The sequence below is a fragment of the Cricetulus griseus genome, chromosome 3 (genome assembly GCF_003668045.3).
Source record: "Cricetulus griseus strain 17A/GY chromosome 3, alternate assembly CriGri-PICRH-1.0, whole genome shotgun sequence".
Lineage (NCBI taxonomy): Eukaryota > Metazoa > Chordata > Mammalia > Rodentia > Cricetidae > Cricetulus > Cricetulus griseus.
Genome location: NC_048596.1, coordinates 71394672 through 71538850, shown reverse-complemented (window position 1 = coordinate 71538850; position 144179 = coordinate 71394672). Strand labels below are relative to the sequence as shown.

The 144179-nt window shown below is 43.8% G+C and overlaps 2 protein-coding genes across 2 annotated transcripts; both read left to right on the top strand.

The window, feature by feature from the left end:
- Positions 1-24679: 24679 nt before the first annotated feature.
- On the top strand, positions 24680-138772 carry LOC100754084 (phospholipid phosphatase 4). The gene is made up of 3 exons (XM_035441289.1): positions 24680-24735; positions 76736-76844; positions 138647-138772. Exons 1-3 carry the CDS (start codon positions 24680-24682, stop codon positions 138770-138772), a joined length of 291 nt encoding a protein of 96 aa, XP_035297180.1.
- LOC100756907 (ATP synthase membrane subunit DAPIT, mitochondrial) lies at positions 37842-38065 on the top strand. Its single transcript, XM_027404719.2, is given in 2 exon segments — positions 37842-38001; positions 38004-38065. Coding segments are annotated over 2 exon segments (207 nt in total). The 5' UTR covers positions 37842-37856.
- Positions 138773-144179: the final 5407 nt, after the last annotated feature.

Here is a 144179-nt window from a genome sequence, read left to right as displayed (position 1 = left end):
GATTACATTAGATGGCCAGTTCAGGCACCCTCTCCACTGTGCTAGTGATATTTCATAAATGTAGCTTCTGACATTTTTAGGAGACACAATCTCACAGCAAACTTTGGTTTCTCTGGCTCTTAGAATCTTTCCACCCTGTCCTCTGCAATGATCACTGAGCCTTAGGTATGAGAGTTGTGTTGTAGATGTAGCAGTTGGGACTGGGCTCCATAACTCTGCATTTTGATTGGTTTGGATTTTCTGTAATGTTCTCCATGAGTGTCAAAGAGAAGTTTCCTTGATAAGAGGTGAGGACTACACTAATTTTTGGGTATAAGGATAATTATTTAAAATGTAGTTAGGGATTATGTTAGTTTCATAAAGTGATGGTTGTAGGTTCTCCTCCAAAATCTATGACTTCACTAGCCCTGAGAGACCCACATTTCAAATTGGACAATACCAGCAGACTGCATGTATTGAGAGGTACCCAGGAAACAAACTGCCATGGAGATTGTCCAAGGGGACTTCAATCTAATAAAAACCTGATAGTAAACCGGGAAGACCTGAGCCACGGGCATTTCTGTTCCTTCTAGGAGCAAGGGAGGAATCTGGCCTGGATGATCAGAATTGGCAAGGAGGACAGTATATTGTGAAGGGAAGACCTTTCTGTCTGAGGCTCTGTGGCTTGTGGACACTAGACTTAATGGAAAAAAAGACAGATAGATGGAATTAAAGGAGAATATATTTCATTAATATTCTATGTGGCTGAGAGTTTATAGAGAAGAACTAAGGCTCAAGGAAGCAGACTTAGAAGCTAAAATACCACATTAACAAAGGAACAGTATTTGGGCTTCAGGGGACAAAGACTGTAGGAAACTGGCTATTAAAGATGTGTGGGAAGTTAGCATAAAAAGGAATATTTTAGGAAGACTTGTTCATCTTGATCATCTCTCAGTCTCTGGTGAGAAGAGTCACACTCTCTTTTTCCTAGTGTGGTAGGGGTGTCTGTTCCCTTCGCAGAAGGCAATCAGTGGCTTGCTTTGAGGTAGAACAGGGAGAGAGAGCTCTCTCTTTGTTGACTCTCAAGTGAATTCTGGGTAAAATAATCCTTTGGCAAATTCCCTCGTATCCCAGTCATTGGGCACTGCCATGGAATGTGCCCCTATACCACCTGTGGGTAGGCTGGCTTTCTTTCTTGAGCTCTGAGATGAGGATCTCATCCACTCCATCTCCAGAGAGTCAGAAGTCCGTTGAACAGGAAATGGCCTGTCCTCCACATCACCAACAGGAGACATTATTCTGAATCTGAGTTCTGACTCATCCTCCAGGGAGAGAACACTAACACATGTCCACATTGCACACTGTCACATAAGTAAATGTCACTTCTGGCAGGGTATGGTGGCTCACACCTGTGATCCCAGTCCTTGAGAGGCTGAAGCAGCAGAATCACTGCAAATTCCAGTCTGGCTTGCACTATATAATGATTGAAGGCCAGCCTGGGTTACATAGTAAGTAAGACTTCAGAGTAAGACTATGGATCAAAAAAGCAAGCAAACAAAAAGAAGTCTTATCAGTCACTCTTCTGGTGCTGAGAATTAGGTGTGAGCTATCTATCAGGTAATGGCATGGTGGCCCACAGTTCTCTGTAGTTTTGTAAGTATTGAGTAATTATTTATGTAATGTTTGTCTTTGCTTTAGACTCTTAAGTTTTATCCATTCATTTTTGTATTCATTCATTCATTCATTCATTCATTCATTCATAAGACTATCAGATTGAGTGCTGGGTTAGGCAAGACACTGGTAAGCATCCTTTGTTCAAAATCCAGCTTCATAGCTTATTAACAGTGTGACAGCATCTCTGTCCCTATTAGCACCTTCTTCATAGGTCTGTGATGATATATTACCAGCCAAGAGTGGTTAGCATATAGCAAGTACTAAATAAACTATCTCTTGTGTCTTCCTGAGCAGGCATTGCAGAAAGGATGGGGAATCCAGGAGGAAGAAGGTGAACAAAGAGCTACAGAAGATAAATGAGTAATCACAGCTTCACATCAGCCATAAAGGAAGCCAGGGCCAGGCATGCAGAGGGCCAGGTCTCTGGTCTCTGTAGGCAGGGATGCTTCCCCGATTGAGAGTCTCATAAGCCAAGGCCGGGTGGCAGGGTAGGCTCAAGCTTTGAGAAAAGTTGAGGGGAAGAATACTTTAGGTAGAGAAATCAGCAAGAGACCTGGTGTTGTGATCCCACATTAACTTGGATTAGCAAAATTAACTTCAGAACCACTTTGGTTTCCTAGAGGGTTGAACGGAACAATTCAATGTATTTTACAGTATCCATCTGTAAGACAAGTCAATTTAAAGAAAATTTTCTTTCATTTATCTAATCAGAATGATATTGTTGAACTAATGGCACACCAGGACAGAGGTTGGGAAAACACACCATTTGGATTTTCACAAAGCCTGCATTAGTGAGGTGGAACTTAGTGGCTTCCCTGTTTCTCCCTTCATAGTTACCAAATTTCAAAAGGCCTCCAAAGAAATTGCACTCCCCATGAGGGTGATGCATCAGCCTGTTTTTCTCATGAAATTGGTAACACCAGGGTGATCTTGTTCATAAGACTTTCCAAACTTGAAGGATGAGGTTGCTATAGCAACTGATGTAAACAGACAACTGGAATCACAGGATGAGCTGCTGCTGCCTGGAACACTCTTCTCATCAGGGCTGCCTCTGCATCTGGGAAGCCTTGTCTTAGTGGCGTTTTATAGAAGCTAAGGTATGCATTCCAACCCCAATACAGGCCTGCTCTGAAGCCCTGTTACCTTGGGATACAGTCCACCGGTAAGAATGCTTACATCCTTACAACAACTATTTATCAGCAACAGCATAGCCCTTGCCATTGGGGCAAGAGTCTTGCATGATGGTAGAAGTGGTTCTTCAGGTGGGAAGCTGGAAAAGAAGTTTTGAGAACCATGAAAAGCCTGACGTGAATGGGGCTCACAGCTGGAGCTGCCTGCTCCCTAAAACACAGCAGAGAATAGAAATGAAGGGATGTGATATCATTCACTTAAATGTTTTTTAGTTATGTATTTTTATGAGTCTCTGTGTGTATGTCAGAGTACCATGTACATGCCTAGTACCTGTGGAGGCCAGAAGTGGGCATTGAATGTCCTGGGACTAGAATTACAAATAGTTGTGAGCTGCCTTGGGGGTACTGGGAACTGAACCTGAATCCTCAGGGAGAACAACTAGTGCTCTTAAGTGCTTAGCTATCTCTCCAGCCCCTATGATAACATTCATTTAAAAAATGTTGATTAAGCCTCACACTCCATGCCAGATCCTGTTCTAGATTCAGGGGCTACAGGTACTGGGGACCATGATCTATTGTTAGTATCTTGCTAACTTTGTGCTTGTAAGCAGGATATATTCATAACTTGCTCAGTGTTCCTAATGGATACTGCCTTTCTTATAGACTGAATGCTTTGTCCCAGGGAAAGCATAAAGCTGCACAGAGGCATTGCTGTTGGCCAACATCTCAGGAACCCTCCCAGTTCTGACCTAGTGGACCTCAGTCTTCCCAAGATAAAGACATTTTCTTACTCCCCAGGGATTCTCTTAAAATCAGGAGAATGTCCTGAAGGAAGGGATGGGCATCTTTCACACACTGTGGTCCCCTAACCATTTCCTCAGGACTCAGGATGGCTGGTATGGGGGGTGGGTGAGGAGATAGAGGGATGGGTTATAGCATAAGGGGGTGAGGTGCTGTGTTCCACAGCCACTAGAGGGCTCATGGCTCACAGACTTTAAGTCTTACTAATACAGCTCCCATATTCGCTCTTGACAATATTTCGTTGGATGGAACCTGGTCCTGTAATGTCCAAAGTTGCTATTTAATTATACACCATCACCAATTATAAACCTGTCTATAATAGCTAAACATTAACTTTATAAATGTTTAAGTGTGTTGCTCATGCAAAACTATTCAAATGCAGATGATTAAATCAAATTATTGACTTCATAATGCTGGCTGGAGTTTTTACCTTTGAAATTAAATTTCCCCATTACAAGTTTTCCTTTGTTGTCACCTTCCATTAGCTGCTGGGTTCAGGTCCTGGCCCCCCAATATGCTTATTTCTTCCTTTACTTCTGTTGCCAGATTTGTGAAGCACCCCAAGTGTACATAGCATCTTGCTCAATGAGACACTGTCTGACTCTTCAAGGTCCAATCATAAGTTAAAAAAAAAAAGATGGGCCCACATGGTAGGAGAGCTTGGCCAAGTGGGCCACTGACAGGAGCATTCACACAGCTGTCTCCAGGTTAATGAGTAGGCAAGGCAATATGGATTCAAGAACAGCCTTTCTCAGATGGAAAACAAACTCCCCAGACACAGTGAGTCCTGCTGATAGAAGGTCAGAAACGGGGGTGGGGGGGTGGGGGATGGGGGGAGTATCAACCTCCCTCCTATGGAGCACACTTTCCCACAACCCTTCCTCTCCTCACTCAAAGAGCAGTGTGCTCATGGCCACATTATACGGAGATCGCTCCAGCCTGCTGGCTCTGGGGGTAGTTGCTTATCCTCACTGGCATCAGTTTATCCATCACCTGTAACAAAGACCTTGTCACTAGAATAGCCTCACAGAACAGCAGGTTGGGCTTCATAGCACAGCATCCCAGGCCTCAGGGGACAGCATGCCGGGTATCACAGGGCAGCATCTGCTCTGTGGGTGTTTGGCGGCCCAGAACTTTCATCTCTAACAAGCTCCCAGGTATGATGTCCCTGCTGTTCCAGAGGGTGTGAAACAGTGTCCTGGACAGATAGTAACTGCTGGTTGTATGTGGCCTGGAGACATTTGACCCAAGGGTTTGTCTTATGTAGACCTGACTCATGTCTGATCACATGACTAGGACTTTAAGATGTCAGCTACAACAAAAAGATACTGTCTTTTCGGCAAATCTCCTGCACACCAGGTTATCCGGATGAGGTTCAAGTGCAAGAAGCAAACTGACCTTTGGCACTTAGAAATGCAAAGCAGTGACTCCGAACACTGCACTCTGCCTCACAGAGGCCATAGTGGTTCTCAGCTTTGGCACTGGGCCTGAAAGTTGCTCACTTCGAAACTTGTCTTTTGGTTCCAATGATGTCAAAGGAAAAGCTCCTGTTCTGTGCTCATTTTCTCTCATCCCCATGAAAGGTACTGCTTCCTTTCCCCAGGGCCTCGGGACAGGGCAATGTAACCAAAGTGTACTGATGTGTTTTAGTTGCCATTAACACACACCATTAATACAACAACAAGTAAGGATGAGGTAGCAGGTAGATCTGGGAGGAGTAAAAGCTGGAGGATGGGGTGAAAATGATCAAAATACATTGACTGCATATATGAAACACTCAATCTAAGTATATTAGACATTATGAAATAGTAAAAGTATATTAGAAAAATGTCTCTTCATCAATGTTGTTATAAGATTAAATGAGTTTATATTTATGAATCCATTAGAAGATTATCTGAAATACGGAAAATGCTATATAAGTACTTGTGAGTCAATACATGATTCATTGAAATGTGAAACACATTGTCTAAAGCAACTACAAGGTAGAGAGAATATTCTGGTGCCCTAGGGATGCCCTTGCCCTCCTGGTCCATGGCACATATTACATCCATGAAGGCACATCCCAAAGTCCTGACGGCTACTGGTAGTGTTATTTCATTTTTAAACAAGATAATGTATAAATCATGCTGGTTTAAAATTTGCTGTGTAGCTAAGGATGACCCTAAATTTCTGTTTCCTCTTGCCTTTACCCTTCAAGTTATGCATTTATAGACTTGTACCCCCCATACTGTAATGATAAATCTTTATGCCATCCACCTAAGCCCCGCCACCACGTGGGCACTTTCCGCCAGGCCACCCGAGTTCTGCCCGCCGCCACATTGAGGTCCCAAGTAACAAACAGAGACTTACATTAGGTACAAATGCTGCTTGGCCAATGACTAGGATTTCTCATCTGCTAGCTCAGTCTTAATTATCAACCATAATCATAAGACTTATGGAGGACGCCGGCGGAATGCCTCCTGTCTTCCTGGAGGTCACATGGCGACTCTAGAGCAGAGAGCAGGAGGAAGAGAGAAGAGCAAGAGAAAAGGGACAACTTCCTGTTTGTCCCTACTTATATATGAGTCTGCCTGCTATGTCACTTCCTGCCTGTATCACAAGACTTCTTTTTACTACATTTCCCAAAATCTTCCTCGACTCCTAGTCCCACCTAACTTGCTGCCCCATTGGCCAAACAGTACTTTATTCAACAATCAATAAGATACACAGAAGAACTTGCCCCATCACCATGCCTATTTTATTTGTGCAGAAGCTGGCTACCAAACCTTGGGCTTTGCGCATTCCAAGCAAGTATTCTACCAATGGAGCTACATCCCCAGACCATGTGGTTAAGAGTTAGAACTCAGGACCAAGATCTATTTTCCCAAACCTGGTCCAACTACCCTGGTGCAGCCATGGGAAGGCTGTGGATGGGCAGCTCAGGTCGGGAGCCAGAGTAGAGGCATTCATGGAAACTGAGGGTGGCAACCAAGGCTCCAGCACCAGATTGGCCATTGTTTTATATCTTCATCCATTGGGCATCTACAGGAAAACAGTGGTTCTCTGCCACCCTGTAGCTATCTAAGGAGATGAGAAATGGGGATGCTGATGTGTTAAAGCAGATGGTATGGGTCACCAGGAAGGCCATGCGGGAGCTGTGGATTCTACTGGGAATGTGCCATCTCTGTTCCCAATGAACCAACCCTTTGACATAAGAGCCTGCTGACCTGAAATGAACTCATCTTACTCCCCCACAAGTTGTTCCAACAGGCCTCTCTTCTGTGACCAGGGACATTACTTAGTCCAGAGCAGACCTAGAGCCTGTGTTCTCAGAGACGATGAGTCAGGAGGAGGACATCTGCAGTTTTAATAAGTGCATTAGCGACCCCGAGACAGGGAACCCTCAGAACACACTTCCAGAAACCTTGCTTCCCTTCTTCCAGAATGGAGGTGACCTCCCTCATCAGCAAGGATGCTGTTTTCATTGCCACAAAAGTCCCTTTTGAAAGGATGAGTGGAAAATGCCACCATCTGGATACAAATGACAGCATTCCAACAAGAATGAGTTCTTGAGCAGAGAGCTGCTTTCCCCATCTGAACTTCTATTCTTTGGCTATCATGAATAAGTATCTAATTTACTCTTAGCTGATCATTTTGTGTGCCTAAAGTCTTAAGTTGTGTGTGTGTGTGTGTGTGTGTGTGTGTGTGTGTGTGTGTGTGTACAAATATTTTATTTTTCATGTAAAAATTCTATCCCAGGGAGCTGGAGATATGGCTCAGCAGCTACAAGCTCCTGATGCTCTTCCAGAGGATCTAAGTTTAGTTCACAGTGCCCATGTTGTGTGGCTCACAGTCACTTACAACTCTAGCTTCATGGGATCTGCCACCATTTGCCACCCTCTTTTGGCCTTCTAAAGCACCCACCCATGCATGGCATACATGTGCATAGATATACATACACACAATTAAAATTAAAGTGAATCTTTTTAAAAAGCCCCAATGTAAGCTTCCTTGCCACATTTTAAAAATAGGAAGCCTCTGTTATTAAAAATAGGAAGAATTCTGTTATTACAATCCAATCTCTGTCTAGCTTCCCCTACCCTCAATTTTCTATCTCCTGTGGGGAAGTCTACTCCATATGGCTTTCCACTTAGCCTAAGTCAGTTGCCAATCAATAAATCTGTATAAGCCACAGAAACAAAGAAGAAGAAAGCGGCTCGATGCCAGCTAGCATTACATGGTTCATGGTATGACCTTTGCTAGATGCTGTGACTCTCAGGCTAGTCCTGTAAAGACAGCAAAATGGAAATTCTTGCAGGAGATTTTCTTATTGTGCCAAAATATATACAACACAACACTTACCATGCCGCCCATTTTTAAGTGTGCAATTCCACAATGTTGCCTGCCCATTGTCACCATGTACTTCCAGGGTGCTTTCACCTTCCCAAACAGATTGCCATCACCAAGTAAACACTGATGCCCCATGCCCCATCCTTCAGGCCCCTGCCAATCTCTACTGTACTCTTTGTCTGTGTGTTTAACTTTTCTAAATGGCCTAATGTCCCTTAGCATAATCTCTATTGTAGCTTGTATCACAATCCCTTTTCTTTTTAGGGATGAGTAATTCTCTATTATGTATCTATATATACATATTATCATGTGTATGCACATACACATTTATACTTAGACATATATACAGTTTTGTCCATCCGTTCATCTGACATGGCCTTGGGTTGTTTCTACCTCTTGGCTATCAATATTGTGCACATGTATGTTTAATAACACCAAGCAATGACTCCTTTCCCACTGTCCACTGCCAAGTCTGGCTGAAGTTCCAGAGCTCTCAGTGGCTGTGGCGTGGCTTGAATGACACAATGGGAAATGTGCTGAGCATATGGTTACATGCCCAGCGTCTCTGGCTGAGGTCTTCATGGCTTCTCTTAAGACTGGGTTTCCTCATGTTCAGCAGTTTGGAAGTTTCAGCAGTTTCCCCACTGAGATGTCACTTTATATATTTTAGAGACGTTTTGTTATTACTGTTTAATTGAATAAGACCCAAGTCTTGAACTATCTGGAGCCATGGGGATTTTGGCTCCTGCTGCAGCCAGGGATAGAGGGTGTCATTACAACTATCAGGCTCTGCATGTGGCTTGCGTTTTGTTTACAGTTTGTGATCACAGGGTTCACAAAGCCCAGCAGAATGGAGGCGAGCTCCTGGCAAGCTTTGTTTGGTATTCAGAAGAAAGACATACTCTGCTTATTAATCGTCTGATGGACTAATTATTCTGTGGTGAGAGCTTCTGGGTAAAGATGCCTGAGCCATAGAGGCAGGGCCTGTTCTGTGCAGCTGACAGGGATGCCCCCTCCTGCTACCAATGCCAGCTATCTAGAGGTAAGACAGCAGATGAGCAAGTATAGTGCGATCAGCACCTCCTTTTGTAAGGCTATTGGAATGGAACCATCGTCCATCTACTCAAGGATGGCTTTATGAAGATGATGTAAACCTCTCTGAAAGAGGGGTGTGTGGCCAAACCATAGCACACCAGCTTTAGGTGATGTTTGTTTGTGGTTCTGGCCCCTGTAGGTGTAGTTACGCCTGGGCCTCCCTCTCATCTTTAAAGGTGGCAGGATGCCTTCCCTGGCAGGGCTTGCCAGGGTTGCTTTTGAATTCAATTTTTAAAAAGGGCTTTGAAGTGAAAAGGAGCCATCCTCTCTTCATATCGTCTTCTCTTAAGTCACCCTGGTCTTTCTGTCTCTCCCTGGAGCCAGCATCCCCTCTCCTGGTGGGGTCCAACGTCATCAGTTGCCTCCTGCGGCAGGACAGCAGTATCTCTTTCCTCTAAGACAACCCCTTCCTACCCATCCCCCTCCAGGCATTTCTCTTCTCTGGTTCTGAGGCTAATCTAGCAAGTTTTGAACATTTGTAATGAGGAGCAGAAAGCCTCATTTGACTGCCCAATCACTGAATGGGGTCAATCCTGAAGCCTGAGGTGCTCCCTCCTGAAGAGCAAACCTCTGTGTTCTGGTGTTCTTGCATTTCCTGGTGAGTGAGGTCTTTCAGAGAGTACCCAGCTTCCCCAGGGCTTCTCCACTTGTTCTAAGTCTCACTAGGTGGTGCAGGGGTAGCGTGAGAGTCTGGATCCTGCAAGATGAGGTGCAGCTGTGGCTTAGGAAATTTTTGTTTCTAGTCTGCTGTGGGGTAGAAACGTGAAGTAACAGCGAGCATTACATACGAGAGAACACACCAGAAGTTGATGGGACCGGGAAGGGCTGAGACTAAGACTTGTAACCCCATAACCCAATGGGGGAATCTAGAGTTTATTGGGGAACATCGTGAGTCGTTATTTAACCTCGTCAAGCCTCAGTTTTCTGATCTGTAAAGGGAAGAGAAGGAAGAAGCTAAGGAGACTTAGCTGGCAAAGTGCTTGCCACAGATACACGAGGAAATCAGGTTCTGGGGCTTGCTGGATAGCTTCACTTTCCACATTAGTGAGTTCCAGCTTCAGTATGAGACCTTGTCTCCAAAAACAATGAGGTGATGAGTAATAGAGGAAGGTACCTGGTATTAACGTCTGACCTCCATGTGGGCACACACACGCATACACACACACACACACACACACACACGGGGGTTGGGGGAGGATAGAAATAATTATTTCTTCATGAGTTGTTGTGAGAATCCCATGGAACAATGAAGAAAAATATAAGAACTGAATCTCCAGCAGTGGAGAGAGGGGGAGTGTGCCTGGCATTCTTTGCCCCTGCCCCATGCCTACCTGGGCTTTGTTGTACTGTCCCTTCCACCCCACTCCTCAGTTTCCTTCATTTCTTTCTGGTTAGGCTCTTAGTTGCTGCCTGCAAGTACCTTTGCCTCCCTGCCAAGGCTTTTTCTGGCCTCATCATATGCTTGGGCAGAGCTCCAGGAAAGGCAGATGTACTCAGTATTCTTGCTCCTCACCTCCCCTGGCTCTAGTGGCTCTAGAACCAGATGTTGCTGCATAAAATGACTGGCCTCAAGTGGGTCCCAGTGAAGGTGACTCTCTTGTGGTCTTAGGAGGCTGACTCTCACCTGAACTGTCCCTTCTTCTGTCTTGCTTTTCTGTCCACTACAGGGCTTCCTGGTATCACTTACAAATTGGCTACAATCACTTGTACCCACGTTTTAGGATGGGCCTCTGTAAAAACCCAAACTAAGGCATTGACATGGCCTTCTTCTCCTTGCTGTGTCCACTTTATTTCTGAATTCTCTCAAGATCAAATGTGCTACAATGTAGCCCACTCTGGTGGAGGTCTTGCTCACTAGCATGAAGCTGTTATCTATGGAACTTTAGAGGGCACGTGCTAGTGGGTCCTACTGAGAAGTGGTTTGTCTACATGTCTTTGCAGAAGATGGCGGGACTGGGTCCTTCTCACGAGTGCCTGTGTCCTTAGCTACACTTCTACCACAATGTGCTGGTGCCCACCATTCCCACCAGGGGCCACCCAATCTTAGGATTCAAACCTCAAAAACCACAAGCCATGTCCAACTTTTTTTCTATATAAAGTTACCTGTTTCGGGTATTTTGTGGTAGCAATGCAGAACTGATTAACACAACATGGAACAGAAAAAGCGTCCCTTCCCCAGAATACTCACGATTTGGAGTTTTAAAATGTCTTGCTTTGCAAACAGTATGTTTCAATCAAACTATTCCAGAAACATGAGGGAGATAGTAATTGCTTGTGGAATGAGTCACTTATAAATCTAATAACTACTTCCCTTCCACATATCTTGGGCAGGCAGGAAGCAGCAGGGCCCTTTGAGAGGACTGAATCGTGCCTCCCACATGGGGCATTATGCTGATGGGCCAGCTGCACATTTTACTTGGCACACATGTCCAAACTTGTCACAACACAGCTGACAAGTTCAAAGTGACAAGGACATGCACTGGACTAACAGTGCGGTCTTCCTGCTTGCATTTGCTGCAAAGATATATGCAGAGGGAAGAATATTAAGATATCCCACGTGGAGTGCAGCACTTCTGATCATTGTCACCTTCGTGCAAATGTCAGACCCATGTAGGAGGAGAAGGTGGCGATCTCCTCTAACGTTTACAGCCTATGTGGCTGCACAGGTTTACTTACTAGGGATCCCTGATACATTAAGGGTTAGTACGATACATAGGAAAGAGCCTGTTCCTTCTTTTAGTATTGTTCACAGCCATACTTTGGTGTGAGATTCTAGAAGCTAATTTGAAACCATCGTTTCTAGTATGCAGCCTGCAGGGAGGCCAGCCCCTTCTTCCTTCAGTCTTCCTGCTCCAGGGGAGATAGATGGACACAGTCAAAACCAAACTGCAGAAGACAGTCAGCAAGGCAGCTTTGTGGGGAAGCTTGTCCTAGTTAACTTGTCACCTGAGAAAGGAATCTCGATTGATTGAGGGTTTGCCTGTTTCAGATTGGCCTGTGGGCATGTCTTTGGGGATGATTTGTTTATTAGTTGATGTAGAAGGACCAATCCCACTGTGAGTGGTACCATTCCCTGGGCAGATGGACCTAGGCTACATAAGAAATCCAGCTAAGCATAAGCCCAAGAGAGAGCCAACGAGTCCCATTCCTTGATGATTTCTGCTTCAAGTTCTTGCTTGAGTTCTTGCCTGATTTCCCTTAGTAATGGGCTGTGACCTGGAAGTATAAGCCAAATAAATCCACCTACCACCCCAGCTCCCCCTGCAAGTTGCTCTTGGTCAGAGTGTTTTATCACAGCAACAAAAATCAAACTAGAACAAAGCCTTACAGCCAATCGATCCCACTCTGGCAATACAATTATTTCCAAAAGTAAAACCTGCTGCCCTGTTCCCCAAGCACTGGCCAATTGCCACACACTGTGTGCCTACGACTTACATAGCTCACCTCACTGGATGCTCTGAATGCTCTGAAGGGCAAGTACAAATATTATCACTGTTCTATAGAAACCAAAGCACGGGGTTTAGGTCACTTGCCCAAGGTCACGTGATAGAGAAGGGGCAGAATGTAGTTCTAACCAATGTCTATTGACTCCAAAGAACACATGCAAACCACAGCCGTAATGGGAACAATGATGAACAAAGCAGAAGCCACTCTACTTGATGGAACCCTCTCACTCATCACCTGATCCCAAGGGCACAGAGAGAAAGGCTGAAAGCAGAGACTCCCCTCTGGGAATTCAGCATCTTTCTGTCTTCATGCAGCTCACGAGACTCTTGACAATGGTGAGCCATGTGTAGCCTCCTGCCCTTACTGTGTAACAAGCTATTCCATGCCTGGAATATTCAGCATCTATCTCCCACAGAGGGCTAGCTTCCCCCAAATTTTCTGTTATTACAACTCTTTGGAACCCTGTGGTATAAACAACAAAGATAAGCTTGCATGAGGGGCAGGCATTTACTGAGAACTCTGCAGACTAGTCCAGGGATTGGGTTTTCTTTCTTGATTTAGTTTTGTGCAATGAAGGGATGGATTGCTTTCCCTGAAACAAAGATGTGTCATTTTCCAAGTCTGAAATTAAGACCCAAAGTACAGCACTAACTATGAGACCAGGGAAGGTTGTGTCGCATGTCTGATGTTCCATGGTGGTGGAATAAGGGTTTAAACCCAAGTCAGCCTTCTCCTACATGACCCCTGGGTAGTCATAGGTCAGTGGGTGGTTTGCGGGCTAAGGGACCTGGGCTGGCCTCCAGGTGGAGCAGCAATGTCTAGGCAGTGCTTATTCAGGCCAGCCCCCAAGAGGAAAATTGGTTGTAGATTTAAGGGTGTTCTCATCTATAGGTGGGAGGTGGACATAAGTGGGACCTCACACAGGAACATAGATAACTGGCTTCTCCTAATAAGCACATTAAAAATTCTATTCTACTGGTCTCCCTTCCTTCTATGTTCTACTAAGTGGGTGGGGTTTCAGGCCATTGGTCCAGTATTCTGGGGTCATGGGGAGGGCTTTAGTTATTTGCAGGGGTGTTGGGACACAATTCTGGAACTGGGATGGTAAACTGAGCACACACGGTAAAGGTGGGGCTCAAGATCGATACAGGTCTGATAGGAAGGTTCACAGCTGCTTATAAACCAACAGTCTTATGTCTGTAAATTTAATTTTATCCCATCTAAACTTGCCTTCCTCATCATGGCAGCTGGGATGAGAGCCTTTGTGTTGTGTTGCTACTTGGCTGCATTAATACCAATTCATGGCCAACTTCAAAATTTGTAATATAAAAAGATCTTTAGCACCTGAGGCTAAGTAGCACCTGGGTGTCAGTCAAGGAAACGGTATGGATTTGCTAATTACAAAGGAAAGACTGCAGAGGGATCTGTCAGTTGCCACTTAAACTGTGCAGCCAAGTTTAGTACCATCAATAAAAGGACAGCCCTGGAATCCTGGGATCCTGATGTGAAGCAATATGAAGTTTGGAGACTCCCCTGTGATGTAGGAGTGCCCAGCGCACTTAGCCTTCAGTAGACCAAGTGCTTGAACAAAGCTCACACATAGGCCTTACTTGGAGCTGAAGTTAGAGAACTAAGTTCAAAACGCCAGGAGGAAATAGTCAAACATGGAAAGCAAGTTGACTGGACCTGGGCATCCTACAAGCCAAGCTGCTTGGGAAAGGGGGACATACATTACATACATTGCTTAAGAGCCTCAGCAACTAGACGACTAATAATTGATCAGATTCCCTGTGAACTGTAAGATGTGTTTGGAGATGCCTGGTGACTGGAGGGATGGTGGATAATGCTTTAGAGTTATTGTTAAGTTTTGTAGATTTTATAATGCTGTTGAAGTTAATATATAGGCAAATGTCCTTAGGCCAGCCATTCTGAAGATATCAGAGGTGAAGTGTGTGAATGTTTTTAATTGTTTTCAAATGGATAAACACACATACACATCAAACTCTCCCTTCCTTTTTCTCTCGCTCTCCTTAGCTACCTCTCGCTCTCCTTAGCTACCTCTCGCTATAAAGGCAGGGGGTAAAACACAAGTGGCAAATGTTAGTACTCAGGAGATCCAGGTGAGGCTCTTTGCATGCTCATTGTGCTATTCTGCAGAATTCAAATATCAAAATAAAGGTAGGAAACAAAACGAGCCAGATGATTTGATCCACATGTATGTTAGCAAAGACCCTGTAGGGTGGGCTCCTCATCTGTTTCTGGGGGTAACCAGGGGCTGATCCAGCCATTTATTCCTTGTCCCAGAAGCAATTGTCATCTATTCTGCTTTAACTCGGCAGAGCACTATCAAAGCAAATCTTGACTGTTGTTGGCATGGACTGAGCTGACCATAGAATACAGACTCCATTGGTATTTTGGACCTGATGATGGCATGAAAGGGGAGGGGTGTTTTCTGATTACTTAGACAAAGGATGGAAGAGGGAGGCTCCGCACCTGTTCTCATTAGCGCCCTTTGCATGGAGAAGGGGAAAACATCTTGTGAATATCACTTATTACTCAAGTGTCAGAACATCTTGTGTCCTGGAATGTTACAAAACAGACCTGTGAATTAGATAAGGACATGTGCATCAGGTAAGAAGGGACCGCTTCTCTCCTAGTGACATCATTATCTCTTATTGTCCTCCTTGGGCAAATTCTGGCCACACTCATGGAGTATGAGAGGGTAAGGAGGGAGGGAGTTTCTTGGGAAGAGGTGGCCACAATGGCCACCCTCACTATGTCAGTGTGTGTGTCTTTAATGTGGCTTGATCACTATTACCTTGATTTGTGGATATTGATCTTGTTTTCCCAAAGAATCCTTTGTAGCCCCTTTATCTCAGTGTCTCCCATGAATCCTTTGGCGTGGCACCATGTTTGGTATATGCTATTTGGCTATTTGTGATGGAAAAAATCTAACGATTCATGCAGGTCTCAGAAACAGAAAAAAAAAGTCAAATTTGTCTTAAAACTAGGAATGTAGTTTTTCATGTAAATCACATAGATCCTCATATAAGCCAGGAATGTGGTTTCCCATATAACATGGTACTGTTGGCTTTTGGCACAGATGGGCTCTGGACTTCATATGACATCAACGGGGCCCAGTGTTTCCACATCACTCCTTTTCTCCATATTACTTCTCAGATTCTGAAGGCTAAAACATGCCTGCTTCAGTCCTCCATCCGAGATCTAAGACTAAATAAGGAAGATAGTCTCAGCAGCAAGTTACACTGTTTAGCATCAGCTCTCGATGAGTCATGCGTTTATCTGTGGACCAGTCACCGTGGCCCTAACTGGTCAAGTAGTCTGAATTACATATAAATGTCTGAGTCTATAAGGAGGGCAGCTCTGCTGGAAGCATAGGGCATGAAAGTAGGAAAGACGTGGTTATCTTGATTAATCATTGGTGAGGGAGGGATTCCTGGCCCAAGGTTTAGGGTTGGATTCTGACAATGAAGATAAGATTAATGTGGCTTACTAATCGCATCTTCTCACAGCCTGGGGAAGATGCCACTGCATGTGAGGGGTGACAGGAGGCAGATTCCAAATAATCTGGAGAGTAGGGAGACGTGTTTGACCTGTTTGAATAATTATCCCAGCAGGCAGGGTATGGAAGCCCAACACTGATGAGCATGTGAAATATTCAGGGTGGGTCTCTCTATCTTAATAGCAATCAAGACAGACACCCACAGACATGCCCACAGGCCAATCTAGATACTCACTAAGATTCTCCCAAGTGTTTTAGGTTGTGTCAAGTTGATAATTAAAACTAATCATACAGGGGTCTCTATGAAACTCCCAGAAATTGAAAAATATCTGAGATATGTATTTATTTTTGCTGCTAAGATACGGTTCTTTTGCTATCCAATAGCCATATGAAGAAACCTGTATTGAGGTCATTCCAGGTCCTCCTTGCTTCCATTGCTGCACCTGATCTTGGGCTTTATTTTTTTTCTATATCCCAGAGTGGTTCCCAGAAGAAAAGAGGAAGGGCAAATTGATGCTAGATTGAAAAGCAATAGATGTCTACTCTCCTTCACTCAAGTGGCTTCAAGAAAGTTGTCACTAATGGCTGTCAATCAAATGCCAAGTCGTCTGTTTGTCTGGGGTGGTCATCTCTGTGGGGACATATATGTATCCTAAGATGGTAAAGGAGGAGATAAGGCAAGGAAGTGTAAGTGGCATAGATGAAGCCCTGTGGACCTGTCCTGGGAGGAGGATGTTTCTTTTGATAAGAAAGCCCTAATGATAGGAAATGTTTTCAGACACCCCCAGATAGCCTGGTTAGATGTGCTGCCCTGATTTAGGCCACTGGCTCCTCTGTCAGAACATGTAGTTGTCTGGTTCAGTAGTGTCTTGGTAGAGTGAGTCAGATCCCAGCGTGGTCCAATTCCAGTTCTAATCATGAAAGTCTTCATTAAATGCCACCCCCCCATTTCCAATAAGGTAGTGTTGTGCATACCAGTTCCAGGCAGCCATTAGAAAAGTGCCAGTTCATAGATGCAGGTTCAGTGCTGGAACTGCCACTGTTCAAATGTACTGGGGTCAAAGGTAATTGATTTGATAATTACTAAAGCAGAGAGTCTTGACTTTTTTTTGTTTGTTTGTTTTTGATGGTGCTTCCTGGGAATCAGATTAAAAATGTAGCAACCAAATAAATATGTATTTCAGATATTTTCCAGTTTCTGGGGGGGGGTCCATATGGACACCTGTGTGGTTAGTTTTAACTATCAATTGGACACAAGCTAGAATCACTTGCAAGACAGTCTTAATGAGTATCTAGACTAGCCTGTAGGTGTTTGTCTTGAATTGAGATAGGGAGACCCACCCTGAATATTGGCTGGACATTGAGAACTATGTAAGAAAGGAAAAGGCTAGCTTAACATTAGCAACATGCAAGCAAGTGTCATTCTTTCAGCTCTTGATATGATAAGACCAGTTACTTGAGTTCCTGCCTTGACTTCTCTGAGTTGATGGTGATCTGGAATTATAAGCCAAAAATGCTTTCCTCCTATATACTGACTCTTGTCAGACTATGTGCCATAGCACAGAAATGAAAACTGTAACAAAATCTTATCAGTAAACACACACTGGGCTTACAGGATTCTATAACATTGGGGGTCCACTTGGAGAACGTAGTGAGTACCAGGTCAGGTAAGGCAAGGTTTATACATGGGGGTTGGGGGTGTGGGGCAGAGCTACGTATCCTGTCTACAGACTGCATGTCTATGGGGCAGTAGCTTAGAAGTCTAGGATGTATATAGATCCATCCATTGTTGCTCTAAATAAAAATTAGCAATGAGAAAAGACATAATGAATATTTTAAAAAGCCCCTTGGTATTGGCTATTACAGAGAAAAACCTAAAGTTCACACACACACACACACACACACACACACACACACACACACACGGTGGGGAGAGAGAGAGAGAGAGGAGAGAGAGAGAGAGAGAGAGAGAGATCCAAATTCAATTGTCAGTCAAAGACAAATTGTTAGTCTTCACTAAGGTGTCAAGACAATTCCAATGTGAAAATACAGTCTTTTCAACCAACAGTACTGGAATAATTGGATAACCTTATGGAAAATAGAACCTTAGTCACCACTTCATACAAAATTCAATTTAGGTACGAACATAGACCCAAATAGAAGATCCAGTGTGATAGCATTTCTAGAAGATGTAAGAGAAAATCTTTAAGAGTGTGGAGTAGGCAAAGATGTTTAAGGACACTCATTCAGTGACAGTCTTAAGAGTGAAAATCAAAAATTTTTGGCTTCCTAATTATAAAAAATGTACCCCTTGAAAGGCATTATTTAGAAAAATGAAAAGTTGAGCCAAAGAAGGCATATGCAATGTATAATGCTAACAAAAAATATATTCAGAATATGTTATAAATCCCTTCAAACCAATAATAAAAAGCAAAATCCAATTTTAAAAACGGCTGAAAGGTAAGAATAGACAACTTATACCCATGAAGAAAAAGAAGGTGAAGAATGGTGACAATCCACACGAAAAAAATGCTCAGTACCATCAGCCACCAGAGAGATGGGAAACCAAACTGCATTGAAATGTCACTCAAGATGTAGCTGCTGGCAGGACAGAGTGGCAGAGCCTGGGTTCTGATCCTGCCCAGACTCCCTTGGAATGGAATTAGCTGTGCACCAAGCACACTATTTTTGTCTTGCATGGATGTTGCAGGATTCTGATGTGTGCCATGGCATAGCAAAGAGGAGCCCATTGGGTAGCACCCACATAGAGGTTTCTCTGTGGATGAACTTGGAGAAGTGACACCCTTATACTTCATATGACCTATTTGAAAGTAATAAACTCCTACTGGGAAGGGAAGGCCCCCAGCATTTCTAAGAAATGACATTTATTGATGTATTTGTTGATACATTGTATCCTTTGGTGGCCTAACATCCCCCCTGGAGCTATGAAGGAGTTCATTCACTTTCTGTGTGTTTCAACTCTATTCCTGGAGGTGGGACAATTGCTTTTTATCACATGGAATTTTGCTCTATGCACAGTGGTGGCAAGCTGGTGCTAGGTTTTCAGTGGTCTAAATATTATTGCTAAGAAGCTGGTGGAGTGAAGAACAGGGAGCACACAGCTTGGAAAAGAGAAGATTCTCTCCCCCTCTCTTCCCCTAACTCCCTTAGCTGTAATTAAAGGTCCACTGTGTAAAAGAATAGACATTGCATTTATGCTGTGTTGTCCCCAAAGCATAATTCAGACCCACGGAGCTCGGCTTCAGGCAAATCTGTTTCTACTCAAACAGTAGCTCTCTCATGAAACAGAACAAACCTCAAATGAATTCTACATCTCTAGAGGTGTCAAGTGGACAGGCACACACTGGAAGATAATTCATGGATCAGCTTAAACTTGATGACCCGATAGAAATTCCTCTTGGATCTGGAAATTCCTCTTGGTTCCTCTTGAACATCCTCTTGGATGTTCTAGGCAACCCCAATAGAAAGGCAGGGTTTGTGGGACCTTATAGGAAAGGCTGACTGTGTTGGCTGCCTGTTTGTGGGGAAAAACTTTGAGAGTATCGAGGTCAGTGCCACTCATAAGCAAAGGGTGCTTTTGGAAATGAGATTGAAAGTTGTAAATTGTAGTCTTTGGAGGTGGATTTGGGCTTGGCGACTAGCTCTGAAGGCTTTATTGGGGTCATCATGTTAGACAATTCTGCTGAACACCATAAAAGATGAACATAACAGAAACATGACTGAAGAGTGGGCAGGCTGATTTTCTTGGTGTGCCTGTAAGCTCAATATGAAATACTAGAGTGTCCTCACTCAGTGTCACTTGGATGGTGTATGTAGTTGTGAAAGCGTTGTGAGAAGCTGTGTCTCACAAGTGTCCAGTTTGGAGGGACTTTTGTAAAGATCAGCCTCACACTTTACAGGTCCGAGGTCCAGGTATACTCAAAGATTGGTTGTTTCATTTCTCACAGCTGAGAACTTCTGGGCCTGCTAGCATCCCAGATCCTGGCCTCCTGCTCTAGGATGCCCTACTCTCCATTACAAAGGCCCCACAGGACTGCCAGGACTAGCCTTGGGGATACCAGTAAGTGGCTTTCTCTACCCTGCCTTCTTCTCTTCTTTTCTATGGGGTCATTTATCTGATGGCTCTTCTGATGGCAGCGTGGTTCTTCTGGAGTTCTCTACCTGCTTGGCAGATGTTCACAGCTGGACAGTTGCTGGTGTCAGCTGGGTACAGACAAAGGGAGTGGATGCCTACTTTGTGGGAACTGAAACACTGCTGAGGGTGTCATCTGTAGCCTTTTTTTTTAGAAGAAATAGAGCAGGTCTGCCCTTCAAGATGGACCTGGCTCAAATGACGTGTGTGTGTGTGTGTGTGTGTGTGTGTGTGTGTGTGTGTGTGTGTGAGAAAGGGAGAGGGAGAGAGAGAGAGGAGAAGCAGAGAAGGAGAGAGAGAGGGAGAAAGGGAGAGAGAAAGAGGAAGGAGAAGGAGAGAGAGAGAGAGAGAGAGAGAGAGAGAGAGAGAGAGAGAGAGAGAGAGAGAGAGAGAGAACTGAGGAACCATGGCCCAGGTTTATATGAGTACAACTACCATGGCTTCTTTTGACACAAGACTTGGGAAAGTGGAAGAAGAAATCATTAGGGCAGATGAAAGTGTATTGAGGGCCAAAGTGATGGGAAGAGACAGAGCGGCTGAAGACAAGCATTGGGAAAGCCACCCTAGATTTGCTTCAGTCTGCCCGTATTGACAAAAGCAGATGATAGGCAGCCTATCACTGAGCGCTCAGAACACATTTTTTTTTTTTTTTTTTTACTAGATATCACTGGTTGGCTAGAACACAGGGGTGGGCAGCCAAGCCTAGATGTTTTCAGTCTGCAGGGTCATGCATGGCACAGCTTGTTCACTACCTCGTCAAACATGTGCTGTATTCCAAAGTATCAGCCCTGTCTGCAGGTGCACCTTGGCCCCATTCAGTCAGGGGCTTGGCATGAAACAGTGTCCCAGGCCTGGGACAAGCAATCCATCATGATCTTCTGGCCATGGTATTGGTTCAGGGTTTGAAGCAATAATGCCATTCAGCAGTGACACTTTTGTTGGGAGTCATGGGGTCAAGGCAAGGGTCTTACTCCCAAACTGAGCCTGAGTAATAGAACTCTAGCAGTCACATTTAAACTCTTAGGACTCCAAATAGGTCCCTACAGGACAGACAGTTGAAGTCTGAGGGTGGGGTGGGTAGGGAATCATGCCCTGATGGTGCTGCTTGCACCCTGAATGGAATGGAGCCTGAAGCTGAGAGGACCATGGATCTTCAATAATATTTTCTTAAATAATTTAGGTGGGAACACCTAATAGTTTAGGTGGGAACACCTGCTGCTTGCCATGAGGCTGCTCTGACCACAGTGGCTGTCTGCAGCCAGCAGACAGGACCAGGGCTGGCAGAACGTCTGCACTGATAGAAGCTGCACAATAGTGACTTACCTTCAAGACGGGCTTTCAGTCAAGCTGTCTGAAGGTTAGACAAGCTCTCTCAAGGATGATGGCTTTTCCAGTCCCAGAATGAGTATCCTGAATAGAATGTCTCAGATGATGAAACACAGCATTCATCCAAGCATTAAATGAGGAGTGGGGCTTGAATCTATTCTTCAGGGTTCTTCTCCCCCCCCCCTTTATTGAAAATAGATTTTCCCCTCACATATCCTGATTATGGTTTTCCCTCCCAGTTCCTCTACACCTGTCCTCCCATTTGGATTCACCCTCTTTCTGTCTCTCATTAGAAAACAAATGCATCGAAAGGATAATAATGAAATAAAATATAATATGATAAAACATAAACTAACACACCAGAACTGAACAAAACAAACCAACAGTAGGAAAATAGCCCAAGAGAAGGCACAAGAAACAGGCCTACTTCTTCACACATTTAGCAATCCATAAACACACTAAACTGGAAGCCATAATATATACATCAAGGACCTGCTGTAGACAAGCCAGGCCCCGAGCATGCTGCCTCTGTGTTGATTTAAAGGGCCTTGTTTTCTTGGTGTCTTCCATCTCCTCTGGCTATTACATTCTTTCTGCTTCCTCTTCCCCAGGGTTCTCTGAGCCCTGAGTGGAAGGATTTGGTGTAGACATCCATTGAGGGCTAATTGTTTCTAGGTCTCTCACTTTCAGCATTTTGTCTGACTGTTGGTCTCTGTATTTGTTCCTACCTTCTGCAGGAGGAATCCTCTCTGATGATGGCTGAGCAGGGTACTGATCTATGAGTAAGCAGAATGGCATTAGGAGTCATTTCATTACTATTTTTTTCTCAAGAACAGTAGTATTTGGTTTTACCCTGGGTCCCTGAGCTATCTAGTCTCAGGTCCTTGGTCACCCAAGCAGCATCAGGTATGGGTTCCATCTCATGGAGTGGGCCTTAAGTCAAATCAGATATTGGTTGGTTACTCCCACAAGCTTTGAGCCACCATTGCCCTATCATGTCTTGAGGTAGGGCACCATTGAAGATCAAAGGGCCTGTGGTTGACTTGTTTCCATATCTCTTTTGGTTCGAAGTCGCATGCCCTTTCAAATTCTCTCTCCAGGTAACTCTATTACAAATAAGAAGTGGAAAACCTAATACTTATCATGACATAAAAATGGCACATGCCTACAACCCCAGCATTCGGGAGGCAGAGGCAGAAGGATCAGAAATTCAAGGTCAATCTTGAAGCCTACATAGAGGATTTGCTGTTAACATGAGCTACATGAGGAACTGCCTCCAACAGACAAACAGTATAAACATAAATAAATGGTTCACAGTTTTGGATCTCCACTACAGACTCCGGTGAGTAGGACTGCCACAAGGAGGTCCCCACCATCCACCTAACCTTCTCTCATTTCTCTGTGTGATTGGTAGACGCCCTCTTCTCCAGGGGAGAGGTGGACTGTTAATCCTAGTGGGAAAATCCCCACTTTTCACAGTGGCTTAGTTGGTGCTTACAGTTAACTGACGCCTCAACATCAAGGATTCTTGTTAGCACCCCACCCAGCACCCAGCTACCTAGCACCCTCAACTTTAGGCCACCAGAGTTCATCATGGGTGTCTTGTACCACTTTGTCAAGTTGTGGAAAGAGAGTTGTTTTCATAGTATTTGCTAGGTCCAAGTCATGGGGAAGACAGAGCCACAGCCTTTCCTTCCACAGCCTTCCCAATCTCTCTGCATGTGATATCCCATGCGCCAGACTATCTATACAGTCACACATTCGTTTGCTCAGCAATACTCACCAAGCACCCACGCCACACCAGGGCACACCATGGACAAAGCAGACACTGCTCCTGTGTCTTCAATTGCTGGAATGGTGCCCCTTCCACAAAGCCTGGATCCCTCCTTGAGGTGCCCTGGCTAGCCATCAAAGGTCTGGCATGTGTCCTTGGCAACAGGGTCTGCTTACCGTTTGCTGATGCCCAAGTTTTCCTCCCAAGGCCTTTCTACCTACTCCTACTTCGGTCCAACTTGGAGATTCAGATCCCCAGGACCAGAAGCCAACTTCTAATTCATCCCTGCTCACAAAATCCTGGAGAGTGTCTTCCTAAAATCCAGGAAAGGTCCGAGTTCCCCAGAGACAACCCAAGAATTATGATTAATAACTCCAACAGGCAATGGGAAAGCAAAGCCACGACCTAGCTGGGCTCAGGCTTGTGGTCACCACACCCAGGCCACCAATATTTATACCTGAATTTTTGACTGAGTCCTGGGGACAAGGCTCATGCTGCTACCTGCTGCCTAATGATGGCCTGTCATGTGTAGGCATAGATGTGTCCGGGGGAGGGGGGGGGCTGCTTTTTCACATCGCAGCACAGCAGCCCAAAGCCACTGGGGGTGGGGGTAGTTGGATGATGGAGGAAAGGAGAGATGGGGTCCCAGATACTATCTTATACTGGTGTCATGAGGGGGAGGGGACCCAGGTTCACTTGCTGGGTTTTTGTATACTTGTCTGGCACCTTCTGAGAGAAAGCAAAGATCGGGAGCAATCTCATGGGAACTTCCTAGAATCAGGGGTGGGAAAGGAAAGAATTCGAGGTGGTCAGGCATAGGGAGGCAGAAGGTGGGAAGGAAGAAGTGTTCCCAGGCAAGCCAGAGGATGCCAGGGTTGTCCTGAGCGAGAGAATCCCCAAAGAGCCCACCTACTTCATGCCCACGTGCGGGCGTAAGTGTGGAAGGAACAGAGTGAGAGCAAGAGTCCGGGCTGGAGAGGAGGCTCGTAGCGGCTGCCGGCAGAGCGTTCTCTGGGCGCAGAGCCCAGGGGCCGCCCAGTAGCTGGGAAGCCTGGCAGTGCGCTCGGGAGGCCGCAGCAACAACGACGACAGCGGGGCTTCCCTAGGCTTTCCCCTCCTGGGTCGCGGGTGCGGGGAGTGAGCCCAGGACACGGAAACTGCACCGAGCGCAGGGGAGCAGGGAGTCCCCAAGGCGCCACCGATCGGTGCGATTGCGAGTGAGACCCGAAGCGAGCGGTGTGGTGTCTGGGTGTCCGGGAACCCAGAGCCAAGCCAGAGATTGGGGTTGAGCTCTCCCCGCCGCCCCCACCCCGCCGCCGCCTCCCGCCCCCGCCCGCGGCCTGCAGCGCGCCTCCCTCACCGCCCAGGCTCTGGCGAGCCGCTCGGGCCGAGCCGTGGGAGCCACGGACAGCACCAGCTGCCACTGCGGGAGCTACTCCGGCTGCACCATGCGGGAGCTGGCCATCGAGATCGGGGTGCGAGCCCTACTCTTTGGGGTCTTCGTGTAAGTATTGGTGCGCCACGGGAGGGGACCCAAATACCCAGCCTCTGGGTGTCCCAACTTTGTTTGAGCTGCTGCGTCCCGCAGGGGCCTGGATTCGAGGTTCTCTCCTTGCTTGGTGCCTGGGATGTTCCTTGTAGGATCAAAGAAACCCTCTTCATTTCTTGGAACCTTTGGTGCACAGTGGTCTTAGCATGCCTGGCTGGGACTAGGACTTGCTTCCATAGTAGCCCCTAGTCTGGAAGCGCGACTGGCAGCCCCTAACTGGGGTGCCCCAAGTCTGAGCCTTTTACTAACCCTGCACACCTGTCCCTGGGATTTAGTCTGCTCCTTAAGACCAGGGCATGTAGGCTGGCCAGTGCCCTAGGGAAGTTTCTCTCCTGTGATCTTTTAAAGCTGATGATGGCTGGCTGTTTTTGCTCTTGGCCCCATTTTCCGTCACCCCATGCTGTGCTGGGGTAGTCGGGGTCAACCTAGATTTTCTTGGATGGCTCCTGAGCTGACAGCCCTACAGAGCATCTTCCAAAGAGGTGTCTGCCTTACTTCTCTGGCTGGAAAACTGTTGCCATGGAGGGTTGGGCAGGTCAGGAACTGCAGCTGGCTGTGGTACTGGAAACGCCAGGAACTCCTTTTTCCGTGTGAGTGCCCTCCTGAGAGGCAGAAGCTCTTCAGAGACATTTCAGAGAAATGTCCAGGTTGCACCTGGAAACAGGTATTTCTGAAAAAGGAGGAAGCCTAGTGTAATTCCTTCAGCGATGTCTGTGCTTCCTCAGACACCCTGAACTGCCTCTCACAGGTCCTAAGGCCCACCACAGGGCTTTCTAGTCTATCTTGTTTAAACCAATCTAGTAGCCAGCCTTAAGTACCTGTCACCAAGGCTGACACATCTGTACTTATCCCTCCAGTAGCAGCCAGTTTTCTCTGTCCTACCCATAGCTGGCTGAAAATTTTTAAATATTAAAGTTGCATGGATTCTCTGGATTTGCTGGGATCTTGGTGTGTGTGTGGGGGGGCAGAGGGGTCCCCATGAAGACAAACAGGACCCCCCTCAGAATTACTGCCCCCAACCATGGCAAGTGTGTAGTATCAAAGACTACTTCTGTACCGTAGGGTATATGCATGGAAAGTATTGCTGTGTGTGTGTGTGTGTGTGTGTGTGTGTGTGTGTGTGTGTGTGTACATGTGTTTAAACTCAAGATTAAATTCATCCTGAGGATTCATTCACACCATCAGAAAAGGCTGGGAGCACCCCAGATGTACCCCCCCCATGCTGCCTTCTGACTGAACGCTAGTATTATTCACTGGGAACAAGGAGCAGGAACTTCAGTTGGATCTTGATACATTTGAAAAAAATGAAGCCCTTTCCCCTCCTCTCACTCTGTCTCTCTACCTTTGGAGTAAACATTCAGAGGAGTGGCTTCTGGGCAGTTTCCAGTTGGCAGATAGGCTAAAACCCCATTCAATTATTATGTGCTAAAATGACAGACTGGTGTTTAGTGCATGGTAGAATCTAACATTTGTTGGAAGCATGTCTGTACAAAAAGAAAAATGCAGGAATAAAGTGAAATAGGCTCAAAGGCTATCTACTAGAGTGGCTTCCGGGAATATTTGTTTTAAAAGGGTCTAGCCACATGGAAAATATTTATGTGTTCTCACATTTCTCTTAAAACATTCTCCCAAACACTTATGAAATGTTTACAAATATACAACGGCTCATGTAGTGAATTAGAAAACTTGGTAGATATTGTTTATATGTGTCTGGATTCTTCTAAGATTGTTATGTAAAAAAAAAATCACTTTTCAGTTTTTTTCTCCAAAGCCCCTTCTGTGTACTTGGTGGGGGAATCTGCAATCACCACCCACTGCAGGACATACATGAACATTGATTGTGTTTTGGCATGATTTTTGAGTTTCTTATGAAATTGCAAATATTTCCTACAAAGACCAGATTGGCATGGAAGGCAAGCTGGGGGTTGTGGTTCAGGCAGATAATGGCTTCCGGAAGAGCCTAGGAGGAGCAGGGACACAGATGACCCCTTGTTTTCTCAGATAAGCTCCTGGCGCCTTGACAGAGGCTAGCTTTGGGAAGGAAGTCTTCCTTTTGGCAGCCCTGTAGTGAGGAGGAGACTTGAGTGATGATTCACTATCATAAAGATGGTGGTTTCCACAGCTCTGGGATATTTGAAGTCCCTCCAGGTAAGCTGAATCTGGTCTTCCCCTACATTGACTGACACAGACAATGTAGTTCATCACTCATTTGAACTTGTCATGTCTGCCCTATCTCCCAGGATGAGAAGCTAGTTTTAAACCAGAGAGAGCACCTCTTCTCTTTGCTAGCTCATGTTCTACAGCAGGGGTTCTTAACCTTTCTAATGCTGCAACCCTTTAATACAGTCCTTCATGCTGTGGTGACCCCCAATGATGAAATTATTTTGTTCCTACATTATAACTGTAATTTTCTACTGTTATGAATTGTAATGTTTGTATCTGATATACAGGATATCCGATATGGGATCCCTGTGAAAGGGTTGTTCAACCCCTAAGGGGTCATGACCCACAGGTTGAGAACCACTGCTCCAGAGAACCCTGTCCTGGAGATGTGCAGGCCCTCTGATCACATTTCCCTGCCTGGAAGCAGGCATGTCACCTCAGCTGATCCACAGGTCTGTTCCCTGTAGACTCTGAGGGAGGGTTAATGAAGTATGTTCTGGACCCATGGGCCTGTGAGCTGTCCCTAGCCGACTCTTGAGGGAAAGCCCTTTGTGAGGAGGTCAAGTACAGGGGCCCAGGATTTGTGCACTCAAGTTGCAGAGAGGAAGGCCTGCTGACAGTCTCAGGCTCAGTGCCTTTAGGGCAGCCCTGCTTCAAAACTTAGCTAGCAAATGACCACAAAAGAAGAACAGCTGTAAACAGTAGTGCTACTGAGGCTGCATATCAACTTCAGCTTAACAGAGGATGATGTTTACGGGAACTCCATGTTTAGGGAGCTTTGGAGGGCCAAGTGCAGCTTTGAGGGTAGTGTTAGCTCTCTGATGCTGTGGGCTTCAGGGACCCTATTGGTCCTATGCAGGGATTGGAATAAGCTGTCACCCAAGACACCAGGAGAGACTCAGCAAGTGTTTCCACAAATGCCAGCAAGAGTTGGACATTGCTCATCAACTCCAAGTTCCTGGACATCAGCCCTGTGCCCTACCTAGGTTTGCCAGTACCAATATTCTGGTAACTTTTATTGTCCCAATATGGGGACCCCCATTTGTTGAGGGAATGCTAAATGTGAGGTAGTGATGAGGGCTATCACATATGGGGGCTGTGGAGGTGGCTCAGGAGTTAAGAGCACTTACTGCTTTTCTAGAGGACCCAAATCCAGTGCCAGGAGCCACATCGGGCATCTCACAAACACCTTTAAGTCTAACTCCAGGGGATATAATGCCTTCTTCATGACTCTGCTGGCACCTGCACTCCCACAAGTACATACCATACACAGGCATGCATATCACATATGACATTTGTAGGACTCCAGCCTGGGTTGGTTGTGGTAGCTTGTGCAAAATGTTCAGTTTAGTGCAAAGGAGGGATAATTAACCCAAGGAGTGATGAGAAGGTGGGGACAGATGCCAGGGAGTGTTGCCCACAGTTGACTGCTCACCTAAGCATCCAGGGCCAGGTGTGTGAGTCAGGCCGAGGCTCAAGGACATTCCTGCTGAGTAAAGGCCTGGCAGCCTACAGGCACAGTTTGGACTGGGAACAGCTCACCAGGTGTAGCTACAGACTGTGTTTCATGGACAAGGTGGGATGTTTTCTGATAGGAAATGAGGAAATGAGTCTAGAATGTAAGGAGGCTAGGTAGGTGTGTGTGTGTGTGTGTTTGTGTGTGTGTGTGTGTGTGACATTAGATTTTGTTCCTCAGCCACTTCACTTTTTTTTCCCTCGTGTTTCTATCGATTGGAACTTTCCAAGCCATCTAGGCTAGCTAGCCAGTGAATCCAGTGAATATCCAGCTGCCCCCATCTTCCCAGTACTGGGTTACAGTCATATGCCACTATGTCCGGATTTTTTGTGGTTGTTATTTTTTAACCTGGATTTTAGAGATCAAACTCAGGACTTCAAGCGAGCAAGGCAAGCCCTCTATAGACTGTGCCATTTCTACAGCCTGGCTCTGAAGATTTGGAACAAAGAGCCATCTGCTCAGATATTTACCCAGTGGTGTTAAGGGACCATTTTGTTGGTGACACAGGTTTTGTTCACTTCTATGGGTAGCAGTGTGTGTCTCTACCATTGCTGCTGTGCTTCACCCCAGAGAAGAGAAGTGTGTGAGTAGCTCTCTTAGTTGGTCTTGTGCTCGGTCATCTCTGTGCTTGCCTGGCTTTGCATTGCCAACAGCTGCACTAGGGTTTAGAACACATCTCCATCTTCTTTCCTTTCCCCTTTGTTCCTCATATGACCTAGCCATGGGCTTGAATGATACCTTCTGACCTGGCTTCCGATGGTCATTTTCCTAGAAATCTGAGTGTGCTGCATCTGTGCAGAATGAAGCTACTTCCAGGTGTGGTCTACTGACCACCTGTATCAAAGTCACCCATAGTTCAGCTCAGCACTTCATAACCTATGGATTGACACGAAAGGAATGCTAGACTCTGCATTTTGAGCAGGCTTTCCATCGACTAGGCTTTAGGAAGTTTAACAAATGGGTATTGTCCTTAAAGGTCTCCTCTGCTTCTTCTCTCCTTCTTGGCCGTATGAAAAAGCTGCCCTCCCTGGCCCTGCTGAGGGATTAAATGAGGCCAGGAAGGAAGCCTAGTCCATGGAGCACTGTGTAGAGGCAGCATGAATTTCCTTAAGGAAGAGCATGGAGCTGTGTGCTGACATACGTACTTTTGAGGTAGGGCCACCAGGAGAGCTGCCTTGGAGGCTTACGGTATTGCAGGTAGACTCTGGGACAGAAGGCAGTTCTCTGATAACTGAGATGTGGGGGCTGACTAACTACTGTAGCATTAGTCTATTCTGTGATATCGTACCTGTAGTAGTTTTGTTGCCTTTTATAGCAAGTTGCAAATGATGTATTGGAAGCAAAGTGGTATAACAGAAGAACATGGGCTTCAGAACTATATGGGTTCATGTTTGGATTTTTGCTGTCACTAATTAGCAAATTGCTTTGGATCTCTGAACCTTAGTTACTTTATATGAGAAGTAGAGATAATAGCTCACTGGATTTCATTAGAACAGGTGCTTTTAGTGCCTAAAGTAGATGCAACTGTCTTCTCTCCTTGTTCTCATTAATCCTTATTACATAAATGTAGAGTCTGTGAATGGCACTACAGTCTAGTTGTTATGACTATGGCCTTTAGGTTTAGATTGCCTGAGTTTCTATCCTGCTTTTGCCCCTTATAAGCTATGTGAGTCTTAAATCTCTGTGTCCCATCTGTTTAATATGGATATGTAGTGATATTCATGAACATCAGGCTGTGCTTATTACTGAGACAGTGTTCAGTTCACTGTAGGTGTTCAAAAAAACCTAATGCCATTATTGTCCCTTATTAAAATGAATCCATAATGTGAAGGGAAATTCTGTAGGTAGCTAATAGTATTCTTATTATAAATTATTTAGTATGGGATTTCCAGCAAAGAATAAAGTCCTTTAAGTATATTTTGAGGGATTCCTTTTATCCCTCCCAGAGTTTCAACTTACCATAAGCTCGGCGAGCCTAACTCCAATAGCTTGTTTATGGGTCTTGCTGTCAGACAGGGTGGAGAGCTCCACCCCATGGTGTAGCATGAGTTCTAATAGGTCTTAATAATAAAAGCCCAGAGTCAGATATAGGGGAAAATGCTGAAAGATCAGAGAGATGAAGGAGCAAGCCACAGCCACACCTTAACGCAATAACTTCCCAGCTGAAAAGAGACTGAGCTTCTGTCTCCTCCTGCCTGATCCCTTCCTGTCTGTCTGTACCGACCTCCAGACTGCTATGGTTAACTAGTGGCTAGCTCCGCCCTCTGATCTTCAGGCAAGCTTTATTTGTTGGAGTATAAACAAGATATCACTAACTGTGGCTTCTTAATGAGGACTCATCCTATGGGCCCTTTGTAATAGCAATTCTAAGGCAGTGGTCTTGGCATGGGGATTAAGGATTCACCAGACCAGTATGAATGATTAGTGGAGTTTAAGTTATAGAAGAACTTAACATAGAAAACAGCAAGTGACTGTCTCGGCGTTCCCCCTCCAAGGATGCAGCCCTGCCTCCTTGATGCTCTCCATGATCTCAGGGGCCTCCCAAGTCTCCAACCTTTCCCTTTAACCTGTCACTTCTGCACCTGTAACCACGCCCAAAAGGCGTGGTCTCTGTTACAGGTGGAGGTGAATATATTGCTACAATTCCCCTTTTAGTCTAAAGAAAGTGGTTTAGGCTTGATACAAAACAATATACAATGATAGCAAATATCAGGTATGCTCTCGGAGAAGGAAATGTAAAAACATACACAATTTAAGACCTACTGCCAGTGAAGCAACATACCGAAAGTGTCACCAGTACACCTGTATCAGATAATGTGTTAATGAAAAACCGTCTGTTCCTATTGCCTTCAGAGTCATGGAGCTTAGTTAGATCCACACTCAGGTGTGTTGGGACCCAGCCCCCAAGGGGTCTCTAAGAGTTGTTTTCCAGCATAATCTCAGGTACCTCCTGTTTTCCTGACCTTACCCCACTAGGATCACTATCCTGTTGTGAACCCTTTGAGCTGGGGTTTTTGTAAGTTTGTATATAAGGCTGCTCCACAATAAAGGTGGGAGACATTCTCTCAGAAAGTGGACCAGGTGTCTTGTCATTTGTCCAAATCTCCAGGCTTTCACCTGATACTCGGACTTAGTGATGGCCAAGAGCAGCCACACAGGAGCTTTCTCCATCAAATACCTTCTTGCCTTCATCTGTGCATGCAGGAGTAATTGGCCCTGAGCATGTCTTTTTGCCCTGGAAATGCATCTTCCCGACTGGCTGACCAATAGTGCTTCTGTTTGAAATAATATTGTCCACTGTAAAATGAGATGGCTGTGCCCAGAATTCTCAGAATTGATGGTACTTTCCCACAGGGAGATGACAAAAAGGGACCATCAGCTTCGGAACTGGTAGATACAGTTATCTCAGTCAGTTACAAAGATGATGCCTTTTATGAGCCACACAAGGCTTATAAAAGCTTGGCACTGCTGCTTTTCTGGGGTAGTATTTGTAAATATAAAAATTATCTTTGCAGTATTGCTTCTTTAAAAACGATCATCTTGGTGCCATGTGTGGAAGAGCTACAAACCCTGCTGACAGACAACCCCTCTTGTTCATCCAGGACCATGATGGGGTTAGGGGGCTCTGAGATTCTGGGGGCAAGTGAGAAGATCCTGCAGGTAGGTGCTACAGGGAAGCCTGGGGCCAGCTTCATCACATACGGCTCCATAGAAGCTGTGGGCTGGTGTTACACTGTTTCTACAGAAAACAGAGGCACAGAGAGTAGGACCCACTCAATAGGGGCATTTAGGTCAGTTTCCAGAAAGCTGGGAATGAGCTGGGCAATGCTGGATGCTTCTTTGTGCCTTACCAGAAGGGTTTAAAGGTATGTTTCCATTGCAATGGGAGTTTGTGCCATATGAAATTGTAGGTGTTTGACTGTTTTGACCTACAAAACTGGAAATTTCATTTAGTTCAATCTAAAAATAACATACACAAAGAAAAGTACCCTGTTCATAACTGTGCAGCATCTCAGAGCTGCCCCTGCCTGCCGAGCCTACTTCCTTGGCCACCCTAACACAAGTTTTGACTCAACATGAATGGGCTCACAGTGTGTGTTCCTCCATGTGACTTTTGTCTCGGTGTGTGACAATTCATCCCACATTGTTAAGAGCACTTGTTTGTTCTTACCACCAAAGTTATCAGTGTATGCCTGAAACCCTGCTTAGTTACTCATGTTGCTTGGTAATGGTTTTGACAATTAAGCATAATGCTGTTGTGTTTTTGTTTGTTTGTTTGTTTTGTTTTTCAAGACAGGGTTTCTCTGTGTAGCTTTAGAGCCTATTCTGGCACTCGCTCTGTAGGCCAGGCTGGCCTCGAACTTACAGAGATCCACCTGCCTCTGCCTCCCGAGTGCTGGGATTAAAGGCGTGCACCACCAACGCCCGGCCTGTTGTGATGTTTTGACGAATCTATTTGTAATTAGGGGGAGCTATACCTTGGGTGAGTACACTGTTTTTTGTTTGTTTGCTTGTTTTTTTTAACAAAGTGTTTGGCTTCTCTTTTTCCAACAGGAACTCTAAAATTGCAATCCAATTTGTATAGCACATTACTTTTCCCTTAGAGAGTTGCCCAGAGAGGCCTACAGCAGCAACATTCCAGCATCATGACACATGGTCACATAGTTAAGTCCTGTTAGGGATTAAGATGTGATCTTACCCAGGAGAAATGTAATTGCAAGTTGATGTAATGTGTGATGGATGCCTAGGACAAAATGATTAGTGTCCAAGCACATCGTTCCTTTTATTGTGTGACAAAACTTTTCTTGGGGAAATGCAACATGTGTGTCTACTCACCCCAAATAATGAGCCCCTGACAGACCAAAGTACAGATACTACGAAAGTCCAACATGGTGAACCAGTGAGTTTTAGTGGGGTTACTTACAGGAGTATGGGTGAGGGATTACTTATAGGAACAGAAATGACCCAAAGACAGCTTTATTGCCAAAGCCTTCCACAGCAAGCTGGGAGCCTGTAGCACACAGCACAGCCTATAGGTAGCTCACCAGACTACAGAGTATCATTTCCAGGTGCCTTGGTTGGTCTAAACGTCTTCCAGGCAGCTCGACTGGTTCCTGGGCAATTGGTCTGGTCTCAAGTGTTCTTTACAGATTTAAAACTCAGCTTCCTTGTATCTGAGGAGGAGTCTCAGCTTTTATTACTCTGGCAGAGATGGGTCTAATGGATTTGGTCAGTTTCAGGAACTTCCTGAAGCTATTTTGAGTTGTGCTGCCTTCCTGTTTGAGGAGTTTCCTACAGGATGGAATGTTTCAATCCCAGAGCAAACTGTTACACAACACTACCACTTCTCATCCTTCCTGTGACTGAGGTGTGATAGAAACCAGTGAAAAGATGTCTAATACCCCAGTGTGATAATAATAAGAAGCATGCAGTTCTCAGGACTACAGGATAGCTGAGCTTTGTACTTGGATTTAGAAAGTTTGGGGATGAAAGAAGTCATTGAGAAAATGCTGGTATGTGTTTACATGTAGATAACTTTTAATTGATCCAATGTATATATGGTGGCTAAGGGGGGGCGGCTATAGTACCTACTACGGCACTTGTCATGTTAGATGACTGAATCTTTGTAACCATTCAGTCAGAAAGTGATATTCTCATTTTACAGTGTGAAGAGCTAACACCTTTCATATTCAGAGAGCTTCCTCCCACCAGTCAATAAGAAAAGGGAAAAATCACTCAATAGGAAAATGGGCAAGGGCTATGAACAGAGATCTGATGGAAATAGAAAGAACAAATGTACCTTTCAGTGTGTGACTTCTATAGAAATGCAAGATATGCCACTGAAAACAGCAAGATGACAGTACATGCAAATGAGTACAGCTTTTTAGGAGCACTGGGAAACATAAACAGTCATTACAGTTAGTAATTCCAGTTAACTATCTCTTGACTTGGAAAAGACTTAACAGCTATCACTAAGTGATAAGGCAGGTGACAGCAGTGTGCACGGATGTTTTCATGTGGTGATGTGATACATTTAATTTGTTCTTCTAGCTATGATAATATCAACATGGATGTTTGTTGACAGGAGTTTCTGTCCTGCCCAGTCCTGCAGCCATTTAGTCCCAAATAAACACACAGAGGCTAATATTAATCATAAAGTGTTTCGATGATGGCTTAGGCCTCTTATTGGCTAACTCTTTCTTATTAGTCCATTTCTATTAATCTATGTATCTCTACGTGATCTTGGCTTATAAGGAATGCCCAGTGTACTACCTTCCCAGTATCAACATGGCTTCTCTCTGGTGACTCACTCTCTTTGTTCCTCTTTCCAGCATTCTCCTAGTCTAGTAGCCCTACCTATACTTTGTGCCTGGGTACATCCTGTCTGTTCATTGGCCAAAACAGCTTTATTAATCAACCAATAAGAGAAACATATATTCACAGCATACAGAAGGACAGCCCCCATCATCTCCTCTTTTCTTCCTGGGTACATCCTGCCTGTTCATTGGCTGAAACAACTTTAATCATCAACCAATAAGAGAAACATATATTCACAACATACAGTAGAACATCCCCTTCATCTCCTCGTTTCTGTCTAAATAAAAAGGAAGGTTTTAATTTTAACATAGTAAAATTATATGTAACAAAACAGTTATCAAGCAAGAGCTATAGTTAACAATATTTAGTCCACTAACATTTGGCAAAATTTAAAGAAAATATTCTATCATCTATTCTATCTTTGTGAGTCTAAAGTTTTATATGTAACTTACCTTTTATCATAACTAAGGAAAACCATAACCATAACTATCTGTCTTCAACTCCACCAAAGACCCAAGAAGGATAATATGTAAACTCTAGAATTGACAGAGACACCTTGCTGCTTGGACAGTCACCCAAGTTCCTCTGTAACTTTGGGGCATCCTGCTTCAGCCTGTAGGCCTAGAATGTCTGGCAGACTTTTTGATGAAGCAGTAACTTTGAAAGACCATCCTATCCCTTAGCAAGTTCAACAGTTACTTTCCTTTGTAACCTTCTTGTCCAATTTGGGCAGCATCCTGTCAAGCAGTCCAGGCAAGAGCAGTTTTTTGTTGGAAATGGATATCTTTGCCATGTTGAAGGCAAATTCCATAACAAGTTTCTTCAATGCCCATCTTCTTTTCTGATGTAATTGGTGTTGCCAGGAGTAGTTATGTTTCATTGTTATGAAAAATCCTAATAAACAAATTTAAATGCCATGTTCTGTAGGTCTTTGAAAGGTTTTGAAGAATACCTGTTCATTTGAAATATATCTCTAGAAAACCTGACTAATATAACTATAAAGTTTTGACTATTATAGGTGGCTGCCTATAATCTGTATTTAATTATACATTACATTTCTAAAAGAGACATATAAACATAATACCAAAGTGAGTAGAAATATAATTGTCACAAAGTTGACCTTAAATTTGTATCAATAAACCAAAACCCATACAAACACAAAGTATTCATTTCTACATCATATTCGCTTTTCTTTAGAAAGAGATTGATTGTGATCATTAACCATTTATAACCAACTTTGTTTAAATGAAAACAAACATTTATAAACAATATTTGGGAATTTGGTCATAGTTGTCTCCAAACTGATTCCTGCCATTTGGGGGTACTGTAAATCCCAAGGGGATTCTGAGAAAATTCAGAACCCTGGCCAAATCCTGGCTGCAGTGGTCTGTGAGGCTGCATCATCCCAGCAGTCTTTAATGTTGGATCACCTGGGCCACTGCTTCAGGGGGTTCTTGCTTGATCAAATCATATTAGTCTCGAAGGAATCCATAGCTTTTCATCTTCTGTGGAAACAAAAGCAGAATCTCTCTTCCAAAGTAACATGTCATAAGACTTAAATTTTGAAGTCAAGGCATTTTAAAAATATATAGATTGGATTAATCCAGCAGCATTTATAATCAAATGTCTTTTAGCAGCTGTTGTTCCTACCTCAGCAGTCACACGATTCAAAGACAACACAATAATATACAGTATCCAGACTCTCTTTGTGTACTTTCCATCTTTGTGTGGCCTTTTTTATTACTCCATTTTTTATTTTCAGTTTTCATTTTTTGATTTTTGATTTTTTTTTGAAACAGGGTTTCTCTATGTATCTTTGGCTGTCCTGGAACTCATTCTGTAGACCAGGCTGGCCTTGAAATCAGAGATCTGCCTGCCTCTACCGCCAGAGTACTGGGATTAAAGGTATGCGCCACCACACCCAGCTACTTTATTTCTTTTTTAAAGGACTTTCTCTATCCCTTTTCGTTTCTCTTCCAAGACTAAGTATATTTTTAAACACGCTGTAAGCCATTTAGAGGTTTTTATTCTGAGTCTGTCTTTATTCTATATCTATCTTTTTTTGACCACATGAGTCTTTATTCTGCTAAACTGCCTAGCTAGGATTAAAGTGGAGGTTTTGACTGCTGGCTCCAGGTGCGGGTATGTTTACTACCAGCTCTGGGAGCTGTGCTCACCACCTCATCTTTGGTCTATTCATCATCAAGCAGCTTGTAGTACACTGCCCATATACCTTTTTGTCTGTATGAGTAAAAGCTAAATCTGTCATGCAGTATGCTGTGCCCAAGCCTGAATGCCACAGTATCTCTACACCATGGCCTGAATGAGACTGTTTAACTAGGAAGCCCAGTGCAGTTCTGTTTCTGTTCATTCAGAACCCTTTTTAAGCTTTTGTCAGGTTTTATGTGGAAATTCTTGCCAGATCTTTGGTCACTACATGTGAACAGAAGTTTCTGTCCTGCCCGGTCCTACAGCCAAATAAACATGTAGAGGCTAATATTAATTACAAACTGTTTGGCTGATGTCTCAGGCTTCTTATTGGCTAGCTCTCTCTTAATTATTAACCTATTTCTATGGATCTATGTATCTCTGTGTGGTCTTGGCTTACTGGAGAATGCCTGGATGTCCTACCTTCCCAGTAGCTACATGGAACCTCTCTGGTGACTCACTCTCTTTGTTGTTCTTCTCAGCCTTCTCCTAATCTGGTAGCTGCTCCTATACTTCCTGCCTGGGTACATCCTGTCTGTCCATTGGCTAAAACAACTTTATTAATTAACCAATAAGAAAAACATATATTCACAGCATACATCAGATGTTTCCTGTTACAGAACACACACACACACACACACACACACACACACACACACACACGCACACGAGTTCTGAATGTAACTCTAGTGTTTCTTTGGTGATTGCTATAGGATATTTGAAGCACGAATGTGCCTCAAATCATTCTTTCTGCATTTACATCATGTAGAACATTTAAGAAAACTGAAAGACTTGGTCGGGCCGAGCTGGTGGATGGGTCTGTTGAAGGACATCAGCTGCAGAATCTGTGTTTTGGGCTAAGATTGAAGTCATGGCTGGTGCAGAAAGCGATGGCCAATTCCAGTTCACTGGTATTAAAAAGTATTTAAACTCTTACACTCTCACAGGTAGAATGAATTGTGTACTGGCCACATATGAAGGCATTGCTTTGTTGGTTTTATACTTCAAATTAAGGCCTAAAAAACTCCAGCTGTGAAAGCATCGTAAATGGATTTTGAAATGTCTAACCTCATCTGTTAAGTTCCATGCCTGAAGAAGCTGATGCCAACTCATCATGTAATACTCAATTTGTATAATAAATTATGAACCTGGAAAAAAACTGAAAGACTAACATCTCAATTACAATTATGTTGGAAGGGGTGTTTGGTCAGTGTTCTATTACTGGGAAGAGACATCATGACCAAGGCAACTCTTACGAAGGAAAACATTTAATTTGGGCTTGCTTACATTCAGAGCTTTAGTCTATTATCAGAATGGTGGGAAGCATGGAAGCATGCAGCCTGATATAGTGTTGGAGAAGTGACCATGAATTCTACATCAAATCCACAGGCATCTGGATGAGAGATAGCCACTGGGCCTGGCTTGGTTTTGCTACCTCAAAGCTTACCCCCAGTGACACACTTCCTCCGAAAGGCTACATCTACTCCAAAAGCCCACACCTCCTAATCCTTTCAAATAGTTCCACATCCTATGAGCCTGTGGGGGGCTACTTTTATTCACACCACCACAGTTCATTCCCCCCATAAGCTTGTAGCCACATCATATTGCAAAATGGATTTAGCCCAACTTCAAAAATCTTCACAGTGTATCACAGTCTCAACACTGATTAAAAGTTCCAAGTCTCTTCTGAGACTCATGGCAGTCTCTTAACTGTAACCCCTGTAAAATCAAAATCAAAAAGCAGATCACATCCTTGCAACATACAAAGGCACAGGATATACATTACCATCCTAAAATGGAGGGAAGGGAGCCTAGTGAGGAAATACTGGACCAAAACAAGACTGAAAATAAGCAGAGCAAACTCCAAACTCTGCATCTCTATGTCTGATGTCAAAGCACTCTTCAGTTCCGTAGCTTTCAGCTTCATTGACTGCCCCACGCTTCCTTTTCTTGGGTTGGTTCCACTCTCTGTTAGTAGCTCTCCTTAGCAGGTATCTCATGACTCTGGAATCTCCAACATACTGGGGTCTCCAATGAAATCCAGGTTTCAGCTTCACACAGTGGCCTCCCTGGGCCTCCATTCAGTGGCACCCCTGACACAGGCCTGACTTCAGTGGCCTTCCTTAGCCATGGAGTGAGATTCATAACCCTTTCCTTATATCTATCCTTAACGCTAAAGCCAAAACCACATGGCTGAAGCTGCTAAGTTCTGCAGCTTACTGGACATGGAACGTGGTACCCTACTTCCACTACATTCGCCCCAGCTTTCTGTTGTCAGTGATTTCATTCATTGCTTAAGCTTTTTTAAAAACTCATTTCCACAAATTGGAAGCTAGGCTGGGTGGAGTCTTAACCATGATGTCACCACTCCCTTTATTCCATTTAACATCAAGTTTTTCTTTAAACTTTTTATTTCTTTAAATCTTGTACTTAGCTCCATTATGATTCCTGGTGCTCCTTTCCTCCTCAAACTGTACATTTTGTGTTTTTCCTTGCTCTGCTTGCTCCTTTTCATTATAGATATGCATAAGAGTAGGCACTAATAACACATGGCACAGTCAATACTAGGCTGTATTGAAATCTCCTCTGCCAACACTATTAATCCCAAACTCTTCAATTTAGCCTAAGGGATATTTTTTTTAGGCAGGACAGAAAACAGCCACTTCCTTTGCTAAAATATCATAAGAACAGCCTCTAGGCCACTTACTAATATTCTTTCAAACTTCTTGAACTGTGCTGTCATAATTAATCTATATTACTCTCAGCACCACTATCTTCCAGACTTCTACTACTATGGTCCAGTGATGAGGAATGTTCTTCTGTGTATAGGTTTGTCTTATTGATTAATGAATAAAACACTGATTGGCTGATTGGTCTGACAGGAAGTGTCATAACTGAACTGATTCAGGATATAAGCAGGGACAAACAGGAAATCACTCTCTTCTCTGTGGAGATGCTGAGCAGTCATCATATAGCAGGCAAAGGAGTTGCAGGTCTGGCATTCCCTAGTAAGATAAGACCACGTGGAAATACATGGATTGATAGAAATGGGTTAATAATTAAGCCAGAACTAGCCAATAAGAAGCCCAAGCCATTGGCCAACAGCTTTGTAATTAATATAGCATCCGTGTACTTTGTTGGGGCTGAGAAGGGCAGCAGGACTAGCTGGGCCAAGAAAGCTCACATTACAGGGCAAATCTTTGGGTATTGCATAAACATAGAATTCAAGGAGCCAACATTTAGCATGAAGATAATTATGTATAAGTTTGATTTAAGGAAATGTTAAAAAGAGATGTTTTAAACATTTTTCTTAAAAAATTTTTGGTATCTTAATTTGTAATAAAATCTTTCACATATCAATAAATATTTTCAGAAATTGTTCAGAATTTTACTTTTTATCTTTTGTAGTATTTCTTAATAGGTCTTGTTTGCATTAAAATTATGTACAGTAATGTAGATGGCAAATAATATACTGTATATTTAAAGGAGAAAGCATCTTGCAAGTTTTTTACCATAAGAAAATGCTAAGTGTGAATAAATATGTTTAACCTGAGTTAGATACTACACAGTGTTTATATGCATCAAAGCCCTGAGTGATAACTAAAATATGAATATAAAATATAAAAAAATATGAATAAAAACAACTTGGATTTGGCCAGGTTTCCATTTTCTAAGGATCCCTATGGTATTTCAGTGCCCCAAACAGCAGGAAGCAATTTGGAGAGAAATGCCCCCATTCCCAAATATTGTTTATAAATATTTGTTTTCACTTAAATGGGGTTGATTATAAATGGTTAATAATCACAGCCAATCTCCTTCTAAAGTAAAAAGGGGAAAATGATACAGAAATGAATACTTTATATTGATATGGATTTTGATTTGTTGATACAAATTTAAGGTCAGTTTTGTTATAGATATATTTCTATTCTTGTTTAGGTATTCTGTTTATTCAGATCTTTAAAAAATGTAATGTTAGCCCTTATAGTAGTCAATAGTTAGGTTAGTTAGGTTTTCTAGATATATAGAGATATATTTGAGATGCATAGATAGTATTCAAACCTTTCAAAGATCTTCACAATATGGCATTTAAAATGGTTTAGGGTTTTTTATGACAGTGAGACACAACTGCTCCTGGAAACACCAATTACATCAGAAAGGAGGATGGGCATCGAAGAAACTCAATATGGAGTTTGCCTTCAGCATGGCAAAATTAGTCTTTTGGGCAAGAAACTGCTGTTGCCTGGACTGTTTGATAAACTAGACATGCAGGACCCACACAAAGTGACTGCTAAACTTGATGAGAAAGTCCTAAAGGGTTCCTATTTCATAGAAGAATCTGCCAGTCATTCTGCAGGACACGGAGAAAAAATGACTGACAAACTGCCAATACAGGTGGGACAGTTTCAAATTTTCTGTTTGCTGAGAAGTCTGCCAGACACATTATGGCCTATGGGCTGAAGATGGATATTCCAGTGTTATAGAGGAACTTCAGGTGACTATCCAGGCATTGAGATGTCTCTGTCAGTTCTATAGTTTATATATTATCCTTCTGTGGTCTTTGATGGCATTGAAAATAGATACTTATCTTTATTGTTTCATTAGTTATGATAAAAGATAAGTTAGATATAAGACTTTAGACCCGCAAAGATAGAATAGATGATAGCATATTTTCTTTAAATTTTGCTAAATGTTAATGGACTAAATATTGTTAAATATAGTTCTTATTTGATAACTGTTTTGTTATATCTTTTACTATGTTGAGGTTAAAACCATTCTTTTTATTTAGACAGAAAAGAGGAGGTGATGGTGAATGTTCTTCTGTGTGTATGTTTCTCTTATTGGTTAATGAATCAAACACTGATTGGCTGATTGGCCAGACAGGAAGTGTCATAACTGGACTGATTCAGGATATAAGCAGGGACAAACAGGAAATTACTCTCTTTATGGAGATGCCGAGCAATCATCATGTAGCAGGCAAAGGAGTTGCAGGTCTGGCATTCCCTAGTAAGATAAGACCACGTGGAAATACATGGATTGATAGAAATGGGTTAATAATTAAGCCAGAACTAGCCAATAAGAAGCCCAAGCCATTGGCCAACAGCTTTGTAACTAATATAGCGTCCTGTGTTCATTTGGGGCTGAAGCAGCAGTGGGGCCTAGCCTGGCCAAAGAACCATTTGCTATAGTCCATATAGCCCTGCTTAAAATGTTCAACTGCTTTCCTAATCCAAAATCCCAAAGTCCACATTCTTTCAACAAGCAGCATGGTTAGGCTTGCCACAGCAATACCCTGCTCCCTGCTACCAACTTAGTCAGTGGTCTCTTGCTGTGAAGAGACACTATGACCTAGGAGACTTTTATTTTAAAAAGGAACTTAATTGGGTCCTGCTTATACTTTCAGAGGTTTAATCCATTGTCATCATGATGGGAAACATTGCAGCACCCAGGCAGATATGGTGTTGGAGAAGTAGCTGTGAGTTCTACATCCAGATCCACAGGCAGCTGAAAGAAGGAGAGCCATTGGGCCTAGCTTGGGCTTTTGCAACCTCAAAATCAACTCCAGTACATAATTCCTCCAACAAGGCCACATCTTCTAATGCTTTCAAGTAGTGCCACTACCTATGAGCCTATGGGGGCCATTTCCATTCAAACCATTCAATGTCCAAACAAGGGACATTGACAGAGGCTGCAGGTAGAGTTATATATGGCCATGACCTTCTTTGAGAAGCAGTGTTATGGTACACAGAATAAGGCCCGCCCCTTGACTTAGAGTTCTCAGGGGACATATATTAAGGCACCAAAATCAGAGGCATAAAAATCCTCACCTGTTGCAATGGTGTCTGCATGTATAAGGAAGTACATGTACTAAGTAAAATGAAATGGATCAAAACCCAACTGGCCCACTGTGAAGATGGCTTGCAATTATGAACATGGAGACAATATTTCCATTAAAAAACTCATCCTGAAAAAATTTTAAAACAAGTAGAAAACAATTTATGATACATGTGATAAAACACACTGCATAACATAAGGTTATCCCAGAGTCACAGCTATTAGAAATTGTGTGATTTGACAAGTGCTAGAAAGGATGACAAGCTGGATGTGTTGGAAAGAGTGCATTTCCTCCCTAAGAAAGATGGAATGCTTCCTGAAGCCCTTCGAACATCTCTATCAGGACCACTTCCTTCACTTTTCAATGTAAACATTTTGATACATGTCTTTATATAACACACACGCGCGCGCGCGCGCACACACAAGCTCATCACAGTGAAGCATGCCTGTAATTAGAGTAACTTGAGAGGCTGAGGCAGGAAGAGTGCCATGAATATGCAGCCAGCTTTGGTCACATAGTGAATTGCCAGCCTGGACTAGAGAAAGACCCTATCTCAGCATCACTTTCAGCCCCTATAAGTGCCCCACAAGGGTTACCTTCTATTACAGGTTACTTTTCTCTACATTCTTTATCTTGAAGATGTTTTCTGTCTTTGTAAATTACACTTGGTTAATTTTATTAGCTGTGTGGATCCCCAATCTATTAATCTAGGGATGGAATTTTAGAATATTTCATTATTTATGTGACAAACAGCATATTGTTACCTAAGAAACTTTTACAATGGACTTTTCTGGATCAAAGCCTTGTATTTGTCTGCACATTGGCAAACTGTCCATTTAAAATGGTCTGCTATATATATTTACATGTCACCAGACATGTCAAAGTGACTGTTTCCTCCTTTTTTTTGTCTAATGCTGGATGTTAAATTGGTTTCTTTTTGTTATGTGTGTATTTATTTGTGTGAGTGGATACTACATGTGTGTAGGTGCCTGCTGAGGCAGAAGAGAGTGGTTAGTCCCTTGCAACTGGAGAAAAGGCAGTTGTGAGCCACCCAGCTTGTACTGGGAATGGAACTTGGGTCATCTGCAAAAGCCACAAACACTCTTAACTTCTGAACCGTCTCCAGCTCCTGTACCAGATGTGTCAGTTATGTCTGGGAGGGATTGTAGCATTTGCTTTTTGTTTCTCTGTATTCAGTCTTGAGCATCCTTTCAGCCACACACATTTTGTCTTCAGTAACATGTCCATCTTTCCTTTTGCTCATGCTTCTGCTGGATCTCCAGATTGCTCCTCTTGATATGCAAGGAGTTCTCTGGGTTTTGCAGATGCAGATGTTGAATGTGACATGTTCCCTATGGCTTATGTGACTGGAACCCTTGGCCCTCAGTTGGTGGTGCTCTTGTGGGAGGATATGGAACCTTTAGGAATCAGGTTCCTGATAGAGGAAGTGAATCTCCTCTTGACATGGTGGGTGGGAAGAGGTGATGAGGTTTATAGCCTGGCTTTTCTCTGCTTCTTGGTCATGGAGATGTGAGTGGGCAGCTGCCTCACACTCCTGCCACAATGGATCTGTATGTCACCACGATTTCCCACTGTGGTGAGTTGTACCCCTCAAACCTTGAGTCAAAATAAACCGTGACTCTCTTAAATTGCTTCTTGTCAGATGTTTTGTCCAAGCAATGAGAGAGGTATCCAGCATAATAGACATTAGACTTTCACTTATTGCAGATGTTGTCTGTACATCCATGGTTTGCTTTGAAGTGTCTTTGTGATTTCTATTGCTCACAAGTTTTGATTTTCATATGGTTAAAACTGCGCTTTTTCTCCTGTATGATTTGTTTCATAGTTAGAAAGTCATTTCCCATCTAAAACAGGAATATTCTTTGCAGTGCCTAGTATTTTATGCTTTAGTTGTTTAATATGAATTCTCTGGTGTATTGATTATTTCTTTTAACTGTGTGTTTGTGTACATGTTTGTATATGTGTGTATTCACAGGTGCATGTTCATGTGGAGGACATACATGGGAGGCCAGAGGTCGTGTCTTCCCTAGTTGTTCTCTACCCTAGCTTTTGAGATTGGATCTCTCACTGAATCTGGAGTTCAACCATCTCTTACGGATGCTTGTGCCGCTGCCTTCCCAACACTGGGATTACAAGTGTATACTGTTGCACCGAGCTTTTCATGTGGGTGCTGAGATAGATTAGGTTCTCATGCTTACACAGTAAATGCTTTACCAACTGAGCCATCCTCCTGTTCCTTCCTTTCCTATCAGATGGTTTTTCTGTTACGAAGAGACTCTAGTTTTTCTTAGTGACACTTTTATCAGAGGCAAATGTCATTTGTCTATGAGCTTGTGGCTGGATCCTATTCAGATTTTTTATTTACCTGCTGTGGCTCAATTGACATTTTAATTACTGTAGCTTTTTTTTTAACTATTCTGATATACATACATACATATATATGTGTGTGTGTGTGTTTATCAAACACACATATCACATATGGAAAGAGAGAGAGAGAGAGAGAGAGAGAGAGAGAGAGAGAGAGAGAGAGAGAGAGTATCTTGAGGAAATCCCCCACCTGCATGGGAAGTAGAGTATTACAGTGGTTAGTGATGGGAGTTTCCTGTTCAGAATGCCCTGGGTCACAGTAATAATGTGATAATGTTTTCTCTGTATATTGATTATATAATCATTAATATAGATTAATGATGGTATAAAAGGAGTACTTAATTGATCTATATAATAAAAAGTCAGAGTCAGACAAAGAGGGAAATGCTGAGAGATCAGAAAGAAGGAGCAAACCACAGCACACCTTACCTCCTAAGCATCTCAGCAGAAAAGAGAGTGATTTCCTATTTGTCCCTGCTTACATCCTGTTTCTGCCCAGCTACATCACTTCCTGTCTGTATGTACAGACCTCCAGACCTCTATGGTTAGCTAGTGGCAAGCTCCATTCTGTGACCCCCAGACAGGCTTTATTTGTGCAAGAAAGATATCACCACATGATGGTGAAAAAGTAGCTTCATTATATTGAGATCAAAGGCTGTAGCTTATTCATTTATATAGTCATGATTACCATTTTCTGTGTAGCCATATATAGTGAATTTTAAGAGTAAATATACACAGCTTGAACATAATGTGACATTTCTGTTTAGTGGGCACAGAGTTCTAAGTATACATATGCAAGTTGACTATGCTATTTAAGCCCTTACAAACTTGTTCTTCAGTGTACGCCTTTAAATGTGAAGGTGGGCTCTCTCCATCAGAGGAGATAATTAAAGTCTTTGGGTTGTTTTAGTGTTGCTGTTGCGATAATTGTTGTTTTGTTTTACTGCTGCCAACATTCCCTATGTTTCTTTTTGTGCTATTTTATATTCTTATTCTTCTCCTCTGCTGCAGTTTGAATACACTCCCAATGTTCCCAATAAGTATGTGTTGGAAACTTAATCTCCAGTGTAACAGTATTAGGAGATGGGGCCTAATGGGAGGTATGTAGGCTTCACCCTCATGGTGGTTATTAAAGAGCTTGAAGCTGTCAGTTCAATTCCTTGTATTCTTCTGTCTTCCCTGTCCTGTCTTCCTTTGTCCATGGAATGATGGAGCACAATCCATATGGGATGGATATGTAGGAGCACTTCTGTATTGGACTTCCCAAAAACAAGTTTAGTTTTTTATAAATTACCCAGTCTTTGCGATTACATTATAGAAACACAAAATGGACTAAGACACTCCCAACTTCATGTATCTTACTTTTTAACTGAGTAACTTACAACATTTTTGTTACCATTCTTTTTCTCCATTAGTCATTTATGTGTTATAATTTCTATCAGTGTTTTTCTAATTAATCCATCACTTTTACCTCCTGATGGATTTTTTGTTTTATTTTATTTATTTTTTTGTTACATCCTGACTGCTGTTTCCTCTCCCCCAGTCCCTCCCCCATCTCCCCTCTGCACCCCATCCACTCCTCCTTTTCTGTTCAGAAAAGGGCAGGCCTCCCATGGATAGCAACCAAACATGGCATATAAAGTTGCAGTAATACTAGGTGCCTCCACTCATATTGAGGCTGCATGAGGCAACCCATTATGAGGAAAAGGGCCCCAGAAGCTGGCAAAAGAATCAGAGGTAGCCCCTGCTCCCACTATTAGGAGTCCCACAAGAAGGTCAAGCTACACAACTGTAACATATATGCAGAGTGCCTAGGTCAGCCCTATGCAGGTTCCCTGGTTGTTGGCTTAGTCTCTGTGGGTCCATATGTGTCCTAGTGATGAAACTAATGAGAATGCCATTTTTTATGAAATTCCTTATTTTGAAGTTTAACATTAATTTATTTCTATATTACCTTTCTTGAGACTAATGTTTATACAAAATATATTTTTCTATCCTTTTAATTTCAATATACCTTTGTTATTCTCTTTTCATTTATAAAGATGCTTCTTATAAGCAGCATCCAGTTCTTTTAATTTTACCCATGTGGCCAGTCTGTCATGAATTAGAGATGTTAATACATTTACAATTAGTGCAATAATGCCTATTATAGTTTTAAATTGATTATTTACTTTTGATTTTCATCTGTCCCATCTATTCTTTCACCTTCTTTCCCTATGGTCTCTATAGATTTGTCAAGCATGTGTTCATATTCTCCAGTGTCTCCTTTGTTTAATACCTCTCGACTAGTTTGTCTAGAGATCAGGGTGTGCTTTTGCTAATCATCAGCATCATTATCATCATCATCATCATCACCATCCTTGGGTCAATCACAGCATTTCATGTACAATGTGAAAACCTAGGGCAGCATACATTCTCTCCAGACTTTGGTAAATCATCCTAGATTTTGTTTGAAATTGTAAGTCCCGTAAAATATTCCAATAGTCTTTGCCTTGAATTTCATAAATTGATCCAATTAATAGTCTTTGTAAATATTTGCATTTCCAGTACTTTGTATTAATTCTTTCAGATTTGATTTTTCTGTCTGAGACTGTGTCTTTCATGCTTGAAGAATTTCCTTTAACATTTCTTGTATAGTTTCCTGGGAATGAATTCTGCTGGCTTTTATTTTCTTGCAGTTGTCTTCATTTTGATTTTACTTTTAAAGCTATCTTGGCAGATATAGAATTCAAGGTTGTCAGTTTCTGTTAGCATTTTGAGGCTCTCTTTATATTGTTTTGTGGGCTCCATCTTTCCCGCTGTCATTGCCACTGCCCTAAATAGCGTGTGCTGTTTTATTTGACAGTGCTAAGGCTTTCTTTTTGCATTTTGTTGTCAGCAGTTTGACTGTGATGTGTTTTGAGTTCATCTCATTTGCATCTTTCTTGCTGGTTTCAGTGAGGTTCTTCAAACTATGGCTTTTTATTCATCAACTGAATAGTCTTAAGATGTGTCCCTCCCCATATTCCTTCTGTTTCCTCCCTTTTGGTTTTGTGATAGACAGTTTGCTATTGTATCATAAGCTTTGGGTACTCTCTTAGCTTAGGGTAATCTCTCCTCATGATTCAGTTTGAGGGATTGTCTTTAGATTGGTCTTCATTTTCACTAATTCCTTGTTTGACTGTGTCTATTCTGCCTCTGAGCCTGGGTGATGAGTGCTTTATTGCACAAGCTCCTTTCAGTTTTAGTTTTCTACATGAATGTTTCTGCCAGTTGTAGTTTCTCTGTTGATGTTTTCCATCTGTTCATTTGCTGTGTTCGTTTGTCTTTATCCTCTTTTAACATTTAGAATAGATAGTCCCTTACTGCTAATTCCAGCATCAAGATAGTTTATAGTTTTGATTTTTTCCCTCTGGATTATGGGTAACATCGCTTTCCTCTCTTTGCAGATCTTCGTATTTTGTTTTACTTGTACCGGTGTTGGGGCTTACACTTTGTAGAGTTGTGGTTTTGTTATTTTCCCCTAGGAGTGTTGAGTTCATTCTTGCTTGCTCCCGATTTGCTGTTGGCTCACCTTCACCCTCAGAGCCATGATTCTAGGCTTCTTGAGCAGTCTGCTTTGCCTTTGATCATGTGTTGTACACTTTAATCCTGGGATGTACTTTGTCCTCTGGTTTGCCTCTTTGGGATTTCAGTGGAAAGTTACTTTTGGAGAAATTTCAATTCCAGACTTACCAGGCAGCACTGGTTAGCTGCCGAAATCTTTGCTGGACTCTGTAGGCTGCAGCTGTTCGTTCCCTCTGGGTTCCCTTCCCTTCACCTTCTCAGTTGAGCCTCTTAACACTTTATGTGCAATTAAACTATCTAAGTCACCATGACATAGATACTATCAATATCTGGCATGTGAGAAATGGAAGTTAGGGAGGGATCACTTTCCCATGGTCATTTGCCAGTAGGCTTCCCATTCTAAAGTTTCTGCGGCCATGGCTCTTTTGCTGCAGGTAGGTGGAGTACTGTCTCTTGAGTCTCCCATACTGCAGCCTCTGCATCTAACAAAGCAGTATCCAGATATATTTGACTCATATGGCAAAGATTCAAGGATCTGAGCCTGAGGGCCTGGGATCAGTTCTCCATATCTTTCTGGGTTCCTTCATCCTCTCCTTCAGTTCGATAATCTACAGAGATGAGGTCCAAATATACCTATAGGATGGAGTCATTCAAGCATACGTGCTGGCAGTTTTGCCTGGCACATAGGGAGCATGCTGCACACGTCATCAATATCCCTGTATTCTTGAGAGCTGGTCTCCAAGCCCCCATCTTTACCACCAGATGTATTCTTTTTTCAGTGGATGTCTCTATGTGTAAGTATGTGTGTAGGGGGTGGGGATGCAGTGCCTGTGTGCAGGCACAGAGGTCAGAGGAGGATGTCAGGTGTCCCATGCTGTCACTCTTTGTTTTATTCCTCTGAGGCAAGGTCTCTACTGAACCCAGAGCTAGGCTGGTGAGTAAGCCCCACTGTAGTGGTTTGAAAGGAAATGACTGCCATAGGGAGTGGCACTATCAGGAGGTGTGGCCTTACTGAAGTAGGTGTGGCCTTGTTGGAGGAAGTGTGTCACTGTGGGGATGGGCTGTGAGATCTCCAATACTCAAGCTATGCCTGGTGTGGGACACACTCCTTCTGCTGCCTCTAGATCAAGATGCAGAGCTCTCTGCTCCTTCTCCAGCACCATGTTTGTCTGCACACCAACATATCCCACCATGATGATGATGGACTAAACCTCTGAAACTGGAAACCAACCCAATTAAATGTTTTCCTCTATGAGAGTTGCTGTGGTCATTGTGTCTCTTCACAGCAATAGAAACTCTAATGAAGACACCCATTGAGCCTTCTCTCTCTACCTACTCAGCACTGGGGTTACAGGAGCACATGACCACACCTGGCTATTTACATGGGTTCTGTGGCTTAGAACTCAGATCTTCTTGCTTGTTTAACAAACATTCTTACCCACCGACCCTTCTCAGCTCCAGATGTCTTCTGTGTCCCTTTCCCAGGAGTCCTCTTGTTACTTGGACACTGCCTGTGAAGGCCATCTGCATATAATAATTGTCTTAGTTTACCACAGCCTTTGGCTCTTCTTTAACAAGTATGTTGTCTGCTTGGATGTCAGAAGACCTTGTTAGAAAACTGTCTTCCAGGCTGGAGAGATGGCTCAGAGGTTAAGAGCACTGGCTGATCTTCCAGAGGTCCTGAGTTCAATTCCCAGCAACCACAGGGTGGCTCACAACCATCTGTAATGAGATCTGGTGTCCTCTGCTGGCATGCAGGTAGAACACTGCACACATAATAAATAAATAAATCTTAAAAAGAAAGAAAGAAAACTGTCTTCCTTCGAGAAGCCAAGCCAAAGTGTATTAAGGGCCTAAACCAGAACCCTGAGAACTTTCTGAGTCTTCTGTGTCTTAAGAGTGAGTCATTCCTTTCATTTGCTTCTCAAGAATGTGAGCAATGTGAGCACCTGTTTTTAATTAATCCAGAAGAACGGGACAAAACAAACAAACAAAAAAAACCCACAAAAAAGCAAACAAACAAAACCTTCCTACTGCTGTGTCAGCACTTCCAATTCATGCCTGAGGACTTCTCCTTCCTTCTCTGTGAATCTGAAGATTGTCAAATAGCTTTTGGATTAAATTTAGTTATTGCAAGTATAAATACAAGGAGAGCTTGGTGATGGCTGTGGTCCATGTTCCGCTGCCGACTTGGATTCCTCTCCACCTCCCCTAAGTGAGGACTCAGAAGCAGGGCTTAGCCTGGACAGAGTAGGGTGAGATTTCACACTCAAGAGTCATGACCTAGTACAGACCAAAGGTAGATATGACCAGTCTGGGTGTCATTTATCTGCATGGCCTTGGATCAGGACAGCAGTCATCCTGATGGGCTGTATGATTTAGGATCTGAGATCTACTAGGTGCAGCTCCCAGGTGTCCCTGTCTCAGGGAGATACCCAGGGACTAGTAACTGAGTGAATAAATGATGGAAATGAAGTGGCTTCCAGTCATATTTTTGCAACCTGAGAAAGGCACTGTCTCTGTTTGAATTCTCTGTGCCTGAGTACAAGATGCTGATGGCCATGGCTGGAGTCTCAGGGTCATCATTTTTATTCAGGGGGACACATAATGAGGAAAGGGGTGGCTTCCAGATGCTCCGTTGATTTTTCAACTCTAGTACCTTGTTCCTGGGTAGGTGACTGTTGGCCTATCTCCACAGAATTTAGCCCTTTGGAGGCTATATAGGGAGGACAAGGCAGGATGGAAGTGTAGGCATGTAGTAGACTCTGGTGGGATTCAGCCCATTTCTCCAGGTGCACACTGAAGCCTAGATACCTGGTACCTGTCCCCGGGGAGGAAGTTCATCCTCTTCATGGCTGAATCACCCCCTTGCAGGGCCACAGCTCTGAAATGAGTTCGCTTTTCGAGGATCCTTTCTTTTTATCTTAAATAAAAGATTTCTTATGAAACAAATATAGGAAAGTTATATAATACAGAAGGAAAACTGGAAAGAAAATGAAATTATTTATGATCCTACTACCAAGAGAGAACAAGTTAACATTTTGATTGTATCTTTTTAGTTTTTTCCCCCTTCCTCTTTTATAATACAAAATGCATCCGCATAAAAGATGTGCTTCGAAATAAAGCCCCCCCAAAGGCTGCCTTTTCACTTGACAGTGCACCCTCCCTGTTTGCCTGCCTTTTGTGGATATTCTCCCTCATCTGGCTTTTTGCAAGACTATGACAAAGACAAATAACTGAACACAGCCAACCCACTGGTGCTGGAGATGGCTTTCTCTAGTTTTCCCAGGTTGTGGGGAACACCATGACAAACATTCTGGTCCACCATTGCTGTGAACATCTTGTGCTCCTCCATTCAATTCCTTGAAGATGAACTTCTACGACAAAGGCTTTCCTGTCTACCTCTGCCAAATTGCCCTCTAGAAAGGCCAATCCATGCCTCTTTATCAGCACCTGGTCTGACTGGGTCTCCCCATCAACCCTGCTCAATTGCCCCATGTGGGTACCCTTTCATAGAGCCCTCTATGCAATATCCCATGCCTGTGTGTCTCCCCGTGGCATTGATGTCTATACCATAGGACTCTTGAGAAGGTCAGATGATAGCCTTGGATCTCCGTCCTCACCTTCTACCTTATTGGAGACAGGGTCTCTTGGTTGTTTGCCATTGTTTGTATCAGGCTAGCCAGCCCACAGGCTTCTAAAAATTCTCCTGTCTCCACCACTCGTTTCATCCTAGGAACACTAAGGTTATAGACTCAGGTGACTGTGCCTGACTTTTATGTGGATTCTGAGGCTTCAAACTTGCACCCTTAAGCTTGTATACCTATTGAGCAATCTCCCGAACTTTTTTTCAAGGCGTTGTAATCTGAGGTGACCAGATCTATCTCTTGTTGGCATCCCTGTTTATTGTAATGAATCTTTCTCTGTACTGCCAACTCCCAAATAACAATACAAAGACATTATTATTTATGAAATCTCAGTTTTAGCTTAGGCTTGTCCCACTAGCTCTTAGAACTTAAACTAACCCATTCATTTTCATCTATGTTCTATCATGTGGCTCATTACCTCATCTCTCTGTATTGGTCATGCTGCTTCCTCTGTGTCTGGCTGGTGACTCCACCTTTCCTCTTCCTAGTGCCCTCTGTGCCTGGAAATCCTGCCTAGCTGTTGGTCGCCTAGCTTTTTTATTAAACCAATCAGAGTGACACATCTTCACAGTGTACAAAAAGATGATTCCACAATAGTTTATCATGTTTTTGCTCAGCAGGTTGCATGCACACTCATGGTGGGGATCTTTCTTATTGGGGTCACTGCTGTCCTGCAGTACTCCTCACCTTCACAGTTTCTGAATGCCTTGCTTATCTTGTGTGCAGGGTGTGAATATCTAGTTGCATCATCAGAGACTACCTTGATGCCAATCAAAATGTAACCTATGACTGGCCACAGAATGGCCATGGGCAGCCCTCAGCTAGTTATGTAAGTGAGGCGTGAGGCCCCTTCCTCAGGGACTATTCAGGAGCTGTAACTATTATAGGTTCTTATAGCTTAGAACCACTTCCCTTTCTTTAAGGCTAAAACGGCCAGTGCCTAAAGCAGGTCACACCTCCATTGCTGACTGGCAGCTGATAATTTGTCAAGGTCTTGAGAGGAGGTAGTCACTTGGTTAAAATTATGTGCTAAAGAAGAGAAGCAAGGCCAGCCCAAAGCCTCTTAGACTGTGGGTCACAGCCCCACTTGGGGTGGAATAGCTGAATATGGGCGATAAAAACCTTAACGAAGTAAAAGGTTTGCAAATGTTCTATAACCAAATATGAATTCAAAATCAAATGCCTAATAATTGAGGTGGTTTGGGCTTTGCTTTCCCAGGTTGCATTGCACAGCTGTGCCGCAGCTTTGGCTCTGAATGCATGGCTCACACACTTTGCCCTATGCAAACCACCTCATCACTCGATGGCAATGAATACTGCCCCAAACACCTTGACTCCAGTTTGGGACAACTGAATGTTGTGATTTGTAGTGTTTTTACTGTACACACAAGTTTTCAGCTCTATAGAAGCATAATGGTTTCATTATAGAAAACAAAGGCTTTTAATATTTCCTTTCCATAATTCCTCAGCATATAATAACCAAATTAGCGTATCTTTGGATTGTTATTGCATTAGATAGATAAGGACTTCCATCTTACTAATGTGAAAAAATTGCTTTAATCTTTAGGTAAAATCACATCTTACAAAGAAGTGTTTCAAAGAAATTCTTTGTGAGATTTACCACCAATGAATGTTTAATTTACATACTTACTTTATATACCTATATATCTTCAGTTCCAGGAAGATTTCTCGGGTAAAAGGGCCTGCTGGTGGGAAATGTTTAAGGAGTCCGTGTCCAGCCTATGTGTGTTAGTTGCTCTCCAGTGCTCAGTGCTTGAGTCTTCTGCATGCCTGGAGACTTGTTGGACTGTGTCTTAAAAAATAGCCGGATGGTCTGGGTAGGTGAGTCCCAGGGAGATGGTCTGGCTAGAACTTTTCCAGTCAATATTCTTTTGTGTGTTGGTTCTAGAAGTACAAAGGTCACACACAGTCTTGTAGCGCCAGTCTTTGTAGGTGGGACAGGAAGTGCCAGCTGTGACTCTGCATCTGGGCATGGCTGGGGTCATGGCTGCCCAGAGTTGGGCCTCGGGACTCTGAATCTGCTCTCATTGGTGTAAGGATTTGTCAGCAACTTGAAGGCAGGCTTATCAAATTTATGAATGACACAAAACTGGGGTAGAAGACTAATATGTCAGATAATAAAATCAAGATTCATAAAAATCCCGACAGGAACGATGGGCCTGTAACTAACAAGATAAATCCTAACAGGATTACAGTTGGAGCCTGCAGCATGCTTGGGCAGAGCTGCCAGTGCCTGCATGCCATGGAAGAACATGGGCAGTTTGGGGACCTGGGAAATCCAGTGGGTTTTCCAGATGCTAATTGTAAGTTAATTAAACCTCATACACGATCAACAGCTACCCAACTGCCCTTGAGCTGCTCTGTCTCTCCTTTTACTGGAGGGACTTTCCCATTCTTTTATTCCATACCTTTCTTTCATTCCCCCTCAACCTCTAAAGGTCCCAGGCATAGCTGGAAGATGGAAAAGGCTTATTCCTTTCTGGCTTTCCCTGAACACACTCAACAGACTCACTTTGTTGTCCTTCCAAGTATTTGGGCATCCCTGTCTTCACACCCAAGTTCTTGTCACCACCTGTATGGCCACTCAGGGTCTGTTTTGCCTTTTGGACACAGGGTTCCTGGAGGACAGGGACTAGATCTTATCTTCCAAATCAGATGTTCTACTCCACATAGAGACATCTTGACTGCCACAGGGGACAAGCTGGTGGTGCCATGCCTTTTCTTAGAACTGGCGAGAAGTGATGGGTTTGCAGGTGGCAATCCTACTCAGTCAGGATGGCAACTGATGTGAGTGAGGTCTGGGTGGTACCCAGGGTGCTGAAGATGTCAGGGGGACTCTTCTGAAGGGCTTTCAGGCAGTTCAGTAGACATCAGGGAGAAGAGCAGCTTGTTTCTTTCTTCTTTTTTTTCAGATTTTTTATTTGAATTAGAAACAAGATTGTTTTACATATCAATCCCAGTTCCCTCTTCCCCCCCACCCCCTCCCAACTAAAACCCTACCTATCACATGTCCTTTCTGTTCCCCCTGGAGGGTGAGGCCTTCCATAGGGTGTCATCAGAGTCTATTGTATCCTTTGGGATAGACCCCCCTATGTCTTGGCTCAGGGAGTATTCCTCTATGTGGAATGGCCTTCCAAAGTCCACACCTATGCTAGGGATAAGGACTGAACTACTACAGGAGGTCCCATAGATTTCTGAGGTTTCCTCACTGAAACCCATGTTCCTGGGGTCTGGATCAGTCCCATGCTGGTATCCCAGCTATCAGTCTGGGTACCAAGAGTACCCCGATGTTCAGGTCAGGTCATCTGTTTCTGTGGGTTTCACCAGCCTGGTCTGGACCCCTTTGCTCATCACTCGTCCTTCTCTGCAACTAGATTCCAGTTCAGTTCAGTGATTAGTTGTGGGTGTCTGCTTCTTCCACCAGCTGCTGGATAAGGGCTATCGTGTGGCATATAAGTCAGTCATCAATCTCATTATCAGGGGAGGGCATTTAAGGTAGCCTCTCCTCTGTTGCTTAGATTGTTAGCTGGTGTCATTTTTGTAGCTCTCCAGACATTTCCTTGGAGCCTGATTTCTCTGTAAACCTAAAATGTCTCCCTCTACTATGGTATCTCCATTCTTGCTTTCTTCTATTCTTCCCCTGACTCAACCTTTCTGCTCCCTCATGTCCTCCTCACCCCTCCTCTTCTCCCCTTCTCATTCTTCTAGCTCCCTCCCCCCTCTTCCCGTGCTCCCAATTTGCTCGGGAGATCTTGTCCCTTTCCCCTTCTCTAGGGAACCATGTATGTCTCTCTTAGGGTCCTCCTCAGATAGACCCAAGCTTCACAACTGTATCCCACATTTGGAGGGCCAAGTTTGGTACCATAGAGGCTCCACAGCTATTGGTCCAGAGTTTATGAGTTTCCATGAGCTTGGTTCAACTGTCTCTGTAAATATCTCCATCATGATCTTGACCTCCCTTGCTCCTCCCCTTCTTCAACTGGATTCCTGGAGTTCGGCCTTGTGCCTGGTTGTGGATCTCTGCATCTGGTTCCAACAATTACTGGATAAAGTCTATGATGATAGTTGGGGCAGTCACCAATCTTATTACAGGGAAAGACCAATTCAGGCACCCTCTCCACTATTGCTAGGAGTCTTAGATGGGGTCATCCTTGTGGATTCTTGGGAATTCCCTAGCACCAGTTTTCTCCCTAAACCCAAAGTGGCTCTCTCTATCAAGATTTCTCTTTCCCTGCTCTCCCTCTCCATCTCTCTAACCAAACATACTTCTTAAAGAAGTATGATGATGGAAGGGCTCCCCCGATCAGTTGGACAGCCTAGTTTTAGTCCCTACTGCCACTTACTGACTGTGTGGACATAGTCCAAATACTTAATGTCTCTGACTAGATTATAAAATGCAGTTAGTCTCCAGTTTTGTAAGGCACTTTGCATAGACACCTTCTGAACAAAAGATGGCTTCTTCAGACATCTGCAGTCCCCCCCCTGGATTACTTGTTGTCATGATTGCTAGCACTCTGTTGCCTAGAGTGGGAGTGTAGCTCAGCTGGTGCAGTGCTTGCTTCGTGCACAAAGCCCTAGGTTTAATCCCCAGCAGTACACAAACCAGACATGTTAGCATATACCTCTAACATGGGAGGGAGAGGGAGATCAGGCTCTCAGGGTCATCCTTGGCTACATAGGGAGTTTGACTGACTCACCATCACTGTATAGTGTGTGTTGCCCATCAAACTTCTCCTAAAAATGAGATTCTGGGTCAGAGAGAAAGGAGGAAAGCAAATCAACATTTATCCTGGCCCCATGCCTCCATGGGAGGATTCATGAAGTCTTTGCCATCTTTTCCAGCTGTGTATGTGTGTGCATGTGTGTGTTTGTGTTATGTACACAGGCATGTGTACACTTGTATATGCACATGAGAGTGCACTGAGGTGTGATTCATGTTCTCTAGTTTTCTTCTGTAACCAGAAGTGATATTCGAGTATTTATTGAGGTACCCCTGTAACTGTATGTGAGTTTTCTTTGCTAAATGACAGAGTGAGATTGTCCATTCACACAGACCTGAATGGTCATCAGGGAACACAGAGGATGAAGCCCTTGCCCTGACAGAGTTTCTACTCTAATCTGGTAAGAAAGACATTTATGCAGAAGTGAACCCACAATGTACAAAATGCAAGCATACCATGGGAGACATTAGAAGTGGGGTGGAAAGGAAGGGCTGAAGGGCTGGTGTGGCCAGGGAGTGTGGCTATTTAGTAACAGATGTCACAGCAAACCTGGCAGATAAATGCTGTTTGATCAGAAATCTGAGGAAGTAAAATGCAAGCTGTACAGGATGTGGCGGTGGGGAAAGCATTCCAGATGCAGTCCAGGTGAGAGGAGCAATAGAGCAAACTTCCTGACGGAGGAACCTACCTGGCAAGTGGAGGGAGGACTCAGGGAGGCTGTGTGGCTGCAGTCTGAAGACAGTGGAAGCTTCCAGTGACTGGACAGGAGAACCCAGGTCCGGGGCTCACTCATCTCCTACACCCCCCCAATCCTCATTACTAAGTCCTTGGAGACTAGGACAATGGTCCCAACTGAGATGCATATGGCCTCTAGAAGCTGGGGAAAGGCAGAAGCAGATCATCCCCTAGACCTTCTAGAAAGGAACCTGGATTTGTTATCGTTTTGACTTTTGCTGCATTATGTTTTCCATTCTCAGTTCTTATGGTCGAGACTGGGATTATTTATGGCAGCAGTAGCAAACTCAGACTGTCATTTTAAAAGTCTGTGCCTTCTCCTTATACGGGAAGTTCCCTCAGGGTAGGAACTATATATTGTTTATTCTAGATCATGGTGGCTGGCATGACCTTGAGGTCCAACAAACGTTTGCCAACTTCTGCATCTGCTCAGAACTTGGGCCTCTGGTGTAGGGATGGAGAGGAACCTTGGTCTCCCTTCCTAGTCCTGTTATGTATGACTTGGAATGGCCTCTAAGTGGAAGGACCAACTTCTATATCAGGCTGGACTGCTGCTTGCTGGCGTAGCTCACAACAAATGGGACTTCCCTCAAAAGGGGGGCTGCCATCAGACTATAGGATTCAGAGGCAGGACTTAGTACACACACACACACACACACACACACACACACACACACACACACACACACACAATTTCTGATGCTGGGTATTGTACATCTCTTATTAAAATGAAGAGGTCTGTTGTTACTGGTGTATTGAGAAAGGATATAAGTGAGGCAAAGACCAAGTCAAAGAAAATTCCAATAAAAGAAAACAAGTAAAAGAATAAAGAGGCTTCTAGAATAAAGAGGCATGCCCCAATGGCTTCTTCAGTTACAGGAGGCTCTGTAAGGAGGCTCCTTGGCAGGGTGTATCACCCTGGATGTCGTGGATTGGGAATCCCGGGTTAATTAGTCCAGGATAAGGCAAGAGGATCCTGAGTCTGGGAAGCAGCCAGCTGCTCCAGGTGTCCTGTCCTGCAGTTCTCCAGAACTCACTAAATGCCATGCTCAGACTACCCAAACAGCCCTCTCTTTTATGGAAACACTAGGGTCATGCCACCGCTGGTGGCCAGTTTGATACCATAGCCGACTCCTGTGGGTCTCTCATGCCCACCACAGAGCTGATGGGTGCTACCAGCAGTGCTGTGTCAGGCCAGTCCCATCAGGAAGTAGTTTTCTTTCCATTTCTGCCAAGGTTTCTTGCTTCTTCCCAAATGCCCCTTAAGAGATGTAAGACTTGAACCCACTTTGCCTTTCACTCTGTCTCCACCTTCCCAATAGTGGAGCCAACTCGATGCTGTGGGCGTGGGCTCTGGAGTCCGAGAACCTCCAATTGACAATCTGTAAAATGGACTGAATATTAATTCACAGATCATAGTGGTCGAGAGACTGAAAAAAATGTGCATTGAAAGTATCCAGAACACTGTGCAATGTTTAGAATGGAGCTGTTACAAATAATACTGCTTTGATACCCTATTGATGTAGGGAGGAGACTGGTTTCTAAGGTCTCAGAGTTGTTAGCAAACATGGAAGGACATGGTTTTCACAGTGGCTTTTCAGCTTCCTTGGGGATGCGCTGGGGAGGTTAGGATATCTACTCTGACTAGACAGGGAGCAAGTCCTCACTTGGGGCCAGGTTATAGTGAGTTCCCAAATGGGGCAGGCCCAAGGAGTTTGCAAATTTCAGAATGAGCTCATATGACATTTGTGCATTACATCCCTCACCTCCCTGGAAGGCAGTCTTACCCCAGATGTTCCCTGCCAGGTGTCCAGGCTCACAGACAGAGCTCAGCCCCGATCACTACAGGACTCACAATGCTTCTGCAGCCTTCTCCTTCACTGTCTCCCTTACATAAAAATTTCCCATGCAAGTAATTGCAGAATGGAGTAACAAGGAGGATAATAGCGAAAGGTAATTGTGGATAAATCAGCTTGATTACACTCTTTCCCAAACTTGATTACCTAAATTTGCAATGCTGTACAAAAATCCTTGAAGCCGACTAAGACCTTCCAATAATGACTTCGGATTCTGGGGAAATCTCTCCAAAGTCCAGCAGGTCTGGCAACAGGTGGGGAATGGTGAGAACAAGGCTGTTGCTCCTGGGTTTTGTATTTCAGGGTGAGCCAGAGAGTAACACTGAGGTGGTTTGAAAGAACACGGCCCGCAAAGGGAGTGGCACTGTTAGGAGGGGTAGCCTTGTTAGAGAAGGTGTGGTCTTGGAGAAGGTTTATCACTTTGGGGGCGGGCTTTGAGGTTTCATATATACTCAGGCCACACCCAGTGTCTCAGTTCACTTCCTGTTGCCTTTGAATCAAGATGTAAGGACTCTCATCTCCAGCACCATGTCTGCCTGTATACTGCCTTGCTTCCCGCCATGATAATGATGGACTAAACTTCTGAACTGTAAGCGAGTCACCCCAATAAAATGTTTTCTTTTATAAGAGTTGCCATGGTCATGGTGTCTCTTCACAGCAGTAGAAACCCTAACTAAGACAGAAGGCAAGGTGGGAAGGTGACTCATCCATCGACTTGACATGCAGTGGATTAGACACACCCCACTCTGGTTTTTCTGACTGGTAATAATTACTTGTATTAGCAGCCAATCTAGGGAGGGAACTCCAGTGACATGCTCCCAGTTCTGGAAGAATGCCATGTTCCTAATTGGGGCTCATTTTGGAAGTTTAGTAGGAAATGTTTGGGTGTACAGCTAGATGCCCCAAGACAAGTGGGGATCCACTACAGAGAGAGCAGTGGGAAGCTAGGGCTTCCTAGAGCATGCCCCTGTGAATAGGGAACCTAGACATTGAGGAGAACCAACCCTCCAGGCTCTCCCTGGAGCAGAGGTGGGCTGCATGCCATAAAGGTCAAGTCTCAAGATGGTCTCATGGGGGTGACATTATTCATGAGGAGACTGGACTGAGGGAAGTAGAGCTGGAGAAGAGAGGGAGAGGCACAAAGAACAGGAAGATAGCACCCATGGAGCCTGGGAGAAATGCTAGTCCTCTATGAGTGGGACCCTAGCTGGTGAAGTGACTCCATGTTTATTATGTATTGGCACATGGGTGGGTGTCATTGTGCACCAATCTAATGAGAGAACAAATAAAAGGCAAACAACAGCTGCTTTCAAGAAACTTGCTTCCTGTGTGCTGGTTGTCGCACTTGTTGGAACCCTTTTGCAGACAATAAACCAAGACACACAGACGTGAAATGGTTTTAGCCAAGATCCAAACCAAGGAGGTGTATTTCAGAACCCAGGCTTTTCCTTTAATGTGGTGTTATACTTCAAGTGAATGTATGGGGCTGTAAAGAGTAGAATGTCCATTCCACCCCTCAAGGAATAGCAGCTCTGAGGGGTAGATAGGTGGTTTTCCAGCAGTAACAAGGTAACACAGGTTGAGTCAGGGCAATTTAGCTCCTGTAGCACTGGCCTGCATCCTCATGTTGCCAAGGGCTCTGTATCATCCTCTTGTGTCCCCCATGTTTTCAAGCTCTTACATTCAGCCCAGTTTGCTCCTATTAGCTGAATGCCCCCAAGTAGGTCAAGAAGCCTCTTTGAGCCTTGGTTTCTCTGTCAGGAAAATGGAGATAACTGCCTACTTTTCACTTGTGAGGAGAGACTGGGGTAAGCTGTCAGAGGCATCTGGCAGAGTCAGAAAATGAAGATCTGACATCACCCCTGTTGCCTCCTCTCTTCCTTTTTCTCCTTCTAGATGTCTGTGCTGAGATCTCATTTACTGCATTAGTAAAGTGTGTGTGTGTGTGTGTGTGTGTGTGTGTGTGTGTGTGTGTGTGTGTGTGTGTGTGTCTAATTTATCAAACCTGGCTCTTGGAGCTTAGTGGGCCAGTGTTCCTTACCTGGGATGGGGGATGGTGCTCACCACACTGCACTTACAATCAGGAAGTGAAGGTGCTCAGCTAACTTTATGCTTTCCCTTCCACTGGACACTCCAGGCCGGGAGTGGCACCATCCACATTCAGGGTTCGTCTTTCTTCTTCAATTAAACTTTTCTGGAAATACCCCCAGCAGCTGGCCCAGAGGTGTTCCCATGGTGCTGTTTCCCTGTCAAGTTGAAAAACAAGATTAACAGAAGCCCATCTGCCTGCCCCTTAGCACAGTTGATATGAGAGCAGGTTCCTGACACAAATGGAGTGGGCACCTACTGTATACAGTAGGCAGCTGATTCTGTGTTTATTTGACCGACTCTTGACATAGAGGAGTGGAGCGCTGACCCAAGGTGGCCAGAACAGATTCTTTAACAGGATCAAGAAATTCAGGTTTTGATGTAAAAACTCCTGGTTTTTAAATATTAGCCATGAATTACATTTTTATAACAGTGAGCTGTTTAAACCCAATCTAGCAGCAGGCTGCATCCAGGCTGCCAGCCAGCAGCTTCCAACTAAAGCTCACGTAGCAGAAGACTGCTTCTTTCATGAGACAGCTGTCGTGGACTTGTTTCTTAAGGCACTGGTTCATCAAATGTTTACTGACCACCTACTATGTGCTGGTCATTGTGCTAAATGCTAGTGGTGCAGCTGTAATCAAAAGCAGGTTATGGGACTTGAGAGCTGGCTCCGTGGTTCTCAGCACCCATACAGAGGCTCACGTCTATATGTAACTCCAGTTCTAGGGATCTGATACCTTCCTCTGGCCTCCATGGGCACGGGGCATGCTTGTGATACATGCATGTATATACACATACACACATACACACACACACACACACACACACACACACACACACACACACGCACACACACACACATATGAAAACACTTATACACATAAAATAAAGATAAATTTATCTTCAAAAACAGGTTAAAACTTAATCCATGTTGTAGCCTGGTAGTGGTGGCACACACCTTCAATCCCAGTACTTGGGAGGCAAAGGCAAGTTGATCTCTGAATTCGAGACCAGCCTGGTCTACAGAATGAGTTTCAGGACATCCAGGACTACACAGAGAAACCCTGTCTTGAAAAACAAAACAAAACATAACAAATCCATGTTGCCCATTTGGAACTACTGTTCTTCTATGGCTTTCAATCTTTGCAGCAATGGCAATGGCTTGTGATCTCCTGCATTTTTAAGATTTCAAGTGAGTAGCACAACCTCATCCAGAGAGCCAAATTGTGTTAACAGCAGCCATTGTTGAGCCTTGGTTCAGGTTCTGGGTCACTGACACCAAGGAGCATGGTGTCTCCATCTCACTTTACATTGAAGAGTTAAGAGTTTGCATGAGGGTGATTATAAAAAATAAAAAAGCCCGGTGATATGTAATGTGAGCAAAATTTATTATTTTAGTCGGGGGGGGGGAGGGGGAGCTATGAGGTTCCCTTTGCCACTTAAAAACTACAGTGTGGATATTTCTCAGGTAGAGGGGTTGGCTCACATGGTTTATCTCCCACTTACTTGTTATCAACCCTGTGGCCCAGTCCCACCCTCCTGCAGGATTGTGGGCTGCCCCCAGGCCTGGCCCTCTGCTCTGTGTTTGTCCCATTTCCTGCCTTTACCAGCCCATCCAAAGACCATGCTAAGACAACACAGCCCCTCCCATGGGTGGAAGGGGTGATAGGTCGTAGAGAGATGCTCAGACTAGAGACACAGTGGTGTTGATTTCAGGACCCTTGGGAGAGACATTGAGTAGCCATATGAAGACCTAATGCCACCTGCATTGCTGACGAATGGTTTCTGGAGAATTCAGAGGTTATAGTGGAAGAACTTCTTAGATATGCTGCCTGGTTCAGAGATGGTGCACCCTGACTTGTGTTTGATTAAAACAGGCTTGGAAACCCCTTTCAGGCTAAATTTCCTCTACACTGTGTTTCCCTGACCACTGACTGGAGTCCTCATTTGCTCAGAGCTGTGTCTTGATCAGTGGCCTTCCTGGGATCATGATGTGGCCTGGTTCAAGGTGTAGTTGTAGAGTGTCCCAATGTGTTTTAAGATCTGAATTCCTAAAGGTCCCCACTTGAGACAGGATTGATCACTTTGCTGGACCCTGTAGTTAGAGTTACTGGAGACCAAGGTCTCTTAGAGAAAATACAGTTTTCTCTTGTCTCCTGTTAGCACTTTCTTTGGCATACTTCTGCTCTCCTGGGTTTCATACACAGCCAGGGGGTTCCTGTTCCAAACATTCTCTCTCATTGGGAAACTTGTCTTCCTCAGAGCTGAGGGAAATTCCACCTGGGAGCTCACTCTGCTCTGGTCCTGCTCAGGGAGGAAACCCAGCCTGCTTCTGCTGAGCTGAGATCCTTCCTGGCTTTGGGATGCTGGTTCTACTGGGTTGAGTCTTGTAAACCCACTGGCCGGGCTGTACCATAGTCATCTGCCACCAGGTGGCTCACTTTTCCAGCCCCTCCTCAGGCTGAGTTGTTGGGCAATTCCTCCAGGGCATTCCACACAGCTTCCAAGCTCTGGAGGAGACTCCTCCAGATGTGTGTGCCCATGGGGAGGCCAGAGGTTCATATCAGGTCTCTGCTTCAGTGGTTCTCCATATTGTTTTTTGAGACACGGTCTCTCACTAAACCTTAACGCACTGATTTTGGTTTGGCTGGCTGGGCAGCAAGCCCCAGGGATCCTCCCATCTCTGTCTCCCTAGTTCTGGGATGATGTACATGGTTCATCTCGTTCATCTTTTTACACGGATTCTAGGGATCAAATTCAGGTCCCTGCGTTGACACAGCAAACACTTCACTAACACAGTGACATCTCCCTAAGCAGAACTTGAATTGTTTAAGGTGACTCCTTTTATACATGGCCCTGCATCTTTCTGGCTCCCCTTTCTTCTGAATTTCCCTTCCTGCCAGCTTTATCCTTTTTGGTTTTTCTCATTTCTCTTCTAATTATCACATTATACTGACATGCAATTGGAACTAAATATTTCCCAAGAGTAATCTGTTGCTTTGACAGACATAAACACTTTTGTAGTATCTCAGTGGGCTTGAGCAAAACTAGTCTTTAAAACATTGTTGAACAGTCTGGTGGCCCATACCTGTGACTCCAGCACTTGGAGATAGAGACAGGAGCATCAGGGGTTCAAAGTCATTCTTTAAACATACCATGTTTGAGGTCATCCTTCGACTTGAGCCCTGTCTAAACAAACAAATGAAACACCAAAACCAACCAAACAACAACAAACTCATTATGGAAATTTCCAAAAACCCTCTGCCAGCAATCAGTCCATTGACTTAATCTGTTTCCTTCTTCCTCTGTCATATGGAATCTTTTTAAGCAAATCCCAGACATGGTGCCATTTCATAGGTAAATACTACATACTTACTTTAATGAGTAAGAACTTCAAAAATAAGACAATTAAACAGTTAACAAAACAAAATACGCCGGTGCTCAGTGCGTTTTCTTCATCTTTATTCAGCTCTGGACCCCAGGCCATGGGGTGGTGCCATTTACATTCAGGGTGTGTCTTCTCTCTGCAGTTAAACATCTCTCTGAAAACTCTTTTAGATACACTCAGAGTCAGTCAGGTTGACAGTGAAGACTACATATACATGCTTCACATCATGTTGAGTTGGAGGTCCAGAAAGAACAGACTGTGGGCCCAGAGTTAGTGACCACAGAGAGAGAATGCTCGTTTTAGTGAGCTTCTGAGATCTGAAGAGGAGTTGCCCTAGTGGAGTGGCTTCACTTAGGCAGCTTGTTTCTGGTTCATCTCTTCTGGTCCATCCGTCCCCCACACCCAGGAGCTAGAGAGATGAACAAAGTCTCCAGGCTTAACCACTGTCCAGCTCCTTCCTCCATCTTATGCTGGCATGCATAGGAGAACATAGCAGTAGGGTATTACATGTGTATTACATGTACATTGTCCATCCAGTGTGAGGGAGAGATTCCTGATGTGGGGATTTAAAGAATCAATGGAGGGAATTCTGACCTCAGTTTGGGGAATGACCACAGGTAATGTGCAACCCTGGACAAAGTTTGTGTGTCATAGACTTGCTATTCAGGAATAAGCAGGGACTGTCTGGCTCCTCATTTGGACAGTTTTTCTGTTTAGGAGACATTAACCCTAGAAGCGGAGTGGAGGACAGACTTGTGATTAGGATTCTAAAACCCTTCTGGTGTCGGATGCTGTGCTTGAACACGACATTAAGTCTCAATTTTACTTTCTGTTGTCCAAATGTAACACCATGAGCTGACTCACTTCATATGCATTCCAAGGTGCTGCTCTCAGAATCACTTCCTAAAGATGAGGAAACAATGCTTGAGAGATGAAGAGCCCAATGACAGAAAAGGGAAGAATGGATGTCCAAGCCAGCCAGTTGTCCCCAGAGTCTGAGGCCTCAGCTAAAAAGTGTGTGTGTGTCCAGGCTTTGCTGTGAAGTCACTGCTGGTACCCCTGTTGGGAAGCTGACCTCAGAATGAGGGAAGAGATGACACATGGTCCTTATCTGGTCTAGAGCAGAAGGCATTGACACAATGCTCACCTTCGTGAGGACGGGCTATGAGTCTAGATCACCTGCTGCAGGGGAAGCTGCTTTCTGAGTGACAGACAGGAAGGCATTGGTGGGAATGATTTCTTAAATCTTGTTTCCTCTTTCTAGATCTTTCCCTATACTTCTACATCTTTTCCACCAGTAAACACAGGGACTGTCCTCTCCAAAAACCTGACCTGCCATTCACACTGAGTGAGGCTGGAGACCAGTGTGCGGGAGACATGAGGGAGAGATGAGACCTAGAATTCCTTAAGATTGTAGCATGTACCCCAAGAAATAATAGATACTTGCAGGCTGAGCTGTATGGGCTGTCAGTGAGATGGCTCAGTGATAAAGTCACTTGCCAAATTATCCTGATGACATGAATTGTCCTCCTGTCTTCTGACCTCTGCACTCCCACTACGGAGAGTTCATACACTCACAATAACAATGATGGTGATGACAATAACAATAACTAATATTAATAGTGGCATTCATGCACTCACAGTAATAATGATAACAACAACAACAAAATGGCATTCATGTGCTCACAACAATAACAACGGTTTTAAAAATCAGTATGGACCTAGACAGGCATCCTGTATCTTGTAACTTTAGTGCACTTGGTTCTGAACTGAATACTGCCAGCCCCCCATCCCCTAAGGTGGTTCTGAGGATTACCGAAACATCTTTGGAAAGCACCAAGTGAAGTAAGTGCTTGGCACAGGACAGAGCTCAGTGTGATGGGTAGTTCTGCTTGAGATTCTAATAGTTCCCTTTGTACCTGGGGTCTCCAAGGACTCAGACTCAGACTCTGGAGTCTGGCTGCTGGTTTACCGACTCAGAGATAATCCATCAATATGTTCTCTCCACAACCACTTTCCACCCCTCACTCCCAGGACTAATGAAAAATCTGATAGACCTCCTCCCAGCCTCTTCTACCAGCCACAGTTGATGTCTATTTGCAGGGGCCCAGTGGAGAGGAAAAGTCAATAGTGCAATTAGGAAACACTCTTTAGTGTTGGCTCTCACTTGCAAAGCCCTTTTAGCACACATCAGGTCTTTCCCCTGTAGATATCAGGGTTTGAAAACAGCCTTCTGCACCACGGTTGGCTCACTGAATGGTCAAAGTCAAGTGGTGGTTGAAACCATTCTTCTGTCTGAGCCCTTCCCACAACACACAATCACACTGTCCTCAGGGGAACTTAAAGGAAGAGGACAGTCTCAGACCCAGTCATCCTCCCATGGGAGCCATGGCCATTCACACTGTCGAGAAAAGCAGCCACCTCTCACTGTGGCCAGACCCTAACATTTGTTGTTGTGAATAAAACGTTTGCAGTGGTCCTGGGAGGAATGATGATCCTGAGTAGTGGGGGAAAGTGAACTCCCAGAAGTTAAATGACCTTTCTCATGCCACCCAACAGGCAAGTGCTGAATTAGACATTTGGACCATGTCGATGATCTGACAAGTTCATATTTCTGTCTAGCTGGAGTAGGTGGGGTGGGGGAAGAGATGTCTTCTAAGTGTATGACTTCCTATCCCTGGAGCATCCACTTATTTTGGGAGAGGCCTATGGACAGACAGATTGGAAAAGCTATGTGTTTATTGGCTGATAGGGAGACCAGAGCTTTGACAATGTGTGTTAGAAAGGACATTAGTACCCTTTGGCCTGGAACTTGCTATTTCTAAGTTCTACTAGGGATTTGTTGAAATGGACTGCTCTTCTGGTTCTCAACTTTGGGCTGAGTCTGTTGTCATATTCACTGAAATGTCCCAGGAGTAGGGAGTAGCTTTGGGCCTGTGTGCTGGTGTGTGTGTGTGTGTGTGTGTGTGTGTGTGTGTGTGTGTGTGTGTGTGTGTGTGTGCGCGCGCGCGCGCGTGCATGTGGGGGCAGGGAGGAGAGGGGGAGGGAAGGAGAGGGAGGGAGGGAAGGAGAGGGAGGGAGGGAAGGAGGGAGAAAGAGAGTGAGAGAGAGAGAGTTAGTTCAGGATCTACTCTACTCAGGTATCCAAACTAGATATTTCCTCCCAGCAGAGTGGGTTGAACTCTAATGCCTGGACAGTGTTTTTAGTCTTGTAACTAAAGACCTTGACCTCTATCACTCCATTTGACTGTAGCTCAGGATCCTGTGACTGCTGCTCTTGTAGAATAGGGGCCATAGTGATGTCACTGGTGTTAGAAGATACTCCCAGGCTTATTGTAGATGGTGTGTTGATTGAATAAAAGCTGGCAAAGGTTAGAAAAACTGTCACCTACTGTGTCCTTCCTGTAGAATCAGATATGTGCTGAAGCCAGGTTAAGCCATGGAACTGGCCACAGGGAGTACAGGAGTGTGTATGTGTGTGAACATGTGTAAGTTTGTGAGTAGATATGAGCTTAGGGACACCTCTTGTAACAGTCTAGACTCTGGCCCTATCTGGGATCCTCTAGGAGTAGCCAACCTGTGAAAGAGCTAGGAGATCCCACAGTGGTACTGTGTGTCCCCCCAGAATCACACTTGCTGCTTGGAAGAGTCAGGTCACTGAAGGAAGAAGGCATGAGGAAGAGGGGTGAAGGTCCTTCCAGAGGAAAAAGTTTCGTTTTCTGTCCTTTGACTTTGGCCTCACTCCTTCATACTTTAGTGTTTTGCCCTTCTCCTTTGTTGTCATTAACTCCTCTGCCTCTTTTCTAGTTGGGTAAATTTTAGTGTGTTCTCTCTTTTTCATGCTTTGTACTCATTCAGACAGTTTTGATGTATCTTCTTGCTTTTGCATTGTGCGTGCTGTGTGTATGTTTACATTATGTATGTGCAAGGAGCACTTAAGGGAGACATAAACAAATGCTCTGTGCATGAATGAAGGAGAGAATTTCTGAGCATAAGGTTAGGGTCATGTCTGTGAAAATGGATTGTGTGTTTTCTGTGTTCTTCAAACGGTCACGAGAAGCCAGAGAACATCATCCCCTTTGTCGAGGGGACAGTAAAACATGTGTGGACTCTGAGGACAGCCCTCTAAGACAGTGGGAAGCAGGAGCAGGCTTCAGTTCTTGCCCAGTAAGTTACTTGATTTTTGGCAGTCACAGTTTTCATGAAAGGAAATGATGCATATGCATATTTATGTTAGCCTTTAATCATATCTATTTACTCTAGTAGCAGTAGAAACATTTGACTCACAGAGTTCAGACATTGTATTTTTTGAATGAACTGAGGTCAACAATAAAGTCTTATGCATACTAACAATGGAAGGAAGACACCACTCATTACTTGAAGGTTAGACTAATAACTCTTACTGATCCTGAGCTTTTTGGTTACAATGTTGTACCTTTGCTTAACCATCTCATTGTAAAACATTTTTTTTCTTTGAAGTGATGAGTGACTGACCCCTTATGACCTGCTAGATTTCTGTGCTTCCTTCTGCTACAGGATTCTCCCCAATATGTTTAACTTTTGTCATCAAACTTAATGAAGTTTCAGGAGTCTTACTCTAGTGTTAAGATTACTGTGGTACACAGTGAAGATCGGGGAATGGTCCATGCAATCTGCATGCAGGGTCCTGTTTTGTGCACATAGTTACTTCAGATCTTTTCCCCCCCACAGAGCCAGGGAAATGCCATTCAAAATGGAAGCAACAAGTTCCATCTTCAGCCTGGAGGTGCTGCGTGGTGCCTGGCTCTGTCAGAGCTTTGGGCCATTAAGATGTTGACATCTGCATTATATTCATTGTAAATGAAAGTAAACTAAATAATTTTGTGTACCTGTCAGGAGTCAAAGAGTTGCCCTCATGCTCCTTATCCTTTTCTTGCAAAGCTAATGATGTGGTCACCATACTGGCGTATGTTGATACATATTGCTAATGCTGCTGGAGTCACTTTCCTTCCTGTAGAATGACCCAAATTGCCAAATTGCTGAGTGTTTAATGCTGATTTTTTATATTCCCCCCTCCCTTGTATGACACAGTGGGGTTTGAGGATGCTATTAGAAGCTTTACTGGATGAGTGTGATTAGACATGGGCATGGCCTTCCTCAAAGGGCCAGTGGAGATGTTCGGTGGCTTCTTCGGTCCTTTCCCACCCTACATGGGAAGACCTCCTTGGCTACATTTCTGTCTCCTCTCATAAGACAGACTTCTGTTCAGAGACAGTGGTCACTGTTCAGGATTAGTTAGCTGTCCTGTGATTCCATTGTGTTTATTTTGAGGCTTAGCAGGTGTATTGGAGACCATGCTGGTTTTATAATTAAAGTGACATGAAATTTCTTCTAAAATAAGCAGAGTAGCTTCCAAAGAGATTCTGTCTACAGAAAAATAATGGTACACACCAGCCAACCTGGTTCTTGAATGGCCAGAATTAGAAGATCCTAACTTTTACTCAAAACACTGAGTCTCAACTCCTAGCAAGAACCCCAGTCCCCTGAGGATTGCTAAGTGAAGGTCCAGATTGCAAGACTGAGATTGAGACAGACTCCCCAGGTCATGATCTACAGATAAGCATTATGCCATCATCAGGAAGGAAGCTTGCTAGAAACATCAGCTCCCAGGCATTCTTGTATGTAGATCTGTAGTCACAAGACCCCATGCGTTTGCTGGGCACATTGAAGTGTGGGATCCTATGACCTGTCACACAATTGGATGTCCTCAGTGTGACTCCTGGTGATGAGGTAACTAGAGACAGTACCTTCATAGCTCACTTAGAAGCAAGGGGTGTGTGTGTGTGTGTGTGTGTGTGTGTGTGTGTGTGTGTATGTGTGTGTGTGTGCGCGCATATTCTTGTATATGTAGGTACTTTTGTGTGTGCAGTTGCATGTGAAGGCTGGGGGACCACTTTGTCTTTCCTGAGATATCAGTTTTTCTCAGATGGTCAGCCTTCATTATTTATTATTATTTCTTGAGATGGAGTCTGTCACTGTACTAGAACACACCAATAGGCCAAGGGGCTGTTCAGTGAGCTCCAGGGATCTTCCTGTCTCTGCCTTCCTCCATGGTGGGAGTGTGAACACTCACTCCTGTGCCTTGCTCTTTGATGTGGGTTCTGGGGATGGAGCTCAGTTCTTCATGCTTCTGTAGCAAGCACCTCCCCAATTAATCTCCCCAGCCTCAGAACAAGTTTCTACTTCTGGTTTTACAGCCCATTCCTAAAGAGTTTGTGGAAAGATGCCCCTGGGGCTGGCTGTGCCCTCCCCTGGAGCACTGTTAGAAGTCTCCAAGTTTTTCCATCCCTCGTGCCCTCTTCTGACCCCATTTGCTTTTATAACCCTGGGTCCTCCAAGCAGCTGCCCTCCTGTCTGGATTCTCTGAAGCAGACGCCAGTGGCTAGAGAAGGGACATCTATCTTTCTTAGTACTGTTATTCCCAGGAGATATGATTTGCCTGATGGATGTGTTTTGGCTGCAGCTGCTCCTAGTACAGTGAGGAATTGTTCAAAAGTCTCTGTATGTGACAATACTTTAGAAAAAATTCACCTAATCTTTAGAAAGTAAACCCTGTGGACTGGGGATATAACTTGAGTAAGAGTGTCTGACAGGAAAGCATAAGGACCTTAGTTCAATCCCAACTATCTTCTTAAAAAGAAGGGTGCAGAGAAACATACTTGTAATCCAAGTGCTAGAGAGGCAGAACAGGTGGGTCCCTGGAGCTTGCTGGCCAGACAGCCAAGTCTAATGGGCAAGTTCCAAGTCCCCTGGAGAGACCCTGTGTCAAAACACAAGGAGAATGACATATGAAGAACAGTATCTGAGGTTAGTTGACCTCTGGCTTCCACACTTACATGCACCATGTGTGTATGAACACCACAAGAGCGGGGGTAGAGACAGAGAGACAGAGAAACAGAGACAGAGACAGAGACAGAGGCAGGGAGATGGAGAGAGAGAGATGGAGACAGAGAGACAGTGATGGGAGATGTCATTCTGTAAATATGTTTATCTTATTGGTTGATGAGTAAAGCACTGTTTGGCCAATCAGGAGGAAGATAGGTGGGACTAGGAGATGTAGGCAGAGAGCAATCGGCATGTAGGATGCCAGAGGAGTAGCAAGTCCCCTGATCTTTCTTTCTCTGGTAAGATAAGACCACATGGAAATACTTAGATTAATAGAAATGGGTTAGTAATTAAAATAGAGCTAGCCAATAAGAAGCCCTGCTCATTGGCCAACAGTATTATAATTAACATTAGTCTCTGAGTGTTCATTTGGGGCAGATGCAGTTGTGGGGCCAGGCTGGTAGGAGAGAGTGCTCGTAACAAGACAGACAGAGAGGCAGACAGAGGTACCCAGGACATGGACAGTGGAAAGGAAATTGCTAGATGATGTGTCTAAATCTTCTGGCCCTGTGGCCTGCTTTGTGGAGAAGAAATGGGAGTCAAGGTTCTGGGGTCTCTGGCAGTGGGCTGTGGAACCATTACTGTTAGTAACACCCTGTGGGTGGCAGATGGTGCTTCAGTGGTGGCTGAAGCCATATTCTGCATCCACCTGCTTTTCTGTAGTCAGGACTTTCTATACCTGTCAAGAGGAGGCATCTGCTTCTCTTCCTTGATGATAACTTTAAGACTTGTCCATACCTGTGGCCACATGGACAGCATCCATTCATTTTCTCATTGCTGTGATCAAATACTTGATAAGCAACAGCAAACTCTTAAGGGATGAAGGGTCCTTTCTGGCTCATGGTTTAGGGGCACAGTCCATCATGGCAGGGAAGACAGAAGTAGCTCTTCAATGTGGTGGCAGGTGCCTAAGGCTGCTCACTTACATTTGGACAGATTAGGAAACTGGGGACAGGAAACAGGGTGGGCCTACAAATGTCAAATCTTGAGACTGGAGAGATGGCTCAGTGGTTATTAGTATTGACTGCTCTCCCAGAGAACCTGGATTCAATTCCCAGTGTCCACATGGTAGCTCATAACTGTTTATAACTCCAGTTCCAAGGAGTCCAACACCCTCACACAGACATACATGCAGGCGACACACCAATACGCATAAAATAAAAATTAATAAATCCTTAAAACAGATGATAGATAGATGATAGATAGATAGATAGATAGATAGATAGATGCCAATCTTGTCCTCAGTGACCCATTTCCCCAGCTAGGTTCTATCTCTTAAAGGTCCCACATCCTTTCAAAACAGTAGCACCTCCTAGGAACCAAGAATTCAGACACCCGAGCTCTTGGGGGTCATCAACATCTAAACTATGAAAATATTCTTATATGACTGACTCTCAGGGCTGGATCAGGAGACGTCAGCTAGCTTTTGCCTACTTTTTTCTGGATGCTGGATGAAATTCTCAGTACCCCAGGACTTTTGGGAATGTATTGATACTCCAGTTCAGCCATAGCCAGGCTGTCATCAGTGGGTAGCCATCTTGACGGGTAGCCGAATGCAGCCCTCAGCTAGACACAGTGTCAGCCAGTGTTCTAAGATATTGGAAGAGAGCATCTAAGTAAGAACTCTTCATCTGGACCACCAGAATTTTCCAAACCAGAAACTCACAGATGAAATCAAATATTTTTGGATGATTTATTGTGGACTCGTAATAATCAGAATATTCTTGAAGTTTTAGTTATCACAAGCAGCCTGTATGGCCTAAAAACATCTTTGAAATAAACTTTGTTGCCTTTCATTTTGTTTAAAATACTTCTAAAACACTTGGGAGCAGGGAGTAGGCTGCTATACAGTCAAAGAAAATACTAAAAATTGGTGGAAACACACACTAGAGACTGGAGTACGGCTGTAAATGGAAAAAATAGCTATTCCCATGTTTTTCTGGATATTCTGTGTATTTCAAGCCCCCCTTTCCTTCTCCTCGCATCTTTTTGGTTTTCTCTCCCCTTCCCTCTATTTCCCTCTTTCCGTTCCTTTGTCTTTTTCTTTTCCTTTCTCATATAGTCCAGGCTAGCCTTCCATATGCTTGAACTCATCCTCTGCCTTCACTTTCCAAGAGCTGGGATTATAGGTGTGCAGCATCATACTCAGTTGATACGGTGCTGGGAATAGAGCCTGGGGCCTTGTGCATGCCAGGCGAGCATCTACCAACTGAGTTTCAACCAAGTTTCCATGTATATTCTTTCAGTTTAATTTCCATTCCAGCTCTGTAAAATGGAGTCAATTCACAGACAAGGAAACTACAGATTAGGGGTTTTAAGGAAAAGGTTTTCCATGTACCACATGACCAGGGTTGGATTGAAACACTGGGATTGTCAATGATGAGAATTAAATCATCAAATTGGAGTCAAGAATACAGGACCCTTAAGCAATCACTGGGGTCAGAGTTGGAGCATGGCACCGGCAGAATAGTTTAAAATCCACATCCCCAGGTCCTGTTCCTAATTTGTACATCTGACCAGCAAGTCTCTAGAAGATTCTCACCCATCTCCAGCTGTGGCTTCTGATCGCTTCCCCAGTCAGGTGAACACACTGAAACTCCACAAGGGATAGTCTTTACTCAGTAACAGAGCAGCTTCAAGGGGGTTGGGGTGGGGGTGGGAGCTGTGACAGGGAGCCATTTTCTGATGCCCAGGGAAGTGCTTGGCATGCCTTTCTTTGAGAAAAGTACATGGGGCCCAGAGCTGTTTTGCAGGTTCTTAGCACACATGGGACCTCATTCTGCAATAGGCACACTCTGGACTCAGGCTGCTGAGGACTTGGCTGGTCTCTATGACAGTACTACTGCACTGACAAGTGTTTCCCAGGTGACTCTTCCATTCCAGGTAGAGGTGCCGTGGACCCAGGGCTGAGCAGAACTGTCAAAGGCTCCTCTTTTTTCTTGGAATTCCTAAGTACACAGATTCTTAGAGATTAAAACCCCACCCACAGTTAGAGGTGACTCAGAGTAGAAGGAAGAGCAGGAAGGCATGTAGAAACAGACAGGGAGGAATCACTTCTCTTAAATTCACCATAGAGTGGACTGTGAGGCTGGTCCATCTGATGGTATACAGTGAAGCTGTTCAGAGTGGATGTCAACTATGGCAGTATCGGAGCCACCTAGTGGGCCAGCTACCCTAGAAGGGTCTCAGCTCACAGTCCTTGTGTGGTCACTGCTGAAAATGTGCATGAAAAACGCAGACAGACCATAATCATATGACACTCAAGTTTGGGGTACAAATTGAGTTGTGAGGTACCCAATTTGGCTAGGATCTGGCCCTTTGATGATGGGTTTTTTTTTTGTTGTTTGTTTGTTTTTGTTTTTGTTTTATTTTGTTTTGTTTTTGCCTTTAACAGAGGGAATTCCTGAATTCAGGACTAAAACTGGGATGGCTAGTAGACCAAGGCTACTAGCTACCATAAAAATCTCTGGAGGAGCACAAAGTTGTCCTCCTCTTCTTCTAGCTGCCACCCCAAGCTCTTCATCTTGGTCCATAGTACCCCAAACTAGAATCTTGGACTGGACTTGAACCACTCCCTCCTGACCACCTGCATGCCCTCCCAACCACTTTGCAGGCACCTCTTACTGGGGCAATTGTATACCCCGACCACTCTCTTGCCTTCATTCCTCTGCTCTTCTCCAAGTCCCATGCATCTCATTGCCAGGGGCATCACTTTGAGCGACACTTCCCATCCTATTGGCTCAGGATCAAAATTTCTCAGCCTAACAGTGGAGGACTGCAGTCTCCTGATGCTCTGGCTCCCAGCCATTCATACCCCAAATCATTCCGAATGAAGTTTAGGTGGAGATGGGGCTTGAGAGGCTGGACAGAGGTTAATGGCTGAAATCTGAAAATTCATACTGGTAAATTCATATTGCCTGTCTCCCACACCCCAACCATTTCCCCTTTCGTGATTGCTTTTGGTTGTTCAACTTAATGAAGACATAACCCATATTGGCAATACATGGTGGGTTCCCATCACAGAGGCAAGTTCTCAGAGGGTGAAATTTGAAGATAAAAGATGCCTAGAGCTAGCCTATTAGCCTACCCAAAACATCCCATCACCACATCTCTTCATCCTTCTTCTGCCCCCTAGTGGAGGGAGTGGCAGCATCATGTCTTCAACTGGGCAGCAGGAGGGAGGGCAGGACACTTCCTGTTCCCTGGGTAGGTCAAGGGAGCCTGATGAGTCTCAGACCCATTTTGTCCTGAGCTGCTGTGCTGCTGGCCTGGCCTTGACCCTGCATGAGCTGTTGTATGGCACTTGAGCTTTCAGCTCACGTTAGGAGCCTGAGTTCTTAGAGTCTTTGTAAAAACAGTTCCAAAGCTGTTCCCTTAGCAAGAATGAGTCCTTGCTGGCAGGGGGTGACAGAGGACTCTACAGTCTCAGTGTCTCTTTGTCTTTGTCCAGTTGGAACTGGCTGAGGACCATCACTGGGGGCCATTTCTCCCCTTCCCAGATGTCTGGAAGATTCTCCTAAGGTCATGCAGAAGTGGTCTTGCAGGGTCTGTTCATAGCAGCTGAAGGCTCAGCTTTCATGTCCTTTTCTTTGTTTTGTTTCAGTTTTACAGAGTTTTTGGATCCATTCCAGAGAGTCATCCAGCCGGAAGAGATCTGGCTCTATAAAAATCCATTGGTGCAGTCAGACAACATACCTACGCGCCTGATGTTTGTAAGTACTGTGGTTTGGTGGCTGATATGTCCACTATCCTGACTATGCTTTGATCCTCACTGTTCCAACCCCTGTTGAGGACAATAGTCAACTTTAAATAAAAAGCAAAGCGACGTGTCCAGTTAAGCCTCACTTTCAGATCAAGACAGGCACTGGTTGCTCACTTGAGAAACTGTGATTGTCTAACACTTTGGAAGAAGAGGAGACTTGCTTACCTGAGTTATGTTGAATGTTTCTACATAGTGACAGTGTAGTAAAGCAGACTGGAAGCTAGTGACAAGAATTCCCTATCCCTTCTCCTTGCAGAATAAGCCTGGAAATCAATGTAGAGAGCTTTGCTAAACCATGTGTCTAGTTTGGGCTGGACAGTTGTTGACCACTGATAAGGTGACCCTGTGGTGGCCTGGGGAGTATGGTTCATTGGGTAAAGTATTTGCCACATGTGCGGACCAGAGATCGGATACCCTGAACCCATGGAAATGCTGAGTGGGTGTGGTGACCAGCCTGTAATCCCAGCACATGGAAGGCAGAAACAAACAATCCTCGGCAAGCATGCAAGCTAGTCTAGGCAAATCAGTATGCTCCAGGTTCAAGTATGACAACCTGCCTCAGTATATAAGGTGGAATACCATTTGAGTATAAGAAAGACATCCATCGTAAACTAGAGACCTCTACGCTATACGCACGTGTGTGTATGCCCACACACGTACATACCAACAGAAATATGCATGTGTATGCCACACACCCAGACACATTAAAAAAAGCCCACCCCATATCCTAACCACTAGATGTTGTCTTATATCTTGCTCTTAGAATGAATAAGCAAACACCCAAACAGCTGGTGGATATAGTGGGATTATTTTTACCTCCTCCTCTTACCTCATGGCAGTTACAGTCTTTGACCTTTCCCTCCCTGTGTGCCAGTGCCTATGGAAAGGCTACCTCATATAGTCCCAGCCTATGTCAGAGAAGATGGCTCATTACTAGCCACACCCTGCAGGGTCAGAAGTGACTTCCAGAGAGATGAGGGAACTTTCCTGACGCCACACAGCTGGTGAGTGACAGTGTCTGATCCGAGCAATCAACTCTGGAGATCAGTGTCCACCTTAAGACTGCCTTGGATGGTCCAGAGCATCTGATTGATGCTCAGTTGCTCCTGGAACATTGCCAGTGAGCTGTTCAGTAGCAAAGGAAGCAGTGACGTGCTCCCTCCACTGGAAACAATAACAAAACTTTCAGACGGGCTGTCTAGTGGCTTGAAGGTGATTCCGGTTGACCTACCATTCTGCCTGTGCTTCTAGGGGACTGTGGTTACTATTCGAGAACATTCACAGTCCACATGGGACTATTTGAAAGAAATCCCTTTATTTTACAGAGGAAAGCTTTTTAAGTAACTATAGTTAGAAAGATTTAAATATCTGCAAATGGAAATGCCTTCTATACTGTGTGAACATTCAGGTGTTATTACAGTTGCTTTTAATAATTACTTTTCAGCTTGGAAAATAAAATAGATTTCTGTAAATCTTAGGCAAAGTGAACTATTAAAGTCGGTTGGCAGGAAGTCATAACAAATACATATTACAATAAGATCTTTTCCAATTCCATCCTAACTCAATAAATCGTAGATATGAAGGAACCAGTGTGTGGCTAATGACTTCACAGCACAATTAGGGGAAAACATCTGTTTATCACTCAGACCCATTCTTCCCAGGGTTTTGCATTTCATGTGCTATAAAATGCAATTTGGAGATGAATGTTCATACGGGACATTGAGAGAAATTTGCGACTCTAGCTGAGATTTATGAACAATGGATTGTTTTGAGGACTAGATGCAGATGCCACAAATATTCTGGCTGCAGACATAAGGGGAATAAAACAATTTGTTTAGTGCCAGTGGTTTGGGTGAGATGCAGAAAGGCCCTTCAATGCTGTGAGTTTTGGAGAATAGACATGTATTTGCCTCCGCTCACTGACACTCTCTAGCCTTGTAATGAAACAAGTTCAGTCTTTTACTTTGTTAATAGTGGTTGATGAAGCACATGTGTTTGGCTACAAGAGTCAGTGCAGTTCACAAGAACAACAGGAGAGCAGGCACGCCATTTAAAATATCTGCAGCTGGAAGGTAGAAAATACTTTGTCATTCCATAATTATATTTGTTCACCTAGATTTTATTAAGAACTTAATGTGAGCTATTGTTTGTCAGCTTTGGGCCCTCAAAAGCTTTCCCAGTGTCTGCAGAAGAAAGTTGAGTGGCCCATATGGTCTCCCAGATATTTAATCTAGGTCAGTTTCTCTTGGAGGCTCATTCATCTATTCTGTGTGCATGTACATATGTGTGTGCATGTACACATGCCATGGTGTGCCTGTCACAGTCAGAAAACAGCTTGTGAGAGTTGGACCTCCCCTTATTCTTTGTAGATTCCAGTGATGAAACACTGGTGGTAGAAGTTTGGCAGAAAGTACCTCTACTGGCTTATCCACCTCACTGGCCTAAATTCCATTCTTTCATTTATAAAACCTGCAATCTTTTATGTAGGTTGAAATGTTTCCATCCAATGGTGAACTTTCTAACTAAAATGTTGTTCGAGTAATTAGTGGCCCCCAAGTCATGAGTGTGCATGTGTGTTTGTGTGTGTTTCAAAACCCCTTGGTCAAATGCAACCAGAAAAATAATATAGTAAAGGTTTGGTGATTGAGTCAAGTGCAGTCAAAGGGAGAATAAACCATATTGACCTCCTCAGAAAAGTCCCAGCTCCCATTTTATCTGCCTGTGGCTCCTACAGTGCAGGTAATGGGTCTGCGTATAGTGAGACTGTTTAATGCCAAGAGCTTGTTTTTGTTTGTTTTGGTTTTTCAAGACAGGGTTTCTCTGTGGCTTTGGAGGCTGTCCTGGAACTGTCTCTTGTAGATCAGACTGGTCTCGAACTGACAGAGATCTGCCTGCCTCTGCCTCCCAAGTGCTGGGATTAAAGGCTTGCACCATCACCACCCAGCTGCCAAGAGCTTGTTTTTCCATGATAATTCTGTCTCCCTGTTGACCAGAGAGACAGACCAAGGATTCTTTTCAGAAACATTTGAGTCTTGACTTAACAGTTCTCTGTCATCCCCAAGCAGTCAGTCCCTTGCCAGAGACTGTGCTTATTATTCAAGAGGTCACGATTGCTTGCTGAGTGTGTGGGGTCTATCAGAGCATGATCAAACACTGATATTGGTGTTGGGAATATCAGTTGGTCATGAATGTTACTTAGTATACATGTTGATGCCATGTTGTGCATTCAGGGCACACTTCCAAAGAACATGTTGTAGGTAGGGGAAACCATAAGGGCTGTGGAGAACAGGGAGTCAGGTCAGGCACACCCCTCTAATCCCAGCCCTTGGGAGGCAGAGGCAGAGGCAGAGGCAGAGGCAGGAGGATCTCTGTGAGTTGGAGACCAGCCTGGTCTACAAGAGCTAGTTCCAGGTCCCCCAGGAACCTTGCATATTTACTCTGATATCAAATAGGATCTGGAAAGGTCAGAGGGGAGATTCAGGTAAGCTTCTATGGAGCTTCATCACCTTCTTCATCACCATCTTCACCACCATCTTGTTACCACCATCCTCGTCACTATCATCACTTTAATCACTGTCATCTGTCACCATTCCCATCACTGCCACCATCATGGGCTACCACAGTGGCCATGGTTTTTGAGAACAGTGCTTGTGCTCATCACATAATGAGCGGCATCTCAGTTAATCAGACTCTCTGATGGCACCATTTTTCATCAGCTCAATAATTTCAGGATGAAAAACCAAACAACTCCACCGATGTCTTACAACTGTTAGAAGCTAGACCAGCCCCTCTCAGAACACCGAGAAGCCCTGATGCTCTGATGCCACCTTTTGGACTTGGGTGAGGTGGAGAGGTGATGCCAGCATGTGACACACAGATAATTCAGACATAAAGGTTCCAGCGTGGGAGGTCAGAGCCATGTAGGCCCACTGAGTCGGAGTTTATTGGGGGTGTCTGTTGGGTGAACTGAGTCAGCATTTATCAGGGGGCAGAGGAGGCAGGGATGGAGCCAGATGGTGGGTGTCTCCAGATTAATGATTATTATTATTTTTCCTCATACCCAGGCAGTGATAAAGCATCTGCTGTGAGCCAAGTCCAGGGCTGGGCAGTAGGGATGCAGGATTGAGTACCATGTGGCTTCTATTTTAGTGGAGGTTCAGACACAGATGTCAACTGGGCAGTTCAGCATTGCTGGAAAACCCTTTGAAAAACAGCTTAGACTCAATGGGAGACTGAGAAGAGAGTTCCACAGATTTTTTTTCCCTTGCCTTTCAAGGAAACATCCAACTCATTTTCTTTGTCTCTTCTGATTGTGGCCAGAGCTCACCTGATTTCATCCCCCAGAATCTTCCTGTCACTGTGATGATGTGCTAGGATGGTTTCCTATTCTGGGATGCCTTTAAGGAAGATAGGAACTAGTCTGTTTGGGGAGAGGACGGAAGGAGAGAGACACACTTTGTGGGTGATAGACAGTTTAATTTGTAGTCTCTTTTTAAGTCTTTGATGGTCCTTTCCTTGGTGACAGATTGCTACTGTTTACCCAAAATGGAGCCTTTTCTGGGTGTCTGTGTGTGTTCTAGTTGTCTTTAAAAATGCTTCTCCACCCATTGTAGGCATTTTGACCCTGTTGTGACATGAGTGAGCCTTGGTGGCCTCCTCATTGGCTAGAATCTTGATATTGGAATGTTTTGGACTGGAATCCTTTGTTGTTAAACATCCTACCACCCCCCCCCCCTCCATAGGCTGCTCCAAGCCTGGCCTTTCCTAGCCACATCTGGGACAGTCTAGTGCTCTGCAGCAGTGCTAAAGAGTAGCATCTGGACACTGAGGACATTTCCTATGTAAGATTCACTGGTGGGTATATAAGGTGGGAATCCACTTGGAAACAGTGATCATATACTGCTTGGGCAAGATGCCTGGGAACATCTGTTCTTTTATGTTTTCAGCTTTCTTCCTTTGCCCGGCATTCTCTGCTCAGGTCAGGTGGGGTTGTGTGGGGCGCACGTCAATCCCATACGAGATCCTCATCCTCTGTGGGTGTACTCTGAATACATGTTACATTCATTTGGGGATATAGAGGCAATGGTAAATATAGATGTATCTCTGCTCTGTGTTGGGCTCTCTGCTCCCTAAGAGCTTATATCTTAGACCACAAGCAGGAAAGGAATGGTGTGTGGCTTTCCAAACCACAAGGCCTCCAGGACATCCCTCTTCCAGCACACTGCCAAAGTCTTCCCAGATGTCGCTATCAACCGGAGACAAGAATTCAAATGCATGAGATTACATAGCACAGTGCTTCTCAACCTATGGGTCACCACAGTTGGAAATCACAGATTTCTGACTGTCTTAGGAACCCCCAACCATATATTTATTTTAATTGTTGCTTCGTAACTGTAATTTTGCCACTTTTTCCTTTAAGTTTTTGATGTGTATTTATCTGTACATGAGAAAAATACATTGAACATAAAGAAACCAAGTGCCTTACTGCCAATAGTCTGTGGCCTCATCTGTGACCACATACTGCACTGACCTCCTTCCAACCAGAGTTCATCAGATGGCAGCCACTCACTCAAAGCCAGCACTCTGCTCCTTACAAGTTTGTGGCCTTATCTACATTGTAATTGATCTTAGGGACTTCGGGGACCCAAAGGTAACTATATATACATACATATATATGTATAATTCTGCTTTATTGCATGGGGTCACAATATGTAGCAAGTGATTATATGGCCAACCACAAGATGGATGTTGATAGGCACAAACATCTGTCTTTAACCACAAATGAAACAAGATAACTTGCCACCATGCAAAGGCTGTGTTGGACTGGTGCAGTCCTGAAGGTTCACAGCACTCAAGTGTGTTAAATGCAAAACTCGTGTGTCTGATAGCATTGGATAAGAAGCACAGGACACAAGTGTCCCATACTCATCAGCCACCTGTGCCACACATGTAACAGAAAGGCCACTTTAAAGCTTTTCAGAGTTCTTTAATCAGGTTTGCCTGTAAAAATATCACCACACTAGTTAGAATCTATTAATTACATACCAGCATAAAAGTTCAGACAAGGTGGGTTACAAATTATGAATTTTTTTGTCAAGCTTGACTTTATAGGAGACAAAGCAATCTCTGTAATATACTGCAGTTCAGTCTTCAAGAGCTCAAAGAGTGACAAAAATGCTTAAAAGTTAAAAATCATTAAAAAGTTTCTAATTGTTTTAAAACACACATAATTGAGACAGCAAAAGCCAAAGCAGTACCCTTATAATCCTCATGTGCTTCCTAGGAGTGCTTTACAGCTTAAGCCTCTACCACCTGCGTGGAGTGTAAAGAAAACAAGCCTATCACTGAAGACCAATGAAGCTCATGCCCAGAGCCAAGGTAGAAGAAGCCCTGTAACTTAATCCCTGATTAACTCACCTTCCCCATGCTGTGGGTGCTCAGGCTGTCATCTTTCATTTGTGAGAGTTCTTCCCCTTCAAATTTTAACTGAAGCCACAGTACTACTCAAATTTATCTGGGTCAGATTCTCGAGTCCTCACACCTGCATGTCTGCACTGCACTGCACAAAACCTTCCTTCCATTAGTGTTGCTCCGTTACTGCCACCACCCCAATGCTTACTATGCTCCCAACCTTCACAGCTAGAAGAAAGTTTACTTTATTTCACCAGCTTTAGTGTAGTTACAGATAAACAGCTATTTTGGATTACCTGCCTCAGAAACTTCTAGCAAACTCCAGTTGAGGGTCTGATTTCAGTTTGTAGATATGAGCACATACTTGTCTGCAATCACCCAGAGAGATGAAAATCTCTAAGAAACCTTTAAAGACTTAGGTACAGCAGCTCATGCCTTTAATTAATCCTAGCATTCAGAAGGCAGAGCCAGGTGAACCTTTGTAAGTTCAAGACCAGCCTGGACTATATGTTGAGATCCTGTCTCAAAAACAAAACTGGGGGAGGCTGGAGTGTTGTTCAGTGGGTAGCGCTTGCCTCGGATATGCAAGGCCCTGGGTTCAATCCCTAGCACCATGGAAAGAAAAAAGGTGTCTCAGTTCTTAAGACCATCAAAAATATGGACCCACAAGTTGAGAACTGCTGATGCAGGGCATTTATCCAAACCACCATACATGGACAGGACAAGGGCATGAGACTGGTGCCCCCAGTGTTGCTAGGACATAGGAGAGATCACACCCTACAGTTACTCACAGATACTTCTGTTAGGAGATAGAACTTGGCACTCTGTCAGGTTAGAGCCCTTTTCTTGAGCTCTTGAAGTGGGAAAAGTGAATTGTCCCTGCCCCCAACCCCGTGCTTAGTACTGGCTCAGTAAGCAGGTGATTGGTGGTCATAAAAATGATCCCAAATAGCACCTACTTGGGAAAGTTACAGAGTGGATATAATGAAGTTTTGTCTTGGCAGAGGCAGAGGGGAGGGAGACCTAATTAAAAACAAGAGATCTGTGACAGGGAATGATGTTTAAAGAAAGTCCTTTGTCATCAGGCCCTAGTGACTCCTTATCTATCACTCCTGGCTGTGAGCCTGCATATTTGTTACCTGATACACTATCCCTTATTTGGGCCAAAATGTCCTACTCTAAAATCCCATTTACCAGTCTCTGGGGCCTCATATTTTATTTGGAGTTTTATTTCTGCCTACACATATGGGAGTATGTTGGCTAGGGTTGTCTCTTAACACTTTTCTTCTGCTCTGTTATTCTATTAAGGCTTGACTTTTGGTGTTGTCCTTACAGCTCAGTATTTGGTGAGTTGTTCTCTTTGGGAACATGTGGCATGAACTATACCCAGGGTTTTAAGGGATGGGAAATAATTAGGCTGCTGAGCTTGACATTTGCATTTGAAGTCAGAAAGGATTCTTGAGCCTTGACTGTGGTCTTGGCTCTTAGGAGGTGATACTCTCGACATTGGTTTTCAGGATCTGAATGTAAAGATGTGTTTCTCAATCAGCACCGTCAGGATCATTTGGGATACTTGTTTTAAAAATGTGATCCTTGGTCCCTACACTTGTCATACAAGTATGTCAGCATGTCAGCAAGCCCTGAGGTTTTTCAGATATGAGCAGTTGGCTTCCGGGCGTCATCAGTTGGTTTCAAAGCCCATGTCATCCAAAGCCATAACTAATGAGGAGACAACCCCTAACCAGTTAATACCTCTCATGGTCACAAAGACATAATGACAAATAAGAAGGAAGGATTTCTGGTGTCTCATTAGCTGTCTCTGGAGGCAGAAACCAAAGATGAGTTCCCAAAGTAATTGATTGAAATGGAAAAAGCCTGTTCTGAAAGGTTGTGGTCATTTGCATGAATTCCATTTATGACTTTGTCCTATCAAGAAGCCCCTCTGTGAAAAGTGACATCTCATCTGAACACATTGAAGAATTCCTAAGTGGGAACATAAAGGGTCCATAGTTACCACCCCCTTCCCATCACTTACGGATTGATGCCATGTTCCATCCATCCAGACACTGTTACATATGAAGATTTAAGTAGACACCTTTCCTCCTTGTGGCCACAGTAGTTAAAGAAACTCCATATGGGAGGCAGAGACCATGCTTGTAACTTATAAGCTATCTGTCCCCAGGCCTGTCACTGAACACAGGAAGTTGTCTCAGAGCCACCATGAGCCTTCAATAATCCAAATACAGGAATTGCCTCATATGCTTTATGATGAGCCTGGTTACATGTAGACCCACCAGATTCATTCCAGTGTGGATTTGGGTAGATGGAACCTTAGTTACTTTCCTTGTTGCTATAACCAAATACCTGGCAAGAGGCAACTTAAGGAAGAACAGATTTATTAGGGCTTACAGTCTGAGGGGGATACAGTCCATGATTGTGGGGAAATCATGTCAGTAGAATCCAGAAGTGGTTGGTCATGTTGCATCTGTGTTAGGAAGCAGAGAGGGAGAGAGAAATGAGTGCTGGTATTCAGCCTCTTTCTCTTTGTCGTTCTGTCTGGGACCCTACTCACGGAACAGTACTGCTCACAGTTAGATTATATCTTCCTACACAAATTAATATGATCTAGAAACTGCCTTATAAACCCAGAAGTTTGACTTCTAGGTGACTCTATATCTTGTGAAGTTGGAGGAAGAATCTGTATGAAAGGACTCACTTCTAACCTAAAAGGAAAAAAAGAAAGGGATATTCAATAGAAGAACTCAAAAGGGGAAGGAGTTGATTGACTCTCATTAAGAAGGCCTATCCTCTCATGTCTCTAGGGAGGTGGAGCAACAGCTTGCAGTCATGCCCCCCTCCCCACACATACACGGGGTGGGGGGAGGTCCAGGGTTTACTGGTGCTGATGAACTATCCTAATTATACACTATTCTTTACTCTTTAAAAAGCTCCCACTTTAAATGTGGCTCCTAGCAATTACAAATCAATTAGAACCTGCAATCAGACCTCCAGTTTCCTGAGCCTGTGTTTTTGCTCCATATAGACAAGTTGCCCTTCTTTGTTTAAGGTCAATTCAGTAAGGTTGTTTGACTATCGAGTTGAAGTTGACTGGGACTAATCATGAATTGCCACATCTGAAGCAAATCAGAGTCCTCACGAGGGATTATTTGTTGTTTCTTCCAGGCAATTTCTTTCCTCACACCCTTGGCTGTTATTTGTGTGGTGAAAATTATCCGGCGGACAGACAAGACTGAAATTAAGGAAGCCTTCTTAGGTAGAGTATTCACAGTTCTTGCTTTAGGGGCTGGGAATGATCTTAATTAGATAATCACATTTGAAAAAGAAATCTCATTTACACCCAACTGATTTTTTTTTTCCTTTGGTCAAAATTAAACTCTGGAAAAATAAGACAAGATAAGCTTAAAAGGTGTTGAGTCAGTGTGAAGTAAAGGGTACTCACGGGTAGGGATTCTCAGAAGGTGCCCAGTGTGGCTGCCTGCATGTGCATGGGTCTCTCTCTCTCTCTCTCTCTCTCTCTCTCTCTCTCTCTCTCTCTCTCTCTCTCACACACACACACACACACACACACACACACAGAGAGAGAGAGAGAGAGAGAGAGAGAGAGAGAGAGAGTCAGTCAGTCAGACAATGAGACAATTCTACTGAGCTATTTTAGCAATCAAAGTAATTTAACCTGTGTCTAAATCTCTAGCTTTTTCATTAGTCCTCTGGAAAACTAAATTGGGTACATATATAGTTTAAATAAGTTATCTAGGCCTTCATCTCCAAGCTTGGGTGTAGTATATTGTGTGGACTTCCCATCCTCTGGGGTGGTAAGTCTGGAAACTGAGGTTCCTCACTATGGGATGTGTTTGTTAATTACTGGGCTTATAGACTTGAACACCGTAGTATGACACTCCGCTCTTTTCTTAGGGAGGGAGTATGAATGAGGCAGAGTGTGTATCTAAAGGATGAAGAATAGAGGCCATTTTTATGTAACCAAGCTTTAGTTAAGTCTGTCTAGTTGAAAAGAATAATGTTACGTTTCCCTTTCAGATTAGCTCAAGTAAATAATGGGTTTAAAGACAGAGCTAAAATAAGCAGTCTTATCAACTCCAAGAAAAGGAGGGGATAACAGAGAAATGCTCCATGGGGCTGCAGTGGGAAGTCAGCTGGAATGTCAAGAGCTCATGACCAACTCTGTCTGAAATATGCCTTCCCTCATGTCCCTCCACTTCCTGTCCTCTCCAGCCTGGGTGTGGTTTCTTCTGCCCCAGACCTTTGCTTTCTATGGTATATGGGCTCACAGCGGTGCATGGGCTCACAGTGGTGCATGGGCTCACAGTGGTGTATAGGTTCAGGTGCATGGGCTCACAGTGGCTCGCAGTGATGCTACCTTCTATTTACACATCTGACTGCTCAACTCTAGTGACCACCCCCTATTTTCACTCTGTTTCTTGCTCCCAGTCTCCTTGATGGAGACTTTGACTCAATTGTTTCTCCAGACTGAAAGCAAAACAGTCTTGACTCTGGCCAGCCTGTGGTTACATGCTTGCTCTCTCAGGTCAGGCGTGTGCTCCAGGCTGCTAACCTGTAGACTGGGAGTTTGGTCACGTGGCCTAGGTCTCTTTGGCTGTGATGACGAAAAGTTTTAAGTGTTTTCATGGAGGTAGGGGCATTGGTACCTTGCCATACCTGGCTTTAGAGAGAGGGCAGTATTGGGATGGCTATTACTGCGGCCCTCAGAGCATCCTGTTGGACACTCTGTTTATTGGTTTGGGAATCCCTTCACCTCACTTTATTTTGTAGTTGCTCCCTCACATAGAGTCCCAAGATAAATGACTGTGGGAAAGAAAGGCTGTTGTGGCTATAGTTTACTGCTGGCTATGGGATTGTGTTCTTGTGGCATCTCTAAGCAGCCCTGGCCACCTCATCTAGACATTTTCATTCCCAGCTAAGTCTCCCTTAGGGTGATGCTTTAAAATTGAGCACCATACTCTGCCTCCTATATGGTAACTAAAAAGGAATTATTGGCTGTTCTGTTTGCCTAAATCAATGAGTTCCTGTCCAGAAAATGATGAAAAGCCAGCAGTGTGCACAGAGGTTGCAAACAACCCACGCTTCAGGAAGGTTTGGAGGCAGTAAGGGCGACCTTAAACTTCAAAGTCAGAAAACTAGATGGTTTCTAATCAAGCCTGGAATTCAGAACTCTCTCATGGAGGGGAGGTTAGTTGTCATGCCACTCTGTAGTGAGGGTATTTGGAAGATTTTAACCCAGGCATTTACACCTGAGCCCCAAGTGTTCCCCTACAGACAAGAATGGCAGTGTGTTCCCTGTGCAGCTTCTAGCTTGTAGGTATTCAAGTTATAGAATAGCCAGGAACTCTGTTATGGAAAGACAGGAATACTGGGCTGCTTAAAACTACAAAAAATGACAGGAAAACTCTCAAATCCTCTGGCATGCCCATAGCCCATAATACCCTCAAAACCAGCCCCTAGCAAGCCAACCTGTAGGACATGCCACTTTGAATTTCTTTATCAGTCAGTCTTGTTTGTGTTTCTGATCAATCAGTCAAAATGGTACTGTCAGATGCTGTGAAAATACCACATGGGTTAGACCTGTGGGGCTCTTGTTAGTCAGCAAGTACTCTTGCCTGGGGCAGTGCATTCTCCTGTCTTTGCAGCCACCAAGCATCCCATCAGAGCCTCACCTTCATTCTAAAGAATGAGGAACATTGGAATAGATACCTCATGAAAGGTCCCTGCATCAGTACCCTGTCATTTTGATGCCCTCTCCTCAGTACCCTGTCAAACTATCATTCAGATAAAAATTAGTCAGTCTCATGTGCTTCCAGAATACTAAAGCAATTCCCACTCCCAAATGCCATCACTCTAGCTTCCCATCCTTCTCTATCTCTTTCAGGCATTTGGACCATACAGTGCATTTGCTGGTATTTTCTAGCTCACTTACTTCAAACCTATGGAAAGAGAGCACTGTCTACAAGCCCACTCAGCCCCGAGTGTGTATGGATTGGGCTCTGGATCAATGGAGCTGTATATGAAGTTTACTAAGATGTATGTGGGACAATGAGAGATCAGCCAGTGATGCCCGCTCACAGATGGCTTGTCTGCACTGAGGCCAGGCTCCCAGGAGAGGAAGGAGTACAACTCCCCTAGAAAGCATAGCAGGGCCAGCCCTAACAGGGAAAAAGCCCACCACTATCTATTCTATGCCATCTCTCACAGTTTGTTGTCAGGACTCTTTGGGAGAATTCAGCCAAGACAGCCTAGGGGATTTTCTCTCTTCTGCAAAAGAGGCTTCTCACCTCCGCTCTGCCCTTGTGGAGGAGAAGGAGGCTGGCATTTCTGGCAGGAAAGATCTGCACATAAAGACTGTAGTCACTGGACCTTCCCGTGATCTCCACACTCAGAGCCAGTTTATACCCCGGGTTGCCCATTTGACATTGTGAAGGCAGTACTGTGGTGCTGGCTTAAGTTCAGCTCTCCAACAGGGACCTGTATCTTTTCCCACTCCGTTCATACATGGCCAGGATTGTTCCATCACCACTCAGGTGTTTACTTTTTCTTTTCATCCCAAGCTTCCCCATTCTTTCTGTTCCCTACAACCTGCTAAAAGCAGGTGGCTTTGCCTTCATCTCAGTAATGTGTGCCCTGGTGGCTGTGGTGGCTATGCCAGAGAACTCTCTGCTTGTAGAGTAACTCACCTATTTCCCTTGATAATAATGAGTCACTGGAGAAAGGTCCTTCCGAAAATGCCCCTCCACTGTGCTCATCTTACACAAGTGTCTACCAAAGAGAAATAGTAGCTCATGTGTTTTATTACTCAACAAAGAGAGGGCCTCTCTGAGTTTCCGTTGCTTATATAAGACATTTATTTGACCTTCATCACAGTGACAGTGATGACTGTGCCTCTTAAGTCCTCTTATCAAACTGTAGGAGGGAAGGTCAAGGTTTTTATAGGAAAGGTGTTGATTCATGTTGCTGCCCCTTTTGTTTGGTCTGTCCCTTATCTAGTAGGTTTCCAGGCTGCTTGGAGAAGGTCCCTGGGCTGTATATTTTAAAATAATGTATTCTAGAAGTTTTTGCTGGTTTTGATGACAAAAGTTACCTCCTGGACTCTCAGTCCTCTTGGAAACAGTGATGGACAGCTGTTGGCAGGTGATGGGTCAGAGATGACAGAGGCCTTACCAGGCTGTCCCGCTCTTCAGAAGGATTCTGGCAGCTGCTCTGATTTGAATTATGCCTGAGGAGATTGCCAGGAAGAAATAAAAAAAAGTCATGGGTCTTGCTATAAGTAAAAGAAATTCTACACGCTGTTGTATTAAATCTGTTTATCTCAGGCTAGAAAGTGATGGATGGGCTTGTTTGTGAGGCTGAAAATTCTGGTCAAGAAGGAAAGATTTCATGTCATAAGAATGTGGCATTTTATGGGACAAACTCCGTAATCCTGCCCCAATTATATTTTGCCCTAGCAAATAAAGCTTCATTGTGTTTCTAAAGTATTATTTAACAACTCTGTGGTCCTAAACTAAGTGTAATTTTAGGTGATGATGATGATGATAGTTGTGATGACAATGATAATGATGGCTGATGGTCATAATGATGGTGATGGTTACAATGGTAATGGATGATAATAGCGGTGATGATGATAATGGTGGTGATGGTAGTGATGATGATGGCATGTTGATGGTGATGATGATAATGCTGCTGCTGCTGCTGCTGCTGCTGCTGCTGCTGCTGGTGGTGGTGGTGGTTATAATGATGATGATTTTCTAATGTGAGATCCAACTGTTTTTTTTTTCCTGTTTGTTGGTTTTGTTTTGTAGCGGTGTCCTTGGCTCTTGCTTTGAATGGAGTCTGCACAAACACTATTAAATTAATAGTGGGAAGGTAAGTTCCAAGAGGAAACAAATGATGCTTTATAGTACTAAGTTCATCTGTATGGGAACTATGGCCAGAGGACACTGTGTAGGACAGATTCCTTAAACAATTTTCCCTTAAATTGTTGCCCTCCTGGGATTTCTGACCTTCAGTACAGATCTTTTCTTTCCTTTGAATTATGAACTCATTACTTTAGGGAGGAGTTCGCTAGTAAGAGAGTGTCCCCTGGCTGACTGACCACACTTTATTTGGCCAAAGCCGGCTATTGGCATTTCCACTGCTATCCCAGCACCTGGCCAGGCATATGTGCTTGTCAGTTTTGGCCTTTAACAAATTAATAAGACCACTTATGTATTGTTTTCTTTGAGATGAGATGTATGGGTTGGCATTTCAGATCTGGCTTTATGACGCACTTCTCTTACTGCTCCTGAGAAATGATTTCTAGTTTCCATTTGCTTTCCCCTCTCCTGCGGCTGCTCTGGTAGAGAGTCAGTCTCTGCAGAGATGAGAAGCCCTAAGGCCTCTCAATACTTCAGCTCTGGCTACTACTCCTGGCCTTGAACAAATGAGATTCCATTTACAGCCTCAGCATTTTTAGGTTCTTGGTATGGTACAGGCATCAAGGAGTGGAAGATGGGTAAATCTGGGCTAATGAAAGACCCTGTGCTGGGATGTCCCTCCTGATCTCACCATGCTTAGCATGCACTTGGGACTCAGATAAAGTGATGATTCTAGGGTCTCACCCCCTGAGGTTCTTTCTGGTTGAACAACCACATTGGAGAAACACTGGCTGGGTCTGAAAAGACAGCACAAGAACAGGCCTGTTAGATCAGAGGCATCTTACCTAGGTACCAGAGCTAGGAGACTTAGTGTATGAGTCTGTATGTGACAACTGTGATCCAGTGTGCAAGGGAGGTGTGCTTATAGCATTAGCAAGCCTCACCCATGTTATGCACACAGAACTATTAGTTGGTTTGCTACAGAATTGTGAGCTGGCACGTAGCCACACTAGTATTCTTACTTGAGTAGAGCATTCCAATATGGGGCCAAATGTTGGGCACAGGATTCCATTCCGGGCTCCCAGCTTGTGTTTGCCACATACTGATCATGAGTGATCATGGCAGGAGTGTCATCTCCTTTAGACCCCTGACCCCGCCTTAAGGATTTTCATAGGCATTGTATGGCATGGTGAATGTGCAGTGCCAGGCACTGCATCTACACTGAAGAATAAGTTAATGTTAGCTGTGCTTGTTCTGGAAGGCTTGGCTGCAGGGCCGGAGTCACCCTTCTTCCCTCTAGAGATCTCTGTCCCACTCTTGCCTTAGATCAGAGACACCAGCCTGGGTCACCGAACTCCTCCTACTGTGTGGCTGTGTTGTCAGGTTTCCCAGCTAGGTTGAGGGCCACTGCTTCAGGAAAGGCAGCTGGCCACCAAAACTTGACATGTAGAATGTCATGTCCTGGACTCTCAGAAACTGGGGGCAGGGTCTAGGTTGGTGGAGCAATGTATCAAGATAGGAAGTCCTTTCTAGTCTGCTGATATCATGCTTAGGTGTCCAGGAAGACTTAATGCTCAAGACCTCACCTTTGGTCAGGTATTGATTTCTCCCTTTTACAGATGTGAACTGGGGAAGGCTGAGACCTCCCCAAGGATGCAAAACTAGCTCCAATTCAGATGTTTCTTCCCCCAAAGCCTGAGATGTTCCCCAACAACTGTATTCAGAGGGCTCTGGGGAGACTCCTGTTGTGGATGACAGAGGGGGCTTGCAGAGGGGTGGGGGCTGTGGGGAGGAGGGATCAGCTTGGGGCTCCTTGTGATGGCAGCATTGTATATTGAAAATGTCCATGGTGTCTTTTGTAGACCTCGTCCCGATTTCTTTTACCGCTGCTTTCCAGATGGGGTGATGAACTCAGAGATGCACTGCACCGGTGACCCTGACCTGGTGTCGGAGGGCCGAAAAAGCTTCCCCAGCATCCATTCCTCCTGTAAGTTCAAGGCCGGGGCGCTTTTGTTCTCCGACTCATTGTTTGGGGTGTTTAAATGAATGTCAACATGGTGCAGGTTTCTTCACTGTGGGGTGGGTGGCTGAGAAAAATAATGTTCCGGGGGGGTCATGAGGGCTGGAAGCCAAGGCTTTGGACTTTACCTAGTGTTGCATATGTTGCTTTTGTGAGCTCAGAAGAATGTGGCTGTGGTATGTGACATTTCACCCCTGTATAGTATGACTCAAAAATCTAACAGTGCAGAGGGAACTTACCAAGCTCCTTGACTCTGATGTTCAGTTCAGCATTGTGTCCAGTAGTTTTTCAAATGAAGGTATCGTGTATGAACAAATATATAGCATGTATGCATATACATGATGCATATGAAAATGTGTGTCATCACATGTATGCCTATACATAACGTATATGAAAAATGTGTATCCTCACATGCAGTTTCACTGCAGATGCTGGAGCCCAGATCAGCCTTACACACAGACTAGTCCCAGCCAGCAGCAGTATGGTATAGCAGAAAAAACACAGATCTGTGAATTGTGACACATCCTGGCTATGCCAGGTCTCAGCTCTTTAATTTCACCTTTCTGAACCTCAGGTCCCACTGTGCTTAATGGAAATAGGAATGTCTCCATCTCAGTAGGGGTGAGAATTAAAGTCAGAGATAATAACTACTAACATTTCTGGAGCACCCTCCAAAGCAGAAGGTGGCGGTTCATTGTTTTATTTAATCCCTCAAGTATAAGGCACTTGGGATCTGGACTTGTAACCAGCCTTCCCTGTTATTATTTATTACCAGGGCTGGTATTTCCATTCACTGTAGTGGTGTTTATTGAATGACTCAGGCACCAGGCATTGGTACTAGGAATCCAAAGATAAATAAGACAGAATACAGCCCTGAAGTCCACAGGCGTAGCAGGCTGTCTGCAATTGGAATAATTGAAGACAGACTGTGGCTGCAGGTGACTGGCTGCTTGGAATGGGAAAGGCTCCTGTCAGAGTGTGAAGTCCTTGGTTCCCCATACATCTAACCATTATTGACTTTTGGCAAGCCTCTTAGTGGGATTTTTTTTTTCAAATCCTGTGCTAAAGATGTACCTTACCAGTTAGTGGCTAAATTGAGAAACATCAGAAAGCTTCTCTGTGTAGACATTTTGCCCAGAGATACTGGAAACTAGGGTCTGTCAATGAGCTTTGGGAGTGACAGACACTTGAAGGGGATTGTTGTCAAGCCTTGTTGCAGTACTTCAGCCTTCCAGGTTTTGTTCTGGAAACACAAAACAATGAGGCTCAGGCAGGGTCAGCTACTCACCTGAGGAAGGCAGCCTCTGGCATAATGGTGTTTTTGGCCTTTCAAAGATTTACAATGGAGTGTTCATATGCCATGTTAGTTAAATGCCTCATTTTCTTCTCCACAGCTATGAAGATCATGGTTAGTTGAATACCATCCCTCTTCCCCTAAGTGAATCCAGGCTTTAGTCTCTAGAACTTTTAAGTACGACTTTATTTTCTTAAAGGGTTGTAGTTAATAATACTGTACTAAATATTAGAAATTTGCCAAGGGACTTAATTCAAGAGTTTTCAACACACACACACACACACACACACACACTGACTATATAAGAAAATGGAGCCAGGTGGTGGCGACACATGCCTTTAATCCTAGTACTTGGGAGGCAGAGGCAGGTGGATCTCTGTGTGTTCGAGGCCAGCCTGGTCTACAGAGCAAGTTCTAGGACAGTCAGGGCTACACAAAGAAACCCTGTCTCAAAACAAAAAAAAAACAAAACAAACCAGAAAAATAAAATGGATATGATAAATAACTTGACTGTATGTTTTGTGGTTAGGTGCCAGCTGGCGGGGTTTATGCTATATTAGGTTATTATATCTCTATTGTCAAGGATTCCAAAGCTGTAATGTTTTCAGGAATCTGGAATAGTATTGAAGGTAGGGGTCAGCTTCTATAGGTTCCCCATCTATTTCATTGTAGGTAGGTTCACTTATGTCTTCTGTCTTTGATGTTGTGTTGTTTCTTGTGTATGTGTATATTGTGTGTGTACGTGTGTGTGTGTGTGTGTGTGTGTGTGTGTGTGTTGCATGTATGGAGGCTAAAGGTTGACATGCAGTACTTTGGTTATTCTTCACCCTATGCTTTGAGATAGGGTCTCTCACTGAACCTGGAGCTCAGTGATTGGGCTAGGCTGGTTGTTGTGCAAGCTTCAGAGATCCACCCTTCTCTGCCTTTCTGGTCTGGCATCCCATAGGCATCATCCTTCATACTCAGCTTTCTTCTTTCTAAAACGTGGACCTGGGGATCCTAACTCAGCTTCTCTCATGCTGGCATGGCAAATGCCTTACTAACTGAGCCATCTCCCTATGGTTAGGTTTCTTGAGGTTCGTTCTGCCCACCCTACCCCATCCCCACAAAGACTTACTGCTAATGCTGAGTTCTAAAGGACTTGAAATTTTAAGATCACTAGGAAGTGAAACCTTTCCTAAAATAGAACATCTTACTCCTGGATTTTCAAATATTTGACCGAAGACCATAGCACATGTTAGTGTCTGCTGGTGCATTTGAACTTGGGCAGGAAGTAGCTCTCATGTGCATACCTCAAACTGGCAGACTATGGACCTCAGATATTAATGACCAAGCCTTAAGAAATGTTTATTTTTAGATATATGTTCTCTCCTCCTCCATCAAAAGCTGGCTTTCTCAAGGCTTCCTCTGGTTGTCTGCCTTGCAGATGTGTGGCAGCCAGGGATCTGTGCTTGACAGGCTTTCAGGCAGGAGCTGTTATACCTCCTGCCTCATGCTCCTTAAGACATTAACGTGTGCTCTTGTTGGCAGACACGATGATGTCCTGATGGGGAATGTGCTTCTGTGTATGTTTATCTTATTGATTGTTAAATAAAGTTCTTTTGGCCAATTAAACAGCAAGTTAGACAGGACTAGGAGTCAAAGAGGATTCTGGGAAATGTAGTAGAGAAGTGGTGATCCAGGCCAAAAGTGACATAGCAAGGAGACTCGTATTTAGCAAGGAGAAACAGGAAGTGTCCCTTTTTCCCCCTTCCTCCTCCAGCGGCACTATGTGAGCCACCGGCAAGAGAGGATGCCAGCAAAAGGCATCCTCTATAAGATAAGTCTTATAAAATATATAGATTTATGATAATTAAGACTGAGCTAACACATGAGAATCCTAGTCATTGGCCAAGCAGCATTTGAACCTAATACAAGTTTCTGTGTGTTAATTTGGGCCCTAACTAGGGCGGGTGGCGTAAAGCGCACACGTGGCTGTGGGGCTTGGAGGCTTTTGGTGGAAAGCTTTATCGTAACAATGTCCATCACAGCCTATGGGTTTTGATGATGCTGTTTGCATCTGTGCTGTTCCCCCTGCTTGTGACAGGGCAGTGTTAACTCGAAGGGAGCTGCCTTATCCTGAGAAACACATCAGTGCCCTGCTCTGGGTTTCTTATTGTCATTTTTAGGACACCTCATGATTGATGTGACTCTCTGCTCCTCAGAAGGGACCTCAGTGGACCCTTATTTTGTTACAAATACTCTATGTTCCTTACAAGATCAATTTTCTAGTCTAGACTTGCGTGACTGGATGAGGTGGATCCCAGACTAAAGAGATGTGGGTCGAGCTCCTCTATTCACAGATCTCTGGTGGCTGGATGTAATCCATATTATCCTGTAGAACACTTGGTTTTTCTTCAAACTTAAGAACAGCTAGCAATTTGTTTTGGAAACAAAGGAGCTTGGTCTAAATCTCCCTTGAGTAACTGAATGGCTTGTGGTGTGCTCAAGCATTCAGCAAAGCCCCATAGCAGTGTTTTCAGGAGATTTGCCATGAGACAGCCCAAGTATCATTGATTGGAAGAGCAGGGACCACAACTGCACAGAACAAGTGGTTTTAAACTTAGGATTTAAAGAAGAGTTAGCATTCATTGTGCCTTCTCCAAGGACTAAATATGAGGGTGTTGGAATAGTTAATTGTCTCAAGTTTTGACTGGGTATCAGTTCAGCTTCTGGGAGGAGAATCTGTAATGAGGGAAAAGTCGGAGATAACAAATCATGGTCCTGCCAAGCTGTAAAGAAACCTCTGTCCTGCAGAAATGGTGGGAGTCAAGAATTCCATTCCACCCCTGGTGAGAGCAGTCTCATCCAGGTGTCAGCATGTGAGCCACTTCCAGCCACTGCTCCTATCTGTACTGGAACATCAAGATGCCAGTTTGTCTGTGTGTTCTCTGTGGCAGCTTTCACTCTTACAGTAGCAGAGCTGAAGAGCTAGCTGTGAAAGGTACATAAGGCCCATGGAATTATAGTTATGATCTGCTCTTTGTGGGGAAAGATCAGTAGCCTTGCTGGTACCAATACTGCAAAGCAACAGTATTACAAAACGTCAGTAAGACAGGATACCTACAATTGCAGAAAAAGGGGGGTAGGGCCAGAGGAATCATGGGATTGAGGGCAGTCTAGACTGCATAGCAAAACTCTTGTCTTAAACCAACTGGGCTGGTTAGGGTTTTTGTTTTGTTTTGTTTTGTTGGTTGTTGTTTTGTTTTGTTTTTGTCAAAGTAAGACAAGCAACTAATGATAGATGTGAGAGAGCCCAGCCCACTGTGGGCAGTGCCATCCCTGGGCTGGTGGTTCTAGCCGCTGTAAGAAACCAGGCTGTGCAAGCTATGTGGAAAAAACCAGTAAGCAGTCCTCCTCCATGGCTTCTGATTCAGTTCCTGTCTCCAGGAACCCTGCCGTGGGTTTCTTCCCTTGACTTCCCTCAGTGATGGATTGTGATGTGGAAGTATAAGCCAACTAAACTGATTTTTCTCCAAGTTACTTTTAGTCATGGCGTTTATCACAGCAATAGAAAGCAAAGTAGGACCCCAGCCAACCCACTAAACAACAGCTAAAACAAGACCAGGGCACTCAAAATGCACACATGGATGTTCTTGTTTGTTTGTTTTTTAAATGGCGCTGGGGATGGAATCCAGGGCCTCAGTATTGTCAAGCAAGTGCTGTGCCACTGATTTGCATTTCCAGCCCCGGAAGTCTCACTTTTAACAACTCTGGCACTATATAAAATAGGACAGCTGTTGCTTGTGGGATACATTTTAATGGCAGAGAAGGTATAAAAGCATATGGATTGTAACTGACTTTATGAGCCCTTAGTGTTTAGCAGGTACTGTGCTGAGCACTCGGTGGAGAAGGCAAGGGCAAACTTGACTGTGTCCTTCTTGGATGTGAGGGCAAACACTAGTGTTGGGATTCCATGTGATGAGAATAGGGGACCTAGAAAGACAATCCGGGCACAGCAACAGCCTCCAGGAGGGAAACTTTCATGGTTTCTCACTAGAGTGTAATGAGTTACCTGTCTTGAGGTTTTTATGGTCTTAGTGTGGAAGTTCAGGTTAGCACTCATTTCCATGAGGGTCTCCGGGTAGCAGTGTGCCTGAGATGTGTGTGATGGAGGTGCTTTCTTTGTCTTGTCTTGGGGGTTGAGGCTGTAGCTCAGTTGGTACCCATGTTTGCCTAGCACACACAAGGTTTGACACTGAACTAATGAGTATAGGGGTACATGCCTGTAAATCCCAGTAACCACGAGGTAGAGGCAAGAGTTCAAGGTCATTCAAAGCTTAACAGGGCATTCAAGGCTAGCCTTGAGCCACATGAGATCCTGTCTTAAAATGAGAACACTTAACTTTTACGTTTCTCTCCCCTTTTGTGACTTCTTAAGGATCCATTCTCTATCATTGGTCATCTGAAACTTCACAATGACACACCCCACTGAACTTCTATTTCTGTATTTATTGTCCTGGTCACTGGATGTGTCTTTTTAATTGGGAATTTTGTCACTCCTATGTCTGTGCCCCCTGTTTCTTTTCTAGGTCTGTATGGGCAGATATTGAGTTACTCTTCCATTATCTTCTCTTTCCTGTTGTCTGCCTTTTGTTTGCTTTATAATCACCTCTTGGAGATTCAAAAATTCTATAGAATTGACATTATTGTTTTCTATTTTTAATTTCTAAGAGCTTTCTCAAACTTTGGATTTTTAACAAACTGAATACCATCTTCTTTTTCTCACAGCTGGGTTAACTCTTAGTTCTCTGTGTCTGTTGAGTTTTGCCTTGCCTCCTCTGCCCTCACATGCTGTTTTGTTCAAATACCCGGTGTTCTGACTTAAGGATGGATGGCTAAAACTACCCAGACAAGGCACATTAACTGGTCTTTGTCACCTGTGACTGGCAGTTGGGGAGCTGAGCTCAGGCATGGGCCCTGCTTGCTAGCATCTGGCCCTCACCCCAAGTCTGTTGGATCCTCAGGGAAGGCTCCCCAGTTTCTTCCAGAAGTATGAGTCAGAGCTCCAGATTCTATGCAAGAGGCCTTGGTGCTTCTTGGGTTACCCCCTAGACATTTGTCAGTCACCCTGTTTTCAGTCTAGTTACTCCATGGGACCCTCTACTTTCCTTTTTTTCCAAAGGTCCAGGCTTCTAGAGCCAGGTTGTGGGTGACTTCTGGACTTTCCAGGATGGAGAGTGAGAGGCTTGGCTTCTCCTTTCAGGGACTCTCTGCTTGCCTGTTTCTGAAGTCCCAGCCCATCTGCCTTTCATTGTAGCTGATGCCTCTGGTTACAAAGTTTGCAATGTCCTGTGGCTTGAAAGGGCTGCTTCTTAACCTTGCTGTCTTCTTTAGGCAGGAAAAGTAACCTGTCTTCAGCCTGGTAAGTTAGCAACTATTTTTCTCTCCTTCTCTTTTCCCAGCAGTGGGGTGGAGTTCCAGTACTGCCAGATGGAATCCACATTATGCTTGGACTTGTCAGGGTCCTCCAGAGACACAGAACCAATAGGGTATGTTTCTGTCTTTCTCAAGACATGTATTTGAAGGATTTGGCTCATGAGATAGTATGGCTGCCAAGTCTAAGTAGGGAAGGCTGGAAGGTTAGAACGTCAAGGTAAAGTTCAGGTTACCATCTTTAATCCAAAATATATCAGACAGATCATCAAGGTGGGATACTCAGGCAAGGTTTCTATGTGGCACTGATTTTTTTAATAACAGAGTCTCCTGTAGCCCAGGCTGACCTCGAGCCCAGGCTGACCTTGAACCCAGGCTGAGTATCTGGGTGCATGTGTGCATATTACCTATGTGTGCATGTATACATGCATAGCCAAAGGCAACTCTGCTGCTCCTCCTGCCTCCACCTCAGAAGTGCTAGCATTACAGGCAGGCCCCATCTTACCTGTTTTATAAAGTGCTAATCATGAAACCCAAGGCTTTTTGTGCCAGACACATGCTTTACCACTGAGCTCCCTGCTCCATGGTGCAGACTGAAGCCAGGTGGCCACACATGGTAGGCAAACGACCCAACCCTGAGCTGCGCTCTCAGCCCTCTATATGACACTTATGAAGATACATTCTTTCTTATTGGGGAAACTTCAATCTTCCCTCTTAAAGTTTACAGCTGATGGGATGAGGCCCACTAACTGTGTAGCATGACATCCAAATGTTTAAAGTCAACTGACTATGAAACTGTCACTTCCCAGGTCACAGCAGTGTTTAGAGTGGGTTGGATCAAGTGACTGGCAACCGTAATGAACCATGCTGATACAAAGTTAGCCACCATTCTTTCTCTCCACTCCTCTACCATTCTGAAGTCAGAAGCATCACCACCATGCTCCGATGCCTTCAGTGTAGATGACCCATTTGTTGTTAGGTTCTTGTTCAGCCTCGGTGGTGTTTTTGACAGCAAAGTCCTTGAGAGCAGAGTATACACTAGTGTGTCTGTCTTCTCGAGATCAGCATCTGGGTTTTTGCTCTTGGCGATGCAATCTAAATAGGATTTAGCTACAGCTTGGGAAATTATCTCAAGATCTCATCTATACCAGGTTGAACTCCATCAAGCATGAATATTCAATGTCATAAAGCAGCTGTGGCTTAAGTGGCTAGGCTGGCTTCTGCGTGGAGAAAGAGGAACCATGGCAATATTCATTTGTTGTGCCACCTTTGATGAAACACCATTGCTATCATGGGGTTCTGTGGGTGGCCAAAGTACCTGACAATTCCTTCTTTATACTTCTTTTAAGCATTGAATAAAAGGGTGTGGGCTACATGGGTCATTGGTTCAACCAGGACACTCTGCTGGTGATTTGAGGTCACACAGTAAGTATGTGATTTGCCTTGTAGTGTAAACAGTAAAGCTTCCAATCTTATTGTCATTACGAGGAACATAGCAGACATGTGTGGCACAAGTCCTTCATATTTCTCTTCTTCCCCCCTCCCAACTTATTACCCTTTGTCCCAAGCTTCCAGGATTGGGAAGATTCTGAGGAGCGACTGCATTTATTTAGTCCTGTTTTTCTACTTATGGGAAGAATTGCCTCCATGCTGGATGGCTAGCTTTGAGCAGACAAATGTCTGGAGGGAGAGAAAGCTCAGGTCAGTACTAGGAATTAAGCCCGAGGCTTGGTGCATGCTCACACATGCTAAGCAAGCATCTAACTCCCAGCATGACAAGCATTGCACTGTGGAGCAGTGTGTCTCCATCTGTTTATCATAGTCCCCACCTCCTCCTGTGGAGCTGGTTACACTTACCCTGACATCCCACAATGAAATTTTAATGCCACAGATTATATCTCCTTTAATGTATTTAAGAATAAAAGCTCACAGCGTTGCCATCACGTCAAGAGACATCATCGAACTTCACAACAGTTCCTCATAGTTCTCCTCTGATGATATTTTTTCTGAGTTGGCTCCTTATCTTTCCAAGAGCCAATTTTTAATTCCTCAAGGGTGGCATTCTTCGTCAAGAATGTATATTCTAGGGCAGTCATTCTTAAATGGGTTGTTTGTCCCTCCACAGTGACATTTAACAATTTCTAGAGACATTTTTGATTGTCTGGTGTGTATGTAATGTGTTTGTGCACATGTGTCTGTGTGTGTGTCTATGCAACTGTTCTGTGTGTCTATGCAGCTATGCTTCTGTGTGTCTGTTCATCTGCATATATATGTGTCTGTTTATGTGTGTTTATGTATCTATGTGTATATGTGTATTTGTGTGCATTTATGTGTCTGTGTTCATTTGTGTGTGTATATATCTGTGTGCATTTGTGCATCTATGTGCACATGTCTGTGTATGTGTATCCATATCTATGTCAATGTTTCTTTGTGTGTATTTATGTCTGTGTGTATGTCTAGTCAGTTTGTCTGTCTGAGCATTTGTGTGTGCACATTGGTACATCTGTGTGTATGTGTGTCTCTGTGTGCATGCCTGTGTCAGTGTTCGTGTCTATGTATGTCTCTCTGTCTGTGTGTTTGTGTGTCTCTGCGTGTGTCTGTGTATGTCTGTGTATCAGTGTGAAAAATGTGTGTGTCTGTGTATGTCTGTGTATCAGTGTGAATGTGTGTGTCTATGTATGTCTATGTATCAGTGTGAATGTGTGCGCCTGTGTATGTTTATGTGTCAGTGTGAATGTGTGTATCTGTATGTGTCTATGTGTCAGTGTGAATCTGTGTGTGTCTGTATTTGGGGTTATGCTGCTGAGCATGTCACAGTGGCAGGAAAGCTGTTAACAGCAAAGGATTTTACAGTCGATAGTGTCAGTCTAGTCCAGTCTAGTCCAGGCTGCCAAACCTGGCCTAGGGTCTCTATGCAGGAAAGGGAAGATGTTGGTTATTCATCTGTTAAATTCACCCATTTCCCAAATCCCTGCTCTGAATAGATACAATATTTTAAATGGTTGTTATTAAATTGATTCAAAATAATCTGTCTCAAAGAATTGACTTGCTGTTGGATTTCTGTGAAAAAAAAAAAAAGATTGAAGTCAGATTAATGGTTCCAATTGAGTCCTTGTCTACCTGTCCACCTCCCTCCCTGTTTTCTTCCCTTCCTCCCTTCCTTCTCTCCCACACTTTTAGTCCTAACATTTTATCATAAAAGTTTTGCACATATTAAGTGAGAAGTGAGAGCCTGAGGAATCCCCATGCTCCAGGCATACCAGTCTGGCTCAGCAAGATGGCTTAGGAAGCACCTAGGAGACTAGTAAAACATACCTGTGGTGTCTGTGGGGTCTCCAGAGACCACTGACTAGAGGGAAGACCTGCCCCAAATGTAGGTGCCATGCATAGAACAAGAGGAGAGCTGGAAGCCCACGGTCACAGGCATTCTCTCTCTGCTTCTTGACCACCATGACATGAGCTATTCCTGCTCTCCAGTAACCAAGGAGCAATGGAGCCAAGGGCCTGTGAGCAGGGAACTTGGGAAACTGTGAGCAGACACAAGCTTCCCTCTGTTTAAGTGCTTTCTCTTGGGTGTTGGTCGTGGTGATGAAAATCTGACCCGCACTCTACTATTCTTCTTTCCTGTTTTTCACTTGGTTATTTTTGGTTTTCCTGCTGCTTCCCCATCCCACTGATAGAAGGTAATAGTATTTTTCTCTTAACCATGTTAATGATTCATACTTTGAAATGTGTAAGTCGGAGCCATTCAGTCCCGACAGATGTTGCAGTGAAGAACGCTCTGGCCACTGCTGTTTCCTTTCTGTCTACTTCAGCCACTCCTCATCCCCTCGTGTCAGACACCCGGTCTTCGGCTCTCCTATACCTTCTTTCTTTCCTTTCCCTTTTTGTTTTATTGAACTTCGTTAGATTATCTTCGTCTATTTAAACTTCATATATGGGATTCATACACTCTGCTCTCTTCAGTGCATGGGAGCTTTTGATCTTCTATTTATTCATCCAGCTGTAAATATCAGTAATTTATTCCTGCTTATTGATGAGCTCTGTGTCATCCTATTGAGTACCACAAAGCTGCTTGTCCATTCTATTTTGGTAGCATTGGGAATTTCTACAGTTATAAATAAATCCTCCATAAATATTTTTCTTTCCATTGATAAGTGTTGTTATTTTGTTTTTTAAACTACCTATGAGCAGCACTTTGTAGGTCAAAAGCTACCCGTTTTTAACATTAGAAGAAGCTGTTGACCCCTGTTCTAAAACGCCTTAGTGTACCTTCCTGCTGTCAATGCACGATGACTCCAGGCTTTCCGTATCATGCTAACATTTGGCGTTATTAGCCTTTTTAATTTTACTCATCTTGGTGTATATTTAGTGGTGCCTCTTGTGGATTTACTTTGCACTTCCCTGATGACTAATGACACTGTGTAGTCTCACCTTTTGCATGGTGACTGTTCACATATCTCCCTATTTGCATATCATCTGGGAAAGTTCATTTTCTCTCTTTATTTAAGGTTAGTTGGTAGTGTTTCCCATATTCTGTTTTTAAGCTTTTTTCCTCCATTTTTTTTTTGGCCAGATAAATGTGGTGTGATCTTTTCTCCCATTGTGATGGAGATATTTATTTGCTCATTAGTTTTCTTGTGGTGCAAACTCAGTTTAGAATTTGAATAGATCTTTTTCTTTTGTGGTTATTACTGTGTGCTGAGTAAAATTTGCTTTGCTACCCTGAAGTTGCAAAGATAACCTTCACCGTTTCCTTAAAAACAAACAAACAAACAAACAAAAACTTTATTGTTGGGGCTGGAGAGGTGACTTAATAATGGTTAAGAGTGCTGGTTCCTAATGCCCATGTCAGGCAGCTCTCCTGTAACTCCAGCTTCTGGACATCTGATGCCCTCTTCTGACCTTTGTGGGCCCCTGCACATGAGCCAAGCACATGGCATGCACACATGAATAAAAGGCAGTCTTTTAAAGAAAACTTTATGACTTTTGTTTTGACTCAGAAGCTTTTCTCAAATCAGTTTTTATCCATAGTGTATGGTAGAGTTTGAAGCTGATATATTTTCCATATTTCGATAACATTTCAGCTTCCTTTCTTGAAGACTTCCATTTCTCCATAAGATTGCTTTAGTGCATCTGCAAAAGTTAATCGAGTGTTAAAGTATGGGTCTGTCTCTGCATTGTGCATGCTGTCCACAATTTTGTGTTGTTCCCCTTAAGCTGATCTCACCCTATTGATTACCGTAGCGGCACAATGCAGGCTGAAGTCAGGCGATTTGAGCCCTTCATCTCTGTTCTTTTTTATCGAGATCACCTTTGGCAATTACAAGCTCTTTCTTTCTCCACATGCTTTAGAATGGGCTCATATCTTTCTCTGATACCTGTCATAGATGTGGTGGAGCTTGTGTAGAGTCAATAGACTGCCGAGAGAAAGAGAGAGAGAGAGAGAGAGAGAGAGAGAGAGAGAGAGAGAGAGAGAGATGTCTCTTTGCTATCAAGTGTTGTGCTCCATCAACAGTCTATTTCTCCATTTATTTATAAAGACCTTTTTCTCTGTAATATTTTGATAGTTTTTTGTTAAAACAGCTTGTGCATTTTAAGAAACTAGTCTTTGAAAGTTTTTATTGAAATAAAATTTACTTATGATATAGTTCAGTCATTAAAATATTTTGTGGTATATGCTTATAGCTTGTAGTTTATAGTTCATTTGTAGGGATTTTATAGGCTCAGTCTCAGCCTAGGACATTTCTGTCATCCAAAAGAGACAGCCTGAAACCATTAGCTCTTACTTGCCCATCTTTTACCTCCCCAGAGCCACTCAACCACTGGTTGTCTATTCTACGAAAGTCAAATAAATTAAATCATGTAATATGCAGCTCTATGTAACTGGTGTATTTCATTTAGTGTAATGGTTTCAGGGTTCATTAATGTTGTAACGTTAATCAATAATTTATTTATAAATATTTTATTAATTGTTGAGAATTTTCATCATTTCACCCCCTAATTCCTTCCAGATCCATCCCTTCTTCTCTACCAACGCAACTTTGTGCTATCATTGGTTTTTTTAAAGCCATCATCTCTGCACCAGACACCAGATCTTATAGGAAACTAACTCTCCCTCTCCCAACAGCTATCATTTACTAATTGCTCCTCAGCCAGGCGTGGGGATTTATGTCGACCTCCCTCTCAGTTCTGTATTCTGTCTGGCTTGAGCTTGCGAAGATCTTGTGCATGCTGTCACAGCTGCTACAAGTTCATCTGCGCAGCTGCCCTGCTGTGTCTGGAAGATGCTGCTTTATTTTAGGCATCTACTACCCCTAGCTGTGCCAGTCTTTCCACAGCCTCTTCTGTGATTATCCCTGAGCCTTGTGGGGAGGGAGGGGTGCATCACTGATATTCTATCTGAGGCTGAGCATTCCACAGTCCTATAATATTCTATTGTGTGGATATATGACCCAACTTATCAATTGATGGACACATGAGCTGATTTTAGCTTTGGACTGTGAGAAATAACAGTACATCTATACCTGTATAAATTTGTGTGGATGGATAATTCTGTTTTTTTTTTTTGTGGGGGTGAGGGTGGGGGAGGCTTATAACTAGCTATGGGATGGTGGACCACATGGCTGCTCAGTACTTCTTTGAGAAGCTGTGTTCCTGTTTTCCACAGCAGTTGCACCATTTTCTGTTCCCATCAGAAGTAGATGAGGTCTCTGGCACTCTTTATCTTTGTCACTCGCTACTTACCATCTTTTGGGTGTCAACTGTTGCCTGCTTGTAATTTTCTTTTGCATTTCCTTTATGACTATGCCTGTTACTTTTACTTAGTGCTATGAGATACCTGGCAAAATACCTTAAAGCAGGAAGAGTTTATTCTGGCTCATGGTTCAGGAAATGCCATCCAACGTGATGGGGATGGCTGGTTAGCAGGTACATTAGGCACTGGTTAATTTGTAGAGGTAGCTAGGAATCAAAGAGGCTCCATCCCAAGTGGGAGCCAGGGTGTATCACTCAGGTCCCACTCCTCTGGCCCGAAGTCTGCCAGCCAGCTGCCACCTATATCCAGAAAGCATCACAACCTCCCAATGTAGTACCACCAGCAGGCAAACAAGTATTTGAGCACATGATCCCGTGGGAGATACTGCACATTCATCTCCGAGGGCTGAAATCCTTCCATGTGCTTATTGGTCAGTTTTGTATCTTCTTTGGACAATTCTCTCCGTAGACCCTTTTATAGTTTTTAACTTGGGCTGTCTCTTCTGTGGAGTCTTAAAGGTGAGTTCCCATCTGTATCATTTTCTTAATCCACCCCAGCTCTGCTCCCATCAACCTCTTGTGTTGTTATTAGCAAGGCCATCTCCTTTTGGTACAGCAGAGGCCCAGCAATACACTTGCGTACTGTTCCCTACAAATGCTTTTTTTTAGAACATGATGAACAGATCCATGTTTATGTTGCCTTCAGGAGTGTTAGTGGTGTTCTCTGGTATTTTTGAGTATTTAAATTACTACCTAAAATCACTCGTTTCAGCTTGAAGACTTCCTTCACTGTTTTTTAATAAGGTGAGTAGTTAGCAACTTAATTTCTCTGAGGACATCTTTAGTTTGCCTTCATATTTGAAAGGTAATCTTCCTGGCTTGATTGACAATTGTTTTCTTTGAGTAATTTGAATCTATGATACTGTTTCCCCCTGGGATTGTTTGTAACCAGAAGCCAATTATTAACTTTATTAGGTTCCCTTGTATGCAACAAGTCATATTTTTCTCTTGCAACTTGAAGGATATCCTTACTCTTGACTTTTCTTATACATGTCATGATTTGTCTCCATGAGGATTCTTTATTTTTCTCTATTTGTAGCTTGTTGGGATTCTTAGTTAGTGTGTACACTAACGTGTTTCATCGATTTCTTTAAGTAACCTTCCTGTCCCTTTCTTTTTTTATTAAATAACTGGAATCCAAAAGCTAATGGGAGGAAAGATACATTAGTCTGAATCATCCTAAGATGCCCTGACTTGACTGTGGAAGGATCTGGTTCATTTGCCTTTGGCAGACATAATTCTCTGACCATGCTGACTCAGGCTGCCATCCAAAAGAGTTTGCATTTTCCAACCAGCTGCCAATGGTGGGCAAAGTGCACCTTCATCCTCTGCCATCAACAACCTTAGCATGGAAGATGTAGAAGGAAATGTTTTTCATATTTTTGGAGGCCACTACATCCTAGAATGGCTGTTTCAGCTAAAAGTCTTCAGTGGCTTCCAATCCACCCACAACCAACACCTAGATTCTAACATTGATATTCATGCTTTACATGATGTGACCATTGCTGCCCTAATTGTCTCAAGTCCTCTTCTTCCCCTTTGTTTCTGCATCTTAGCCCCTTACTCCTATCCTTTTGATGAAGCACAAGACAATAATATGTCTCAGGCATTGTGTTAAAGGCCTGGAGAGTCCTATCCTCTTTAATACTCATTATGTATTTCTGAGTTCATCACTTAAGATTTGTCTTGTTGCTAAAGCTCAGATAGAATAGTAATCAATCCCCAAGTGACTCATGGCCAGCCTATGATAGAACTGGCATTTACACCCAGATTGTCTTGACACCAGAACCCAGGCTCAACTTCACAGCAAAACTCTAGATAGGAGTCAAGACTGTGCTAGAGAAACGCACAGAAACAGTTGGCTTGACCTAGTGAGAGCATGGAGATACTAGTTGTATTTCCATGTAGCTGGGGACCGAACCAAGCCCTCTGAATGTTGGTGCCAGCTAGGAGGCCAAGACAGTCTATGGGACCTCTAACAGTGGAACCAGTGTTTATCCCTAGAGCACAAATGGACTTTGGGAGCCCATTCCCTATGGAGGGATACTATTGCAGCTCAGATACAGCAAGGAGGGCCTGGGCCCTCCCCCAAATGATATGACGGACTTTGATGGTCCCCCATGGAGGGCCTCACTATCCCTGGGGAGGAGGTGGGGGTGGGTTGGGGGGTTTGGTGGGGAACATGGGAGGATGGGAGGGCTCTGGAATGGGGTGATGGATATGTAAATATGAGTGCCTCTAAAATAAAAAACAAAATTTAAAAAGAAAAAAAAAAACTCTAGATAGTTCCTTTCCTTTCTTGATCTTTGCCCTCCCTGCCTTCCCCTTTCTTTTGTGTGTTATCTTGGATTTCCCATATTCACCACTCAACCCTTCGTCCACCCCTTCACAATGATCTGATGCCCAGCCATCAGCAGCCACCTTTTTTTGGCAAGGGTTTCTCCTGGATTCTGGCCATTCAGCCCATGCCCACAGCAGATGGGCTGCTTGGAAATTGATGTGCAACCATCTCAGAGCAGCCTCTAGGCAGTCTGACTGGGGAGGTGTTTGCACACCCAGCTCCCTGTGCCCTGCATGAACCTCAGGAGTGCCCAGCATCATCAGTGGGCTATGCTGTACCTGCCTAGGGTCGTCACTTGCTCCTCCACAATTTCTGATAGCTTCCTTCTCATTCTGGACTCACTTGGGGGCTTCCTGGTTCATCTTGCTAATAAACTGTTAGCACTTGAGTTCATCCCAAGGTTTCATCTTGAAGGAGTCCCAAACTAGAACATCCCTGGCTGACTCCTATGTGCTCCCAGTGTATCTGGCTTCATGGACCTCAACCATGACTCTGGATCCCAGAGCATGACTTTCCCCTTCACTACCTTGTCAGAATGTTTAACTGAGTCTGCCTTCATCATCACTGTTTGTTATTTAGTTATTTTCTTGCAGTATATACCTTTAGCTCTATCAGGGCATGAGCTGTGAAAGACACTGGCTCTGAAGTGTCCTTACTGTCTGGCAAAACAAACAGTTCAAAACAGCTACTTCAGATATTTATTGAGCAGATTGATTAGTTGGCTTAACTGGATAAAGCCTAAACTGAAGCTGTATTTATTTTCTCTCTCTCTCTCTCTCTCTCTCTCTCTCTCTCTCTCTCTCTCTGTCTCTCTCTCTCTCTCTCTCTCTCTCTCTCTCTCTCTCTCTCTCTCTCTCTCTCTCTCTCTTTCTGTGTATGTGTGTATGTGATCGTGATCCCAGTGTCATAACTCAGGTCATGGTTTCAGGACATTCCACATTGCCAACAGCCTTGTTTGACAAAGGAATATATTCTGCATCCAAGAGCACTCTGACCCTTGGCACACTAAGGACAGAATGAAATAATCATTCCCACTCAAGGGGATTGGATGTGCTTTTGTTGAGACAAAAAGGCTTGTTCTGTTCCCATATATTTTCTGTCCACAATTCCTTGTCTTTGTTCTGCCTGGTGATCTGTTAAGCAAAATCATCTATTCCTCAGAAACACAGGCTTAATGATTGTATAGTATCTTTGCACACAGTCATCCCTAATAAAAACTCAGCACCCTAGGTCTTTCAAGCTCCCATTGGCTCCATGGACCCTTAGCCTCCCTGATGAAACCTCTCATTTAAAACTCTTAGTCTTAGCCGGGCGTTGGTAGCTCACGCCTTTAATCCCAGCACTTGGGAGGCAGAGGCAGGCAGATCTCTGTGAGTTCGAGGCCAGCCTGGTCTACAGTGTGAGTGCCAGGATAAGCTCCAAAGCCACAGAAAAACCCTGTCTCGAAAAACCAAAAAAAAAAAAAAATCTTAGTCTTGTTTTATGAACTGAGCTCTGCCATCTGTGGCAAGTCCATACTTTCCTTTGTTCCTAGTAAGAGAGACCTGTGCTGTGGCCTCCTTGCCACTCAGGGTTTTCCTCTTCCCTCAGGAGATGACAGGCCCAGGATATAGCAGCTACCAGTTCCCTTTGTGCTTTGAGATGAGTGGTCTCTGTTGGCTTCCATCCCATCTACTTCCCAAAAGAGTTTCATATGCCTACAGAAGACTTGGGTCTTGCTAGGATAAAGAGTGTTGAGTACCAGCCCTGTGCCAGGCATGTAGAAACAACCTGGTGTGTTCTGGAGCCTTCTGCTTCCTCCTGATGAGCTGTGGGCCTGGCCCAGAGTTGGAAAGAGCTAGAGGAATGCCTGTACATTAGGTGCCACTCACCCAGAAGCTTGGGGTGGAACTGGGGACCCAGGACTTGTAGGAGTGGAAGCAAATTAGTGTCTTCATTCTGCAGATCTGGTACTCTGTATTGTAGTGCATGGGTATTTCCAGAACATTCAAACTTTTGGGAGAGCCTCTTTGTGCTTATTGCTGTCCATCAGTGGATCCAGTTCCAGGATCTGGGCCATTCTTTCTCATACGATGGTCTGCATCAGCTTTCTGGGTCATGAGGAATGAACTAAGGCCTGCCCCTTGCTCTAAGGGGGAGAGGAAGAGCTTGAGCCTGGCTTTCTTTGGGCTATTTACTAGGTGGAACATTTGATTGTCACCCAGGAGCACCTTCTAATGGAGAAGCCCTCCCCCATACTGTAGAGGCTAGTGACCTTGTGAAGAACTTGGCTCATATTGTTATTTTCTTGTCCTTTATTAATGTGGTCTTTGGGGAAAGTGTTTGATATTCTGGCCTGGATATTATTCATCTCACAAGTTAGGCAAGATTCTAATCACTAAAAAAAAAGGAAGAAAATTGTTGAAATTGCTGACTGTGGTCAAATAAAGGATTTGACGTCCAATGCCAATTTCCCCCCATGGCTTTGGCCTGTGACCCTGTGGCTTAGTTCCTATCTTTGGTAAAAACCCCAGTACCCTGTAAACTATTTTTAACAGCATTCATTTGGGCTGGGGAGCTGGCTCATTGGGTAAAGTGCTTGCTGCATCAACATGTGGGCCTGACTATAGATACCTATCATCCATGAAAGAACCAGGTGTAGCAGTATGTACCAGTAATCCCAGTACTGGGAGTGGAGACAGGTGGATCCTGGGAATTTGCTTGCTAGCCTGTTTAGTCCAGACAGCAAGCTCCAAGTTCAGTGAGACACCTTGCCTCCAAACAAACAAAGAGAAACAGTTGAGCAAGACATCTGGACATAAACATCTGGCTTTCACACACACTTCTATGGGACATGGATACACACACACACACACACACACACACACACACACACACACACTCATGCATGCACACAGCGGGAGCATCCATTCCACACATGCTCACTGAGCACTTTCTATGTACTTGGCTTGGGTTTGATGCAGGAGGAGACAGTGTTATAAAACCACCACAGATACTGTTTTCACAGAGTTCACTGGGTAGGACTACTGTGAGCACAGAGAGTGTCCTATGGCAGTTCAGCAAAGGTGTCCCTTTCCCCCCAGCAGATGCAACCCTGGGCACAGAGCCAAGTGGACAGTAGTAGACCTCCCTCCTGCACTGGGCATCCTTGGACAATGGACATCCTAAACAACCTTCCTCAGCAGCTGTGGTGCATAACAGTAGATATTAAGTAAATAATTATACAAATGGCCATTTAATTATAATACCAAAGCACACTAGTTGGAAAATGTATCATGCATAATTATGAATGTACCCAGACAGAGGGATCTAGAACAGTATCTTCTGAAGAGTGAGACCAGGTCAAGAGTGCTTATGAGCAGAATAATCTCCATGCACCTTCTGCTCACCCCAGAGCACATGGTGGGCAGAGACACAGCTTGCCCTGGTGATGGAGAAGGGGCTACAGCATGTAGACCATTTTAAGACATTAGCTAGATACTCTGGAAAATCCAGCTCCTGCCATGTGGCCAACTCCCATCCATCTGCTCCTAACTGTACCTGGTCTTTCAGTGACTTAAGTCCTGGGAGGTGGCCCAAGGCTTTATCTCCACTGGGATAGCAGTTTAGTCTGTGAAGAATTATGTCTAGTGGTTACCAGTCTTCACCAGACTTTGGGAAGCTGGGGATTGGCAACACAAAGGCAAGGTCTTGAAAGGAATAGACATTCTGTCTTCCTTCTTAGGTATGGATAAACTCAAATGCTTCTAACCTCCCCATGGTCCCAAACTCAGAAGAAGGCCGCATTCTGTGTTCTTCATATTTTCCTTCAGCATTTGTGGCCTCAAATGGTGCTAGTTATGAAGGGAGATTCAGACACTGAGCTCTGATGAGCACCTTGATCAGAGAATCCAGGCAGGGAGGTGACTTAGCAGTGGAAGTGGTCGCATGCTCATGAAAGACGGGGTGATTACACTTTTCATTAAAACCAAAACAAAACGAAACAAAAAGAAACTTACATCAACCCAGAGTTTCCAAGGTGTGATGCACATCCTGGGGGCTAATCAGAATCTCTCATATTGCTGTCATTCTGAGCAGAAGTAGGTTCAGGATGCTGTTTTTGTCTCTTGCTCTGGCCTAAAGTGACAGTGTAGTATAAAGGAGGGCAGGACGAAGGCTTGGCTGGCCTCCAGCTTCTCATTTCAACCCTGAACCTACTTTGACTCATAACACACCATATGCAAAACTAATCCAAAATGGATCAGATATCAAAGTAAAAGAGAAAAATCCTTTAGAGGGTGTTATTAAGAGCATTGTTGGTACTTTGGGATAAACAAAGATTTCTTAGAAGGGATATATAATGCAAACAATAAAATAAAATGATAAATAGAATTTCACTAAAATCTCCCCCCCTTTTTTTCTATTCCACCAAAGACTAAAGAAAACTAAAAGTCAAGTCACAACCTGGAGGAAACTATTTTCTAGTCATGTATTTCACAAACGCCTTCTTGTAGATCAGTGATTTTAAAAGAGAATCCAGGAGTTGGGGGTGTGGGATGTGACTGAGATTTGGAGCACACAAGATGGCTTAGATAAAATGTTCAGTATGGAAAAAAATGCAATACAATGAAACTCTAGGCAAAATACTGTCCCTAAAGGAAGGTCACTGTAAGGGTGTGAACGGGTGCTGTGTTGCTGACTCACAGAGAAATGCAAATTAAACCTGTACAAGACAGTGTTTCACAACATGACTAAATTAAAGAAAATGGACTACATCACATGTTGGACATGCAGTTGAGTGGAACTCTGAAATATTGCTAGTAGAAGCATCAATTCAAATGACCACACTGAAAATTGGTCTTCGATTTCTTATAAAATTCAGTCACAAACTTGTCCTATTACCCAGCAGGTCCATTTCCTACCTATTACCAAGAGAAAACCTTGTGTCCACAGAAAAATTTGTACAGTGTTAAAATAGTAATTTCCTTTCTAATAACCTCAAACAAGAAACAATACCAATGTTTGTCAACAATAGACTAGATAGCGATTAAAAGGAAATTGCTGGGACTGGAGAGATGGCTCTTCATCTCAGAGCACTGGCTGCTCTTGCCATGGACCTGGGTTCAATTCCCAGCATACAAAGTAGGTGGTTCACATCTGCCTATAACTCCAGTTCCAGAGACTCTGATGCTTTCTTCTGGTCCCCTTGAACACCTGCTTGCATGTGCCACAGATACAGACACATAGGCACAAACACAAATTTTTAAAACGTAAAAATAATAAGAATTTGAACAGATGGGTTGAACAAGCTCTAGTAGGTGGTCTCACACACACAAAAGTATACATCAGCACTAAAGACTGCATGGGCTTAACAAAAACATGAGGACACAAAAGTCAGGTGGGTGGGGAAAAGGGAGTGGATCTGGGAGGAGTTGGGAGAAAGGGTATGATTTGATCAAAATACAATGTTTAAAATGATCTGACAGAGGAAGTGAGAAAAGAGAAGGCTCTTGCGCAGGGTGGGGGCAGGAAGTAAATAGTGATGAAGGAGAACGGTGACAAAATACTATTAGAGTATCTGAAAAAAACCACAAGGAATTGTACTATTACCTATTTACCCAAATAAAAAACCCTGTAATATACACAATTCTATGTAAAAATATACATATACATTTTAATGAGTCTTTGTCATCTGGGCTGATAGTCTTTCCTCCAAAGCCAAAGACCACCTAGCAAAAAACCCACCATCAGACACGGGAAGCCCTCTTTTAAGTCGTTGGCCAGATCTGTTCAAGAAACTCCCCTAACATGTAGTCTACTGCTGTTGTCCTTGGTTGCTGCCCGGAGGTAGGAAGTAAGTCCCTATTCCTGAGGACACCATGCAGTTCAGATGCAGAGCCCAGAGACCTTAAAGCTGGAGCTGACCTGAGTGCCTCCTCCTTGTGGACTAGCTTTCATGGCACCAGAAAGTGTCATGCAAGCTTCCAAAAGAACCAATGATATTGACGTTCACTGGCTCCTAGCTAGTCTTCTTGGTTCTGCTTTTGCTTATCTCCCAGCCATTCATACATATCCAATTCATTTCCTCTACCCATTGAACTTCTTAGGATAAAACTGATTTAGAATAAAATTCAAATGACTTACTAAAAGCCCCATAAAACTCTAGCCCTGCTTATTCCTGAGACTTCCTCTCGCACTGTTCTCCCTTCCAGCTACCCTAACAGCACTCTCCTTTGTATGCTGGGGATTGAACCCATGGCTTCACATTTGCTAAGCATGACTGTACCTCTGAGCTCTGTGTCAAAGCCCTACACTGGCATCTGGTGGTACCTTGACTATATTCAGTATCCTTTTCATAGATCTATACTGATCCCTGTTTGGCCACTCTTTCTAGTAATCTTTATATAACATTTCCCTGCCCATCATTTGCATATATGATGGTAGATCTCTCCTGTTCTCACCCAGCATCCTCTCTTGGGACTATAACCACGTCTGATATTTGTTCCCTAGAATCAACATGTTAGCCAAGAATGTAGCAGATAAGAACAAATATTTATGTTGACTGAGTGACCTCATAACAAAACTCTCACCCTATAGCTCCAGGTGGTGGTTCTGTGACTGTGCTAATCACAGGGTGTGTATTGCATATGTGTTTTATGAAGTCCATAAAAATCCTAGCAGGCCATATTCCTAGACATTGACACAATCTTGTATCACCTTATGGCTTAAAGCTAAAGCATTTCCTTCAAATTCGATGTTTTTTTAATTAATTAACTAATTAATTAATTTTGGTTTTTCAAGACAGGGTTTCTCTCTGTAGTTTTGGAGCCTATCCTGGCACTCGATCTGGAGACAAGGCTGGCCTTGAACTAACAGTGATCCTCCTGCCTCTGCCTCCTGAGTGCTGGGATTAAAGGCGTGTGCCACCAAGGCCCAGCCAAATTCAATGTTTTACTGCCTACAGTTGGGTGGTATGGTCATCATTTATCAACTTGAGATCTAGAATCCTCTGGGAGACAGAGACGTCATGATTAGGCCAAATGAGATAGAACAATCCTCTCACATGAGTGGCACCAGTCCCTGGGTTGGGATGCTGGACTATATAAGAACAAAGTGAACTCTATATAGGAATTCTTTACTTTGTGCTTCTTGACTGTGAATGCAATGTAACCAGCTGTTTCAAGCTTGTGACATCCCCACCATAATGGACTTTAGCTTTGACCTGTGAACCAATATAAACCCTTTCTTCCTTCCTTTAGTTGCTTCTTGCCAGGACATTTTATCACAGAAACAGGAAAAGTAACTAATACAGATGACTTTTCATACTGGAGCATAGCTGCTTTATGCAGTGGAGAAACGCAGGCTGTTACGTTTCTCTGAGTGGTAATGTGGACTCTGTCTTGACATCAGGCTTTGGCATTACCTATTTTCATTCTATTTCCACTGACCATCAAAAAGAGTGTCTTGGGAAGTCTCAAGGGAATTCTGTCTTTTCAACTCAATGTGCAAATTCTGTACGTGTGCACAGTATTGTGCTCATTTGCAGAAAAGCAGTCTGGCTGGTAGACCAGATGGAGCGTTTTGACTGACTTCACAAGTGCCTTGGCTGCTATTGTATTTTTTAATTGAACTTTACTGAGTCTATGACCTACTTTGGCACTGCATTGCATAGACCAACTAACATTCCTGAGTCTCATCTCTTCAAAGTTGTGGACTTGCATGAGTGATTGGAAAGGTATGTCACACACTGATTTCAAAATCTATTCAAGAAGTGGGTTGATGGAATGAATTCAGGGAGAGGTCTTTCTGAAGGATATAGTGAAGGAACATGGGGCTCTCACAGGTGTTCCCTGTTGGTTACTTTATTGTGCTAACTCTCATCAGAGGGGGCAGAGGCGCTGGTTTTCTGTGAATGAGCACTGTCACAGACTATGTACCTGGAGTTGAAATGACAAAATTCTCTAAGTTTTTGTTTCCTGACTGGCAATCTCATTCTTTGTAGGAGGATGGTGTGGGAAAACCAAAGTCAGCATATCATGAAGAAAGCAGTTTACCACTTCAAAAATAGCCTGGGCTCTGTCATCTATTCCTTCCAAATCCTAGGTGGGGGTGAACCTCTCACCCTTGCACATTTCTCCCTCACTACTGGATATTTTAATATGACTATTGCCATAGACTAAATGTACCCTCCCCAATTTCATATGTTAAAAACTAACCACAAGTAAGGTAGTCTAAGGAGGTAGACTTTGAGAGATGGTTACAAAGGTGGAGCACTCATGATGGACTAGCTTCTTAAAGAAGCCCCAGGGAGCTGTCATATCTATGATGAAAAGATGTAGCAAGAATGTGCCCCCTAGGACTTAGGAAGGTACTCTCACTAGACATCCAGTCAGCCTTGGTCTTGGATTCCTCATTTTCTGGAACTGTAAGAAACAAATTTCTGCTGTTTATAAGTCACCACTCTACAGAACTTTGTTACAGCAACCTCAGATTAACACAGCAAGTAGTGCAAGGCAAACACATCACATGCTGATAGTGAAGGAAAACTGCTCATTTTGAGAAAGATGCAGAATTTCATAAAGTCAAAGAAAATGGCTACAGAGCTGCTGCCATTCCAGGTCGGGAGCTGGCGATTAGAGGCAGCAGCAATAGAAGATGAGCAAGTCTGCTTGGAGGAGGCCAGCAGCACTGTTTCAGATGAGGTAGCTTTAAACCTAAAAGGATCATGAGATGTGGATGAGGAGCAGACATTTTAGCAGGACATAAACATCCAGACCACAGCACCTGGTTTTCTTCTCCTTTCCAGGGACTTCTTATTCCTTCCATGTTCCAGGTAGAGTTTCTACTAGTGGCTGGAAATATTCTGATTTCTTGTACTGGGTTTCTGCCCCAAGGAACAGGACAGTTGTTCCTTGGATTATCAGCATAGGTCTATGTATTCCTTTCATTTTATGTTGCTGTGATAAAAAAAAAAAGTACCCTGACAAAAAACAACTTAGAGGAGAAATGGTTTATTTTATTTTTTGGTTCCAGGTTATAGTCTGTCATAGCAGGTCATGTAAGGCAGCAAGAACTTGAAGCAGCTGGTCACATCCACAGTCAAGAACAGAAAGAAATGGATGCATGTGTACTACTGCTCATCTTGATTCCACCACAAGTCTACAGAACCCAAGCCCAGGGAATGGTGCTGCCTGTTTTAGGCTGGGTCTTCTCACAGCAATTAGTATAATAGAGATAACTCCCCACAAACATGCCCACAAGCTAACCTGATGGGAACAGTCTCCCACTGAGACTCCTCCTGGGTACTTCTTCCTTCTGTCCAGTTGGCAATGAAAACTAAGCATCCTAGTCTACAACACCCTTATCCCAAACCTGTGTTTGGGAGGTATGAGGTATGCTGATAAGCTCCCGAGCCTGCAGGTGAACAAGGAGGGTAGATTCAGGCAGTGCAGTAGGAAGAAAGCAGAGAAAATGCCAATCAATGGAGGGCAAGTAAGCAACAAACCCCATCAGACTATGAATGACAAAACCCCTGGAGAAATAAAGGTGAGGTTGGCTCTGTGGAAGAACGTATGTACCCATGAGGCAGACTGGAAACTGTTTCTCCTTGTTCTGTGGATGATCTGACTTAAGGATGGAGGAGCTCTCAGGGCGGGTTGGCCCCACTAGGCTCACGTCCTTGTGCTAGAATCACACTTTAATCTTTTCTGCCTTGTGTAGAGAGCCTGGGGACTGCTGAGGTACAAAGGGCTTTGAATTCTCATCCACATCACTGGAACTCTACTTGGCACCCGACTTTTCATTTTGTCTCCAGTCATATGGAAACAGTTTGAATAGAAAACAGTAGAAACCCCAGAGCAGCATGGCATCTGTGCTTCCTCGGGCTAGCTGTTCAGTCAGTTGCCACGGGTCCCCAGGAGCCTCCAATGCTCTTTCTGATAAGTCTCTGGGTGACTTTGAAGAACATCACTGAATCCAGACCCACCAGGAATAGAAGGAAAGAGCACAGGACTTGGGATCTGCCTGACTCAGTGTCTAATCAATTGGTTGGTTGGGTGAATACAAGAGTGGATGGGAGTGATTTCAAGTCTTGGTCTATCACTTCTTTTTTTGTTTGTTTAAACTTTTTTTTAAAGATTTATTTATTTATTATGTATACAACATTCTGCTTCCATGTATATCTGCACACCAGCAGAGGGCACCAGATCTCATAACGGATAGTTGTGAGCCACCATGTGGTTGCTGGGAATTGAACTCAGGACCTCTGGAAGAGCAGCCAGTGCTTTTAACCTCTGAGCCATCTCTCCAGCTCCCGGTCTATCACTTCTAAGCCGCAGCTTTGAATAGGTTTCTTGACATCTCATCCATTCACCCTGCAGATGTTGTTTGATCGTCTCCTTGGTGCCAGGCACTAAAGGAAGTGCCAAGGGTCCAGAGGGCAACCGAGGTGACACCGGTCCTATAGAGATTCCATTTAGGAAGGACAGAGCACAACAAAAGGAAGCAAAACACAGGAGTATACCTGGCTCTGTCTCCTGGGAGTTCCAGACTGTAGGTGTTGTCACCTCGGAATCTGTTGTTTTCTCAGTCTTGTGACTCAGTCACCTAAAGGACTGCCAGTCTCTTCTCTGCCTTAGGGGAAGGGTGGCAGCCATTAGGAAAGTACACACTCTACTCTGAGAACATTATCAGGAACTGATAGTGACAGTTTGGGTCCTTAATATCCACAACTCAGTTTTGGGGGAGGAGGAAGGGTTTTTTTTTGTTTTTTGTTTTGTTTTGTTTTGTTTTTTTGTGTGTGTGTTTCTTAATTCATTTTTCTCAATAAATCCACGAATTCTCCTATCACTAAGCACTTTCCCTGGTGCCTGTGTTTTGTAAAGATTCCCAGAAGTGATTTTTTTTTTTTTTAATCACACTGATGAAACTCCCTCTTAGCATCCTGGGAAGCACATCTTCTAGTTCTACAGATAGCATAAAGTTGACATCCTTGATTTTTCTCTTGTTTGTTTTCCAGTGAGTCATAATTAAAGTCACAGTGGGAATGGAAAAGTTAAGCTTAAACTATTTCTGCCCCCATGAGTCTGTTTGGGAGCAGTGTGTTTCAGATGTCGCAGATAGACGCCAAACAGTGGACAAAGCCGTGAAATGTAAAATTGCCATTGGCAATAGAAGGGGCATAGAGAGGTCCCGTCTTATTTCACACATTTCAGCCACATTTACTGAGCACTTGCTGTGTGGCTAGCACACAGTAAGTTTTTGACATACATCATCTTCTTTAAACTTCACAATAGTAGATAGTTTATCCATTTTTTCAGGTGAAAACTAAGGGTTACATATCCTGTCCAGAGTCACACAGCCAGGAAATAGTCAAGTTAGGCTCCAAACAGAGATACAGTTTTTTTTTTTGTTTTTTTTTAAATATGTACCCATCTTAGGCAGTCATCAATCACTGTTTTCAGGGATTGCTTTCAGTGCCTCCTACAGACATGAAATCTCTGGAAGCTCATGTCCTTTGTATAAAATGATATCTTATTTGCATGTCACCTGTGTACATTTTCATGTGTGCTTTAAACTCCAATCCCCTGGAATATTGAATACAATATGAGTGGTATATAAATAGCTGTTCCACTTTATTGCTTAGGGAATAATGAGAAGGAAAAAGTCTGTATGTGTTCAGTACAAATGCTGTATTTCCCCAAACATTTTTCATCTGCAATTGGTTGTATGAATCCATAGATGCAAAAGCTATTGACAGGAAGGGCTGACTGAATTTAGATCAAGATATTGTCAGCAAAGAAGTCTCCAATTGATGTTTCATGAGGCTAGAATTTTTTTCTCCTTCAAAAAAATTATAACAAAGGAACTTTATTTTATGTTCATGTTTGTGGAGTGCATTTCATTGGTATTAATTTCAAAGAAAAGAAATAATCAAAGTCTTTGTTTTAGAATTTTTTTCTGAGCTTGTGAAAAATCACGTAGCATATCCTAACAAATGGTAGAGTCATGGGTAATGAAGAAGAGACAGAATGAAATTTGTATTTTCAGCTTAAGAAATAGGAGCACTTGGAACAGCAAGATGGCTTGCCCATTATACGCTTAAGAACATAAGTTCATTCTCTTGAACCCACAGGTGGAAGAAGAAAATCAATTCCTACAAACTGACTACTGAGCTCAACACATGTGTCATGTTTCCTGACCTGCCCCCCCAATAAATCAACATTAAAAATAGCTACAAGTAAAATAGTGATAACGTCTGAAATATGTTCCAGTCGAAGAGCTGGGCCAAGTAGCCCAGCGAGTTTCATTCATTTTGCCTTTATTCCCTCCACAAGCCGCGTGTGCTCCCTGGGCCCCTTCTGGCTGAGCCTGTGTGTTCAGAATCTGTAGTAGCTCAAATTCTGGAATCTGAGAAATCAATCCAGTGCCTCGGGAGATGCAATGTCTCATTCTCCTCTGATCTTCCCCGAGCCTCTCATAATTAAGCATTAGTTGGAGTTCATTGCACTTGAATTATGAGCCGACGTTCCGGTAGGCTTCCTTCTCTGCTTTCTCTTGAGGAACATGGTTTGTGTTTTCTGGTTAACCAAATCACTATCTTCATAAAAATGCAATTTAAAGACTCAGTAATTATAGTATGTATAGTATAGTATGTCTCTGAAAAACCAAATGCAGCAGTTTCTGGTCATTAGTGTCTTATTCTCACTGGGTCGCAGAGCCCTGGCACACAGAGGTTATGCCCTGCAAAGATGGAACTATCACATCGAAAGGAGATGCAGGTTGAGACTTGAGCATGGGTGTCCTGTATGAAGTGGTCCAACTTGCCTGGTGCCCCAGTGGGTGGCTGCACAGTTGCTGCTGTGACCACTTTGATAACATTTCTAGCTTTGCATTTACTCTTGAAATATGCAATTTTCATGGCACTCTGCCATCATTTAACAGGGGTGATTAGCTAATAGTGAAATATAGGCATAAAATCATATGTAACTGTGAGGTTTCAAGGATATAATTATTACTATAAAATAGTAATGTTAATAAAAATAGCATTATGTTAATGTTGAGTCCATCTTTTTAGTGTTTAATATTTGCTTAGTATTTTTCTATTGTCTGTGCCCTATTTATGTACTTAAAATTTTAAACAATAATTTCAGTTGTATTTCTAGACTTAATTGAAATATGAGACTATAGTAATGCTATCCATATTTTTCTTCTTTGCCTTTGAAAGTTGTATAAACTTCAGTTTTAGTATACATAGTTAAAGTCTTGAGTGAGTAACTTCCTTTCTTTGGTGTTAAGACAATAAATGCTTTAGGTATGATGAATATAGTATATGTTATTAATTTTGTCTGGTGCTTTAATTCTAAGCCTGATTTTTGTTTCCTTCTTTCCAACAGAGCCCCCAACCAAGGCAAAGTTCAACTAATGTCAGCATCCTTACTTTTCTCTTCTTCTAACTCAGCCTTTTCACTCTTTATTCACTCTAAAATATATGCTTTATTTTTCCCTATTTTTTTTCTGGGAAAGTTTTGTTTTATTTTCTAAATTTTATTTGCTGTCATTTTTGGAAAACAGCTTTATTCAATACAGGAATCCAGTTTAATAGTTTTTCTCTCAGAACCTTGGGGATATTATTGTCTTTTGGTGTTTAGTTTGGGGTTCATTTGTAGTTATCTGTAAGTCTTGTTGATATTTCATGCTAAGTTTTTCTTCTTTGCTAGATTTTTTTTAACATTTCGGTTTTTCTTTTATTTCCTGAAGTTTTACTATTTTGTTTCTAGGAATAGGTTTTCTTTACCGTGTCTTATTTGGGATTTGTTTGGCTTATGAACATGCCTTTCAACATTTAGAGATACCCTTAGCAGTTACAGATCTGAGTCTCATTTCATCTCCATTGGATCATTTCTTCATTCGTTTAGAGCTTCCATTAGGCCTCCTCACCCTCTTATCTGTTCCTTATCTTTAAATTATATGTCCGTGAATGTGTGCATGTGAGTACAGGTGCCCTAGGAGACCAAAAGATATTATGAAATCCCCCGAAACTAGTGTTACAGGCAGCTATGAGCCCTGCCTCTTGATTCTGGGAAGTGAAATTGGGTCTTCTATAAGATCAGTAAATATTTTTAACAGCTGAGTCATCTTTCCAGTCCCTATCTCTCTCTCTCAACTTTCCCTTTGTATATTTTCCATACTTCTTCCTTTGTTGTCTTTTAGTTGAATTCTATAAAAAATGAACCTTATATTTTGCTTATTCTTTATTCAGTTTTGTCTTACAGGCTTTTTAACCTCTGTTGAGTTTATAAATTTTATGGTTAATGTTTTTTCATTTATGGAAATTCTCTTTGGTCTTTAAAACGAATACTTTAGAACTAGAGAGCTCTTGCAGAGATCTCAGGTAGCCCTGCCTTCCAAAACCATGGGTGTGCACATGGTACACATCAACTCATACACACACACACACACATGGGTTCACATAAATTTAAAAAAGAAATCTTTAAAACATCTATCTTATAATTCCTTTATCATGACTATCCTGTTCTTATTTTTCAATCTTGTCAATAAATCTTGATGTACTGAATATAGTGATGTTATATTCTCTCTTTTGTCATTAGGATATCTAAGTTGGTGGTGAATCAGTTTGTCCATGTGTTCTCATTCATTATACTAGAAATCTTTTGTGATTGGTTTTCTTAATAGAACTTGGTATTTAGGAAAGTCTGGGTGAAATGTTGAATTCTTGTAGAGAGGAGATTTGCCAGTTACATCCTAGCACAACCTCATCAGGACCACTCAAAAAGTTAATTCTTCACTTAAAGATTTGTGGAGTTCACACGAGAGGCATAAACTAAATAGCAAGTCCATGAGAGTTGGCTGGTGGTTCACACAGCTCTCCATACAGCACAGAGACAGAGGTGGGAAAGTGTCTATGCTGTCCTTTTTCTTAGGAAGGTTGTGTAGTCTTGGGGTTTGGGGGCTTATTCCATTTTCCTACAACACAGTCTCAGCCTTCAGTATCCTGATACTTAGTTCCTGACCAATATCTCTTCCCCATAAGCCCCCTCTGTCCATATTAACCAATCAGGATCCTTCATAGGTGATACTCAGACCCTGCCTTGCCTGACTCTTTCCTTCCATCTCTTCATTCAGGGAAACCCTGTTTTCATTAATTCTTCTTTCAATGAAATGAGGTGTTTAAGGGGGGTTGTGTCTAATTTCATCAACAATTAGTTGTTTTAAACATAGTAATTATAATAAATAAAACCTAATAAATAAATATAATAATCGTACAACTTCAATTAGAAGATCTAAAGTCCTGTGTTTGGGAATTGTTGGGTGTATCCATGCGGGGGGGGGAGAAAAGAAAATTAATTTAAAGATATAGAGGCTGATAATTGAGTGAGAGGGTCTAAAGGTTGTCTAACTGGGGCTCTAAAGTAACAAGGACATGGCAGAGAGAATGGAGAAGAAGCCCGTGTGTCTTAGGTTAGTGTAACACAGGTCTGAGTTCGAACCCAGCTTTGACAGCGAGTACTCCTGGGTCTCTGTTTTCCTGAGCTCTACAATGACAGCACCTTCCAGCTGCATACTGGCTTCTACTTACAGAGTGCTTTCCCACAGGTGTGGCTATCCACATTTGGACAATAGAGGAGATCTCTGTGGAAGACACTGCACCCATTTAGGCTGATTTGGAACCCAACTTTCCCACACTGGGGAGATGAGGCTGACTTGGAGTAAATAGTTTACAGCAAAAGGTTTCAGTTTGCTGACATTACTTATATGCTATCTTGAGAGATTGAAGCCTGAAGCTGTCTTTCTGGATAAAAATTCCTTGATCAGTTAGCCATTGTCTGTGAAGGTCATGGAGATGATGGCACAATACATTTTCTTTCCCAAATTTAGCATGACCCTCCAGACTTAAAAAATAATAATCCCGCAGTTTTCATAGAAACAAACTACTCATCTATTTAGGTTTAAATGTAAGTAATAGAGGAGACATCCTTTTCAAAGGCCAAGGAAGTGAAGCTCTCTGACAGATTTATGGTCAGTTCCCTTAGAATGAGAAATGATCATGACTGATCTTTGGTTACACAAAGGTTGTTTTCAGAGGGAACAACACAGGTAAGTTGGGGATCTCTGAGTGCCATAGTGTCAGCTGGACCATTATTGGGGGATGTCTAAGATTGCTGTTTTCCTCAGTAAGAACAAAAGGGTGGTCTGGCATAGCTCAGGATGTAACTTCCAGTCCAGTTGCTTTCCCCTTTGCTTATTACAATATGTATTTTTTAAGATAGAGTCTGGAACTTAAGTTGGCCTGAAACTCACTGTGTATCCCAGGCTGACCTTAAACTCAAGCCATTCCTCCTACCTCAGCCTTCTGAGTGCTGAGATTATACATGTGAGCTACCTTACCTGAGACTCCTTCCACTATGCAGTGCTTAGGGGATTCTCTTGTGTTCTTGGCCAGCACTCATCACAGATGTCTCTCTTGGCTGTATCCCACAGGGGAAGCACATCTCCGTGTAAAGCTTACTTTCATGCCCTTCCCATGTAGATTGGGAGCCCCAGGGTTTGAAGGCTTGTTTTCCGTAACAAATCCTGTAGCAAGTACTACTGAGGTAGGTTCTTTCTTAGCTTTTTGTGGATATAAGTCAAGAAGCTGGGGTAGCAGACTGTTGTGGTCAGCAAAGCACCCTAATCCATGGCTTCTGAGATCATTATCCCATGTCCCAGAAGAGTAAGGAAGCAGACAGGGAGTGAACAGAGCATTGTAGATTTATTAGGAAATGCTCACAAGAGTGGGAGGAGTTCCAGGAAAGGAATAGAGCTGCATTGCTCTGCCTGGTGGTCTTTTATGGATCTTATGAAAGGAACTGGATAGAAATAGAGGTCATTCTTATTGGGCTGAGTCAGTGAGGAGTCAACACACCCTACTCCTGCTCCTTTGACCAACTACAGAGTTACCTTTCTATTTAGGGGAGAGGTTGCATGATTAGGACTGTGCTGTGTGATTGGTTCATCATCCATTATGAGCCCTGCTCTTGCTGCCTGAGGAAAGCTATCTCCTGTCGCACTATAGCATCACATATAAGACAGGCAGGTGAACGTTATCTTTAGAGGATATTAGGCAATGACAGCCCCTGTGACTCTGTAAAGTTTTGTGGCCAAAGCCCCCCATCATCTATCAGATAAGCACACAGAGAAGGTCAAGATCTACTGCCTCTTGACTTTTCCCAGGCATTCACATTACATTCAGACCCCATTGTCAAATTTATGTTATACCAAGTCCTTTGGAAGTGGAATAAAAGCGTTTTCCATTAAAATATTATCTTTGTGGGAATCCTGCCCAGGCGCTTATCAGCTCTCCTCAAGGCATAATGGGAAAGGTAATTTCTCCCATTTGAAGGCGTAGTCTCATACTATGCTTCAAATCATTGTGACACATCATCCAGTCTGAGGAAGGAGAAGTTGACCTGAGGCTTTAGACCTGCTGCAGATGGGCATGTTCTGATGTGCAAGGCCACTTCCCATCTTCCCAGCTACTCACCCACAGCTCTCTCCAGGCCCAAGGAGAACACTTGTGAATCCCAATAAACATTTTTCAGCAATCCCTGGGGTGGGTGAGGAAATCATGGCAGATTCCCTGTTTAGAAAAGAAATCCTTGATTCTCCTCTGCATATGCTTCTGCTCCTGGGCCAATGCCCGTTTCCAGGTCTAGAACATTGGCAACACAATGGGTACCGTCTGCCCTCAGTTATCCCTTTTTTGTTACCACATTCTCTTCCACTGCTCCTAACAACTGAGTAATCTCTCTGGCTCCCATGTCTGCACTCTTTAGATGTTCAGCAAATGGGCACATTGACAGAGAGAATGCAGTCATGATGATAAGGGAAGATTTTGTAAAAGAAGAAGGCAAGGGTGTCCCCACTAGAGAAGTTCAGAGTCAGGTTTGCAAATGCACTGGCTCTAGGCAGCTGTGAGAGGGTCTGCATTGCATTCTTGATCATGTCTCACTATCTAGAAAATGTGTGTGTGTGTGTGTGTGTGTGTGTGTGAGAGAGAGAGAGAGAGAGAGAGAGAGAGAGAGAGAGAGAGAGAGAGAGAGAGAGAGAGAGAGAGAGAGAGAGGGAGAGAGAGAGAGACTGTCTGACTGTCCACAATAGTGATCTCAGAATCCCCTGAGCTAAAAGAGCAGGACCCTCTCTGTTCTTCAGGGACAGCTGCTCAGAATCTGGGCCAGACTCAAGGAACAAGGTGTATTCCCTTCATTCATAGGCCAGAGGAAGCTATAGGAAACAAAGAAACATGGGATTTTCAGGTCTAAAGCACAGGAAGGTAAAGCAACTTGTCAATGAACTTGAAATACAGTATAAACTTCATGAGTTTAAGCAAGTACCAAGCACTTTCCATCAAAAGGAAGACAGCCAAGTTGTATCCGCCAGGTCCACTTGACTCTGCCTCTGTCAGTGGTCCAGGATGGTACAAGAAAGGACAGGGCAGGACAGGAAGAGGGCAGCTTCAGCTGTACCAGGCTCAGTTTGCCTTCCCCAGGGTGCTTAGGGCCCAGCTCACAACCTTTGCACAAGCAGCTGGCTCACAGCAGGTGCTCAGCACAACATTTTTTGTTGCATCTTAAGGCTCATGATGCTAGATGAAATGATTCTTCTGGAAGCTGTTGGCCATTCTAGCCACGCCTGGACTTACAAGCAGCTCTCTGCAAGGCTGGATACTTTCAGCCCTGGACTCCAGACAGCCAAGGTGACCCTCAGCCTCTTTCCACCCCCCAATCTTTCTTCCATGCAATTTCTTGTGTTGCTGCATTTTCCCTTTCTTCAGTATAACTTCCCCAAGGCAGAAACCAGGTCTTTGGTGTCTTAGCTAGGCCAAGTCTATGAGTAGAGAAACTACACATTGAGAAACTGGTCATATATAAAGCCAGGCTTCATGGTACACTTGGGAGACAGATGCTAGAGAATCGGGAGTTTAAAGTTGTTTTTAGAAACATAGTGTGAGACAGTTTGGGTTATATAAGACCCTGCCTCAAAAATTCAGAGGGGAGGGAAAGAAGCAGAGGAAAGGGATGGGGAGGGGGAAATGGGAAGGAAGAGAGGGAAATAGAGGCCCCAGTACATAGAACTCATTTCCAACAAGTCTAGGAGATACCTTCCGGGATGAATCACTTGGCACAAGCACATCTGGCCCTCTCATCTGAGAGCTCCAAGTTTCCTGCAAAGAGAGGCCAAACCCCTCTACTGCCTCCTCCTCCTATCTTCAAGTTTGGTAATTTTGCTCACATTTCCCGAGAGCCTCTGGCTATGAGGAGCCCTGGACACTGACCCTGGAATTCTCTCTAAGTGGATTTATAGTTATATAAGCAAAGAGCTGGAGGCTGCAGAGAGAGAGAGAGAGAGAGAGAGAGAGAGAGAGAGAGAGAGAGAGAGAGAGAGATTATAAAAGCTTCTCTTTCAAAATGGGATTTCACAGAACAGAGGCAACAGCACATTCCACAGCTAGTGACAAGAAAAGAGTGAGCACCGGCTACCAAGACCTGTGCTGAGGGTTCCGAAGTTTCTGTTCTCTTGTCCTCATGGTAGTGTGGAGAATCAGGCATCACTAACCCTAGTGTGCAAATGTGGACATGAAGGCCCTAAGAGGCAAGCAGGACTCCATGGCAGAAGTGGGTACGTAGACTCTGCTCCTGTAAAACCCCATTTCTCCTCTGCTCACAGTGCTCCTTGGAATAAATGAAGATACGTAGCCCCCCTCATACCTGTTGTGATTTTAAAAGCAGCATGAAAGAGAGAGAGAAAGAGAAGAATGGGAGGTGGGCAGGCCCTTTTAAAAGGGAGCACAGTGAATGTGCATAGGTTGTGCTCTTAGTGGCTGCAGCTGAGGGCCTATCCTGTCAGAACTCCAAGGGCAGGTCAGTACAGATGCCTGGATACTGACATCATCTGCTGAACTTCACTTGGTGCTGTTATCACCTTAATAAAAATGACCTGAGGTGCATCAGTTGATTCTTCTCCAGTGGGGAGAGTAGGGGCAATGGAAGCTTAGGCTCAAAAGTCTCTTCAAACACTGTCAACATTGGAAGCAAGACCTGGGTGAGATCCTAGGGTGGCATCCTGAGACCCAGCCCTTCTTGCTCACGGTTGAATTTTATTCAGTCTACACTGTATCGATTTTTTTTTTTTTTGGTTAGTTGTTTGTGTTTAAAAACTGGAGACATTTCTCAGAAATGTCAGGACATCACATCTTAAAGTTTTTTATTTTAATTACTTTATTTGCTTATTTAGTGTGGTTGTGAGTGTGTGCACAACCAGCTTCTCATTACTAAAACCTAGAGAGGAGCAGCAACTTGCATTCTGCTAAGAAGGTACCAAGATAAGGATGTCAGGTCCTTGACTCTCGCTAGCACACTGCTCGTTATGAAGTAGTGTGGCATGCTTGTCGTCTCTACCCTTCGCTGGATGGTCGTGCCCAGCTGCTTTGACTCTTCAGAATGCCCTCCAACATTGTCGCTGAGATGCTAGTGATTCTCTTCTTCCTCTTAGGAAAGGAGACCCCAGCTCTTTGAATCAGATGGAAGATTCACGCAGATTGACCCATTAAAATACACTTCTGTCTCCAGTGCCAGGCATGATGCTTGCCTGGGAAATTTTTTATTATTAGCAAAAGTTAAAAATACAACAGGAAAGGCAGGATGACTCCTTGATTCTTGTCTCATTTGTTCTTTCAAATACAAGACAGTTTTAATTAGCTAATGTTTGAGCATGTCTTACAATCAGTGTGATAAGAAAGAAAATGTCAGTATTTTCTCTTTATGTGGTACAAAAACAATGATAAATCCTAAAATCAATGACGGCACATAATGATTTAATTGGTTCTTACTCTTCTTCATTTCCCCAGAGTTTCACTCATGTCAAATTTCCATTGGTCATCATCTTTATATTTGTTTCGCATTTTCCTTGTCTGTGGCTTCATAAAGACAGTCTTCATCAACGATGTCATGAATATGAACCATACTCACTTCTGTATTCACCTTTTCCTTTCCCTCCCTATCCCCTCCTCCCTTCTCCTGATATCCCATCTGCTTTGTTGCCATATAGCTCAGTAATTTGATGCACCCATAGAAGATCTAGCATCCATGAATGAGAGAAAACATCTGATGTTTATCTCCCTGAGTCTGGCTTGTTTTGTTTAATGTGACGATCTTCACTTACATCCATTTTCCAGAAAATGACATCACTCAGTTCTTTTGTAGGACTGAATAAAGCCCTCCCTGTTGTGTATTGAGACCACATTTTCATTATCCATTCTCCTGTTTATGGATGAAAGCTGTTTGTGAATAGAATCTGTTAGGCAGATTCCATAACTTTCTTGTGAGCCGAGCTGCCTCAGACAACTGTGAGGGCATCTTTATGGTAGGCTGACTTTAAGAGTCCTTCAGACATATACCAAGAGTGGTAAAGCTGGGACATATGATGTGCCTATTATTTAGCCTTTGGGGAGCGTCCACACTGATCTCCACAGTGGCTGGATTAATTTCCTTTCCCACTAGCAATATAAAGGGCTTGTTTTGCCCCACCAGTACTCGAATTGCTTGTTTTCCTGGTGACAGCCTTTCTTACTGAAGTGAGATGGAATCTCGGGGGAGTTTTAATTAGCATGTCACTGAGAGTTAAGGATATTGAACAATGTTTCTTATACTTCTTAGCAATGTATACTTCTGGGGGGACTATGTTCATTTCATTATCTCATTTATTAATTGGGTTGTTTGTGGCTTGGGGGTTAGACATTGAGGTCACTATGTCATAAATCCTCTTCAGATGTGTAGCTATCAAAGCGTTTTCTCCGTTTGTAGGCTTGGCAGAGCACAGGTGTTTCCTTCGACGTGCAAAAGCTTTTGAATTTCATGTTCTCCCATTTGCTGAAACTTGCTGTTATTTCCTAAGCTCCTGGTATCTTTTCACAAAGTCCTACCTCTACCTATATCATGAAGTGTTTTCTTCTAGTTGTTTCAGATCTTATATTGAAATCTTTTATCCATTTTGAATTGATGTTTGTATGGAGTGAGAGATGGAGGTCTAGTTTCCTTCTTCTGAGAGACACCAGCTTTCCCTCACCATTTCTTACAGAGACTGTTTTTTCTTCAGGCTAAGTTTTTAATACCTTGTCAAAGATTCTGGTGGCTGTAGGTAGTTGTAAGTTTAATTCTGGATTGTCTGTTCCACTCCACTGACCAGTGTGTCCGTTTTGGTCCAGTACCATGCTGGTTTTGTTATTATTGCTCTGTAATATAACTTGAATTCATGTATTGTGATTTCTCCATTATTGTTCTTTTGACTCAGGGTGGCTTTGGCTATCTGGGTTTTTTAGGCTTCCATCTGAAGTTTAGGGTTGTTCTCTCCACTTACAAGAAGAGTAAATTGGTTTTTTGAAGTATCTCTTCAGTGCCAGTTTCCTCACTTCTTAAATCTGTAATGTGAGAGTTGGTTTGAGTCATCCGAGGAGAAAAGGAGAGCCACATTGGTACATAAGCAGGGTCATTAAGTGGACTTTCCTTTGCCAGAGAAGAACTGCAAACCTCTGCTCACGCACCTAGGTTTCAGGAAAATCAATGAGTGATTGCTACCCAGTATCCCTGGGGAGGCAGCCAGCACACCTCCTGGACTGTTTCTCTTGCTTGTGTCATTGAAAACAATGAGTGAACATCCATGTTCATGAAACAAGGTGAGAGACTCTCATTTTTGCCTTCTTCCTACCTAGCTGAGAGCATCTTTGCTGTTCTCTGGCAGATCTACATGTCAATATTTATAGTCAACTGCTTAGAGCCAAGAAAACCTGCCGACTCTGAAAGCAAAAGGCACAATGCTTTTCTCACAGAGCACCATGCCCACTTCCTTCCCATCTGTGGAAAAAGGCTGTGTGTGTGCATGTGTGTTCCAAATTCTGGAACACCGGGAGTTTGTTACTCAGAAAAAGCGGGTTCTTGGTTCTTGGAATACCCTCACTTCACTGTTTTTTTTTGGGGGGGTCTGCTCATATTTCTATTCTTGGCAATGCTGAGATATACATATACATATAAATATACATATACATATATGTGTGTTAGAGTTGGGTTCTCCCTTCCTCTTTTGAGACAGGGTCCAGGGTCTTCTGGTTTCCAGGATGGCTCTAAATTCTCTATGCACCTGAAGATGACCTTGATCATATGACCTTTCTATCTCCTGCCATCAGTGCTGGCTTTATAGGTCTGCGCGACCGTGCCTGGATCATGTGCTCCCCAGGGCCACGTGCAAGTACTTTACCAGCCTTGCTGCATTCTACGCCCGGTTTTGTTTCTTAATCAAGTTAGAAAGTGGAGATGTGTTTAAAGGAATACACCTAAGAGACTCTCACTTCAAATGGACATCGTCTAACTAGTTCCAAGGTGGGATGAAGTGTCCCAGCAGCTCCACTAAGTGTGTTGCTTTGAGATGAAAATAGGGTATAGCGTAGTTAGAGTTGGAAAATTTGTCTTTGATGACTTTCTTGTTTACTTGCTCTCTTCATCGAATTTGAATCTAGGATTCAGGATCTCTGAGTGGCTCATGGAACATTGCATCCTGGTCCCAAACCCCTTGTCTCATAAAGAATGACATTTATTCAACTATAGCTTAGTGGGTCTAATTCAGACTCAGATGTTAATGAAAAGGCAAATGTGCAAAGGACCAGAGTGATGCCTGATGCTCAGTTGTGTCTGCCAGGCCAGAAGGAATCCCCTCCGAAGTCCTTTGTCAGAAAATGTTACATCAGTTCAATAACTGTATAAATGTCAGCAGGAAAGTGACAAGCATAAGATTTAGCATGAAATTGGAGCTTTATATTGTCACATAGAAAAGTAACAGCATACAACAGTTTTAAAATACCGTTGAAAAGCCCAGTATCAAAGGAAACTGTCTGCTGCAGGTTACCCCACCATCCATCCCTCACCCAGGCCTTCAGGCAGAGGGTTACACTCCATCTTCACAACCTACAAAAAACTCCTCCTCCAGAGGAGGAGGTCTCAGAGAGACAGAGGTCTCAGTGACTGAGAAAGGTTGTGCCCTGGTGCTGCCTCCCACTGAGCAGGGGAGAAGATATCAGCTGCACTCCAGAGAATGATGCAAATCCCTAGATGCCAGAGCTGGTGGTGGCACTGCTAGATGAGAGCTCCTGGGTGGCAGAAGTCAGGAGGAGGGTGGAGGTTGCTAGCCAGGCAGCTCCTTCCTTCTCTACCTTCTGAAGGTGCCAGAGTACAGATAGAATTGGTAGCTTGGGCCAGGTGTTGGTGGCGCACCCCTTTAATCCCAGCACTCAGGAGGCAGAGGCAGGTGGATCTCTGTGAGTTTGAGGCCAGCCTGGTCTTCAGATCGAGTGCCAGGATAGGCTCCAAAGCTACACAGAGAAACCCTGTCTCGAAAAACCAAAAAAAAAAAAAAAAAAAAAAAAAAAAAAAAAAAAAAAAGAATTGGTAGCTTGGACTGTTGACTCATCAGTGTTGAAGTCTTCAAGACATTGTTATATGGGCCATACACTAATTCCTCCTCCCCCTCTTCCTCCACTCAGTGTCCATTGGCTTTTTAAGTACTCTATTTTCCTGAGAAACAACAATTTGGCATTTCTCTGGGCTGTCTCCTATCTGATTATGGAGACTTCCATCTATAGCCCAGCAGAGCCCCAGGGCTGTACTTTTCTGCTCCTCGCACTTAGGGTAATTAGGTGGATAGACATGCTAAGCTGTTTCACTTGAATAAAGACCACTGCATTCCTCCTGTAAGAGCTCAGGATGAGGCCAGAGCCAATAGAAATGATCTGTCCAGCCTTCCCACGCCTGTACCTCATGAGAGAATGTAAATGAATGGGAAGGATGGAGTCCAGTGCGTGTGGGTGGGAATTAAGAAGCTATTGAACCAGCCAGGATGGTACCCAACTGATTCCACTAATGAACACTATGAAAACCACTTAATACCCTTCCATCACCCTAGCATACCATACTGGGCAGTACTATGTCTCATGTTTTAGATTAAGCTTTATACTCAATGCGTATATCCTACAGGAATGATGGTAATAATGAGAAAAACTTCAGTGCACACAGACACATTCCATTTGTGGTTCCTGACTCTTATTTCATCTGTGTACCTGAGGCAAACCAGGTTAACATCTAGATATTTAGAAGTCAGTGGGGCTCCATTAGAAGCCAGTTCACTTTGTCCAGTACCAGTTCAGGCTCATAACCAAGATCCCTTTTAAGTAGGTACATAATGTTCAGGGGTAATTTGGAAAAGCTGTAAGTCATTCACGGTCATACACTACAGCTATGCTGACCTGGAACCTCCGGCTGAGTCCTCTTTTCACTCAACACTGCCACATAATCTGGGTTTTCCTGTTGCTTCTCTGGCTGTTGAAGGTGTCACAGCTGGGTTGTTTATGCCTCCGATCAAACACTTCCAATTTTCCACTTTTATAAACAGCTTCAAGCAGAACATTTTTTTAGTCCACCCTCAGAGTTTATGCTACCTCCTTGAGATCAATCTAAAGACCCCCTAAAACGGTGATGGATGCATTTTAGGCCAGGGCTTCTCACACTGCAGTGTGCATATGATCCCTTTGGCAGTGAAAAACCAGTCCTCACACATGGGTATGGAGCCAGCCAGAGAGCCTGTATTTATAATAAACTCCTTCGTGATGCCCCACTATAGTGAAGGCTTTGCCCCATCCCTTGGACTTGGTGTACTGAAGAAGCACTTGTCAGATCTGTTCTCCGGGAGTCACTGTGTGGAGTGGGTGTGTAGGAGCTCTCATCTTTAGCAGTACCTTCCAGTGGAGATGAAGGTTTGGTGAGTCTGCCATCCAGAGATGAGCTGCTGCAGCAGCTGCAGCACCTGGCCTCAAGGAAAGCCTCTGAACTCGGCCATGGCAGCCATTATAACCAGAGGGGAGTTCAGATACCTCATATCACACAGCACTGCACCCACTGCCCATCCAGGGACCATGCCAGACCACTGCAGATAGACTAGCAATGGGACCTGGATGCCAGTAGTTTTAAGTTTCCTTCCTTCTATCTACTGAAAGAAACTGTGTGTGTATATCCAGGGTTGAGCACCATTGTTGTAAGACCTCAGAGACTAACCTTAAATCTCACTGAGTTACACCTGCAACATTTTTTCCAGCATCAATTCTTTAAAAAAAATTTCAATGTTCACAATACCTATACTATTTATAGGGTGGAGTATGCTAGTTTAATACTTGTAAACAATGCATAATCATCAAGTCAGGGTAATTAGCATTTCCACCTCCTCAAACACTTACTGGTTTGTGTAGGGACCTTTGGATACTTCTGTTTATCTTAAAACACACAACAGATGTCATAGGCCATAGTCACCCCACTGTGGTATAGAGCATTAGAACCAACTCTTCCTACTAAACTTGGTGCCTTTCACACAAGCTCTCTCTATCCCAATTATTCATCCCAGTCACTAGTGACCCCTGTTTTACTCTGCTGTGAGATCAAAATTGTATATCCTGCATGAGTGTATATATGCATGGTGTTTTTCTTTGTGTTTACTAGTTTTAACTGTGGGTTTGCTATTGTTAGACCCCCAAAAACTCAAGTATCCGGGGTCCCAGGCCTCGTTCTCGGTCACCCCAATCACCAGGTGGATTCGATAGCTTGCTGCAAACTACACAAGGCTTTATTGTAATTTAATGAGCTAACCCCATGTTAGCTTGGGTCTTTCACCCACCCGCCATGGCGGATGGCCAGAAAAGACGGCTCCTAGGGGCTCCCAAAAGATCTTATAGGGCAGCATAAGGGGAGTGTCTAGGGGTACGCACAGGCTTACGATTGGTGTGCCTCCAGCCTTGGAGAGCTTGCCCTGTGTTGATTGGTCAACTGGTTGTTATGGCCCATAGTCCCTCCCAAGGTGGTTGCTATGCTCTCTATGTCATTGCTGTGCGCTTGTCCGTAAAGCACACCCAGGGTCATAAAGCATAGAATCACTAGCTAACTTCCGATTGGTTCCCTGTCACGAGACAGGAATCTGACTTTCTAGTGTCTAGGGCAAGGTCATAGAAACACGTGTTCGGCCGTTATGGCTGCCAAAAGGGAAGCTGGTTCCTTCACTATGATCTGCAATCACTAGGCAAGAAATTCTTAATGAGGAATTATATAGGAAAGATTGGCCAGTGTGTATGTCTGTGGGAGGTTATCTTAATTGGTAATTTATGAAGGAAGAGGCTGCTCCTTGTGGGCAGCACCATTCCTTAGGCAGGAGGAATCCTGAACAGTGTAAGAGGGGAGAAAACTAGCTGAAAGCAAGCAAGGTTCCATGCATTTAATTCTCCCCACTTTTGGCTATACATTGATGCTTTGCTTTCTTGCCTTGACTTCCCCACAATAATGGACTTGTAACCTGGAAATGTAAGTAAATAAACTCTTTCTTCCCTGAGTCATTTTTCCCCCAGGGTATTCATCATAGCAACAGAAACAAAATGAAAACAATCTTTCTTGGGCACACTTAGTTCACTTAATAGAGTATCTTTCAGATCCATTTATATTGTCATAAAAGAATGGATGAAAGCTTGGGGGATTGCATATACTGTAGCCAAACTCCATGGTCTGAAGTCTTTGCATGTCTAAAATACAATAATTCTATTGTTAGACCCCCAAAAACTCAAGTATCCAGGGTCTCAGGCCAGGTTCACGGTCACCCCAATCACCAGGTGGATTCGAGAGCTTGCTGCAAACTGCACGAGGCTTTATTGTAATTTAACGAGCTAACCCTATGTTAGCTCGGGTCTTTCACCCACCTGCCATGGCGGACGGCTAGAAAAGACGGCTCCTACGGGCTCCCAAAAGATCTTATAGGGCAGCGTAAGGGGAGTGTCTAGGGGTACGCACAGGCTTACGCACAGGCTCATGATTGGTGTGCTTCCAGGCTTGGAGGGCTTGCCCTGTGTTGATTGGTCAACTGGTTGTTATGGTTCATAGGCCCTCCCAGGGTGGTTGCTATGCTCTCTACGTCATTGTCGTGCGCTTGTCCATAAAGCACACCCAGGGTCGTAAAGCATAGCGCCACCAGGTAACTTCTGATTGGCTCCCTGTCACGAGACAGGCATCTGACTTTCTAGTGTCTAGGTCAAGGTCATAGAAGCACATGTTCGACCATTATGGCTGCCAAAAGGGAAGCCGGTTCCTTCAATTTTAAGAAGAATTCAAGGTGTTTGCCATGAGTGAATTCTCCATCCAGTCTACTCCTCTGTGGCATTTGCTGATGTCATCCTAGCAAATGCTGCCATTGCTTGTTCTGTCTCTACCAAAAACAAGGGATCATCTCAGGCTCCCGACTTGTCACAAGCCTTCTAGTCTAAGCAGTTCTTACTGAATGTTTCTTTGGGTACACTTGTTTTCTTACTGAATGTAATAATTTTAAAATAATCTCACAGAATGACCATGTCCTTCCACCAGCCCCTAAACCCTGAGCCTTAGTTTGGGTTTCTATTGCTGTGAAGAGACACCATGACTACAGCAACTCTTATAAAGGAAAACATTTAATCTGGGGCTTGTTTACAGTTTCGGAGGTTCAGTCCATTATCATCATGGCAAGGAGCATGGAGGCATGCAGGGAGATTGCTGCTGGCTACATCATGCTCAGAAGGCAACAGGAAATGGTCTCAGTTGTCACACTGAGGGAAGCTTGAGCAAAAGAGCCCTCAAAGCCCACCCCCCACAGTGAAAAACTTCCTCCAACAAAGCCATACCTACTCCAACAAAACCACTCCCTTCAGGGGCCATTTTCTTTCAAACCACCACACACTGTGAGAGTAGAGATGGTGTCCTGGGCATCTTTGTCTTCCCTCATTTAACATGTGCCTCCCTAGCATATATTGGATAGCTATTCTAGCTAGCTTTTCTGTGCTGTGGTAAACCACTGAAAACAAAATGCAACTTGAGGAGTAAAAGGTTTATTTCACCTTATAGGTTACAGTCCCTCACTGAGGAAAGCCAAGGCAGGAACTTAAAGCAAAACCCTGATTACTGGCTTGCTCTCTTCCCCATGTTCAGCTATATTTCTTAAATAGCCCAAGCTCCCATACCTAGGGATGGCACTGTCCACAGTGGGCTGGGCACTCCTACCCCAATTAGCAATCAAAAAACTGCCCTACAGACATGCCATGTGTCAATTTTAACTGAGGTTCCATCTTCCCAGGAGAGTCAAGTTGACAACCAAAATTACCCATCACAAGAGTCATTAAATCTTTGTTGAATGAATGAATGAGGGAGGAAGGGAAGGAGGAAGTGAGAGAAGGAGGCAGTGAGTGAAATAATACTGACATAGAGTAGGCTTTGGGCACATGCAGGCCTGGAGGGCCATTCTCGTGGTTGAAAGTTTATTCTAGAATGATTATGGCAAGAGAACAGATCTGGCACATGGTGCATGGTTCTTCTTGGTCTTGACCTTGGGGCATGAAAATGGCAAAGAGGAAACCTGAGATACACAAAGTTCTTGCTACTCCTCACCTGGTAGGGTAATGCCTGCTTTTTCTCTTTGGCAGTTGCCTTCTCGGGCCTTGGATTCACAACATTCTACCTGGCTGGCAAGCTGCACTGCTTCACGGAGAGTGGGCGGGGAAAGAGCTGGCGGCTCTGTGCTGCTATCTTGCCCTTGTACTGTGCCATGATGATCGCTCTGTCTCGAATGTGTGACTACAAGCATCACTGGCAAGGTGAGTCCCTGATTAGTCCCCAGAGATGCCCCACTCTTCTTCCAAGGATGGGTGTTGGACATTCACTGAATTGGGAAGAACCAAGTCCCTATTGTCAGAAGCTAGACGATATGTGGTCATAAAAGACACTGGCCTCTTCAAGTGTGTCCTGGCATTCATCTCTGCCCTGCTGAGTTCTTTCTTCTCCTTTGTTCTCAAGAAGACTTTGCTCAAGTCCTGCCAGGATATCAGGTCTTCAGTGTAGTCACCCTGGCCTCAGGCCCAAATGTAATTTCTCTGTTTGATTGGTCTCCAGACTCAGTGCCAAGTTGTTTTTGGCTCCTTTTTCATTGTAAATCCAGTCCCCAAGGACATATTTCTTACCACAGAGGCAGTGCCAAAGGTATGTCCAGCCCAGGAACCCAACTTCACCAATATTCTTAGCAACCACCACGAGGCTGGAGTAAGGCTTACCTCTATCTCAAGGCTGGGGTGAGATTTACCTCTGTCTCAAGGCTGAGGTGAGACTTAGCATCTAATACAGCTGTAGTGAGGCTTGTTTCTATAACAAGGCTAGGGCAAGGCTCACCTCTCTTGCAAGGCTGACCTGAGACTTACTCTGTCTCAAGGTAAGACTTTAGTCACAAAGCAGGGGTGAGACTTGCCTCTATGTTTCAGTCCTAGGATATTCATTAAAACCTAAATCACAGCATTTGAGGGGTTTGTTCCTGGAATGTGACTGACCTCACCGTGCCTCTGCCAATAAAACTACAACTCACAATTGTCCTGAAAGAGAATCACCACCTGCCATAATAGACAGGGAGCAGATACAGAGATGACCATCATAGTAGCTGTGGCTTCCAGGGACAGCAGGATCTATGGTGTGGCTTCCAAAATGGCATCCTCAGAACACCTTGATCAGCCTTATCCCTATCCACTTAGTCCTGGACTTGTACCAGGGAGTAGGATGGAGTCTGATGTGGTTTCTAGGGGTCTGCAGGCTGATAAATGAGCCTGTCCTATCTGGTCATTTCTGAGAGTCACCAGTAAAGAGTTTCTCCTGCTCCCTCCCAGTTTCTGGTCTAATTCCAGCCATCCTGCAGCTCATGTCTTGGGAGTCATATACCTGAAATGACATTTTGGAGTTAGAAGGTGCAGGGTCCAGGGAAGAGATGCTGAAGCACAGTTTAGAGGGGGGTGGGGGGTGGGGGATATCATCCCGTGCCCTCCCCCAGAACGGAGGAGGTTAGGAAAGGACAGCCGAGCTGTACCTGAAGCCCTCCGTTGGTCTTTACTTTTTACCATTGAGTTGAGTAAAGTGCTTGGTATCATGGAAACCACATTACAAGAATAAAGAAGGGACAAAATCCCTGAGCCAACAGCAACAAGGGCATGTTTTCACTGCAGCGCTGGCCCTAGCAGTTTTCCTACCACCTTTGTTGCCTATGGGTTAGGGCATTTCCCAGAAAGAACAGTATAGACCAAATGGCCTTGTGTGAATTTTGTCTCCTGTTTCCTGGGGAACTCCAATTTCTTCTTGACCATAGAACGATAATACCTGAATATTTCACACAGCAGTGTCATAGGCTGAATGCAGTCATGAACCCAAATGTCATTGGTAAATGCAAACGCCCTGTGCAACTTGGTATCTCTATTGCCATGCTCACTGTTACTGAGGAAGGATGTGTAATGTTTCCTAAACAACTGACTTGGTGGTAGATATATTTTCCCAACATGATCTGTTTAAAAGCGACTGATACTGAGTTACCACTCTTATTGGACCATTTTGGATTTGGGAAACAATGAAGAACTTCAAGGGGCTAGAGATATAGCTCATTGGTAGAATACTTGCCTAACTTGCATGAAATACTGGTTCCATCCCCAGCACTACATAAATTGGGTGTGTGTGGGGGGGGGTACACTTAAGATTCTATTTATGATTCTAGCACTAGGAAGTGGAGGCAGGATGACCTGAGGTTCAAGTCATCCTTGGCTGTACAGTGAGTTCACACTTATCCTGAGATGTATGAGACCCTGTTCCAAAATTTAAAAAGAAAAAGTTTCAGAATTGATGTTTTCCCCTTCATCTTTGCATAATGATGTTGTACCAACAGCATAAGATGTGAGGTGTGCACCTCTTCAGCCATCTTTGGCGCTAGCCTGGCTTATTGTCTTTTTTTCTGTGGCCGAGTAAGTAGCCACAAGGAAAGAATGAGAGATTGTGTTTATTCAGTGCTCAGTTGTTTGGGGAGAGATGGAGGTGGCCTCTGAGGTTTGGGACTTGGCAAACACACAGCATCAAGGCCTTTGATTGCAGTGTAGGTGGATGTTGGAGGAAGGATGCTTGATTGAGATAAATTGCTTCTTTCTCTGTGGTGAACTAAGCTGCCCAGCGACCATGGGTGGGACCATCAATCACAGTGAAAATCCATGTGGAACCCCATGGCATCAGCAAAGCCCAAGTCTTTCTCATTATTAATGTTAGTTAACAACATTACTATTATGGGATTTTATGACTCCATTTAAGTGTGATTTAAGCATGATATCAAATATGGAAATATAACTAATTACTTCATTACATATTCACATCTAATCAATATCCCATAATCTCACATGGCTTACTCTGTTAGTTATGATGTTGTTTTCTATTTTGACCTCCCTAGTCCACTCTAAATATACAAGTCTGCTTTTTTACTAAATGAGAATGGTGGCGGCATAGGCACAGATGGGGCTACACGTGAAATATTTAGTGAAACTTCCCCAGAAAGAGAGCTGGCTGGATTGATATCAAAACTCTATCTGGTGGATGCTCCCTTTGTCTTTGTGCTAAGTTGGCTTCCAGGTCATTTGGAAGCCAGAGAGACTCGCAGGTGGTGCCAGTGCAAAGCCCCATGCCTGGCAACAGGGCCCACCCTTGTGTTTAATCATGATCACAAAGCATTTGAACTCTGAAATGTGTAGAATCTCCATTCTGGGGAAAATCCACACAGAGAAGGACAGAGCATGCCTTAAGGCCACTTCTCTCTCTTGTGTATTTGTGGATCCTAGCCAAGGAAGAACCATAGCTAGGATTGGTAAGAACATGTACTTTGCTGTATCCCAGGGAGCATTAGCAGTCATGCAAGCTCAGACACAGGCACATGCATGGGCATACACACACACACACACACACACACACACACACACACACACACACGGGGGGAGGGGGGGAGACAGAGAGAGTGTTCACCAGACCTGTCTTAGGTGCTGTTAAGGAACCTCAGAGCCCAGATGCCCATAGTAAGCATCATGTCTGTGTTGGTGCTGAGGAGAGTAGGAGCAGTGTGAATCCCCACGGTGCCGCTGCCTCTATACAGAGCCCACCAGACAGTCCCAGAATCTGTGGGCTTCAAAAGAACGAGACCACTCTACAGCTCTCCCCTTTCACTACCCTGCCCACGGCAAGGAGAGGGTTTTATATTAAAACTATGTAGCCGGAATATCATCAACTTAGCTTGCTTCATCTTCAACATTCCAAGCAGTAGCTGAGTAGCTGACTCTGTCTGTGTAAGAAACAGTTCCCTCTACAAAGGATGCCAGCTTGCTAGGCTCCCGGTGGCCTTGCGGGACTTTATGTTGGCCTTCTTGGCTGGCTTCCATCACTCCCTTGGTTTAACTAGAAGCTTTGGATCAGAAACTGGTATTTCTGGGATATGGCAGGTGACACAGACACTCTGAGTTTTTCTGAGCTCATCCAAGTAATTTAAATATAATAAGCCACATTTTCTGTAAGCTTTTTCCTTTCAAAAGTAAAAGTTTTAAATTTGCATTTTAAATATTCATTCAGTCATGCCTCCTTTTGTGCCTGTGGGCTCAGTTAAGGCAGTATGGCCACCATGCCTCCAGCCTCCAGTGTACTAAGTAGGTTGGTGTTATGTAAATTCCTTTCTAGAAACTCAGTCACAAATGCAGGAATCTCACTAGACAGACCATCACTGGAAAGAATAAAAAAGACCAAATAAAACAAAACAAACAAAAACTCAAAAAAAAAAAAAAGATCATGTACAATTGTTTAGCTTTGCCGAGTTGAATTTTGCCTGAGCATCTTGGGTCATAAAGGCCAAGACATATAAGGTTCCAAGTCAAGTGAACTCAATGATGTTGAAGGTTGCCATGGTGACAGGAATGAATGTGCTCTTCCTGGGGACCTGCCAACACATATAGGAAGTCCTTGTTCATGTTGTTTTATTGGAGCAGGTGAACATAGCTTGGCCTGTTGGTTGTGGAAGACCTGGTAAGGTTATTTCCTGTCCTTTGACCTCATAAGATGAGGATGAGTTTGTGCCCATCTTAAAGGCAAAGATCCATTCTCAGTTTACTGGATTCAAAGTCACAGTTTTTGATCCCATTAAACCATATGGTGTTGGTTTCCTCCTTCTGTTTTTATAAAGAAAGGCTTCATTGAGCTCTAATTTGGCACAGTAGAGCTCTCCCCTTTGCAGTGCACAGTGCAGTGGGTTCTATCTACATATTCAGAATAGTGCAGCCATCGTAAACCTACTACTAGCAGTTACCATCCCCTGCTTCTGGCAACACTGATCGACTTTATTTCTCTGGGTTTGCCTGTTTTAGGTGCCATGGAATACATGGCCTTTTGTGGCTGATGGTGTTGACAGTGTGGTATATTTTGTAGATGATATTCAGTGTATGTTTGCCGAACATTTACAGACTAGAAACTACTGAGCTCTGAGGCAATGCACATGAGCAAGCTGTTTAGGATTCTAGACACCATCTAGTAAGCAGACAAACTTGGAAATGGGTGCCAAACTGGATGGGAGGTATAAGGCTGCAAGATGCATAGATGATGCCCCAGAGAGAAGTGGGACTCTGGTCCATGCTGAGGATTCATCAGAGCTGTATAGGAATGTGAGAAATATTCTTCATCCCAATCAGATTGGTGACATTATATTCTATAACCCTTTTATTAGGTGGTCCTACCACCAATTTCTCAGTCTGACAAGACCCTTTCTTGGCAGCTTTATGTATTTCTTTCCTTCTTTCTAGAAAACTGTAGGTGCCTTTTTAGTCTCTACTTCCCCTTCGTAATATCTCAGCCTTTGGGTCACAGCCTCAGCATAACGCTGTGCTCCAAGTTAGCCCAGGGCACACTATTGAGCCATCTCTCAGACCCCCACACTTGTCATTCATGGTGCTTGTCACAGCTGCAGCTCACTGGTGAGTCATCATTACATCGTATCCATCTTGTCCCTTGGGGCTGTAACTCTGAGCAGCAGGGTCTCCTATGCTTCCTTTGGCCTGATGTCTGAAGTCTAACTCCAATGCCTAACACCTGATGCACATACAATAAACACGTGTGTTTAAGGATTGACACCATGCTAAGTAA

Coding starts and splice junctions, on each gene's coding strand:
- LOC100754084 (XM_035441289.1), top strand. CDS start 24,680: ATGCGGGAGCTGGCCATCGAGATCGGGGTGCGAGCCCTACTCTTTGGG. Junction 24,736..76,735: donor CTACTCTTTGGGGTCTTCGT/GTAAGTATTGGT, acceptor GTTTTGTTTCAG/TTTTACAGAGTTTTTGGATC. Junction 76,845..138,646: donor TACCTACGCGCCTGATGTTT/GTAAGTACTGTG, acceptor TCTCTTTGGCAG/TTGCCTTCTCGGGCCTTGGA.